We start from the raw sequence: 144,179 nt of genomic DNA on the forward strand, positions 1-144,179 counted from the left end.
TCGCTGCCGCCAATAGAAAATTTCTGGCGCTTAAATAACGTTCAGTTTGCTTTATAACGTACTTAACCCGTCATAACGTATAACGTACTTTATATAATCTGCATGGTCAATGCAGTTCATTAGAGCGTCATACGCGTGACGAATGGCTGTGCTTTTATCTATCCTTTGAATTAACGGCTGTTGGGTAGGCGGACCCATCCTATTTTTAGGATTAACACGTTTAATCAGTGTTACCCTGAGCGATAACCTCAAGGATGCGGCAATCTGTTTTACACATGCGTGTTAAGCAAGTTACGGTTTCAATTTCAGTCGCAATAAATAAAAAACGTGAAGTCAGATGTACCCCGATTTCATTGTATTCTTAAACGTAATTCGGTGGCCACAGGCAAGCCCAATTTTGCCTATTTTGGAATGAATAGCCAAGACATTTAAATTTTCAATTACTGATTTCGAAGCAATGATGACAGCTTTCGTGTTTGCTTTGGACAATATCCACTTATATGTACACACTAAAAGTTGGGAACCAAATCTGTACTTAACGCTCGTCCAAGAGCTGCATAGTTTATTGAACGACTATTTACAAAGTACACTGCACTTATATTCACAAATGTACGCTTTCAAGGCATCGATGCCTTGAAAGCGTACATTTCTGGTGTGCTTGTCTTGACTGACAGAATAATTTACACATGAAGCACTTTGCGATGCAGGGGCTTGGAAACCAGTTTTTTTTTTTTTTTTTGCTGAATACAGCGTTGTTCGTGACAGTTGCACCAACATTGCCAAGCAGTGACCCCACAATCACTATGGACAGAGTGGTGGTAGCATAGGTTCATCATCCCTTGCTCTGCACGTGAACAGAGGACAACGTTTTAGATGAGGCAAAATCATTGCTTTGTACGCACAAGTAGCACGCGCTTTATCAGTATCTAGGATAAAAAGAAGCTGCAGCTGTTTTCAAAGTGGTCCGTTCTTCCTCCATGACAATATCGTAGACTTGTCCGTAGGAAAAAAAATGCTGGCGACAACAGTGTTTGCAAAATCATTTTAGTTTGACAGCACAACCTACATAAAAATTGCGCCCACCTCCCCGCGAATAATCAGTAGGCTGCATAGCAGGTGTACCCTGAACGAGGTATCAAACAAAAATATAGAAATGGTCGATTTCTAAAAATAACTGGCAAAAATCAAACACGGCGTCAATATAAAAATGCAATGACTGCTCTCGATTGTTGTCCATAACCCACCCTACGCGGAAAAAATATATAACGGCTGTTCCAACAAGCAAGCACCCGATAAATCTGTCGCCGAAAAGTTTCCGCACCCAAATGTCCGCGCACCGGAATGTCCGCAACGAAACGTCCTGCTCCGAAATGTCCGGCACCGATCAAATCAAGCCCAACAAGCAAAACGCGATTAACTTTTCGCCGTAGAGTGACATATCTTGGTTTCCGTGCTATTCCTCGAAGCTTCTGAGACAAGCGGACTTCATGACCTGATCGTTTGGTTGGTCAGCTCAGCAAAAACAAAGCTTCAACACAGTTACGCGAATTCCGGCAGCGAAAACACGCAGCAACTCAGGCCCCGCAAAGCCGTAGAGAGGAGTGGGTGCAAGCTGCCGAACTGGCCGAACCATCGGCTAACACCGCCACCTCGCGGCGCGTTGCGGAGTTAGCCAAATTACAGGTTTTTGCTGGGGGACGCGCCGAATGGGACGGCCGGAGCAACGGCGCGCCGCCGGCAGCCGATCGCGGAGGCCGTGCCCTACGGCTTCAACTTCCGCTAGGCACGCTAGGTGGCAGCACACCGCAATGAAAGAGGCGGATTGAAGCAGACGACAAATACGAGAATCCCTAAGCCGACGTCACGGAGGCGTGCTTCGCAGCGCCGCCCGTGGTCGCGCTCCCCGCCAATACGCCTCGAGCTTCGCGATCGCTGCGCCGCCTGCCGCCGCTTCTCCGCGGCCTTGACGGGATGTGCGCTGCGTGGCTGATAGGGGCTCGTGCAGTGTTTTGGTTCTGTTTCGTTTCTTTTCGCCTTTCCGCGCCCTAAAAAAAACTTGTTATGGTGACGTCTATAAGCAAAGAGTACGTTTAGGTCACTTGAAAAGCAGCTGCGTCTTCGTAGAGCACGCGATCGCCTGCAAGAGCTACCCGGGGACGCGGTTCTGCGCGCATCGTCGCCGCTCTTCCGGGCGTCGGCGACGGTAGCAGCATATCACCCCTGTCACCTCCAAATACGTCAGGCACAAATGAATTCTACTGTGACCTCGTTTAGACCTAATACAGGCACAGTGAAAGGTTGGCTTCATTTTGGAACGTGGACAACGAATGCGGCTTCGTTTCGAATATATGTCGCAGAAAAAAATGTTTCGGGGATGTGATAAGCCAATCCCGGACAATAACTTATGCAAATTTTTTATACGAATATAAACCATGCGAAAATATGAAGAGAGCTTCGTGCTTCAGACAAGAGACTTTAACAGCAAATCTTGCAGTGAGCGCGACCACGGGCGGCGCTGCGAAGCGCGTATCCGTGACGTCAGCTTAGGGATTCTCGCATGTGTCGTCTGCTTCAGTCGGGCTAGCTATCCCTGCTTTCTTTGCACTTGGTTGACTTTTGATGCTTGTTTGCTCCACATTTTGCGTATGCGTAACTTTTTATCATAATAAAAGATCTAAAATCGCATACTTTAGGTCAAGGCGTGATTACGCCTGAATAGCATTTGTTACCGCTCCGGAAGAAACATTGCTGGCGTCGCCAAATCACTTGCGAAGCCGGTCCTGTGCGGAGCGCGAAGAGTCGGAGCTAGGCGTCAGCTTCTGTATTCGGGAATCTTCCTAACAAAGAGAACAGCCAGAGGATAATAACCTACAACAGCGAATATGCAAGACCAAAACAAATTTCAGGCCTTTAGGGCTGACGGCTTTGGCAGAAGGCATTGCGATTCCCAGTGGTCGTATGTAAGGAGATGGTAAAACAGTTTTTGCAACCTTGCCGGTCACTTGCAAGTATTATATAACATCACTTTACTTGTCATGGCTTGAAAACCTGCCGACATGCTGTATGGGGCGCTGAAAAAAAGTAGGCCGAGTTCCAAATAATATACTGCGTGTATAAGCACGCGCTGGTTTTATACCAGGCTTCTAACCTGTATGGATCGAGGCTTACTGAGTAAAACGAGTCACGTGTGCGGTAAAAATACAGTAGCACAATGTTTGTTCAGACCTGGAGGAATATTTCGGCACGTTTCCAACAGCGATATCTTCCCAATATTCAGATATGCGTTATAGTAAATTGATTGATTGTAGGGTTTAATGCGCCAACACAACGCAGGCAATGAGGCATGCCGTAGTGGAGGGCTCCGGATTAATTTTGACCACCTGGGGATCTTTAACGAGCGCCGAAATCTCGTACACACGGGCGTTTTTGCTTTTCGCCTCCATCAGAAAAGCGGCCGCCGCGGCCGGGAATCGAACCCGCGACCTCGTGCTCAGTAGCGCAACGCCTTTGCCACTGAGCCACCGCGGCGAGTTGCGTTATAGTAAAACTGCACTCAAGAGGAGGAGATGGAGGAGGAGAAGGAAGAAACTTCATTTAACAGTAAAATCGAGTTGGTTAGTGGGCGGGCTCCACAGTCCCGGACAAGAATGCATGAATAATTTTCTTCGATACGTAGAACGCCATGCCGAGTAGCCCAAGATTTGTTGTTTACGCCTGCAGGAGTTGGAAAGCAATAAAGTGCTGCTTGGACATATTCATCGGTTTCGATCGATTCTTGTTATACCGAAAACCGGCACATGCACTATTTATTGCGTCCGTTAGCGAGCATATCAAGCCTTGAACACCGTAATCATGTCATAACTGTTCTCGCTGAGATGTAGTTCGCTACGGTAACGATGGTTACGATATAGAAATTCGGCGCATGTAAGCGGCATTCGAGTACTCTGTACAACGCTGTCTGCGCCGTTTGGCGGTGGCGTAGCACAAACCTTCTCATTGCATTTGCATGTGAATAAACAACGCACGCTGCAGATATGCACCTTCTTGCACGCAACCATAATGAGAGCCAATTTGTGAAGTACTGTATGCCTCACCCTGAAGAAAATATCCACACGCACTTCGTGAGCCTCCCAAACATCCCCAAACCTCCGAATGAGGAGGTTGTGACGGTGCAGAAAAATTAATGCGTTAGCCAGAGAAAAAACCATTACACTGATACAAGTCAACAACAACAAATAAATAGAATACAGCCATTTTATTTCCTGCTGTGCGATGCGCGCGTAGGGACCCGCTGCTTGGTGCGTAGCATTAAACTGTTAAGTCTTGAAAAGAGCATCTCAAAAATACTTTAGGCAAGCCTAGGCCTTTTGATTAGTTATCGAGGAGCTCTGAGCCTTGAACTTCACAAATAAGCTAGAAAGGACGAGTTACAGGCGATCATCTGACCGATGCTCCGAAGAATGTTGGTCTCTCGCTCCTCGTGTGTTGCAAACTTGTGCGGGATACAGCTTGAAATTATTCAGAGGTGTCAGAAGCTGGCAAAATGACTGAATTACTGCAAATACGCTTTTTAATGCCCTAAAGCATCAAAGCGGGTAATTTCTAGCACAGGTACTGTTGCTCCTCACAAGCGGAGGACAGCGGCGCAAGTGTAGCAGACGACAGCGGCGCGAGTCCCTCAGCTGACGTCATAGCCAGGGGGCGCCACTCAAACATCTCACCACCAACATAGTATTTCTTTCTCTATGCCACCAATACCTCTACCCCCCCAACGGTTTCACCTCCGTTGGCAAAAACGCCAATTCAGCGTGAACCGCATGGAGCGTTTTCTACTCGCGAAAACGCGCCGCGCACGCCACAGGCGCACTGACGCTGCCGCGTAATCCCCCGCCACGACCGGCTTTATAAATAAAGCCGGTCGTGCCCCCCGCTAACCCCCGCACGCTGCGCGTGCCGCGGCCGGCGGCGGCAACATGGCGGCGGCTTCGGCAGCGAAGTGATGCCGGGAGTTCGAGCGACCGCTTCTAACCGCTCTCTAAAATGCCGCTCAAGGCACGCACGACGTTGCTTGTGCGGTAAAGGAGGTTATAATGTGGGCGAAAACTGTACTATAAAACATTATCCGCGCTGCTAGTGAAAGCGCCCATTCAATATCTGCTGGGGTGGTAAGCCTAAACATCCCCGGCGGAGCCAGCCGGCTGTCTCGAGCGCTTCGAAACCGCCGCCATGAGGCGCGCGCCTCTCCATTGGCGCAAGTCGCCAGGCTCCTCCCACTGCCGCGCGCTACGCGCGTCAAAATCTAGCCAAGGCAGATGCGGCCGCGGGCGCGGAATCGTCAACGCGGGCGTCGAAAAAACGCACGCGCAACGCCGACGCGCGCGAATCGCGTGCAGAAACGCTCCATGCGGTTCGGCCTTTATACACTGCATGCTTCGCCCCTTCCCAGGTTTCACGTTAGTGGAGATGGCCCGGGATTTTTTAGTTTAACAGGAAGTTGAACTAGCAAAGACATTTTAGTTACAAAGTTTAAGAATGTCAGAAGCACTATCAAATGCATCAGTTTCCTTGAAGGTACTTCCCTAGCAAAGAATGTTTTTCATTACTTTAGAGAAGTTGGAACTATAAATGTGAGGTTCTGAGGTGAAAAATTTCCGAAAGATTTTTTTTCCACGCAACACCATAAATAGGGAAATTGTTAGGCACTGGACAAACCATAAAAAGGACTGCATGCCTTTTTCAGGGTGTCTAGCAAATTGCCTAATTCAATTTTCCTGACTTTTCCATGTTTTCCATGACCATTTTAAACAAAATTCCCTGACCTATACAACAGGCGCCATTCTTTGGAAATGGTCCGTTAAGCATATAAAAAGTGTAGAGAAAACACATTCTATCATAGGGAATCCTATCATAAGGAGACACATTTGTTGCAAGTGCCCTATATAACACTCAAAATGCACTTTGATTAACTTCAGTTTGAGGTTTGCTTGCCTTAGTTACGGCTTCAGAGAGTTTATTTTATCTTGCGGAATAGACGCTTCAAGTTCCGCTTCAGCGAGCACCTTTCGCTTTTTTTCTCGATTGTCCTGGCTCGACATGCAACGTGAACTGCAAGGTGCGTTTTTGCACGCGATTCGGGCACGTCGGCGTTGCGCGTGCGATTTTTTCACGCCCGCGTCGACAATTCGCGCGCGCGACAGCTTCTGATTCGCTCAGAAAATGACGCGCGATGCGCACGGCAGTGGGGGGAGCCTGACGACTTGCGCCAATGGGGAGCCGCGCGCCTCATGGCGTCAGTTTCGAAGCTCTCGAGACAGCCGGCTGGCTCCGCCAGAGATGTTTAGGCTTACCACCCCGGCAGGTGCTGCATGGCGCTTTCACAAGCGGCGCGGATGATGTTTTATAGTACCGTTCTCGCCCACATTATAAGCTCCTTTGCTCACAAGCAACTTCGTGCGTGCCTTATGCGGCATTTTAGAGAGCGCTTAATAGCGGTCGCTCAAGCTACCGTAACCACTTCGCGTCGAAGCCGCCGCCGGCAGCTGCGCGCGCAGCGTGCGGGGGTCAGAGCCTTCTATGGCGGGGGTTAGCGGGGGGTTACGCGGCAGCGTCAGCGCGCCTGTGACGTGCGCGGCGCGTTTTCGCGAGCAGGAAACGCCTCATGCGGTTCACGCTAAACCATAACATGTTCCTTTTTAATTTTGTAATTCTGGCATAAAAAAGAAGTTATTTCAAGATTAGATCCCAAAAAGCGCTTCCTTTTAAAATTCCCTAAAAAAAAAAAAAAAAAAAAAACAGCGCGTTGTGCGTGCGATTTGGGCACCACCTACATATTCCCACTGCGCAAGTGCACCCAGCAACTCAAGCCAGCTGCGAGCTGCGAGAACCGCACGGCGAGTTTCTGCACGCGAATTGTGCGCGGTATTTTCACGGCCGCGTCGACGATTTCGTGCCTGCGGTGGCTCCTTTTCTGCACAAGCGGGTGCGTTTCTGCCTTATTAAATGCCTTGTTATTAAATAATGACTTGCGCTTAAATTAAATAATAAATTTGCGCTTTCAGAAAAACCCGAAAACGTTTCATGCGGTTCACGCTTTCGTCGCGCGCGAACGTGTTGCGTTCAGTAACTTCTTGCCCCCCCCCCCGTCCCAGCACTGGTTTCCCCTATTCTAACACTGTGTGGGCAGGCCCCGAAGTAATTTCCCCTGACTGGTACTACTTGATTGAAAAATTCCCTGACTTTTCCCTGTTTTTTGAAAAGAATGCCAACAAAAGTGTGATTAATTTTTTACCGGCGTATTTCGTTTGATTCGAACTTAGTTAATAGTGCAAATAAATAATGCTTGAAGGCACACACAATACATCGCTGCTGTAGTATATATGTAGCTTTCCTAGAGCACATCAATGAACTATGCAATTAAACTGCACTCACTGAATTGAAGGCACTGACTTTTTCAATTTGCCAGTGTATCTTGTGGCGACTACGCACCTCTCCCAAACTTACCTGCAGTAGTCAACGGCAGGGAGAGTGTAAAACGGGTTAAAAACAGCTTGAATTTATTTACACCCCTCTGGAGAAAAAAAAATATTTTTTCAGCAATCAAAATTTTCGGAAATTTTAACTTTGTGGGAATTGCAACTCCACAATGAAAAAAATTTGACTACAATGGTCTAGCAGTGAAAAAAATTCGGCAACACTGAATCCTTGAAGGGTTTATTGAATTTCATTGAACCAATTCAGTAAAACTTGAATTGGCAATTGGAGCGGCAGGAAACATCTGTACAGATGCAAGTCTGCCTACTTCTGCGCAAGGCAGGTTGCTTTTGGTACTGCCAATGTGCAAGTCATTCCTCCAGTCTCCTGATCAGTCAGATTTACTCGCTGTTCCTGCTGTTACACCGCTCTGAATGCACCGAAGTATTCTTTAAAGATACCAGCATTAAAACTTTGGCACTAAAAGGGGTTAATAATGTGCAAGTGACACTTCCAGAGCTGGAAGTCATTTGCAGCAGCTCTAGTAGCACAAACACTGAGCTGCGAGGCTACCTGGTGCACCCTAATTGAATTTTAAGCACCGCTCCAATAACAACGGCAATAAATATTTTGCTGCTGCAAAAAGTGGCTAGAAAGACTAGAGACTGAAAGCATACTTGTTAATCGTGACACTCAGAAAGACTGCCCTTGTCAAACTGTCAAACACTGCCCTTTAAATAGTGCTAGTACCTTATAAAGCTTTTGCATGTCTTTATCAACTTCTATTAAGTTTCAAGGCTAGCATGGCCTTCTAGAAGTCTTTTTGGACTGCCAAGCACCTGCCCACTACACAGAGACATTTTGCGTCTATTGCCCTGTAAATAGTAGCGTGAAACTGCTCAGTGCCTGTCATGCCCATTTACAATTACCCCGTAGTTTCCGCTACAGATACATACTATCAAAAATTTAAGGTGAAAGCGTGATGATGAAAATCTGGTATGCATGGCGTACCATTTAGCGAACTGCTCAAAGGATAAAAAAGGTCAGATTGCTCGAAATGACGCCATTTCACTCAGGAAGGCCACTAATAAGCAAAGTCACCAACTAAGTGGAAAAGCAACCAAGTTCAAAAGAAAATTAGATAAATTTTACACTCGGTGGGACTCGAACCAGGCCCCCAAGAATGAAAGACTGCCAGGAAGCCCCTAAATCGCCATAGCCTGATAAGTGTAGCTGACAAAGTGAGCCTGTTGTGGTTTTGGATGCAAGATTCTGCTCCTCTGTGGGGTACAAGATGGAATGGAACATCGTGGTGCCTTGGACTTGGAAAGTGTGCTAGAGACATGAACTAAGAGCATACACGTTCCCCCCCTCATGGCAGATATGTAGGGCTAACAAGGGCGATTGGCCAAGCCCCTGTCAGAGTATCTGAAAAAGAAGGAAAGCCACAAAGGGGAAGAAAAAAAAAAGGATGATGATAATAAAAGGACACTTGCGCATGATTGGACAAGTGCCACTGGCAGCACCACGTCATTGCTGCGCATAGAATGTATGCGCTACCTTCCATGCGACGATTGTTATACAAATTTCATTGGTGCAGTGTCTACGGCGATGGACTATGTCAGCAGCAGCTGTGAAACATGGCGGCGAGCACAACACCAGCATATCCATTCCACAACTCAACACAATTTTTTTTTTGTTTTTGTTTTCTGGCATTCACTACATCTGAAGAGTACCTAGATGTCGTGGAATTTTTTTTCTTGTACCAAGCTTGAGCGAGAGCTATTTCCACTTGCAGTCCCATTTTGCCCGAACAAAATAGATACCGAAACACTGGGAAACCTGCACAAGTAGTGTCAACACAGAACATGGCTTCTTGATAAACTGCACACCTCAGTGGGCCTACGGCAGCAGTATGCTTACAAGATGGTTGTAAACAAACTATCTGAAATTGGTACACGAGCGAGGTTCAAAGCGGTTGGTGCAGGCACGGTAAATTTTGCCCACCAAAGACCAGCCTTTGTAGCAGCATGTAGTAGGACATGCCTGTTAGTGCAATTTCGCAAATACGTCACAGCCATTCCACCACTGCATTCATGAAGCTTTTATAAACAAATTTATTTTTACATACACAAAAATTCGACCATACATTTCACTCTCACGACACTCATTATATTAGGGAAAAAAACAAAAAAACAATCTCAACAAAATTCATTCCTGAAGCCTTTGAAACCCTAACTGAAACTCGTCAGCAAGCAAAAGAGCATTCTTTTCAGTTCTTGTCACATGATTATAAAAAAAAACACCCACAGAAACACAAGCACACACTTTTGCCAAATACACAACCAAAACTGGGGAAGTATTTGCTACTGAAGGCTTTACGACGACGACGCTGTCTTCAGCAGAAACTGCCGGACGTCTTCCGTGTCTCTTGCGAGCCAGGCTGCATTGAGCCGGATGTTCTCCAAGGACTGCTGCACCACGCGCTCAACTCCGGGAAAGTAGTTCTGGCTGAAGAAGAGCTGCGACATGTCCCGCATGATCAGTGCTTGCACTGGATCTAACAACGTTCAGCTTTTAAACCAGCCTTGCTGGAGTGCATCAAGAGATCGAGGGACAATGGCTCTCTGGCTCAAGAGAAAAAAGCTGCCCATTTTGTGCACCCTGAATCGCACAAGAATTTAAAATTCAACTGGAAGAAAGGTGTGTCATGCTAACGAAGAATTTGGGGCCACCTTACTTGCTTCTCAAATCTGTGAAAACTATAAGCGAATGTTTTCATGTGCTCTACTGTCCCCTCCTTCAGAAGCATTTTGCGTCTGAAATATTGTGATATACTGCGTCTGAGATATTGTGAAATAATACAGTGCAAGGCACACTCATGTTCCAGTGACTAGGCTTGCACCATGAATGAAGCCTTTTCCAACCTCTCACCACTAGGGACAGCCCTTTTCACCCAGCTGGTCACTTGTGATAATAGAAGCATTTTTACCCAACGCTAGCGATGAAAAGTGCACATAAGATAATAAATTTAATGGCTGCTAGGTTGCTCAGTGTCCTGTTCACCAAGCCCACGCTCTGGCTGCAAAATTTCATGTCTGCTGAAGCGGAGTTGTCTCTGGGCCGCTGGCGGGTGGGTGAAAGGCCCGAATTATGCCAGGCGGAAACGTGTGCTGAGCTTTTAAATGACTGCTAATAGGCCGCGGCAGCTTTCTATCGTTCTGAGTGCCCTACCCTGCTCTGTGCCACACAAAAACCCAGCGAATAAACAGGCACAGGTGGCACTTAGTAGAGGAGGTAAAACGTGGCTGGTGATGAAAATCGCCAATACTGCGAGCTGTCTGTCTGAACATCAACAAAGGTTATGCCAAAGGTTATCAACAAAGAACATGCTTGGAATAAGAGTACTGTACCACTGTCAACTTCCATGCACTCAAGGGGGTACAAATTGTACCCAATGCTTTTAATTTGTGCCTAGAATCAAACCAGCACCTCGCGGCAGTGTTGAAGTGGCCTCTACAACTGCATGGGGTCACGTGACGAAAAGCGCCAAGAAGCACCTCCAAAAGAGAATTTCCTTCATTTGATGCCATTTTGTCCTGACACTGATATGTCGGTAGACATTCCCAAACAGGAATCAGAACAGTTGAGCATTATGCAAAATAAAAAGACGGTAAGAACTAGAAGGTGGCAGCAGGCAAGAAGCATGCCTGATTGTGGGAGAAGCTGCTGCAGGATAAACACAGTTGGACTCCTTCCGCTTACCTCAATTTCCAGAGCCTTCTCTTCACTAGCGAAATTCTCGGTAATGCACTGCAAGCAGGAAAGTGGTTCATGAAATTAATGATCAAAGAATACATATTAATAAATTTTTTGCTTACAAAGAACTTTCAAACTTCATAGCAACTATTACTAGTTCAACAAAACATTATGCAGTGGGCTCTCCCAATCGCGTAGCTCCCAATAAAGAAGTATCGCACATGTTGAGTCCTGCGAGCGTGATAAATAACCATAGCACACAGCAGGTGAAGCTGTGCCCTCTGGCTATTCAGCAGGTTTGCGAACTCGACATCTGCGATCCATCTTCCGCAAACAGTGAGAGAAGAGAAAGCTTGTAGAACCCATTGTAAAAAACAGTTTAAACATATTGACGAAGCAAACAGGTTAAGAACTAGTTCATAAATTCTGGGGGCAAAACATAAATTAGAATAAAACTTTTGCAACATGCTGTAGCGTTGTTCTTTTGAGCTTATTTTAGTCGTACAGTGCCCACACTGAACTAGGGGTTGATCAGTTAGTGAAAACATGGTTCCTCGCTTATAAGAGGCCTCTCATATAAGAGACAGAAACTGCTCCCCGGTACTTGATGATTGAATAATTTATTGTAGGGTTTAAGGCGCCGATGTAATGCAGGCGATAAGGCGCGCCGTAGTGGAGGGCTCCGGATTAACTTTGACCACCTGGGGATTTTAAACGTACACGGAAATCTCTTAAACACGGGCGTTTTTGCTTTTCGCCTCCATCAGAAAAGCGGCCGCCGCGGCCGGGAATCGAACCCGCGTCCTCGTGCTCAGCAGCACAATGCTTCCCGGTACGTGCCTCTCATAAAGGGGGTTCAACTGTATAGCTTGTGCTGTAACCCCATGCACACAGCTGAAGCTTTTCAATCGCTGTAATGCTTACAACTATTGTACACTGCAAGTTATTTGTTCCACATACACGTGCATGACAAGATTTTAGAATTTCCCGATTTCCAAAAACAACTTTCCCACCAAAAGCTGTGCCAATAGCGATGTACCTTAACAAGCCTTGCAATGAGGAACCCCGAGCTGTAGCGCTTCCTGATAGCATCCTTGTTGTTCTCAAAAAACCTCCACGTCAAGTCTCGGCCAATAGCTGTGATGGCGCAGTAGATGATGACGAAGACAGCATCCTGCGACTTGACTTCATCCTGGAGAGCAGAGCAAGCAGGGAGTGAATGTGCACACACTGCAAATACGCTTCCCATTTGCGACTGTTACGAACAGAAGCTTTGGTACTCACAGAAACGGCAAACTCCAAGGTGGCCTGAATGAGTTCTGGCTTGGTCACTCCTGCCAAGGCCGTTGACAGCCTGTTCTTTTCCTCTTGAAGGTCAGTATTCCTGTAAAGCTGCAATGGCCTGTGCATCACACCTATGTCTCTGGCACAGCATTAGCGGTAACGAGAATGTAGAACAGACTCGTTCAATTAAGAGCTCTAGTGCACAGAACAGCCCCTTTTACACTGCACAAACAGTTTAGCCCAAGGCGCATTTTTTGTCAAAGCCCCGATGTAGTTTTTGAACTTGTTTGCGGTCACGGGAACTTGCTTACCTTCAGAAACTCGTCGTACAATTTCCGATCTGCAACTGATGCTGCTGCCAGGTAAATCTGAAGAGAAACATTTTTCTTGTTTCATGTGCAGTGCTTTTCCGCTAGCACATATACTTTAAGCAATGATGCTGCAGAGATAATCATGCAACCCCAGAACATATGAAAAGCTAAAAAATTGCCACTTACAGCCCCTCGAATGTCAGCAGGAATAATGGCAGTACCTGCCACATGGGCATCGAACCTCTTCCTGGCTTCTGCCAGAATGGCTGGATCCTTGAAACGTGCCAAGCGATCTATCACAGTGCTCCGCAAGAGTGTAGCCAGGTGGCCTGAAAGTAGACAGTATTCACCCATGAAGTCCCATCCACTCTAGAATTTTGCGTCGCAAAATCAGTTGTCTCTTGAGCCTTAATTAAATTTGGTGTAAAACCCTACCATCTGCTTTATGACTCGTTCTCCATCTAAACAAACGAATATTTCATTCTATAATTACTTCCAGTAACAGCTCAAGACTGCTGCTGGTATGCAAGCATTACATGGGGAACATGTAAATCACCAGACTATCTATGGTACAGTAAAACTAAATTAACCTTGAAGTTGTAAGATGCGAGAAAAATGCGAGTGAAGTGGAGATTTCAGATACGCTAAATGCCCACAGTTTCAATTCACTGGCTACACATAAGGATTTAACACAATTGAATTGACGAAGCCAATAAGTAGGCCTTTTGCAATAAGCGCAATCACCAAGCTCATCATACGCAAAGGATATTACCATAAATACAGTGCAGACCATTCATAACGTAACGACTTATAGTGTGGGACCGGATATGACGCCCTTTTTTCCAAAATACCTGGAGATAGTGAGCCGCGACACTGGAGGTTTCTGCTACCTGTACATTGTGCTGATAAGCAACTGCCTTCGGCATCGTGAACGCAAGGTGGGGTGAAAAAAAAATCCCGCTTGCAATCTTATCACGTTGTCCCACGGCATCCGTTCATAGACGCTACAGAATGCAGCCGTGCTCCCTCAAAACACAAACACAAAGGAAGTTAAAGCGCAGTTTGTAAGACTGTGCAGCAGCTTCTAAGACCCTGCAGCAGTGGCTGATGTAAGAAGGAGGAGGAGGAGAAGGGGGACGGGGGGGGGGGGGGGGGGGGGGGGATAAGGACCGCACCTATTTTTAAGAGGTCTTCGTCTGAGTGATGACAACGAAGAATGATTGAAAGGTGGGTTGCGATGTGGTTGGATTTGGGCACATTTTGTTTATAGTGCAGTACCGCTCATAGTGCACATTTTCGCAGCTCCCGTGACATACGTTCTAAGCGTTCTACACTGTACTTGGTATTACAGTAGCACAGCTGCTTCAACACGTGCTTAATGCGTTTCATAACTGTACACAACAAACGAACATACATTACCAAACAAGAGGTGGTGAAGGAGCGACATGTGGGCAGATGGGGAGGAAGGTAAACTAGGAATGAGAGCAAAGAAGTAAAGTGCAGTCAAGAAGTCTTTGATAAGTATCACCAGGGGAAGCCACAATGCCTTCACATTCAAAGCATGTAAGCAGGCTTCAGTGCCCCGAAGCATTTTTGCAGCTATGCGTATCATGCATCGAGCAGCCGGTGTGCACGATGAGGCAGCACTCACTCTCCCCTGGCTTGGGGTCCCAGCCCAGCTTGGAGAAGATGCGGGCCAGCAGCCGGCGGCCGTAGACATGCAGCAGCGGCTGCAGGTCCGTGTGCGAGAGCAGCTGGTTCAGCTTGCCCAGGCACGAGTTGAGCGAGTTCCACACTGTGTAGTTGTCCTCCTCCACGTAGGCCTCCATCAGCCGCAGGATGTCGACGGTCGACTTGTGGCCACTTTGCACCTGGCACAAGAACACAGCTCACCATCAGGGTCATGGCAGGCAGGCAGGCAGAAAAGACTTTACTACATTAGGCGACAAGAATGACCTCAGTGCAGCACTGACCCATATTTTCAGAGAAAAACAGAATGCTAGGCTTTAAGAAATCTTCGATGATCTCCACAAGCACTATGATTTTGGGGTCTTTAAAGAGAAGCTGAAGCGCTTTCCAAAAAAATTGAGTTAGATTAACAGTTATATAGTTTCTTGCGCGCTGATTCCGAATATCACATTGAAATTTATCGTACATGAGTCCAAGTGGCATTTATCTTGCAAAAAGCGCGGCCCCGCTTGAAAGACGCGCGCTTTTCGTCTTTTGACGCCCCTGATTGGTTGCGCCCGTCATGACGTCAAAGGATGACACCCTTCGGCTGCGCGGGTTGTCGGAAGCATTGCGAACGATCGCACGGTTGCCTTTGCGGCAATTCAGCTTGCAGTTTAATTTTCGCACATGACTGGAAGTTTGTTTTATAATTTCCCGTGCTGTTGGTTCAATTATCTTGGAGTTTAAATTTGCTTTACACGACAGAGAACCCCAAAGCAGTGACTGTGACGTCGACTAGTGGGTTCCATCAAAATATTTTTGAATTAGGCAACCAGCATAGGGGGATTTTATACCTTATGTTAATATTAGGTACTGCCTTAACTGTTTCTTATTATACACAAAACCATTTATGCCGAAGATTAATGGCCATTTTATAAACAATCTACCAGCGAAAAGCACGTACGTGCACTGCGCGAAAAAAAGCGTTCATGCGCCGTCGTCGCCAGAAATGCACGGCTACGCGAGCTGACGCCCGAGCGACGCCGATGTCTACGCTGTAAACGTATATGCGAGACACATCTTGCCTGTACACGCATAAACCAACAAGCAGACTCTGCTTCCGCATTTCCTTTGTTCGTTGTCGCCCACCCCAGCCCCGCTACTCATCCCCGTACACAGACCCACACGCGCGCGCCATTTCGGCAGCGGCACTACGACGCCTCCGCGATTGCTAGCTGCACTTCGATGACTGGCGTCTTACTGCTTCACATGCATTTATTCTGAAAACACTGCAGCATACTAGTGCCTGCTCTTCATTATTGGCTGTAGTAGGGCTTGATTTTCGCTTGTGCTTTGCGCATTCTGCTACAATATTACGGCCACCTCGTTTTAATTAACAGACCAGTCGGACAAGGCAGTTACGTTGTAGTTGCGTTACTTTGGGTAACAATCGCCAAACGTTTGTGATAATGAATCGTTGGCCTGTTTCAGCATTTCTAGATTTAAGCATTTACCGCGCTAGTCGGACAGAGGCCGTAATTTTTCGGCCTCTTCGCTCCTAATTTTTTTAGTATCATCATTATATATATCACCGACTATCACTGGAGCACACTTGAGGTTCAGTGACAGCAAGTGCTTGCCAGGTTATAATATGCAGCCACACGGAATCTTGGGCAAAAAATTAGGCCCCCGCAGTCAACACAAATTATGGCACGGTGGTGGTTCGGAGTGGTGTTTTTTTTTTTTTTTTTTAATTCCAGACAAACATCACCTTATCGTGACATGTATACTTGCAAAATTAGTAATCTGGTTGTCTTGGTTCTTTTACTTTGTAGGAATACTGTTTAGCTCTTAGCCGGGAGAGAACTTCTATCAGGATTGGCCCCTTGTTTTAGTTTCGCCAAAAAATTGTTTTTTTTGAAAACTGTCTTGATCCCATAGGGAATGAAAACCGATGCGTTTAACGAAACAAGTATTTCCTGAACAAATGTGACTTGGTTTCTGGAATGAAACGAAACATCCCCGGCCAAAGTACAGCAGTATTCCCCATCCTTTCTAAATCTAGAATCTAGTGTGAACATTCACGTCCGTCGCATAAAAAAAAACCGCATTGGAGCGGTTTACAAAGTATTTAACGTAGTGTAGTATATTCTCTGTCATCAAGCACAGCCACCTCGGCTGTCGCTTCCGTACGTTATCAAGCATCCCGGCGTGGCATTATTCTGCTTAGGAATACGGCATGATAACGTATGCCTCGTTTGGCGTTCGTGCATACTTTTTGAACATGAAAATTGTACAAATGAGTGCTATCAACTACAACAACAACAAGTATCATTCACAAGGAAACACGGCGAAAAGAGCATGGCCGAGGCGGCCGATCCGGCCGATCCGGCCGGAAGTCCAGGTATGACGTTTTTCAGCCGATTTTCGCCCGCGCTCTTCGATCTTCCGGCATCGCGCGGCGAGATGGGGGCGGGCCATCGGGCCACTTTTGTTTGCTCATTGCGCCGCTTCTATTGCATGTATTGCGAAAATATTTCGTACACATGAACTATTCAATGTGTACTTGCTGCTAGTCAACTTTTCTTTTAATTCTAAAACCGCTTCACCTTCCCTTTAAGCTTTCTTCACCCACACTCCGGAGGTCACTCAGTTCAAATTGAACAATGGACAAGCTCGGCTGTTTGATTTGACAAACAACTAGTCCAAAAGAAATAAATTTTCCTTTGTTCTATCGGCAAACGTGCAGTACAACACACAATGTTCATAGAGGTTGCTCACCTAGCAAGTCCACCGGCTGAATGGCACTGTTACAACGAATAGTGTTGTGGTGCTGAGAATTAACAATGAGCAATATTTGGCCAGCAGCGACTTAAAGGGCTACTGAAATGCCTTTAAAATTGGGTAAAAGTCTATTTTTTTACAATTAATACATTGGTCAGTTTATGCCTGTAAACGTTTTTTCAGCATTTTTAGCTTGGGGAAAGTGGTATTTGCCGGAAGAGTGAGAAACCGAGAAGCCGCGACCGGAAGTAGCGCCGTATTCAGAAGACAGCCAAGTGATGTGTGCCACCGCTTTGCTGTTAATCTGGGCTAAGTTCCGAATCAAGCAGGCGTGTAATCTAAACTTTCTTAACCTTTATTGTCTTGAGTTGCCTTTGCGAGGATTTTTTAGCCATAATACTACTGTGTTTTTAGTGATTCCCTAAAACGACTCCAAAATACTAGAGATTTCCTACCCGAGCGCCAGTGGCTACTGCACTGCATTCACAAACAGTCCGGGCCGGCTGTGTTGTCGCGTGCTCTGTGCTTCAATAAGAAGCGACGAGCTTAAACAAGTAAAGAGGTGCCTCAAGTTCCTGATCCATTATTATAAGGGGTTCGTGGCTGCCGGACATTACCGTGGAGGAAGCTCCCCGGGCTTTGGAAGGCGTCGAAGGTAGCGCCATTTTAGGGGGTGGGCGATCTTTAGGGTCATTAAGTAAATTTAATTTTTCACCCCTAAATGGGGGTGGGGAAAGTTTCGGGGGAAGGAATTCTCCCGGAACTTTACGGTACACATGTGAGAAGGGGGATGATGGTGTGTTGAAATATTGCGTTAGGACTTGTGATTAGCGCTGGTAGTGAAACGGGCGATCCAATATCTGCATAAGTTTCCTGCATATGAGAAACTGAAGTTGGTTGCGAGTTGTTGGGGGAAAATCCCTCACTAAAGCTCGCTGTGAGCAAACTTGTTGCTTTTATGCTTCCCTCAGGATCTCCTATTCTAAGGAAAGATTGTGTCCGTCTTCCATTCCCCAGAAGACTTTCTGGGGTGCGTCTGAACGGGAACAGAATGAGCTCTTCAGGCCGAGCGGTGACCACTGCGTTGGCACTTCCGAATATGACATCTACCGCTGGCCAATTGCGATAAGCAGCCAGGGCTCTGATTGTGCCCCCACGCAGGGGTCATTTGGTTTGATCAAAAAAGGTGGTTTGGGTGTATTTACACGACATAAACTTGTTTTTCGAATTCAGCGTTAAGGAAACTATAAAGTAATGCCCCCAACAAAATTTTTTTGAAAAGCTCTTCAGCAGCCCTTTAAAAGGTCAAACTGCACTAAAAATTATTTTATTGCTCTTGTCAAAGTGCATATCTCTCCTTTGTCGATTTCTCGAAACTTGCTCAAATACATTGCGGTCAATATGAAGAAAATAGCTTAGTTTGTATTCTTATGCACCAAAGTGCAACGGACAAAAAGAAAAAGAACAGGTTTTTCCATCAAGTCTGTACGCCACTGAGTTTGGTAGTTCTACAGCTAGATGTTTCCATTTACACCAAGTATCATAATAAACAGAGCTTTTTGGGCATACAAAATAAGCTAGCCCCACAAGCTGAAAGATAGTTTCTGTAGTAGGGAGATCTGGTCAACAAGTTTCAAGCCACACATTTCAAGAGCCTGTCAAAAGCAATCAACATTTTTCATGCTACAACTCCAATGGTGCAGCAGTAACTGCACATACTTTGCTTTAGGACAGGCCACACCAAATTTTCGACAACACTGCTTTCCTTCTTTGCAGCAAACATATTCAAGGGACACTGAAAGCACATGCATCACTACACCACAACCAACTAACCACTACAGTCTTCAAGGTGCCCGATAACTAACTACGTAAACTACTACACATTGAAAAGATGTTAAGAAATGGTGCACAAAAGCATTACACCCAACTGGGTTGCATGGAGTTCAAAACAACCCTCCTTCAGAAGCAAAGCACGTCTGTACAATAGTGAAACGCTTACGAGAGCAAAGAGGTCACTCTGAAGGCCGAGCCTGTCCAGTGGGGGCAGGGTCTTGTTCTCCACAGCGGGAATCAGCTGGCACAGCATGTCGGAGCTGTACAAGGTCCGGTAGCAGCCAACAGTCCCAAAGTTGACCTGAGCACAAGGGCGAAGTATGCACATGGGCAGCACATGTGTGTTTTGGAGTCTGGCATTCGCGAATAAGCATCCCAAAGCTATCTGCTAAACATACCAGGACCCAAACTGCACCAACATAGTCTCCTCCATTTTCTGATCAAATGATGCACAATACTGACTTTTCTTTCTAACCGATTGTGTCCATGCCTTCGTGGAGCCTAGCAGTCTTAAAAGAAAACAACAAACTTGTCGTGCTTTCACAGAACGCCCATTTAAGCTTCTCCTGTGTGAAAGAACATTTGCGGCGTAAGTAGTAGTTAAAAATACAATTCATGTTTACTAGTTAGTACTGGGAAAGTGACCCATGAGCAGAGAGCCGCAAAGCGGGGATGATGCCACCACACGATGAGGGCATGCCGGCTAGGGTTTATAAATCAGGCTAATATTTCATGCCTTGCATTGCCCCAATACGCAGTTTTTTTTCCCCCTAGAACTGTCAAACTTCCATACAACTGCCATTTATGTTTAAGGGAATTGTGTTAATCATACCTTGTCAGAATATACAGTTACACCCTCAATATTGAAACAAGTGGTTGAAGCTGTGGTAAAATAATGAGCTGTAAAATTAGCTCCAAGCGATGCACCAAAAAACCGCTTCGTTTATTGCAGTCACCAGGGTCCATAGAATTGAAAATATGAAGATTACAGTTTTATGACCAACACTGCTTTGTCTATTGTTGCACCAAAAATGGCTAATTAACTCTAATTATCTCAAAAACTAATTTACCGACTAAAAAAATAGTGGCACATTTGAAATAAGTGGGGGAAAAAAGCAGCGAGACTGACAAGTTTCGCAGAGTTTACTTGAAAATTAAAAGAAGTTGTTTTAAGACCAGCGTCCCAAGTAGTTCTGGGACACAATGTCACAACCCTGCCCTACAAGTAGAATACAACTAAAGTAGTGATAAAATTAGAGCACAACTGAGACGACAGGAGAAAGACGGCGGGACAAGTGCTCACTCGCAACTGGTTTTTACTTGAAGCATTGTCTCACACACATATACCGTATTTACACGATTGTAGGTCGACCCTTTTTTTTCAAATTTGACAATCCAATGTTGGGGAATCGACTTAGAATCGAAATTGAACCATCTACCTACGCGTAGCTAACCGCTCTTTAAGATATCACTGAAGGCACAATAGAAGACGGTTGTGTAGGAAAGGAGCTTATAATGTGTTTGAAAACGACACTATAAAGCATCATTTGCGCCGCTAGGGAAAGCGCCAATCAAATATCCACCACCGTGGTGCCTAAACATCTCCGGCAGCGCCAGCCAGCTGTCCCGAGCGCTTTCAAAGTGCCGCAAGTCGTCAGGCTTCTCCCACTGCCACGCTTGTCACGCGTCATACCAAGGTAGAACCAGTAGAACTTAGAAGCAGAACCTGCCGCGTGCGCGGAATCGTCGACACGGGCGTGAAAAAATCGCCCGCGCAACGCCGACACGCACGAATCGCGTGCAAAAACGCGTAAAGAAGCGTTTTATTCGTCTCTAAAGTATTAGCGAATCCATTGATTCAATGCGCGGCGCTAACGTAGCCACAAATATAGTACATTGTTCAGTACACTTCCGAACGCGATGGTGGGAGGTTAGTCGCTCAAAAGTAAATCGCGCGCGGCCGCTTCCGTCAGCCGCCATGTTGTTTGTTTTGGTATCGCGCGGCAGTGGCCGCTGCCGGTTGCTTCGATGGTTGTCATCTCGCAGCGAATGTGTTCTTCCCGCTCAACCCACAGCGCATGGTTATTCCGGGTGCTTATACAAAAGCTTTTCTTTTTTAACTTCTACCGCGCATGCCGCGAGCGCACGGCTTCTGTGGGAGCATGAGCCGCCGTGTGGGACGGAAGAGCTCTTTGTGATACAATTTTCTAGGCGGCGTTCACATTTTTTTTTTTTTGAGGTGCAATTTTGGGGGGTCGACCTACATTCGAGTCGACTTACAATCGTGTAAATACGGTATATATGTCTCTAATCACTGGGAGCATGCGAAAAAAAAAAAAAAAAAAAAAAGGGAAACGGGGAATAGCTACAATCAAAGTGAAGCTACCAAGAAATCGAACTCACTGGCACGCAGAACCACAAATGTGTCCCTGACGCACTGGTCCCCTTTTTCCTTAATATTTTAAAAAAATTTCTTAACTATACAGTGGCCAGGAAGCTTCTAAAATCTCCCTGGCCACTGTATTATCGTTCCTGCTGAGAATTCAATCTGCTCAAAGAAAGATCTGCACTTGGTCCCCAAATGTCCGACAGGCCTGCACTGTTCACCATGTGTGGGTAAATGCGCACATATTATTGTTCAGTGACAAATTGTGCTCAGTCTCAGTCACTGCCTCAGTCACGCCCTAATTTTATCCCCATTATGCCCCAACTTGCCCAACAACGGGTTTTATTGACGAATAAGTAACATATTGGGCAAGTAGTTAGCACACAATGTCCAAACACTGCCCTATAAGTGGAAAGTGGCACACAATGTCACCCTACAAGTAGAAAGTGAGTAATGTGGTGTATTGGGAACTGTTTATCGCAGTGGGAAAAAGGCTGCCAAGAGATGTCCTGTGTACTTCGTCTGGTCTGGTCAGGTTGTGCATCTCCCTACCTTGATCCATTCAGCAGATGAAACACCCTCGAGCACCAGCACCGAAGTCTGAGACTCCAACAGGAACTGCTTTGCAGTTTTGTTGGGTGCTTTTGAAGTTGCGATGCTGATAGGAACTATCCAGAGGGAGCCATCCTCTGGAATTGCAAGTTGTTCTTTTTCTCAGTCCACAAACAGGAGCAATTCACGGCAGAGTCTCAGGGGGGCAGACACTTACTCGTGGCTTTGCCGTCTGCATTGAACTTCTCCTGGGAGAACGTCAGCACCTGATTCTCTCCGTCATCCCTGCAGGACACCTGCGAGAGGACCAACACCCTGTGGCAGTCTGACCCAACTTCGAGGGAAGTCCCTTACAGATATGACTGGGTAGCCCTTCTGTTTCACCCAGGTGTTCATGATTGCTTCGACCGGAGCCTGGCACACCTCTCCGAGGCAGTGCCACAGGTCTTCCGTGGTGGTGTTGCCATACTTGTGCTTCGTCAAGTACAGGTTCATGCCTTTCCGGAATTTCTGAAAGGAACAAAGCAATGCCAATTATTTTACCACACTACAGGTAAGCTACAACGTCCCATAAGGCAGAACTTTGTGTGCCCAAAAGGTGTCTGCGAAATCCCGTGAAGCTGAGCTCAGGTGTAGAGAAAGACCAAAATAATGCATTAAAACAAAACCAAGTACCCTTTTATTTAGGCCTACTTTTACAAAAAAAGAAAATTTGACCAAAAGTAATGAGCACTCAGCTTTTGATCATTTTGAGCATTACATTCTGTGCCCCGCCTGTATTTTGTCCGCTCCTTGTAATAGAGCTTTGAATGCAACAAACAAATTCCAGCAATGTCCTTCTTCAACCTTCACTACTTGCAAGTAAAATTGAAAAAGTTAAAAGATGCCCACCCTGAATAAGCTAAAAATTGAACCCCTAAAATTCATACTGAGGAAACAGATTGAAAAATAAAGAGACAAAAACAAACAAACTGAAAGAAAAGTTCAGGTTCTGTCTTGCATCCTGCCATTTCTCCCTGGTGGGATCAATGGGCCGATTCTTTCGAATAGGACGCAAGATGTTTTTGAAGTAACTATGACCCCAAATGAAGTTTCTGCACGATAGGAACAACCCCATGCCAACTGCAATCGAGAATGAGGGGCATGTTAAATAGACAAAGACCAGCAGTCAAACCCCAAGGATGGTACAGGACAAGTAGTTCATTTGTTTTCCAATTTATAAAACTAGAAATTCCAGATTTAAAAAAAAATATGGAAGCATACCCTTATACCAGTGGGCTCCAAACACACAATTTCCAGATTATGCACCTGATTCGCCAATGAAACACACCAGGATGGCTCAGTGGCTAGGAATTGAGTTGAAGGAGGTGGGTTTGTTTTTTTGATGGAGACTCAAAACGAAAACGCCCCTGTGCCATGATATTCAAGTTCAAGATCCCTAAATGGTTTGTAGCCCTCCACTATGGCGCACCTAATAGCCCAGGTGCTGCTTTGCTGCACGAAATCCCCAAAATCTGAAATTTATTACTGTACCAGAGAAATAATCATGCTGCTTTCAAGCTATCAAAGCCTTGCAAACTGCCTATTTCCCCTCATATCTCAAGTCTTTTAGCTGATGAAGTGACCGATATTTCTTTTCCAATGCAAATCAGTTCTCAGAGGAAGGCCATAATGACAAATACAATGCCACATGAATGTTCCCCTTGAAAGTGTGTGTAAACATTAACTAGCCGCAGCTTTCAATAAACGTCCTCCCGATTCTTTGCCTCCCAAAAGGCAATGCACGTGCGAGAAGATCTAAGGCAAGAAACTTACGTCATCGCCAATGTAGCTGTGCAGCATTCTGATGACTGATGCCCCTTTATGGTAGGAAATGTCATCAAAGATCTCGTCTATCTCACTGGGATGTCGTACAGGCACCTGCAAAGGACGTGCTTGGATAAGACATTTGACACGCAGATCAAACGCAGGAATCTAATCGAGGGCTTAGCAAGAGAGCACCCCACCTCAATGGGGTGGCTGTTCTGGAGGGCATCCAGTTCCATTGCCTGAGCATAGCTGTCAGTGGCAAACTGCGTCCAAATATGGTACTTTGGAAACAAGTGGTCCACAGAAAGAAACTCGATGAACGAGGCAAAGCCTTCGTTTAGCCACAGGTGAGTCCACCATTCCTGTGGGGAACAGCAGAAATGGAGCATGTAGAAAACGGCAGCTTCTGGGCGGCAGCAGCGGTCTGAGGACAGTCGCACGGAGCTCTAGGTTAATGAAGGTCACCCGAAATTGCCTATCATGAGATGAAGCTCCGATACTGCGGGTTTCATTTGCAGGAGACCAGTGGTAATGACAGCTAAAGAAACAATGGCTGACCCAAAGAACATTCGATTCTAAATTCAGCAGTTCACTCATGAAGCGCTCCAGTGCTATGATTTCTAGGCAAACCTGTGCTCAGCAGAAAAACTGCCCATAAAGTGGACTATCCACGATTTTCGGAGTGCAAGGTAAATCGTTGAGGCAGTGGGGTTGTACGAAGAGAATTTTGTTCTCATTCAAACAGCTTAAGTAAAAAGATCAGTGAGAACAACAATAATGATGCAATGCCACAACACACAACCCAAGCGAAAAGAAATGCCCCGTAAACTTACCATTGTAACCAAGTTGCCGAACCACTGGTGAGCAATCTCGTGTGTAACAGTCAGAGCAATGTTCTGCTTTCGTTCGGCAGATGTGTTCAGCTCGTCGACAAGAAGGGCAGACTCGCGATGGGTTATCAAGCCCCAATTTTCCATGGCCGCTGCAAAGCAACACCACTCGTAAATGAAGCTGCATATTCACCACAAAGATTTTTCATACACTACGACTACAACAGGTACAACCTTCCCTTTTGTTTTCATAATAAGGACAAAGTGCACTATACTGAAGCCCCTTTACAACAATGAATACAATGCCACCCAATGAATACAAAGTTGAACCTCGTTATAAGAGACATGGATGTAACAGACAGTTGGGTATAATATCTTTCCCATTAATTTCACCTCTTTTATAACAGACATCGGTTGTAGAAGGTAGTTGGTTATAAAGGACAAGTTATCCACCAATATTAGTCAATAATCCCGCTTGTAACAGACATTTTAACTTTAGATGCGGTGCCACCAGTCACCAACTGCCGTTGCATCCATAGTAGTAACAAAGGGGATGATATGAACAATGCCAAGAAGCCCCGGCATTAGAAATTCAATTAACAGAAGTGGTTAAAGCTTATCATCAAGCATGCAAGTGCGCCCGCACATGTGGGCTTCTGCGCGAGCCAAGAATACTGAGAGCACACGGTAGGCTCTCCCAATCGCGTAGCTTTCAATCAAGAGGCATTGCAGATAATGAGTCCTGCACGCGTGATGAATAGCAAGAGCCAACAACTGAAGCAGCTGTGCACTCTGGCTATTCCTCAGGCTTGTGAACTCGACATCTACCATTATTATTCTTTTAAAGACAGTGAAAGAAGAGAAAGCTCGAAGAAGTTGTAAAAAACTGAAAACACAGTCATAAAGCAAACAAAGATATAGAACTATTTCATAAATTCTGGGGGCAAAACATAAATTAGAGTAAGCTTTTCGCAAGATGCTATAGCGCTCTTTTATGTTACTTTTACTCTTAGGGTGCCTTCATTGAAATAGGGGTTGATCAGTAAGTGAAAACATGGTACCCTGCTTATAAGAGACCTCTCCTATAAGAGACAAAAACTGCTCCCAGGTACATGCATCTTATAAAGGGGTTCAACTGTAAGTGCAATCATAATAATTACAATACAGCACCGCATTTTTGTATACAACACGACTGCAATGTTAAAACTTTGCCGTAGAAATGCTTCCCGCTTTCCCTCTGACGCAGGCTCTCTAAAAACCTGTCCAAGAGTTTCTTCGGGTAAAGCAACAACAGTGGTGCACTGCTTTCACATTAGGCATCTTTCCTCCTAACCATCACCGAGTGAAATGACCATGTGTGCCTTAATGTGTGGGACATAAAAGTACATTCAAGCTATTGAACTAAGCAACGTGAAATTTGGACAAGTTGGTGACGCATGTTGAACTGCAGTGCGAGCAAAGAAACACAAACAAAAGCAAGGGGACAAACAAAGCACTGACTCAACAAATCAGCGTTTTGTCGGACCTCTTGCTTTTCTCTGCGTTTTTTCACTTGCACTGTGGTCTAATTTTTTGTGGTCTAACACTGTGGTCAAGCATTTCAGAAAAAGCACATGCTTTTTCTGAAATGACATGACTGAATGACTGACTCACACTGATAATTAGGAGACATTTAGTATATCATTAGTAAACATTAGTACTGTGTTCTCAGAAAACCACACAAATCATGTGCGATTGAATGCTCTGCCCTTGATTTTTGCTCCCCCTGAAATATGAGCATGGATGAAGCCTCTTCATGATGTCTTTGGAGCTGTAGTTCTTATGTTTACTTCTGAATATGATACAATATGAGTTAATAGTGGCTGCTGGATCACGCAGGGTTCGTACGGGCTTCAAAAGCCAAAATTCAAGGGTTTTCAATGACTTTCAAGGACCAGAAAACACATTTTCAAGGTCCCCATCTTATGTTTTATCTGGGATTATTTATAACTTTTTCAACACAATGCAAAATTGTGTTATTGCCCAATGCCTAAGAACATTACTGCACATTCAGGTAGGCGCTATAGGTTCATGAACGCTGTCCCAGCTTTATTTTTTATTTTATAGTTTGTATTTAGAGGTTTTTCTTTTTTCTTGGCGTTTTGCTTAGGCTGTTTGATTTCAAAACTTAGTTAATGTTGCCTGCATCTCTGTACCAGCTGAAATTAACTCGGCAAGTGTTGCTGCAAGGCAGGATGAACTATGCACACGTCCTCCATTTGCACGTAAAAGCAAATGCAGATGGAGCGTATGAGGCACAGCAAACATGCAATGAAAGGCCGTCCACAGACTAGATGGAACATGCAAGATAGAGAACAGCAGCCAGCTTTCACGGGATTGTATCGTGACATGAATTCTATTGAGGAGTGCTGCTCCCAATGTTGCCTCGTAATAATGAGAATCCACAACTCGTAATTTCACGCAATACACTGAAACTTGATTGTTACAATGTTTCTTTACATTTTTAACATGTAAAATTTACGACAAACACTTTAAATTCTTGTGGGAAAGATGGGGCCATTGGTTCTCTCCAGAAAAATCAAGGGTTTTCAAGGACCCTTTAAAAATTCCAGGACTTTCCAGGCCTTGAAATTTACACGTCTAAATTCAAGGGTTTTCAAGGTTTTCAAGGACCTGTGCGAACCCTGTGATCGCTTGTTTATTAGACTGGTAATGCAAAAAAAAAAAATGTGGCACACAGTACCAACTTACACACCATCAGTCCTTGTTGAAGCCAGCCTCTGATCACCAACTACTATAAGAGCGCAGTCCTGAACAATGTGTTTATCTCAACTCAAAGGCACAAAGAATTTCTCTAAATACTCTACTACTACTACTACAAAAATAATAAATACTAAAATTCAGCAACCCATATATTCACAGGATCCTGAACATGAACGCAGTAGTGTGCAAGTGTTCTGCAGGCAATACTATTTAACGAAAAGTGCCAGTGTCGACGGGGAGCTGAAGATGGAAACTTCCTGTAACACTTGCGTGTTACAGGAAGTGCCCAAACAAAGCTGACCAATAACAGTGATCTCTGCTTAATGGTTTATAAACTTGGTGATGATGTGAAATTGCAGCAAAAGATGGCAGGAATATGAAACAATCGCATGACAAGAATGCAACCTCAGGATTGAGCAAGCCTGTTGAGTTCAAAATGTGTCTCAGGATCCCACTCAAGTGTCGTGACAAAACTCAATCATGGGAAAACATACCACTGAGATGCGTATAGTTACCAGCCTGTTCTTTATGACCAACTACCCCAATGTCTTTCCACCCTGCACTATACAACTATATTTCCTGCTCCCACATTTTCCATCTTTGCCTCCTACTTTTCTCATCTCACCTTTACCCTTGTCCTATTCCTCGCTATCAGCTGCCACTCGTATATCCTCTGCACGGCATGTCCCGTAGGATATGTGGGGTCCTTCCCAACCCCCGTGCCTTGTTTGCACATGTGGTCGGGTCTAGCACTGTCTGTGGGGGAGGGGGGGCAGGTGCGGGCTCCATAGCAAGCTGTGTGTGGCACACCTTCTCCCGCGGTACCAGCACACTACTTTCGGACAAACGCGGCAGAGAGTGGACTCACATTACTGTTATCCTGGCACCCTCTCTTGCAGGGGAACCCCCGCTTGTCACCAAGCCCAGTGCAGATGCACAAGCCGTTTGTGCAAAGACTCTGCTTGGAAACTGTCGGTGCTGGTCACCGGGGGTACCTGTCTCCGTGGCCATGATGACAGATAATCAGAGTCTGTGTCAGTGCTTGACTTAGAGAATTAGCAGAGTGCTTCTTCCTCGTCATGAGCTGCTACAGCCATGCTCTTACTTGTGTACAACCTGTGCCTCCCGACAGTTAAGTCACTCTTTAATACTGGAGCGTTGCAGTCCGTTTACCATGCACGAGAACTCGCATGCATAGATCTTTAGACACTGCTATGTGGCTAGTATGGCTTGGTCATTCTTGTTCTAGTGTAGCTAGTTGGGGTTGCCTCCCTTAGATCCCGCAAGCTAGGCCAACAACTCTATTTCAAATAAACGGCAGTTCAGACTGAAGGGAGCTGCTTATAACGTACATAGTTACAATAACACCTGAATTACCGTTAAAACAGTTGGCAAATTCAATTAAACTGTGGAACACGCTGCAGCTCGAAGGCAGACGGAGACTACGACAGAACATGGGACAAGCACTGCTCCATCAGCACTTGTCATGTGTTCTGTAGTAGTCTTCGTCTGCCTTCGGCTTGTAATGTGTTCCACAGCTGAATACCAACTTGCCCAAATTGCCAGTGTTATTAAGTACATACACTGAGAAGTGCAGTTTCAGTGCTTCCACACTCAAAGATGAGAACATTTGGGCAAAAGTTTCTGCGCAGTAATTTCAAGCTATTCACTGCATCAATGTTGTTCATGTAAAAATTGGTGCTGCTCGACAAAATATTTACCATTTCTGTAAGCAACATCATCAACAGGCGGATATGTGCTGTGGCTTGCTTCCTTTTGTTGAAAGCCTCACTGCACAGTAAACAAAACTTAACATTTGGAGCACTGCACCTTACCATTGCCACAATATAAACTCAGCCACAGTGCCTTCTTTAAGCACGAGCAGAGCCAACGAAGCCGATATCAAAAAGCTAAATATAATAAAGCATTTGAAGAAAGTTACCAGCAGCCAGGTCAGGAACAGCTATCAAATCCATTTTTGGCAGGGGGTAGGCAACTCCAAAGTAATCCTTGTAATAGGGCAGTGCACGAGTGGCTACCTGAAATGCACAGAAACATTGCAGAATTTCACATAAATTCTTCACAAACTTACAACTACTACTTTTGCTCACAGAAAGGCAATCCTATTATTGTATAGAGTTGTTTTGGTTGCACATGCAACTCTCTTGGTTGCACATGCAACTCTCTTGGTTGCACATGCAACCAACATACACCACCTGTTACACTTTATCCCTAGCATGTAATGCAGCGAACTAAAACCAATTGAATGCCCTTTCAAACAATATCATTCCTTAAAATGTTTTTACAAACAATGCTTGCAAATAATATTGCCGCAATCAAATTATTGTTCAGACTTCAAAAAATTGACAAAAAGTACCTTGCTGTACAAAAAAAACCACTGAGAGTAAAAACAATTCAGAACATACATTTCGTGGACAAAAATTTTCAAGATAATGCCTTAGAAAAAAAAATAATTTGCATGCAACAGCTGTTCAGATACAAAGAAAATGCTAGCACTTAGGGTGTCTGTGCCGTGCAGTAAAGTGAAGTCCTGATTTCAGGTGGCACGATTTTCTATTGAAATGTGGCTGTTTTACATTACTGGAGCCAACAGATCCTCCCCATGTGATGTAAAAATGTTCCTAATGACAGAGTTTGCATTCACAACAAGCTTGAGATTCCAAGAAGCATACAAGACTAAGAAATCCACTCAGAGTTCAAAACTAAATTTAGTGCAAATGAGTGCAGGTGTTCACTGTCTGTTACAATTTAGCCATCAGAGCATCTGCTGGCGATTTATTGCTGCCTTCTAGCTCACTACTGGAGTCCTGCTTGCAGAAATGAGGTGCGATGCACTGGAATTAAAGTCAAAAGGCTAAAATGGTTCAGTGACAAAAGCCTCCTGCACTGCACTGCCACCAAATATTTTTGCAAAACAAATAAACACGGACGTTGAAACTGATGCAGATTATCTAAATGAACTACCATAAAACCCCCAGAAATACCCATGCACGGAAATGAAACTCACAAACAGCTGGTGCTCACAAACAGGTGCTAAATAAAACCCTTTCAGGGTCAACGACGTACATGTACGCCATCGCTTGTATGTTTAAAAAGCACGCCTTTTTCGATCATTTCTCTCACTTGGCATGTGCTGCCACGCTAAGGAAACGCGTGAAATTTTTTTCTTGAGCCGATGGCTTTTTTTTTTATGCTTTACTACAGGGGTGCACCGGCTATCACTTGCGGATCCAGTGACGTACAGGCGCGCAGTGGCTAGTTCTGGTTTCGTCCTTCAGGCCCTCCCCACTTCTTGCGCCCGCGAAACTGATGGCTATTTGGTTTGATATAAGGTTTCTTTAGAATTTTTCTTGTGTTATTCATTAATAAACTCAGTGTATGTAACAACACAAACAATTTTTTTTCTCACTTTAGGGTCACCCTAAAAAAAAAATACAATTTTTTCTCGAAATAGATTTGTCCGAACAATTTAAACCAAAAAAAAAAAAAAAAACTGGGCGTTTGCATTTGGAGAAAACATTTTACCCTCAAAGAGTACTTTTTTTCGGGAACAGTAGCGTGTAAGAAACGCCCTATGGTGAACTGGCCCACAGTTGGGTAGCTGTGTAGTAGAGCCAAATATGAATTTCGCAGTGTAGAAATGAAACCGAAATTGTTGTAAACAGTATGCAAATGGTCCTAATGGTATCTAAGACAGGACATTTAACACACGTAAACGATATAAAACCATTTGGAATCAAGAACTGACTTAATAATGGACACCTGTTGATATTTTTAGCGGATATGACTGATTATCAGTGGGAGCGTGAATCTGAGGATTGAAAATCGTCTCCAGATTCACCATTGGTGGGTGCCCTTGCAACAAACCAAAATCTGATGTGCTGTAATTATAAGTGGCATGCCATTTCTTTCTAAAGCAGTAGCGCACAATGGCTACGCCAAATTTTTGAACTCAGGTGATAGAAGTTTGTGCCAAAAATCACATTCTTTCAACTTTCAAAAAAAAAAAAAAGGCACACACACACACACACACATGACTCTTGCAGACTATGCTAAATGTGCAGAGTGAAAAGTGGCTACATCGTCTAAATTGAGCACAGTGCTACGATTTGTGGAAGTCGTCCCCCAAGCCTTCAAAAGCCAACAAAACAGGTATTAGCATCAGGCATTGCTTGGAATTTCAACTAAGAAATTTGACATCAGTTGGAACCACGAATGTTGGGACCACAAAGGGTTCCACACTAAAGTACAATGATACATGTTAACAAAGCAACACTACATGTCTGATTCCTATTATTTAAACTGCCAAATTACTCCCGTTTTTAAAGAAACTGTCAAAGCAGAGCATCCTGTCATTCAATTCTTTCCTGTCATTAAATTCAGATTACATGCTTTGCTGTCTTGACAGATGCAAAAGTTATGTGTTTACCGCATTTGCGTGATTCTAACTTGCCCCTAATTGTAATGCACAGGTAAGCTAACAGGTAACATAAGAAAATTCGAAAAAATAATTTGATGCCGACTCTACCACACAGATTTAAGGCATGACACCACGTACCTGGCAGAAGACATTTTATTTGACGTGTGCAACTATGGCAGCAAAAATTCCTTGTGCTTCGTAAACTTGCTCATGAACTTCTACAACTTGCTGCTAATTTATGAAATCAAACAAGTTCTCAAAAATGTCCATGCTCAGGGCTACAAAACCTTTGCACGAAAATATGGCCCTGCATTGTTTACATCAATTGCGCACTCATGTCTCCCGGGATGCCTGTCATGCTGTGGTTCTGTTCGGCAAGTAAAATTACCTTGCACTTGACAGACGCTTCCTAGTGGCACCCCTTCGGAGCCATAACGACTGAAACGAGGTGCTCACTGCAGCAGCTGGCTAAGGTACGCCCATTGAGGAATGGGTGCACCAAAATTTACTCACGTGATGTTGACAGACTGTTTCAAATTGGATCGAGTTGGAGAGTTTAGGGAGAGTTCCTGTCAATGGCAATGCTGCTCACTGCTCTGAAGCTGATTTCGGTTTTGAGCCCAATTGTAACACGGCCACAAATTTGAAGGCTACTTTTAACAATAACAAAAAAGGTGTGTGTTAGAATCTTGCAAATACGGTACACATAATAATGGGATTAAGTGGCAAGTAAGACTTTTACCCCATACTTTCCTATTAAACGAACTCCTAGACTGTTAGGAAAAAAAAAAAAAAAAAAAAAAAAAAAAAAACTAATAGAACAGTTCTCACATTCCAAGATTTCGGAAAAACCGAAGCACATGTAATGCAAATACAGTCTACACTCGTTACAGCGGATCCGGCAACAATGGACTTCCGGTTATAACAGACCATTTCTGTTGGTTTGTCTGGTCCCCGTGCATTTTAAGCGGAGTTCACTCTGCTCATAACAGATCTGGCTAGAGCGGACTATCGGCTACAACAGACTAAATTTTAGGCGAAAATTGTTTTTACTGAATGCTTATAGCAGACTTCCGCAATGCTGGCACCCGATATGCTTTTTCTTAGTTTATTTTGGCAAGGAAACTTATCTCTGACAACTTTGTCGGCAGCCAGGTCATTGCATAGCCAAGCCAGTGCCACTGGCCTTTTTTTTTTTTTTTTTTGTGAGACCAGCGGCATGAGCGGCAGGGTAGCTGATTTCACCGTCGGTTAAACAAGCATGGTTAGCGCTGTCGAACATGACGAAAAACAGGCCGTCACCGAAAAAGTACAGGCCTATCTAAGCAGATGGTCCGCTCAACCGTAAAGAACAAGGCTGCTGCAGATAAACGCGACTCTGGTGAGATTGAACACACTCGGAGTCGAGTCTCCACTCTTCACAGTTTTTTCAGGTAATAAAGAACTGAGGTTCAATGAAGCTCGGCATTTATTATTCTAGGTTCCATTTGGAGATATTTGGCGATATTAATAACATCCATTTGGAGATATTAATAAATTGATTGATTGATTGATTGATTCTTTCCCCCGCGTGAACGCTGTGCAGGGGTAATGCAGGCGCGTAGAAAGAACAAAGAGTCTGTAGCATGTATATGTAGTACTGGTCAAAGTTCGAACTTTTGCGCTCATAACCCCCCCCCCTGTTCGGATACTGCATACTTTGGATACAGCAGACGTTTTTTTCCGGATTAGGAGTGTCCGTTGTACTGGGTGTAGACTGTACCCTGGTGCAAAAAGGGCTCTCGTGGTCCAGGCTCACCTCCAGTGCATACTTCCCCTGCTCCTGCTTGCCCTTGGGTGCGTAGATCCTGACCACAACTCCGTCTTGTGAGACCCCTTCAATGTAGTCGTACTCGCCCAGCACAAAGGCAACAAGGTAAGTGGACATCTTTGGCGTCGTGGAAAAGGTGACCACACGCAGTGATGGATCTTCTGGATATTCCTCCTCACTGGCTATGTTCTAAGTGGAGCAAAGGTAAGACATCAGAAACAGAAGGCATGCACTCTACCTCAGAAACTTCGCAGTTGAAAAAACTTCTGAAGAAGAAGAAGTTTCTGAGGAAGCTGTATAGCTTTCCTTTGTAGCCGTATGGCTGTATTCAGTGGTATGTAAAAGTTTCCTTTGCAGAAATTTACTCCACCTTGGGGATTTCCCCTACATCTGGTAGACTGTGTAAATCAGTGCATTAATTAAATGCATGCCTAAAGTACTCAGTTTCACTAGGTACAGGTGCCATCAAAAGTAATTGGAACATGGTCTCGTAAATTTACAGAAATTTCTTCTTCCAGAAACTGCCTGGCTGCAGTGGTGTGCATTCAAAGGAGTTAGAAAAAGCGTCTTGCAGACCGGCAATGGCTGTCATAAAGCCAGTAAGGCAAATATTTTGTGATATTCACAAATCCTTGATTTAATTACTTTGACGGCACCTGTACAACAGACAAATTTGGGAAACCATAAAAGGTGTTCGATTTGTTTTTAACAGGAGACTATTGCACTCAGTGCCAAACACACTGAAATGCAATGGCTCCCAATTAATTCTGAACTCGAGTGAAACTGCATTTGAAAGAGGATTCAGTGACGCCATAAAATTGAGTTAGGCCCAAAAATTTTTCAAATAAATTTCATCAATTAAATGTCGAGAAAAAAAAATAACAGGGCCGCATATCTACCTACTTTGTAGCAAATGTTAATGAAAGATGATAGTCGTTTGGCACCCCTGCCAAGTAAATGCCTTCCTTCTTTTTCCTGCTCACCTCTCATGCTGTTCCTTTCCTGTCTCGCTCCTCTCACAATAAACATGGTAAAGGTTTGCTCAAGTCAATTTAAATTTACTGCGTTCCACTGCTGCGCGAAGAATGCCTCGATGCCAGCGCTGCCGTGCGGCGGAGACGAACGCGAATCGAGGCACCCTACTCCACGTGCTTTCCAAGCACCATCTAGGGGAACCTTTCGTTACTGTTGCCGTTTGATTTCTTAAAATGTCACTAGGAAAACCGCGATCTGCTTTCATATTTTCCTGGACATATTTTTCATTAAATCAAGCATCCATGTATTTTTAGTAAAGGAACGCTGTGAATATCACTTATGTATTGATTTGCGTAATATTTTGTTTTGGCTCAACCATGTTCAGAAGTATGAACACCGCCACCGGCCTTAGACTGTGGGCATACAAACCTATTGTTCAGCATCTGCCTTGACTGTGGCCGGCCGGCTGAATTGAGGGACAGACAGACAGACCAAAATTTCCACGTTCAAGTAGCCCAAGAAAGACTACTGTCCTTAAAAAAAGTCAGGTTACCTTTGACATTTATTGGAACTGTGGCTTTAAACCATGGATATTTTAAGGTCCCCTCGTGAACTGACAAAAGTGATAGGGGTCCCATGAAAAGGTTACAGGGGCCAAGGGGGGGATGCTGAGATGCATGTTACGAGGCAATTTTCTCTTGTGCCCAAATGTTGCCCATTGCACAAGCCTCTTGTGCATCTGGATTTTTTTCACAGTGTTAGAACAGTGCAAAAGAGCCAACTTTAATTTAAAGCAAGTGTTTCTAGGGGAAACCAGATGAGTGCGCATGCTGCGAGGCATAGGCAACTTTTAGCACACTCACTAGAGTGGAAGAAAAAGGAAAGGAACAGCGCATCTAAAAATGCCTCTGTGGAACCCTTACGGCCAATAGCCCTGCATTTGAAAATGGTGGTATTATAGAAACTGTAGAGGACAAAACATTTGCTTCACTGTGCTTACCTAGGTCTTTAAAAGGTCACAAGATACTGGTGGGAAAACTATACACTAAAATATTGATCTCCCTTCCGAGTAGAAGCCAAAGACATAGCCTTTACACCATGGAGCCAAACAAGACACAGAAATTTTGCCCATTTCAAGTGCACTCTAGGAAAGATCTACAGCAGGTAATTTATCAGCTGCGTTATTTTAGTAAATATGATGAAACTTTAGGTGTTTTTAACTTTCTAGTGAAATTTTTGTAAACAAAAAGAACAACTGAGGTCTGAACATGATACTCACACGAATATGCAACTCATACAGTTGAACCTCGTTATAAGAGGCACTGATGTAAGAGACAAATGGGTATGAGACACTATTCACCCACATGGTTGGCTGCCCTATCTTTCCCATTAAATCGACCTCTTTTATAACAGACATTGAATGTAGAAAATTGGTTATAAGGGACAAGTTATCCTTCAATTTTAATCAATAATCTCGCTTGTAACAGACATTTTAATTTCAGATGCAGTGCCACCAGTCACTAATTGCAGTTGCTTCCATTGTGGAAACACAGGTGGACGACAGACGCCTGCAGTCAAACTTCAGCAAACACACAGTGGTTCAGCCAGCTATGAAATGACAATGAGAAGCCCTGCCAATGGAAATGCAACTGACAGAAGTGGTTGAAGCTTACTGCCATCCATTGGATGGAGCGCGATCGCACATGCGGGCTCTCCCACTCGCGTAGCTCCCAATCAAGAAGCACTGCAGATGTTGAGTCCTACAAGCCTGAGCACACAGCGGAAGAAGCTGTGCGCTCTGGCTATTCATCAGGCTTGTGAACTCAACATCTACGATTCATCTTCCACAAACAAGGAAAGGAAAAAAAGCTTGTAGAATTGGTTGTAAAAAACAGTGTAAATACAGTCATGAAGCAAACAGTTTTATAAATTCTCTTGCCAAACATTAATTAGAATGAATCTTTTGAAACATGCTGTAGCGTTCTTTTGAGCTTATTTTAGTCATAAGGTGCCCACATTAAACTAGGGTCTGATTAGTAAGTGAAAACATGGTTCCCTGCTTATAAGAGACATCTCATATAAGAGACAAACTGCTCCCCGGTACGTGTCTCTTATAAAGGGGTTCAACAGTATTATTTAAAAAAAAAAGCAAATTTTATTTCGGGTAGCTCCGGGATAAAGACCTAACCTTTGCTTCTGCAATGAAAAAGCAAAGCCTGTGTCTTTGCATTTGTCTCTCGCTTCCACAAAGTTTGGCCTAAAGGCCCATCAAAAGCTAAAGCTGTAATGTAAAGCAAAATGTTATTGCATGCAGTGCAGCGGGCTTGCGCTTAACAGTGTGTCAAACTGTCGTAGGTTGATAGGCACAATTATGAAACACCTTCTGCTTGTGCACTTTTATTCTGAGGCTTGAAACAACCATATAAACCAGTAATGAAAATTATCTCCACTACTCTTCACCAGGCTTAACAAACCAGCCAGATGAGGTAACGTACATGTTTTTGTTCTTCATTTACAAATGGCAGCTCCCATCCCCCTTCTTCTTCCATGAAGATAAACATCTGCACTACAAGTCAAATGTGCCAACCTGTGTCTTAACGCTGGCTTTTTCGGTGACTGCTTAGCATTTTAACCACCACCCAAACAAGCTAGCCGCTAGTTCCCACATAACATGTTCCCTTCTTTACATAACATATTACAGTGACAACATGGACGATTTTGTTTAGGACAACAATGAATCTTGTACAGGCTTATTTGAGCACTGGCAATAAGCAATATAGCCTTACAGTGTTGGAAAGTGCCGTGAGATCCTTTGGAACAATGAGGGTCAGATCAAAGTGAGCCTTCAAGGCAGGTTCGTCCCAACACGGAAACGCCCGCCGTGCATCAGTGGCCTAGAAAAAGGAATGAAAGAGTGATCATGTGGGGGAGATCAAAAATAAAAATACGGCATCATATTAGACGGGCCACGCTGTTATGCTGTGCGTAACTTGAAGATTTTATAATTTATGTGTGGGTAAATATGACTGATTAACATTTCATTTTAATATTACCGTTTTAGTCTTGGAATTTATTTTTTTTTCCACATTCGTTGAACTCATATGAGCCCAGCCAAGCATACCCTCTTCAAGTATGCGTGAACTTGTCCTAAAATGATTGCTGCATTCACGTATCCAGTCTTTCACCGCAACAGGACAGATGTGAATGTACCATGGTCAGGGCATGTTATGAAAGCAAGTTTGCTGAGGTAGCAAAGGCAAAAATACACTGATATTTTCATTCATATCAGCATAAAGTTGCATACAACATCAAGAAAATTGGTAGCGCACGTTCAATAGACATGGCCCTCTCAGCTTTTGATGACATGAATAATTCATAATAGTTTGGATCTGTTGCAACAAAGTGGTGAGTACACAGCTCCCTACTTTTTTCAAAGTGCGAGTAATTAAAATGGCTGTAAGCATGCCAGTCGCTCAAACCACTAATAGATCTGTTTAGTGCAGCTAGAATATTTGCGAACTAGCACCAGAACATTGTGGAAAATGTAAGCAAGCTTTTTTGCCACTAAAGCTGGAGTAATTCTCTATGAACGTCTGAATGACTGTCACAAGGTCGACAACTTGACAGTATACGACAGGAATTGTGGCCCTGCTCTATTTTCCTAGGCAATATAAGTCTACAAAGCAATCGCTGCAAGATAAATCTGTTAGGGCCTATATGTTCTGCACGTTGCTTCAAAATGAAAGTGGATGTCCAGCAAAGCGTTTGGAAAACAATTGCACCTGCTGATGAGGGTATGCAATGATTCATCATTAGAGCAATGGTAGTGACAATGACAATCACTCTGTGGCCAAGGCCAAGTACAAACACGATTTTTACCATGTGGTTGGTTGACTTTGGTCATTGAAGCATGCGAGTCTAAAATGACCCAAGACAGAAGTAAGGAAACTGTCCCTGTCGCGTTTCACAATGCCAATGCTAAATTCGCCGACCACAACCCGTGGCAAGTCTCATTTCTATCTCAACCACGCAAAGTGCCTACGCATGAAGGTGTTGATCCCTGCTTTGCATTGTCTGGGGGTGATGACTGTGAAGATTGGCGTTTTGTCACTGGTGTTTGCCCCACAGACGTCCACAGTCAGCAGTACTGGCGTGGGGCTCACATGGGGCTCACATGGGGCTCACGTGCTATGTTGGTCACATTCAAAGAGTTTTCGGGCCCCACAAAACGGGAAATCCCGGGAATACTGTTAGCCAACACAGCACTACGTGTAAGCACTGCTCTGTGAATAATAACACTGTGAGAGTTTCAGGACTTGCACAAAATGGGGAAAGAAAAAAAAAGAGGCCCAGGGATAAGCACTGACCAATACACCTTTGCAGGGATGTGCTTTGTTGGAATTAGCCGCAGGTAATGCTATGCTCAACGACACGCCAAGCAATGTCAGACTTGTCGTGCATCAAGCTACAGGTAGCTGTGAATTTCATCAGACCTAAAGGTGTAACGCTAGGGCTGCCGTTGGGAAAACCCAAGGAAAAGCAGAATGGTTGCCCTCGCCCAGGGCAATACGTCACATGATAAAGTGAAACAGAGGGCTGACGAATCAGGATTGCTTGACGTCTCGCCTGCTTCGAGGAAGATGGAGGCGCGTAGTTTTTTTGTATGTCTGTGCAGGCACGACTGAGGGTAGAGGGTAGAAGTAAACAGCTTGGCCATTAAAAAAAAAAAAAAAACACACACACAGAACTCTTGAAATTTTATAACTCACCTCAAAATGAGTCACACCTCCAAACTTTTCTTCACCATTTTGCCCTTTGAATTTCACCCAGTAGAAGCCTCGCAACTTCCCATTCATTTCTCCTGAAAAAGCAACCTTAAGCTGCCCTGTGCCTGGGGCAAGTGCTTCATCAAATTTGATAGTGACTCGTTCTTCCTCCTTGGATGTGGCAATGCTGCTGACCTTGTGCTCTGCAATGTGCAAATAAGTCGGATGCTTAGGCTGTCAACCTTGTACAGCAAACACGGGAACGTGATTACTTGAGTACGCAAATAACATAAGGAACCTGTAAACTGTTTCCCAGGAGCTGTGTTAGGCAGGTTACTGCTCCTCCAGTTAACGGAAGGATCTTGTGTACCTTGTAATCATTGTACACAGAGAAAAAAACATCTGCTTTGTGTTTCTCAAAAAGAGCACAAAGAATGCAAAGAAAAAAATGTAGGACAACAGGAAGCGATCATGAGCACTATGTCAAGTCAACTTAAATTGTTTAAAAACAATGCAGACCTTGCCTAACTGCGCTCTATGAAAGCCTCAGCAAATGGTATACAAGCTTTGTCTTGGGTATCAAGTGCCAAACAATTTCAATATCCAGAATGAAAGTCAAACGTCACTGGAACTTGCTACACTCAGCTCGCAATCAGACATGGCTGCAACTGCAGTAGGATTCTGCAAATTCTACTGCATTTGAGATATCTAGCTGAACAGGCCTTTTTCAGCTATTAGATATTTTTGTCTACAACAGGGACCTTAACAAGGTTCATTAAATTAATGACAGTAGATTGCATTAAAGTACTGCTCTCAACAGCCTGCTTCAGAAAACTATGGCATAAACCTGATATCTAGACCTTTCTGATGCATAAAGGCATGGTATGCACACAATGCATTCTGCACTACGAGAGGACATAAAAAGAATTTTTTTAGTTGCGGCTCTCAAGGCCTATGTAAGGCCAAAGTTTCATATTTGCTTAATGGCCATGTTCGGTTGCTCAGAATATATAATGCTATGTGCAGCTCTTCAACCAAGTGAGGCCTGACAATGAAAGGCAGTGACGAAATTTAGGTTAGCTACCAAAATGAAAAGCAAAAATAAAATTTTTAAGTTTGAAACTATTTTATAAAAGCAACAGCGAAATTTTTTCAGGCATACAGCCTGTAGCATCTAGTTGCATTAAGTACAGTCAAAACTGTTCACAGACATGCGCGCTGCAGTCCCTGTGTACTGCACGATTGACTTCAACAACAGATGCTTATCAACTGCGCATGTCTATGAGCAGTCAAATCAAATGTCACTTGGCTGTCCAATCACCTGTATGCAGTGGCATTTCAGAGCTGCTTTTGGAGGGGCACTGAAGTAAACATCAAGGTGTTAAATGTGCCCTCTCACCGCCCTTATCCCAGGGAAATAATTAAAATAATTTGACATACGTCAACACACCCAACGCTTCACGTGACGTCTGATTAGTGGCTGCTCTTTGCTGGAAAAATGAGCACACTTCTGCAGTCTATAACCATATATAGTGGAAAAATGCATGCAGAGAGATTTAAGAGAGGGTTGAAGCTCCTCAGACTACTACCCAAAATGAGCCACTACTTGTGCTCATTGTCATACACTTTTTGCCTTTGCTACGGTAGGCATCACTGAAAGGGCAGTATTGCTGAAAATCCAATGTCAGCGCTTGGGAAGACAGGAGTATATAAACTCTGCTGGTTGTGCAAGATACAGAAAAATTTCTTACTGTAAGAACTATGTCACACAGACACTGATAGCAAAGCTTGGCCCCAAGCCAGTAGGTACTTATGCAAACACTGCCATTCAGGCAACTACTTGTATAATGGCCACAGTTTCACAATCTACAAGGTTCTGATGACAATAGTTGCCGATATTGCTAACACCGCCTGATACAGCCTCAAAAGAAAATCTCTGCGTAGTCACTTCGTCAGCCATGGATACTGCATGGTTGTGTGATCCTAGGTTAGCACATTCAGTCTGCAAGGACCTTCCGATCTGGCTAAAACACTCCGCCACATACTGTATAGTCTTGGACAGGAAGAAAAAAATGGCATCACAGAAAATACGGCACAGTGATTAACTCCTAGTAGGACCGGGTAGCCCGTTGAGCCGCATTAGTTTTAATATGCAAGTATTCTGTAGGCAGGAGTTTTTCCTTTTGGGGGGCTGCATCAGGCTGGGCAAACTTGGGCGGCAAATCGAACTCAAGATGTTTCACTTTTTTACACGCTGATAGTGCATTGAACTAAAAACTGCACATACCTTTTCCTTGCTCAGAAACATATTCAGCAGATTTAATGTCAAGGTCGAGTGAATTGAGGGTGATAGAGTCACTGGGCTCACAAACCTGCAACGATTTGACAGAAAAAGTAGCATCAGCACACGCCTTTGACGTTCAGGTTTCTAAGAGCTTCTGGTGAAATTTTTTCTCCAAAGAAATATTCCCGTGTTTCTAATTATGCTTATATGTTTACATATAAGGGGCACTATTGTTTTCTTTGAATTTCGCGCCAAAAAACCGGCAACTTAAAAGGAGCCACTCGTGTTGCTACTGGATCTTAAGCAGCGGTCGTCAAACATACCCATGATGCACATTTAACGCTTGTCGGTTCCTATATACAGTTTTTTTCTCTTTTTTTTTTGAGAGTAAAGCAATAAGCTGCTTCACTTTTACTGTTCGGTTGCTCGGCTACACGTGTTCGCGGCGCGCCGCTGGTTTGGAGAAACGCCTTTTCGAACGCACTCAGGCAGGTCCTCGCGCTCCGGGGAACGACTGAAATGACGTACTAAAAATAATAAAATATTTATAAAAATTTAACAAGTGTTCAAAAAAGAGGAGGCTTCAAGGTTTACGTGAACCCCACGACGATCAGCAGTGCAGTTGCGACAGCAGTAAACATCACGCAACTTCGAGCGTATAAAATGATCTGACACTTGCCTGAAGAGTCACAACGGTTCGGCCGTCGAATGCCAGCTTCTTCAGGTCCGGCTTCAACTCTATTTTGTAGTTCACAGGCCTAACATTAGTAGGTAAGCGATCTGACACGCTCTCGCCGGACATTGCGATATGTCTGGGAGTGCTGTAAGACCATGAAACAGAACACCCAACCTGTCGCAATGATCGAACTGACTTTGCACACACGTAATCACAAATGGCGAATTACCACAACGTTCTGCCGGTCCCCGGACAAGCGCGAGAATTCCAAGCACGAGCGGCAGCTGCGTGCAGTCCACAGTAACGAGACACCACGGAGCCCAGACAGCGAGACACAGGAGTGAGCATAATTTCTGACCCTCGGAAAGAATAGCAACCGATCTCTACAAAATCCTAGCCCCTGTTTGATCCAATTTTATTACAAGTGACGTTAGATTTATAACTCTGCAAAAGAAATTAAAAAGCCAAATGCTTTCCTTTTACGTGAGTGCGGCTGCATATAACAACTAGTTCAAATTTTTTGTAATAAAACGTTTTTTTTTTAAATAACAACAAAAACTGCTTGGAGTGACGCTTATTGTTCTAGACTACTTTATTTCGATCGGAAGACTTCGAACAAGAATTGACTAGTCTTTGTGCTAAATTCCCACGAATTCATGTGAGCCAATCCGCATCCATGTCAAAAATGGCCGCTCCTAATCAATCGAGCATAAGCTAGCTGTGCTAGCGCTAGCTTATTTAAGCTAGCTAGCATAGCCCGTTGTTCTTCCTAGTGCAGCCGTATTTCTTAACATGGCGTCTATAATACCGGAGATAAGGATCTATTCTCCATCTGACAAAGGTGACGATACTTCTGATTCAGATCGTAGCAGAAAGATCGGGGACGGAACTGATCGCAGGACGGCTCTGTTGTTCCGTAGCTCTTGTGAAGTGTTTGCAAACGACGATTCAAACATGGTACCGTGGCTGAATACATTCAACATGCGGCCGTATAATCTATCGTGCCTACCGTCCAGCATGTCTTATCGTCCATCGTGTCGGTCACAATCTGTGGCCATCAGCCGGGCAAAGTTGGGTTGCATTACAAGTTCCGCGAAATCGCTCGATGTGCTGCGCCAGAACCTACAGAGGAGTATCAACCGGGAAATAGACGAAATACTACAGCGGTATCTGGAGAAGTTTTTCAAGCCTGGCTTGGAGAATGTGCGCATCAACAACGGCGAGCACTCGATATCGGAGCAGCACATCCAGGCCGTGTGTCGACAGATCTTGGAGGAAGCCAAGAAGATGTACCACGGCAGTTACACTCGGGGCAACAGTCCAACCTCCGACTACAACATCGACTCGGGTCGCAACAGCCCGTCGGAGCTGAAGCTGGGCCGGTTCCTGGGCAAGCAGGCGTCGTCGGGTCGCAAGCGGCGGGAGAACTCGGACTCGGACTCCGAGGCCAGCCTGCAGCTGGTGAAGAAGAAGAAAGGCCGGCCGCCGTTGCACCACCAGGGCGGGGCGCTGTCCGGCCGCTCGACGCCGTGTAAGCTGAAGGCAGACGCCGTCAAGCGCGAGGGCCCCAAGTGGGACCCGGCGCGGCTGCAGCCCGGCACGCACTTCATCATGGGCGCCAAGGCCAACAAGGCGCTGGGCCTGGGCGCCACTCGCGGCCGCCTCTACATCAAGCACCCGGAGGTGTTCAAGTACTCCGGCGACCAGGAGGACAAGCAGTGGCTGTACGAACACAGCCAGATGCCAGCCACGGGCGGCAAGGCCTACATGCTGCTCGTCGAGGACATTCGCGAGCTGGCCGAGACGGACGAGTATCGCGGCAGCCCGGGGCTCATGCTTGACGAGATTGTGGGCTTCTGCGTGCCCGACGGCATGCTGGCCAAGATGCAGGCCGCCATGCTGGCCATGCGCACGGACCTGCCGGCCGGTGCGCGCCGTCGCGGAGGCCGACCGGGGGACCTGCGGCACGACGACGGCTCGGCGTCACCCGCCGAGGAACCCCTGGGAGCGTCGCCCTTTGGCCAGGGCTTCGAGGACGTATCGCCGGCCGCCTCGGACGTGAGCGCCACTCTGGAGCCCCCGCTCACTGCGCCCTTTGAGCTGGGCCTCAGCCCGTGAGCACTGTGCTGCAGTGCTGGAATGAGGTCCTGCTGTAATGCTCCGCATCGGATTGTGCTGGCAAGGAGTGGCTATGTGCGACCAAGCCTTAAGGTGTATTAATGTACTACAGGTGCAAAGGGCATACAGATGTGTCGCGTGTTGCTTTTCCCGGCAGGCCTTTCATGGCACTCTCCAAGTGGACGTACCTGCAGGGATAACTGAAGCCTTCATGAGTAAGCATTACATTAATAGTTTTGTGCTGTTTAATGTGTTGGACCCAAAAGTTGACGGGGTGATCAGGCAGTGACCGGTATGCGTCTGCTGTTTAGACAGACAGCTGTTATCCTTGAAAGCATGCCTGTTTACTGGGCTGGCTTGCAGGCCACACGTGCGTTATCCTCGAGACTTGTCACAGCTCCACAAAATGCAGGGTATGGATCTTAGCTAACTGGTGGGCTGATTCTAGGGGGTGACCAGTAGAAGCTTGCCTTCAAGGACAGCACCCGTGTAGACCGGCCGCTCATCTCGTAAACTTTGGCTGCGGGCAGTACGGAAACTGTTGAGGACAAACAATAGCTTGCATACGCTCACTTAATTTTTGTTGCAGCAACTGCCGTGAACTTGTTTCAAAAGTAATAGCAGTTGACAAGCTGATTACGTTTCTGTAATTATCCCCCTATACAGGAAAAGTGACCATGTGATAAAGCAATCCCTCGTGACTGTTAACTATAAGTAGTGGGCACTATACCAGCTTTTTCTGCAAACTGTAGCCTGAGAGGCCACTTTGCATGTCTAAGGCTTATAGCACTTAGGCTGTAAGGTTGATTTATAAGTATCAATGGATGCATATTGCCATTGTACACGATAAGATTGAGCTTGCTGGCTTTTGCGCAGAAAAATTTTTTTGTCCTTTACAGAAAATGTTTAGCATTTGCTTGTGTGCAGTCGCACAGTTAAGAAGGGAAGCTATACAACGTTTTGCGAGGGTTTAGCCCTTAAAGAACATGCTATAGCCCTCCCACAAAGTAATAACAGATGACATTATTCTTCAGTGGTAGTTGAACCACCTTTTCAGGATTTTAGACCCCGTCCGGGTCCTGCTGTAAATGCATTAGATTGAAAGCTGATATTTACCGTTTACCAGCATAGCGGGTCAGACTGCACAGTTTTGCTTTACTAGTTCATCCGAAGGTTTTGAAGCTTCTCATCAGCCTTATCTCCCACTTGCTTATAAGTGCCCCACACAAGTATGCTTGAACACCGTCTCTAGAAACCATGGTGAAAGTGTTAGGTAGGCTTTGGTGCCATATACAGGGTGTTACATCGATAAATGAGCATCTTTAAAAAATTTTCTTGATCACACCGCTGCTTTAACACTAACAACAACGGCACTTATCTCCATATTAAGAAAATCAACGAAACCGATTTTCACCTATGGGAAAATGGCAGACAGTATGGATGTTCATGCCCAACTTGGAACAGCAGCGCCACTTGCTGTATGCGGAACGGAATGCGCGATGGTAGTTCATGGTGGGAAGGAGCCAAATGAGGCGACAGAAAATTAAAAAACCTCTTTCATCAATAGTTTATGATGGTCACAAATAGTTCAGTGAGCGTTTATATGAATCAATAAAATATTCCCATGGTTAATTGTTACCAGTGCTGATAAACTTTTTATAGTGGAGCTGGTTAGGTCGAGCATTATCCGTCCATCGCACCAAAAAACCTTGAAGTTGAGGGAAAGTAGTGAAGAGGCAAGGAGCAGGTGTTGGGAGTGTGCGCCTAAAGAAAAAAAATGTGGTTAGGGAGATCCCGGGAATCGAACCGGGGACCTTTATGCCATGAAACCGGCAACCTAACCCCTGGGCCACCCCAAAGGCTCGAGGGACACTGGGTTAGCAGCGGCGGGGGGCAATAACATGTGCAGTGTCAGCCAATTGGAAAGAAAAAAACTCTTTCTGTGGTCGTAATCGAACCTATGTCCCTCGCACTATGAAACTGGCATCTGTCCAGTTGAGCTATCATCGCATTCCGGGCGCGTAGCAGTTCCTTTGGATTCGTAGTGTGGACGTTAGCTTTGGACTTGCCACGGGTTCTAGCGCATGCTAATGCGGTCCACTTTGGGAGAGATGTGAAAGCCTGCGGAAGAAACGATCTGGGCCTGCCAGTCATGGAGAACTTTCAGCAGCAAGTCCAGAAAAATAATGTGAGGTACAACATCCGTGTCTCTGACAAAGGGCGAGGGGCCGCTAGCTCTGCTGTTTCTCCAGCTACTAGTGCATGCACCACTAGTGCAAGCTGCGCCATTTTTTTTATATATGTTTTCAGATCGTCTGTTGTCTGGTGTGCCAGGTTACTCAGCTTTCTGAAATCAGACTGGGGACTCCTTTAATTTGTTCGTGTTGTACTTTTATTGCATACGTATGTGTCTACTTGTGACGTGCCTTTATGAGGTCGTTCACTGCAGACAGAAAGGCAGTCTGTTCGTCTGCAGTGAATGATCTCGTAACAGCATGTCGCAAGCACAGACACTCATACACAGAATACTAAAAGTAAAATGAGAACCAACATGAACGAAGAATTGTAAGCCCGATTTCGGAAAGCTGGGCTATTGTCACAGCAGACGACAGACGATCTGAAAGCAGATTTTAAAAAAATCTGTTTATTGGTGTTGGCAAAGATGAACCGTGAGAATATTTTATTATGGCTGGTATCAGCTGTTATGAAACTATTTGTGATTATCGTAAACTAGTGATGAGGAGAGGTTTTTATCTTTCACCGCATTTGGTTCCGGCATTGTGCGTTTCATTCTGCATACGGCAGGTGGTGTCGCCATTCCAAGTTGGACATGAACGTCCAAATAGGCCGCCATTTTTTCATAGGTGAAAATCGTTTTATTTTCTGAATAAGCAGGTAAGGGCCATTGCCGTCCTTGATGTTCAACAAAATAGACCGCAAAGTGCGATCTTCGTGTAAAGTTTGGGTGCAAAGAGAGCAGCGGTTTTCTCAGAAAACAATTTTATAGGTGCTCATTTATCGATGTAACACCCTGTATAACTATAGAAAGGGATGTATGACTTTCGTAAACTTCAGATTTCTTTCTTTCATTCTTTTTGTTTTCTGTTGTGGCTGGTTACTAGAAGCCGTCCATGACGAAAATGGCCCAATAATATCCCGATTAATTTAACTAAAATAAGGTTTTCATGCTGCTTTGCATATGAAGAAGAGACGAGAGTGAACAGGTGCAAACATTACACTGAAGAGTTCAGCATAAAAGGTCACTTAAATTCATTAAAGAAAAGACCTTTGGTGGTGTGACCTGAGACTGTAAGCAAAAAGAGCTTTCTCTTGTCTTAGATGCCAGGTGTTGTACGAGGTGTTGAAGTAGACCTGAGGAAATGTATACCAGTGATGCCCCATATGGTCACTGGATACGTCACAAGGTTCACATGTCTGAGTAGTGCCAATTGGTAGTGCCAAAAAATTCAACATGGTGGCAGATCACTGGGCAAGTGGGCTGTATCGTAGTGCAGGGCTACGGAATAATTTAGACTCTGGCGTGATTCATAGTGTGCTGAAATCTTCTGCACGTGCCGAGGTGTTTCGTTTTACGTCTCCGTTGGCTGCTGGAAAAACTCTTGCTGCTGAATGTGTTGGCCACTGAGGCACCACAAGTATAATAAGGCGCTACAACAGAGCTTGCATTCACTGATGTCCAGTTAGTGCCTAGGATACTGCTCAATTTTCTTTCTCTCAAAGTAACAATAAGGGGTCATGTGATGTCTCTAATTTTATCACGAAAAATCATGTGTGCCTGGCTCCAAGAAAATAATTGGCACGTAACTGTGTTTGCGTGTTCCAACACATTGTTGCCATAATCACTTTCTCCCACTAACTGGGGATAACTACTCTGTAGCGGGTAATCGTGTAGAGTGACGTTTCCACTCCCCACAGGGGGGAACGAGGAGCGGCAGTGCAATCATGTAGTCCCTTTTTCCGGTGCATGCCATCAAATTTGACTCGTTTGCATCCGCTATGAGTCACCCCCTTGAGGACAAGACTCGCCCAGTTTTTTTGCAGTGTGCAACGATTTCCTTTGTGTGTTGCTAGGAGCCTTCTGATTTAACTACTTTGAGCTAGCTGATGGCATCCTGCTAGTCTCTTGATAATCCATTGGCAAATTTCTCATCCTGTTCCAAGCTGTCCAATGTGAAATCAGGGCCTCTCCCGCAGACTTCCAACTGGTCCTGTCACGTGTCATCTGAATCCATTTATTTGCACCCAAGTTTCTTGTATCGCCGTCCTCCACCAGGTCTCTTGCCTTCTCCTATTTGCTGCTTTGTCCCTGGGTAACCACTGTGTAGTTCCTGTGGTTCACTTGTATCTGGTCCATGGCATGACGTGCCTCACCCTGATCCGTGATGTGCACTTAGTATTCCTGTGAACTGGAAAAAAATGGCAAAGTTACAGCTGCACAAAATGTGCTGGGAAATCGTGAAAGGTTTGTTGTTGGCAGTGCTTTTTGCAGCGAAACTGCATATTACTACTACCCCCCCCCCCCCCCCCCCCTTCCCCCCTCCGTTCTCATTCCGGTGAAGATTCTTTACTTGGCACCGCTCCTTCGCTCATTCTCGCCACCACCGACGCCTTTTTGGCAAGTTTTATACCCCTTGCCGCCACCGACGCTTCTTTCACAAGTTGTGCAATTGACTGGTAACGGCGCTGGCGCTGTTGTCAGCATTTGCTTTTATAAAGTCACAGCAAAAGAAGCGCAAAATCAATATTTCATATCACCTGAAGGATACCAAAAGTGTGTCTTCTTTTTTTTTTTTTTTTTTTTTTTGCTGAGTCTTGCGCTCTGCATATGTGACCAGCAGTAACATACCATTGCAACATTGGTGCGCATTCCTTTCCCCATGTTGTGACCACATATAGAGCATTGATAGTGTTGTGATTACTCTGAAGGGGAAGTGTGTGAGAGGTTACGAAGTTGCTCTTGTGTGAAAGAGAAAAGCCTCAAATGACAGCGACTGTGCATTATCATGAATGGGTGGTCGAACTGTCTCGTCGGGACCTGGTAACCGTTGTTTATTTCTTCGGTTCAGTTCTTGTTCTCTTCTGGTTTCCAGTTCTGGTTTTGTTCTGGTTCAACTCCCTGTACATATGCACATGTATATATTGCGAATCAGAAATGGGAAATGAGGGGCTCGGTGAATTAAGACAGAATAAGGGTTGGCAGTCAAGGGGAGAATGTGGTAGGTCATAGAAAAAGATGAAGAATTTTTTGAGTCAGAAAGGAAGTGGTGAAAAAATGCCCGCCGGGTGGGATCCGAACCCCCGACCTCCAGAATACCGGCCTGGTGCGATAACCACTACGCTCCCGGCGGGGCTGTTTCCCCACCACTTTCTCGGGTATTTGTGTTAAGGTATTTTTTGTTATATATATATGTATAAAAGGTCTAGGCCCACTCGTCACAAGGCCACTCGTCATAGGCCAACTCGTCACAGGTAAACTGGCCAAGAATGCCAACTTGTCATAGAGCATTTCGTTCGAGGAATTCTCGTGTTACCGGAATATTCCTCGCACGGAAAACTCGCATTACGAGCTTGTTTTGGAATGTTAAAGTGATGTTTCTGCCTTCTATGCATAGCCTTTATAAAAAAAGCGAGTGTGCACCAGTTTTTGGCGGAGGAAGTTAGGTTAATATACTGTCACACCTCCTCAATTATATGAAAATGATAATTGGATTCACATTTCTATTACAAGGCACGCAGAAAAAGTAAACAAAATGGTACAAATAACGCAGTGAATAGGAATAGTTGTGCATGAAATGAAAAATGCTGTTTATTCTACTCGCTTTGTTCTGTTGCACTATTTGTACTATTGTAATGGCGTCCCGCACTCTCCTTGTGTGCGTGTCCTCAAGGCTGAGTTCTGTCGTTCTTCCCTACATTAGTTTAGAAGCGGATGTTCTGGGCAATATTCTGAAGCGTGTTGACTGGGGCTCCGCTGTCGTGACCAGCCAGGATTCTTGCAATGCGATCTTGGTTGACATCTTGGTATTTGTGTGTGAGGCGGGGAGGTGCATGCTGTCCCACGTCTAACTGGGCCATCATAAGTTCCGGCAGCCCTCGCTCATCCTTTAGGCACTTCAAGCTGAACAACGCTTCATCTGCGTTTAGAGGGTCATCACCCTCCCCAACTACAGCTCTAACTAAAGTACCATTGCCTGTACCAGCTAAGTACCCAACCTCAACGCCCCTGTGCGATCAGCGCTTCAAAGAAATGCAGATCGTGCTGACCTCTCCCCCCCGCCCCCCTTTTCCCCCAAAGAAAAAAATAACCAGCCCTGCAGGGCGTTATACACACGTGCAGGTCATAGAGACCACTCAAGCCCCCCCTCGCTCTCCTAAACAGCCGTGACGAGTTAACCATTGTAGAAACCAGCTTCAGGCCTGCTTTCAACGCCAATTTCCGGTCAGCGCTTTGAGGCTTTTGTTCACAGGGATGCGGTGAAACGAAATCCTTGTGACAAAAAGACACCTTGCCCGAGAGTTCCTATCTTGAGATGGCATTTTACCAAAAGGCCGGTGTGACGAGTTGGCCTACGAGTTTTTTGGTGACAAATATATACATATATATATATATACATGCATATAGCGAATCAGAATAGGAAATGAGGGGCTCGTTGAAAATAAGACAGAAATAAAGTTTGGCAGTCAAGAAAACCTCGGAAAGCAAAGGGGAGGATAATGTAGGTCATAGAAACAGATAAATAATTTGGAAAGAAAGAAAGTGGAGAAAAAATGCCCCGCCAGGTGGGATCCGAACCCACGACCTCATATATGAAAGCATGCAGTGCCCCATTACGTGAAAATCTAGCGTCAGCAGATTGAGCAATGGTTTTAACCGAAAGTGCAAAGAAAGCAAGAAAAAAAATAATTAGGTCAATTTCGGTCTGAGATTCAAATTTGGAGTCCAACATGCATCCATCACATCACACCCGATCCTTGGCTTTAGCACACAAAAGGTGGGCCTAGTGAATGCATCATGGCCTTCTACTTAGAAACATGTTAGAAGCATGTACTGAGGCATACAGGAGTAATTTGAGCATGCTAATTACAAAAGCAGCAAAGCATGTTTATCGAAATAGCGTAAATGTGAGGCTTATGGGGGCAACGAAAAAGGCAGGAGTGAAGAAAGTGAGGCAAAGGGGAAAAGGATCATGGTGAGGGGCACAGTCGTACTACTGGAGGCCTACAGGACTAATTTGAGCATGTTAATTACAAAAGGAGCAGAGGGCATTAATGCTAATAGCTTGTATGTACAGGGCAAACGAGAGCAATTGGCCAAGCCAGTAGCACAGTCAGTAACACAGAGAAGAAGAAGTCTCCACTCTAGGGTCATCACATAGCTTGCAGTGCTTGGGGAAATATTTTGGATACCAATGGGTAACCAGGCAGTAGAAGCAACTTTTTGACACGTGCCTGCTTGCTGTGTAAAGACACAGACTAGCTTCAGAAACCATTCCAATTTCTTCTATTCCCTTTTGCTGTATTTCTGAGGGAGATTGTTTTGCCATGGCAGGCATTGATTTTCTCTAGCCCCATTTTCTGCTGTTCACCACATCTAGGTGTTTAGACAGGGTTCAGTGCCTGCCATCTTCTCCTGCAGCATCATTGAAAGAGATCGTTCATCTTGAGCTAATGACTAGTATGATGGCGTTTTCGCCAGCTCTTAGTTGCTTCATATCTTGCAGCAGGACCACATTTGTGATCGACTCGGGCGATATTGCTGCTGCGCTCAATCTTGTTCGTCATCATCGTCATAATCATCATCATCAGCCCATTTTATGGGCTGCAGGATGAAGGCCTCTCCCACTGTTTTCCAACTGCTCCTATCCTACGCTGTTCGTATACATTCTTCGTCACCAAATTTCCTTATCTCATCCCTACATTGAGTTACTGCTCTTCTGCTTCATCTAGTCCCATCTTTCAGTACCCAATTTATTATCCTGGTGGTTCACCGGTTGTCAGTTCTCTGCACTACATCTTTTTTTGCTATTGCGCATGGTGCAATCTTGGAATTTAGCTGCCAGCAACTAGTCTCTTGGCACAATGGTGCGACTGGTTGACTGAGTGACCGAGACGATTAAAATAACCGGTTAAGTAGTCCCTCAGTGGCAGCCCCCTGTAAACTCGGTAGATTCGGACTGTTTTTATAGAAGTTGGTGGTTATCTACAGCTTACCATGGGTGTATCTCTCTTGGGGTGTTGGTGAGCTGTTGATTGATTGTAGGGTTTAACACGCCGACGCAACGCAGGCGATGAGGCGCGCCATAGTGGAGGGCTCCGGATTCATTTTGACCACCTGGGGATCTTTAATGTGCGCCAAAATGTCGAACACACGGGCGTTTTTGCTTTTTGCCTCCATCAGAAAAGCGGTCGCCATGGCCGGGAATCGAACCCGCGTCCTCGTGCTCAGCAGCACAACGCCTTAGCCACTGAGCCATCACGGCGGGTAAGTTAGTGAGCTGTACCTGCTGACTCCTGCTCTCTTTAATCTCTGTCTCAGGAGCAATGATCCTTAAAGGGGCACTGAAGTGATGTTGGTCTTATTTGTGGCTGCATTGTACAGTTCAATTCGTATAATTTATTATTTGACTATTTAGTGGGGGTCTACAGCCTTAGTTTTTTAATAAGAGGTAATGTCCTTCGTCCCAGTTGTCCACTGTCACGGTAGAAGCTGGGATCCAGATGGCAAAAACCGGTTCCAAGTATTAAAAAATTCGTAAAAAATTAAAAAAAAATCTTAGGGCCTTCATATTTTGATATAGGATGGCTTATATTGCCCCTGGAAAAATGTCTCTGAGCATAGCATTTATGTTTAGAGGCAATACTGACTTTCAGGGTATCAGTGTAAGCTTGGTCTATGTAAGCTGGCTTTTCCACATTGCATGTTGCGCAGTGAAGCACGGCCATCTGCAGAGGGAGTATGATTACAGAAAATGGCTCTAACTCTTGTGTTATCAAAAGTATCCCGAAACAAATTATATGATAATTAGCTGCTAGGACGACTATACCTTTATGCAGAGTTTCATGTACTTGCCTTAATTAGACAGTTGACAGTGAGGTTGTGAAGGTTACAGAATTACAGTAATCTCTCGTTAACTCGAACTTGGACATCTCGAAATACAGGTTAAGTCAAAAAATTTGTTCGCCGTGCATTTATCTGCCATAGATGCCATGTATTTGCCCCCCTTTATCTTGAAAAGCTTTTGGGGGGGACCGCGGATATCTCGAATTGTTGACAGAGAGGACACGAGACAAAGTTTGCCACAGGCAGCTGAAACGGTCTCCGCTGTAACGCCTAGCTCCCACGATGCACCGAACGCAGTCATGAATGGCAAATTTGTGAATGGCAGTCATGAATGGAATGCTGTCAGCGCCTGCATTGTTGAGAGAGCTGTGGATGATGCAGCATAAGGATGAAGAGAAGCCTTGAGAAGTGCTTACAACGACAGAAGCAACAAAGATGCTGCGCCTGCTTCGCAGCAAGGTAGAATATAGCGGTGGCAACCTACGATTGATGTGATGCATGTAGCAGCTCGAAAACGCTTTTCTAGGACCGGATGCGAATGCGAAACAGGGGAGCATCATGCAGTTCTTTCTTCAGAAATAGAGTAGCCGACCGTTTTTTCGGACACCAAAAATTCAGACTTGCTGGATATTTCAAACTTTCCCGAGGAACTGCCAGATGTCCCATAGGAGTAATGACTCGCGGATTTTTTGGACTGCTCTCTTATTTGGACTATTTTTTGTTCCCCTCCAGGTCCGAAAAATCGGACGGCTTTGGTAACGAAAATTTGTTTTTCGTGCAAACTTTTTTGCCTTTATTATGAAAGCTCCCCTGTGCAGTGGAGCTTTTGTTACCAGCATTAGCTGTATTTCAGTGACCTGGCCACAAACTTTCGTTATTTCGCTTAACTCGAAACTCCACTTATCTCGAAAATTTCAGCGGATTTTACTACTTCGAGTTAACGAGCGATTACTGTACTGTCTGCTGACAATACATGGCCATCTATGGAGGGAGTATGGTTGCAGGAAACGGCTGTAACTGTTGTTTTACCGGAACTATTCAGGAAAAAAAATATATATGACAGTTAGCCACAAATGACTCTAAAATTAACGACTGTAACTATCCAGAAAAAATTATATATGACAATTAGGTGAAGGTGACTCTAACATTAAGCATAAGAAAGAAGCCAAAACTAAACGGAATCTTTGAAAAGACAACGCATAGCTCTGCTGCTTCAACAGATTTCACACTGGGTGGAACTGGGTTTACTTGGAGTGCACAATCCATAAGCACCCACTCATGCGGTTCCACGGCGCCGTCGTCCCTCGTAACCAAGTGAACAAAGGGGACACCGAAAACACAAGAGATAGAATGAGCAGGAAAGCGGAAGAGGAAAGTATGGTGACGGTGTGAGGGGGAGGGCGGTATGCTGAGGCAGTGCCAGGCGTTTTCTCCGGCGGTGACGCACTGCGAGAGAACGAAGAGGCCACCGAAAATGGAGTGAGCAAGAAAGCGGAGGGTGAAAGTATGGCAATGTCCACTGCAGTGACCCGCTACGAAACAGCGCCATTGTATACGCGCGCCTTTGTGCCTTTCGCTGATGCGGTGGTGACTTCGTGAGACGCAGCAGGTATGCGGAGCCACCCAGAAAACTGCAGTTCGCTCTGTGCACAAATTTCGCATTAGGGAGTATCGTAATCGTCACCCATTTTTTTATTTTCATCTATTTGGTGGTTAATAACGACCTTTTGTTTGTTTGCGCACAAGCTGTACAGGTTAAACATTCTGGCAGTGTGCTAAATTTAGCGCCGTAGACTTGCCAGTGTTTCGTCATAACCACTGTCAGCAAATCGGCAGGGAAGATGCTGTGAAGCACTCCTGAATGCACTTTTCGTGCTAAAAAACGCTTGTAAATGTACTGAAAAAACGAAAAACATGGCCCTCATATCCTAGACTTCAATCTCGTGAGGTAATTACAAAATGTTTGTGACTCGCTTCATTGTCCCTTCCACTGGCAAGGAACTGCGGCGCATAGCCTAAATACAGCATGAGCCTTTTTGTAATGCTTCCTGCACTGTATAGCCAGATTGCTCAAAAGGAGTGGAAGATCTGCCCTTTTTTTTTTTTTTTTTTTTGCCTCATATTGAGCAAGTAAGATGAAGTGCAAGTTTTCTACAACTTCAAGGCAGGAATTTCATAAGTATGCGCACATCCATTTCAATGGCACATTTTTCCCGCCTTGGTGGTCACTATCATACCAAGAAAAATGTGCTGCTTTTGTGTTAGTTTGCACAGGCTTGTATTCTTACTGCCTGTTTGGTAGTGGTCCCTCAAGACTTCCAAAAACTCGATCGATGCCATTCCTTCCACCTTGGTAAATTTTCTAAACAAGAATATTTCGGTGAATATACAAGGTTCATTTTGAAAACCCGGTCTTGTGATGCAGCTGGTTCCTTTTCCTTCAAGAGTTTGCTCATTTTTTGCACATTCAGGATGCATTCTATCAGCTTGCATATCTCGTCTCTTATATTGCATGCCGTGGCTTTATTATTTTTTTTTTTCGTTCCAATGACAATGCATTATGCTTTGTATTTTTGGTGTTCTTGATTTGCTGTAATGGGAATGATACAGTGGTAACAGTGCATAAGCAGTGCTGCGTCTAGCGGTGCTAAATGGTGTTGACAACAAATTTGCTGTTGTGCCTTGGCGGCTAAGCCATCAGCACCTGCACGTGAGTTTGAGTATAACGCTTGTACAATGCAGCTGCGCTTTGGTAGGATTGAAGTGAGGAGATACCAACATGCGAAAAGCTCAGTGACTAGCCGGTAATTACAACTGGTTAAACCAATCCGAAGCCCTTCACCACGCTATGCCCAGTAAATTAAATGTTACGCACTGAAATTTTAATGCCATCGTGGCTGCTGGAATTTGTGTCTGCCCTCAATGTAGGCAAATAATTGCAAGTGCACTGCCCCTAAAGTGAATGAGAAGCAGGTGATGACACGGCATTGTCCCTATTAGGGAGAAGGGTTGTGATTTCTCTCCCCAGGAGGAAAAGAGGAAGGCCATTTGTAAGGACTGGGGTGGTTTCCCACTGCCCTTTCTGATTTGGTTATTGAATTTTTGTGATCCTGTGGTGAAATGATGGTCAGCTTTGCTGTATCATCAGTAAACCCCAAATCTTGAACCTTTTGATGTTGAGAACAAACACTTAATTGCACAAGTATGTGAGCGTGAACAGAACAGCAAATGTTTCTTGGTATTCCTCTAAGAAAGGAATCATTTATTTAAAGGCAGTGAGTCCTTTTTACCAGAACTATCCAAGTCCATAAATTTGTTTCTGTTCTTGTTGTTGAATTTTAGTATTTGGTGTGTAGTTGAAAAGATGTCGTTTACATGTGATCGTTTACATGTGAGATTTTGTGCAGCACTGATGGGCTTCAGTAAGCAGGCCCATGAAGAAGGCTGGTTGGCACTACAAGGAGTCATATCGCTTGTTACATATATGTGCCCATAATATCACTCGACTGAAAATTTTATTGTCAATATAAAAAGTTGCAACTAGAAAAAGTTGATGAATTGTTTCTACTGTGTCAGATCTGTTTATCTCCTAATTTGTCTTTTTAAATAACCCACTTTAGGCCAGATCTATCAAATCCGAGGAGGATAGGAAAATAGTACCGTTTGTTGATAATTCAGAGCACAAATTTCACTATTGTAACCTCCAGTAGAAATGTTTTGCACCTCTGGTAATTTTCAATACTATGGCAAAGTAAAAAAAAAACAGTGAAGCAAAAGCATGGTGAACACAAACACAAGCTAGCCCAAAGTTCTCATCATTAGAGTGCCACACTGTTCCGACATGGGTGGTGTAGTTTTGATCTATGAGACTGTGACAAAGTGAATGTTTTCAGGTATCTGTCGCACAAAGGTTACCTTATCAAAAAGGCTTCAGTCAATCGGTTGGAGTTGTTTTCATTGGCAGTAGAGTGATGTGGCAAACAAGGGCTAAACTCGGAACATTACTTTAAGGCAGAACCATCTCAGGGTAGAATAAAGCAATGGAAAAGATTTCAGCTCTCTGGTTCAGGAGATCGCAGGGGTCCAGAAAGCAATTGTTGTCAAATATCAGAGAGCTAGGTGCAAATGGAAAAGATTTCTGCTAGATACGGTAACAAAGGAGCCCTTGCTAATAACAAGCAACCACTTGCAGAAGCAGCATGCCGAGTTGCCACATTTAAATACCCATCTTGAGACACCACTGCTGTAGTTGTAATTCCCATTTCCACTGAAGTCCAGTTTCACCAAATAGGGCTGTCCGTAGCCATTCCTGCTACAGGGATGGTGGCTTTGCTGGCTTGTGGTTATCTTCAAAGAGTTTTACATGTGTGCGATCTTTCAAAATATCCTGGTTCTGTATATGCACCATTGTTTGTATTCTTGTGAAAGAGCTTTTTTGTGTGTGTGTGTGCACTTGTTGACTCTGAGGGAAGTGTAATGGTGTATGGATATATATATTCAAGAGCTTATAAACACTGGAATGTTGAGAGATGCGCATGTAGTGTTTTGTGAGAAGTGCATTCGTTATCGGACAGTGGTAAGTACGGAATGGTCACCGCTTAATTAAAGAGGCCATGGAGACAAAACACAAGCTTGGTTCATCAAAAAGGCTGCTTTGCCCAAAAACGGTGGTACCCATTTTAGTGCTAACTTGAAACAATTAATTTAATTTAGATAAAGAAAAATGGACGAAGCAGTAGCAACTTACCCCCAACTTTCTTGCTCAGCCCTTTGACATCACAGGGAATTATTTGTGCTATTGGCAGCTGCCAACGAGAGCCACTGGACTGTGCAGCTCTATTGTGGTGCCTCTAGCTGATTGTCCTACTTGATGCTAACATGCAGTTAAAATGCTGATAACTGTTTTTAGTATTTTTTTCTATTGTGACACTGGTGATGCATAATGCAAATATTGAACATTTTTGAATATTTCTCTCATTTTGTGGTGAAAATATCCTTCGGTGTCGAAATAGAGTTGAGTGAGTTACCTTCAAATTAGACAGGCTTGTATTTCGTCTTCATGGTTCTCTCAATGCTGATGTTCTTTCTGTAGTCCTTGAAACACAGCCACATTATTGAAGGATCTCTTCTGATTTGGTCATCTGTTAAAAATGGAAGGCATGCGATGGTTTGCCGTTTGTTTACTCTTTCTTGAGCTAAGTTGAGCACTGCAAGGTGGCTTGTCTTATGAGCAATGGTACAGTTCAAGACATTTAGAGCACCGTCCTTGTTTTTTTTTCTTAAGCTTCACCATATCAACACGATGCAAGTTCACAGCACTATGCAACAAAAGCTTTCTTTTGCAAATTTTAAGTGAGCGTATGTGAAGCTTCTATGTTGCAGCGCTGGCTAACCAAACGAATCACTTTGCATGTCTGTTTGTTTTGTACTTCTATGTTTGAAAATGAACTGAATGTACTTTGCATCGAGTTTTTATCTTTGTCATTAAAAATTACGAAAAGAGGTGAAAGCTTCTTGAATTTCTTTTTTGTTTTTTATTCCATGCAAACGCAAATGGAAGAATGCATGCTTTATTTGCATGGTGTTCGAGGAAGAAACATTTTCAGCTGCTGGAAGGCATGATTCTCCGTCGTAAAATTTAGCGCAGGACATACAACACAGGAGAGAGAGATGGGTTGCACCAGTCCCGTCTGCCTCCTCTGCGCCAATTTTACTGCGAATACTATGAACCAAATGGCCCAGCCGCAAGCTTTGAGCACGATTCTTATGTGTAGGTGTCACTTGGTATTTTTCTGGATGGTCGAGCTATACAGGTTTGGTCAGGAGTAAATTCTGGCAAATTCTTTCTTGTGCTGTGCCAACAAACTTGCGCTGCTACCACTGCTGCACGAGGCCTTCTGAACTGTAAACCACCTGCAGTCGCTTACATGCTGCCTGTGGCATAGCGGAGAACTTTTTGCATTCATGCTATATTTACTTTTTACTCTGCTTGTACATGCCAGTTAACGTGTAAACTAGCAAGCATTTTGCACCTTTCTTTTTGCATGTGCCTCACTGAGAAAACACTGCACCAAGCTGTTGCAAACAAAGATTATGCTTCATGCATTCCCCGTGATGCTGACCTTACTGTTATTGTGTACGTCCTTGTGATTTTCTGCTGCAGTGAATAATGTGCCCTTTTCAGCCATGCTGCCACGAAAGTGTATTGTTGCAACTCGGAGCCAAGTGACAAAAAATGGGTTTACAGCGCGATTTAACAGGACCTATTGAGCTCGTTCATAACAAATAAAACGTGCGGCACTAAGAGATGAAGAGAAAGGCAGCCAGTTCCTCTGCACATCGTTTTGATTTGGCCTCTGCCTCCCTGTGTGCTAGGGAAGAAAAAAAAAGTATTGTCTGCATCAGTCGCGCTTTCACTGGCAGATTTCTATTTGGCAAATGAGGACAACCCTAATTCATTACAACGTAAAACTTCTCAGTGCTAAAAAAATTACATTTAAACATCTTTTATGTCACTTGGGGATACGCTTGGAGAGAAATTTTTACGAAAAAAAGAATACAGCGGTTTGCCAACCTACAAAGTGTTGCCGCATTATCTGAGCCATTCAAAGGACTTTTTTTTATTGTTTGGCCAAAATTTGGAACAGAGTCATGCACAGAGCATTCTGTTTTGCAAACATGCACGTCACTATTGTTTTAGCTAATACCACTGTTGGCAGTGAGAGCCACCACTGGAGCAACGGCACCAAGATCATTTTGATGTCACAAGTACGATGCCCAAGCCTACCCTCTCTGCAGTGCTAGCAAGTTGCACGCTATATTTGGTTGTAATCCCCCTTTATCTGCGTGTTTTTGTTTTCATTTTCGCTGTCAACACTTGACCTGCACCAGTTGAATTGCGAAACTACAACATAGCCCCCACGAAAACTGGAAAACATTACTCGCAGCATAAAACTCAAAGCAGTACTCAGCAGTGTTCTATTGAACAGTTATACTTTCGCATTCAGAACTCGTCAGGTGTGCTGAGGGTCCTACAATTTCTTATTGTTTAACAATACATAAACACCAGCTTACCATTTTTACAAGCAAGTTAAACAACCAGGCTGACATAAGTGGATGAGTGTCCACGTATGTTTCGATGAATTAAGGTTCATTAATGGTTTACGTGTTGGTTTTGGGGTACGCATTTCTTACACAATTGCAGGCAATCAGTGAAGGAGTAGTTGAATGTTCCTGAAGCCAGTTTGTGATATACTGCTGAATTTAACAATTTGGTCACTTAGATTTATACCAGGTTGTGCTACAATAAATAACCCTTTTTCAAAAATTTGTACAAATGGGTGGCTTGATGGTGCTCAAACTCAAAAAGGGAACAAATCCAATAAAAGAGCAACAATAAACACAGCTGTTAGATGAACATGCCAAAGACAGATTGTCGAAGTATTAGTGTCTCTTTTGCTCCAGACATTATAGACGCCAGAAGGTGACACGCCAGGTTCTTCTGTGCTGACACTGTGGCTGCCCAATGGTGCACTGAGGACTTCCCACATGGAGTCAGGTGGCCTGGCAGGATTCATGACTAAGTCCACAGTATTTCAGTTGCAGTAGTCAGTTGAGAAAACACAACACTTCCTCAATGTCTTGGACCCTGACTCGAACACCAGGCTGCTGGGGTGGCTCCCGGTGAATGTAAAAGGCCCCATTTTGACTTCGGTCCTTGAAAACATTTTCTTTGTGCTTTCCATTAATGACCATATTGAGGCTCTGCTAACATTCTGCCGTCGAAGGTGGTCGGGTGGGCAAACAAAGGTGACTTCAACCTCCAGCAAATGAGTCAGAGCAGCCAACACAGGCTGTTGCCTGCACATTGCGGATGCAACACGCAATCACCTTCTAGGGTCTGGCTGCCGCGACGCTGCACCCTCAAATCAATCACACGACGTCAGTGCGGCCAGCTCCAACAGTGCAACAGTGGGGTCTCAGCATGTTTGTCATTAGAATCAAAGCGCCAGCCTCCCGCTGCTGCACTGGCGAACGAAGCAACACATTCCAATGAAGGCGTCATGGACTTGGTTGCTTCCAGAGAAGTTCTCCTGGCGTTGAGCACAGGGCCTCGCGGATGCAACAAACGGTCGCCTTCTGGGGTGCAGCCGCCTCCGTCACTTGAGCTCGAAGCGCCAGCCTCCCGCCGCTGAACTAGCGAACCAAGCAGCACATACCACGAAGGCGTCGTAGACGTGGTTGCGCCCGGAGATGTCCTGGCATTGGGCACAGGGGCTCGCGGACGCAACAAGCGGTCATCTTCTGGGGTACGGCCGCCTCAGTCACTTGAGCTCGAAGTGCCAGCCTCCCGCCGCCGACCTGGTGAACCAAGCTACAAAGGCGTCGTGGACGTGGTTGCGCCCGTAGAAGCTGACCTGGCGTTGGGAACAGGACCTCGCGGATGCTAAGAGCAAGCCAGCCTCCCGCTGCTGTCATGGCGAACCACGCAGCACATCACCGACGAATTCTTCGTTAGCGTAGTAGTTGTTCGCGAAGTCGTCCTGGCGTTGGGCATCAGGAACTAGCTTCCACTACAGAAGGCGTCGTGGACGTGGTTGCGCCCGTAGAAGCTGACCTGGCGTTGGGAACAGGACCTCGCGGATGCTAAGAGCAAGCCAGCCTCCCGCTGCTGTCATGGCGAACCACGCAGCACATCACCGACGAATTCTTCGTTAGCGTAGTAGTTGTTCGCGAAGTCGTCCTGGCGTTGGGCATCAGGAACTAGCTTCCACTACAGGAGGAGGCCAGCAGGGCTGCAGTAGTGCGTCAAGCGACTGCAGAGCGCTCTCGACCATGGCACTATCACGGTGACGCATGCTTCCATTCCCATTGCAGTTCTGATGGAAGGCAGGCAGACACAGCGAACAGGTGGAGGTTACGATGGACGAACAAGGCTTAGTATGCCAGGAAGCAGGCTTGCGCGGCTGCTAGAACGTAGAATGCCTAGAACCCTAAACGCGAAAATGGCGAAAACTAGTTCAGGCCAGAGGGAACTAAAATCTTCCGGCAGGGGTTATCTCACGCTGCCTCACACGAGAGCACGCGTGAGATACTCCCGCGCTCCCACTCCCAAAAACTCATCTCTGACACGCTGTCTCGCGTGATCTGCGCTCACAGACAATCACATAAGAGCATGCTTGCTCTGTAAACGATCGATCGACTACAGCCTGTGCGTATGCGAGAGCTGCATTCACCCTGCACAAATATCCCTTTGTAGGCAAAAATATAAAGCAAAACAGCCTCACTTAGTGCGTGTTGCTAAAACAGTGCTCTATAAATCATATAATTGCCGTCAAACAGCGTTTGGGCGCAGAAACCAGCGCAAACTTCAAAACTCCACCGAGCGGCCCGTAGCGTTGCGAGGGCGTCTGCACTGAAGCAGCCAACAAAAATGGCGGCACCGCCGCCGAGTTCAAAGTCGAGCGTCGACGCGGGTGAGAGGAAAGAAAACAGAGGAGAGCAGCGAAGAAGGAGGGAGCAGTTGGCGCTAGCTTAGTAATAGCCATGAAGAGAAAATACAACTTCGTTTAATTTGAAAGAACTAGGATTCAGTATCTCACTCGGCTCCATTACAGCCACAAAAGATGTTTTTTTTTAACGAAAAAAAAAAGCAAGTATTTAAAAACTTTCAAATTTTGTGCCACAGTGACGTGTTATGAGCAAGAATGACGTCATACGGGCCAACAATAAAACATAATTTTCAGTGCGTTAACTGCACGTTAGCATTCAAGTGATGCGGTCAAATGGAACTAGAGCCCTCATTACAGACGTCCAGTCATGTGTCGTCGCGACAGGTCAGTTAGGCGGCCGCCAATCTCACAAACAAGGTTCCGTGACGTCGTAGAAAAGTTGCGGGAAATTGGCTAGGGGGTCGCGACTGCTTCACTCGTTTTCTTTAATATCTCCATTATTTGTTCGAAGATTGCGATGATATTGGTATCATTGTTATCGGGACCAAGCAGTCTTTTTAATAAACCCAACTTGTATTTTGTCTTCATGGCTCCAACTGTCTGCGCTCATTAGCGTCATGATGCGCTACTTCGCTTCGCCTCTTCTAGACGGCGCGCACCATCTGAATGAGTCATAGGGAAGGCCATAAAGCGTGTTCGTAGCATATGCTGACGTCTCGGTTCGTAGCGCAGTGGGAAGAGCGCCACGTACCTGCCGTTGCGGCCAGAGAGTCGTGGGATCGGAACCGGGCGCCGCCGCGTCAATGGCACTTTTTCTAGCGACTTCACTTTCGTGACGGATATCACGTCACCAAAATCTTTGTGTAGCCGGGCATAAAACACTTTCGAGTTAAAATACGTACAGCCTATAAAATTCACCTAAAAGTACACAGTAAAGATTTTACCGAGGATAAAACACAATAAAATTGCAATGATTCATGTAAATATACATTAAAACACGTCAAAATGCGCATCTCACTCGTGAAACGAAGCATACGCCTCTTCACTGGAGTAAAAAGGTATATATATATAAATACACATATATGCACACATATATACAAACATGTATACACACATACATACACATAACTACAGCAAATGCCGCAACTCACTCGACATACAAAAAAGCAATATTGGAGAATGACACAGGGTATAAATCTCACAGAGCTGCATTAAAACCACCAAGGCAACGACAGAAACAGGAGCAATAAATGAGCACACTGACGAGGTATACATCAGGATGCTTGCAGTACAGCATCCCGTACTGCAAGAAGGGGAGCCATCGCCCCCTGTTTCGACACCATTGGTGCATGTCCTTCAGACGCAACTGGATTGCCACTCCACGTCCAAGAATAGCGTATATTAAATATAAACGCAAAACCGAAAACATTAGTATGCTTTTCAATTAAAAAGATTTTGTACATCAACACGATAACTATAATGCAAGGTCCATTTGCATATTACTAAATCTAGGTCTTATTTTCTTACTTTTTTGAAGCAGCATTGGAACATATGCAGTGTAGGAACATATGCCTCATATGATTATAAGCCCAGACTGCTATCTGTATAGTTGTCCAGAGACTATAAAACATTTGCTTAGCGCTTGCCCAAGGTACACTAGTGAGCGAAAGAATCTCGAGGCAGCATTACTATGCTTGGATACTCGCCCTCTGTCCGAACAAAAGATTTTGGGCACGTGGGCTGACAAAAGCCTAGCCGTTAAAGCCCTGCTTATATTCCTTAGCAACTCCTCTATGTATTCTCGGCTATAGATTGCAAAAAATCCAACAGACTGCAAAATAATGTCTCACATTTTTTTATATGGACGATAATGTGCTGAAAAGTGGACTGCGGTAATCTGATTCGGCGCCCTGATGTATGCGAGACATTTATTGGTTGCATGTACATAGATCATTCGTCGATTTCACTGTCATTTCTCACACCTTTCTCTTTTTGTCCCCAGTACCCGCACACCAGTGGGAAGTAGCATGCCCAAGATCAGTTTCTCACGCCAACCTCTTCTCCTTTTCAATTTCTCTCTAATCTGTAGTATGAATGCATGTGTCACATAACGTGGTCACCCTAATGCCTTGTAAAATTGTTTGCAGTTATTTAATTAACTGAAGTAGGCATTTTAATTTGTTTTTTAGTGCACCAAGCGTGGAAAATGTTACTGAGAATCCAAAATACGTACGTCCCAATGGACATACGGAAGTGTTAAATACGAATGTCCCATGGACTTCATGGTATGTCCATTGGCTCTGAAACGGTCGTCTACTAGAGCCGTAATGGATGTACATGGGACGGCCGACGAACGTCCGGTGGTTGCGTGGGACTGCTGATGATGTGATGGTGGAGGACACAGGGCAGCACCAGCCAGGCCCTCCAGAAAGGAACGAACTACTCGCATACGGGCGCATGGCCCATGGCATGACCCTTTCACCCGCCAGCACGCACCCTACGGTGCCGGCGTTTCCTGTGGAACACCACATGCAGGTGGGTGTGGGCAGAAGCAGCTTGCATGCATCACTCACTCTCAGTACTTCCTCCCAGAGCGGATGGCCGATGCTGCAGGTCCCACATGTATTATTTATTGATTACTGCTGTTAAAGTCTTTTTATTGTTGACATTTGATGTGCTTATTCTTCCATATAGTGGAACCTCTATGATTCAAGTTTGATTTGATCAATATCCTGGATTAAAAAACCAGTTACCTTGGTTCAAATGTATTTGTGGTAATCAGGAGAGAGACACTTGATAATTGGCCAGCATATGGAGGGCGGGAGAGATGGGGATTGATTGATCAAACTTTATTATGCGAAAGAGTGAGCCCCCCCGGGGGGGACCCGTCGACGGGAACGGAGCCTCATTCCCAGGCCCCGTACCGGGCTAGCAACTCCCGCCCACGCGCCGCTAGGCTCGCGTGGACGTTTGCGGAGGGGCTGAGCCGAAGGATCTCCCATCGCTCATTAAGGGGAAGGGCAGGGTGTGTCGGGTATTGGTGCCTTTAGTGCAGTGCACTCTAGGATGACGTGTTGCAACGTTCCTTTGCTGGCAGAACTGACACAGCTCGGAGTATTAGTGCGGATACATCTTGTGCAGTAGTGTTGGGTGGGCCAGAGACCCTGCCTGTATGCCCCGTATTGTCTGGTCCCTGTGGGTGAGGGAGTGATGAGGCTCAGGTAGTGTTTGTCTAGTTTCCCTGTACATTGTAATATCTTTATACGGAGAGATAGGGAGACCCCCGGGCATAAGGCGCCCTACGGCGAGCGAGAGCGAGAGCGAGAGCGAGAGAGAGAGAGAGAGAGAGAGAGAGAGAGAGAGAGAGAGAGAGAGAGAGAGAGAGAGAGAGAGAGAGAGAGATAAATGTTTAAGGGAGCAAATGGTAGTTGGTGGCAACGTTTTTAGACCTAATCTAAAAACGTTGGCAACGTTTGGTTGGTGGGCCATCACATGGTGGTATGGGTTGGGCGAACACCAGGCTGCTGATGTAGCTCCCGGTGTATGTAAGAGGCCCCCCTTTTCACTTCGGTCCTCTAAAACATTTTCTTTGGACTCTGGAGTATGAGGCTCTCCGCCAGCGACCATTCTGAGGCTCGGCTGACGTTCTGCAGACAATGGTGACCTCAACCTCCAGCTAGTTCCCCTCAGGGACAGCAGAAGAATCAGCCCCACGCGAGAACTCAAGGTCGCCTGACGGCCCCGAGCAGAGATTCACGGCCGCTCGAGCGCACCGCGATGGTTACCACCGCGGCTGTTGTGGGACAGTCAGCGTTTTCATCCGCATTTGCTTCGTCGGCACGGAAATCCAGGGGCACTGCGTAGCCGTTTCCAATCACGCAATCGCGCACGCCGTGCGTCTTCAGCCTATCCTGGACGGGGCACTTGGCGTCGCCGTCGACCTCGTTGACTTTTGTGTGGGACGCGGCATGGAACACGGCTTCGAATAGTGTGCCCTGTTCTCAAAACTTCTTCAAGTGGAGACGCGAGCTCGCGGCTGTTGGCTGAACATTGCGGATGCAATGCAGGAGCTCCAGACCACGACCGGTCGTGCTCCAGACAGCTTACACCGCAGGAAGACACTAGTCGGGCTGCAGTAGTGCGCCTAGCGGACCGCAACGCACACTGGCCTGGGTACGTCCAACGTCCAAGGCCGGCTTTGCTGTAAAACGGCGGAAGGCTCCACGCGAAGTGTACAACACAGCCCGATAGGGCCGCAACCACGGCTGGTTTCGAAACCGCCAACATAGGCGCAACAGGCGTGCCGATCCGGCCACAGAACAGGGAGGATCCGGCGTCTCGCAGTATTTCTTTCTCTATGGTCTCGTCCCGGTCGTGGTCTTGTCTCGCCACGCTTCGGTTGCTTCGGCAGCTTCGGTTCGCCCTCTTTCCTTCATGGGTTCGCCAATGCTGCAAACAGCCATGTTGATTCGGCCGAAGACTTTTGGCGCAACTATGGTAGCCACCATAGCGCAACTGCGAAGGAATAAAACGAAGTCACGAAGTGGTTGGGCACTAGCAAGTTATTTTAATTTTAAAAATAAAATATTAAAGGGTTGTAAAAATTTTACTTTTTACTCCTAAAGAGAAAAGTTTAAGTTTTTAATCGTCAATGTTTTTGTTCTTAATCGACTCCGTTAACTCTAACAGCAATACAATCAAAATAAAATACGCGAAAAGTATATAAAAATATTTCAAAGACGAGAAGTGTGGCAAAGTTAAATAGAAGAGCTAATGTTTTTGTTTAGCCAAAGACGTACGATTGGTACGATTGTCTACGAACATTGAGCAGTCGGTCCGTGCATGGAAGCCGCCTGTGCCGCAAGCCGGGCAAACTTACGATGTCCCGATTTCTCTCTGGTTTCGTTCGGCGTCTTCAGGTTAGCCTTGTTGTTCAAGATTGTGCCATCCGAATTTTGGGCCCTCAAAAACGTTTCGGAAGATTTGTTTCAACAAAAAGAAAACGCGAGTGACACCCTGCTCGCGTATGTCGTTTCCAGGTTCTTAGATTTTTGTCAAACGAAGCGCTCGAAACAAGCGGCGAAAAAAGCTTGTCAAACATTCTGCAAAAGAAGTTTCCTGAAGCAGAAGACATCCAAGTGAAGGACATTTCGGGTAACACCTGCAGAGTGATTGTTTGTAGAACTTGCATAGTGATTGTTTCAACTTTGTCCGTGTAGGACCTTAATTTCGACTCTTTAAGGTGTATGTCCCGTTTCTCTTTCCAGGTGGCTGTGGTGCTATGTACGAAGTGTATGTCCAGTCTACCGCGTTTAAAAATCTCTCCAGGCTGCAGCAGCATCGGTTGGTCAACGAAGTAAGCGACCCCATCGGCTACTTCGCCGGCTTTTCCAGTGTGCACGTGTGTATTTGTAATGTGAATTTTTTTTCTCGTTCTGCAGGCCCTGAAAGCGGAGATACAAGACATGCATGGAATCAGAATAACTACAGCTCTTCCTGGCAAATGATAATTATATTCTGCAGTTCACTAGCTTGTACAGTTTAAAAATGGGTTTGCGATATGGTACCGAGAAATCCGTATTTATATGCATGGTGCTCGCAGCTCGAGTTGGCGCGGCTTTTCGAGTTATAAATAGCTATTAGCTGTAACGCACAAATGCCTGCCGACTGTAAAAGCCTTAGTTTGTGATGCAATAAAATCTTATGGATTTCTTGCAACGCTCGACTGAAGCTGTCATATTCCTAAACTACTAGATTTCAGGTTTACACCAAGTGAGCACACCATTCTTCACATCGTAACTCGGCAGCTCTTAGTAGCTTTTTTGAACTTAAAAAAAAAAACAAAAAATGACGGAGGAAAGGTCGCTGCGGCCGCGAAGAAAATGCGGAGAGAGAAATTACACCATCTTCCCGTGGGGAACCCTGATGAGGATGCGAAGCACCATGGGGGTTCCGTGTGGTTCCATTGTGTTGCTGTTATGTTGAGTGATCTGTTGTTTAGTAGTGCCAGAGTGAATTTCGCGTCCAGGACCACACCGGTGGCAAAGGCACGCAAGTACTGTTGTGTGACGGTGAGTAGGCGGTGGTTCTCGAGGCTCCGAAACTCGTCCATCATGTTCTTGTCGATGGTGTCGTCTCTGTGGTAAAATCAGTAGTCTCCGTCAGCGTTGGTGAGGTAAAGGTTGTTGACGTTGGTGCACCGGCTGAGAGCAACGTACACGCCCTCCTCTTCGCAGCTTTGTCTTCTCCTTCTTCTTCTTCTTCAGTGGTTCCCCTACGGGAAGATGACGGCGGTGGTTGAACGCGAAGCTATCTCGTGATGGATTCTTTGGTTGGACAATCCCTAGGGGCATCCTGCCACAATCATCAGCGGTGCCTGGACAGGCATGCCCAGTGGGGGTGCGGACGGCGGACAACAACGACAAGGGAGGAAGGGACACAGCCCCGAGCATGAGATGCTCCGCATCTAAAAACTCACCATTGTAGCCAATTAAATTTTTTGGTATATAATGCAATCTGAGCAACGCCCCGTAATGAGTACATGCTCTTGTCACAACATTGTGGAGATGACTTCTCAAATTTACAGTGAAAGCTCATTACTTCTAATTTATGGAAAATTCAAAGTATAACATTCAGTTTGGCCAGGCTCCATAGGAGCCTATACATAACCAAGCCTGTTAATTTGAGTAGTGAATACGAGTAGTGAATTTGAGTGAATACGAGTAGGCTGTGCCACAAATATTCGATCTACGCGTCGCTGTGCCGGCGGCTTGTCGCCTGACAAACTGCCAGAGAGACCTACCCACTGCCTACACGCGAGGATGCGTCGCTTCTAAATCGGAGAAAGCAGGTAGAAATTGGGTAAGGCCAATGTGAAACCCCCATGGTGTATGTTTTGAAAGACTTATTCTTGTGGACTACGTCAATGGGGACGTGAGGGCAGGGATGAGTGCATCATACCTCAGGTCACAAGTGCAGAACCTGTTGCTGCAAGTGACGACAAGGGGAGGGATGGAGCACCAGTTGGCCATTCTGCTGCGAAATCATGGCCAGGTAGAATGCCGCCACTTCAGTTTTGAAGAAGGCGAAGAGGAGGCTTTCCATGACGTACGCTTGTTAGAGCAAACAGTGGTGGCTGTCGCCTTAAAGGACAAAAAATGGACTGAATCACGGACATTTTAAAGCATCAAATTGCTGACATGCCCTACTGCTTCCAAATCACAGTGTAATGTTGGTATGATTCAAACTGAGATGGTTTCCCTTTGCGGTTCGAATTAACGAGCTTTTACTGCATATGTTTATACTGTTTTAATTCTGCGGTCATTGTCCCACCGAAAATCATCCCACCAACACAATGGTTGGTTCAAACACTGCAACATGTTTTAGAGGATGTGGTTGGTGTGCTTTTCGATGTAAAGGGACAAATAAAAGTGTGCACAATCCATATTTTGGGATGCTATATTCCAATGTGTGCCCTAATAACTTTCCCACAGAGGATGGCAAGGAGTTTTTGGGTTATACAGTTGACATGAGGCACTGTACAAGTTTTTTATAAATGCGTGTCGTGCGCAAATTCTACCCCAAGTCACTATCAGTCTATACACTGAAGTATTTAAGACGTGATACACATGTAAAAGGATAGCAATCACTAGACTTGCTTACACAAATGTGTAAAAAGATGGGTCTTGGTCGTTGTTGGCTAATGTAACTGGGATTTTTGTGAGGTGGCTTGCAAGGAGCTCTCAAAGATAACAGTGAGCAGAAAACCTTTTGGAAGTGCATTGTACTATGAAAGAAGCTGATTATGTGTTGGTGCACCATTTGCAAAATTGAGATAAGAAGCTCAACTTTCCATGTACGTTTGTTGTAGTAGGCTTGCCGGATGTCATCTTTTCACCTTTTTCCCTTTGAGGACTGGATATGTAAAAGCTACATCTTTTTGAAGTAACAAAACTGTACAATACCAAGTTGGCACTCAATTAGGCCTCTATACTTTTTTGGTGGCAAGGATTTCTTTTTATTCCGTGCATTCATAAGATACGTTTTTTGTATTAAATTTTTTTACCAAACCAAATCAAAACAATATTAGATTGCTGATAATTCAAGGTTTACTGCATATATATTAAAAACAATTCTAGGACCCTGGCCTTCTTGGTCAAGGATGAAGTTAACTTCCAGTAAACCCTTGTTACTATGAAACCACTCTATAAATTTACCACTTCACTGAGAATTGTAGCCCAAAACAAGGCACTCCTGTTTTTTGTCAGACAATTCAAAGTGCATTGCAGGGGATTCCACTTATAGTATGGATAAAGAGTGACCCAGAAAAAAATCCGCAAGCTAGTGTGGGGCCACATGAGGTTTCAATCGCTCCTGCAACAAGGGTTTGCTAACTTTCTCTTTTCTGACTCTTATTGGCATTGTCCCCACTGTGTTTGATGTTTGTGCGCATGCTGTGACGCCTAGCACAGTGTTACATGCTCACACAGTAGCACATATCCTCAAAAGGGTTCTGGACCAGTTCATGAAGAGCAATTTATGCCGAGTCTGATACACACACACTTACTGAAGATAACAAGCAAGCCAAATTTGAACCTGCTTGTAGGCCTAATGATCTAAATGAGGCTGACCTGTGCACCTAGAAAAAACTGCATCAAATTGTTCCGTATTTTTTTTTTTCATAACGCTGTCAAACTCGCTGACACCCAAAGCAGCAGCCAATACACCAGACTACTGTTAACACTACTGGTGGTTATGTATTTTTAGAGCTCACATCACCGTATCACCAGTACCGAATAACCCAGAATTCAACCAGGGCAGAAGACTCTGCTAAGTTAAACATCTTCACTCCAAATCCAACTCCCAGCCCCACACTCGCTACGTGGATGCTGCTACCGCTTATGCCAAGCCCATGCACTGGCGGTCATAAACTAGCAAGGCACACCACTTATCTCCCTCGACATGCTATTCACTTTTATTACCATAGCTGAAGAAAGTGCAATGGCCCTTGCCCCTACAACTGGCTCCAAATACTTCACCATCATTGCGGACTCTTGCCAAGCCTGCCGCAACATTCAGCACTGTGGCACCTCACTTGCAGTCTTGCAGATACGCCCATCACTCGACCGCCTCCCCAACGTCTGCACTGTGTGGACTCGAGGCCACCTGGTCGGCCCTCGAGAGGAATCGGGCAGCTCATGCAAATAAATGCCATGCCTGCGTTCCTTCACACTGCATTGCCTCCACACTGGGAATTACCTTCAGGGTGAGCAGCCAAGACGCAGTCTCTCAGACCTGCCTTTTCCACCTAACTGCCATTACATCCTCCACAGTCTCACATTCAACGGGGCACCGAATCAGATTATCACAGTCCACTTTTCAGCACATTATCATCCATATCATAAAAAAATATGAGACATTATTCCGCAGTCTGTTAAATTTTTCGCAACCTATAGCCAAAAATGCAGACAGAGAAGTTGCTAAGGAGTATAAGCAGGGCTTTAACGGCTAGGCTTTTGTCAGCCGACGTGCCCAGAATCTTTTGTTCGGACAGAGGGCAAGTATCCAGGCGTAGTAATGCTGCCTCGAGATTCTTTCGCTCACTAGTGTACCTTGGGCAAACTCTAAGCAAATATTCAGTAGTCTCTGGACAACTATAGATATCGGTCCGGGCTTATAATCAGATGAGGCATATGTTCCTACACTGCACACAGCACCAATGCTGCTTCAAAAAAGTGTGAAAATAAGACGTAGATTTAGTAATATACAGATGGAACTTACATTATAGTTAGCGTGTTGATGTACAAAATCTTTTTAATTGAAACGCATAGTAACATTTTTGGTTTTGCTTTTATATTTAATGTACACTATTCTTTGATGTTAAGTGGCAATCCAGTTACATCTGAAGGATATCCACCAATGATGTTGGAACAGGGGGGTGCGATGGCTCCCCTACTTTTACAGATGAGATAGCATGGCTACCCCACTCAAGGGGCACCTAAGACTTCTGTTGAGCACCACACGGGTCTGGGAAAATTAGGATTATTTGAAGAAGGCAAAATGCTTAATGATTAGGCGATATTCAACTGAGATCCCATTGGTGCTGGTGACTAATAAGACGACAATTTTTGCCTTCATGAATGCCCCCAATTCTGAAAAAAATTTCGACGTTACCTGTTTTCAGCAGATATATAGTTCAAAGGCCTTGGTATGGAACATTTTACTAGCTGATCTCCCGTCTCAAATATTCACTGCCTGGGGTATTTTTTTTTTTTAATTGCGACAGTATGCCCTTTGGCATAAGTTTCTATAGGTACAAGTTTGCACCCGTTTCCCGGATGAAGTCCAGAAGAGAGCGGTGGTGGGGCCCCCACAGCCATCGCTGAAGATCGGGGGGTCTTCCCGGATGCAGGCCTGTGCCGCGAAGGTGTCGGGATCTCGCTGCACTCAGTGAAGGGCACGTCCATAGCAGGTGATTGGTGTCGGCGTCTTCGGCAGGAGCCGTACAGAAGGGGCAGTTCGTGGAAAACGGGGCATCAATCAAACAATGAATGGTATCTTGGCTTTGCCCTTTGTATTCAGCTCATACAATCATGGTACTAGCCAGCTGCAGTGAGCAGTATGACCAATATCTCTTTCCACTAATCAGCTCGGGTTTCTTGGGAAACATTGGCTCCAGCTAAGCGGCTCGCAGCAATTGCATAATTGCTCGTACTCTAAAAAAGTCGTAACCAGAGATATCAGCAATGTCGACCGTTATATACATATTACAAATTATAAATGCATCTGTGTCATACCACTGCAATTTTCCTATTATAATGGCACACCAGGCAATCAGAAATGTTCAAAACAAAATTGAAACAAACGATCCATTGTGCGTACATGTCCTCTAATAATATAACATACACAGTTCATCTACAAACACATTTTAACGCATAGCATAACTTCTTTCTTCGACTGATCGATGTATTTTTTTTACTCACTTGCTTTGTCAATATTCATCGTGCAAGACTTCATTTGGTAGCATGAAAGTGCAGGTCTCGTAGTATGTTCGCAGTTAGGAGGCAATTATAGAAATGTGCTCCCATAAACCTTCTCGAATTGTCTCCGCCACACAACCCGCTTGCGGGTGAGCGGTGGGTGCATTGTATGTAGCAGCACTTGAAAGCGGATGCTGCGATGACAGGAAAAGCGGTTATTTCTTGCCAAATCATCATAAAGCCGGACATAACTTTATTCCATCCCCAGGGTACGGCGTCTTGATTTTACTAGTGTTAAAGAAATCTATGATATCTGTTTCGGCATATACTATCAGGTTTTCCAATTCGTTTCTGGAACATTTACATTCCTTTCCCCAGAATTTTCTCCTTTTGATTTCCACCAGTTCATCCACCTTCCAGCAAGCAACGTTAGTTAAAAAAAAAAAAAAAAAAAACAGCCCGTCGCTCTTGTGGGTATGTGTCCTTGATCTTGCTCCTACGTACTTTACACGGTCCCGTGCATATGCTGCCTGTCAAAAGTTTTTTTGACATATATATATATTCGGTAGAAGAAATTGTACTACGTAGGCCTGCCACCTGCCCGGTTTTTCACCGGCCCGATCGTTTTCCAACGGCGGGCCAGTTGCCGGTCCGCACTTAAAACAGGCCGTCATTGGCAGGTTTTGTTGTCCGTCATGCCGCGATTATTATTATTATTATTTTTTGCATTTAAAAGCGTCAATTCACCAACCACGACGATAAATACGTGTCGACAAGCGAGCACGCTCCCTGAGATGAAGGAGGACCAAGCGGAGGAACAGCACAATAAAATGCTGTTGCCGCGGCCAGGTGGCATAGTCTTGCGATATGAATAGCAAATACATTATGCCTTATGCATTGCACACTTTTTAACGTTTGTTTGGTGGAATATTCAGATGCAAATAAGAGGTTTTCATGGATGAAGTATGTGCGGTAAGTTTTCAGTGCAACACAATGAGCGCAATAACCAATACCTGAGTACCTTTCGGTAAAAACATTATGTTGATTTTTCTCAAGGAAAACGCCACAATAAGCTGCATTGCATATGTCATGAAAACATGGCGTCTTCCCCTCCCCCACTTGAAGGGCCGGTTTTTCTTGCGAGGAAAGGTGGTAACCCTGAATTGTAGTTGATCGTTCACAGAAATTTTGGGTTGAAAGGGACAGAAAAGACTACTTGTGATTGAGCGAAAATAGTCTCACACGCACGCTATGCGCACGCTCTTGTGATTGTCTGCGAGCGCAGAAACGTCACGAATACGACGCGCGGGGCCAATCACGCGAGACAGCGTGTGAGAGATGAGTTTTTTGGGAGCAGGAGTATCTTATGCGTGCTCTCGCTTGATTGGCCGCGGGCGCAGAAACGTCACGAATAACGACGCGCGGAGCCAATCATGTGAGACAGCGTGAGGTAACGCCTGCAGGAAGATTTTAGTGCCCTCTGGCTTCATGTTCTCGCCATTTTCGCGTTTAGGGTTCTAGGCATTCTACGTTCTACCAGCCGCGCTAGCCAGTCCTCGCAACCTTCGTCTGTTCGCTGTGTCTGCCTACCTTCCATCAGAACTGCAATGGAAATGGAAGCATGCGTCGCCGTGATGGTGCCATAGTCGAGAGCTGTCTGGATCTAGTGGCTGATGCCTGATGCCCAACGCCAGGACGACTTCGCGAGCCACTACCACGCGAACGTAGCCTTCGTCGGTATGTGCTGCGTGGTTCGCCAGGACAGCAGCGGGAGTCTTGCTTGCTCGTTGCATCCGCGAGGTACCCTGTGCCCAACGCCAGGACATCATCTCCGGGAGCAACCACGTCCACGACGCCTTTGTCGGCATGGGCTTGGTTTCTCAAGACACCGGCGGAGGCTGGCGCTTCGAGCTCGTGACGGAGACGGCCGCATTCCAGAAGCGACCGCTTGTTGCATCCGCGAGGTCCTGTGCCCAACGCCAGGACAACATCTCCGGGCGAAACCACGTCCAAAACGCCTTTGTTGGCATGGGCTTGGTTTGGCACGACACCGGCGGAGGCTGGCGCTTCGAGCTCGTGTGACACGGCCGCAAGAAGCGACCGCTCGTTGCATCCGCGAGGTACCCTGCGCCCAACGCCAGGACAACATCTCCGGGCGCAACCACGACCACGACGCCTTTGTCGGTATGTGCTTGGTTTGTCAAGACACCGGCGGAGGCTGGCGCTTCGAGCTCGTGTGAGACGGCCGCAAGAAGCGACCGCTTGTTGTATCTGCGAGGTCCTGCGCCCAACGCCAGGACAACATCTCCGGGCACAACCACGTCCACGACACCTTCGTCGGCATGGGCTTGGTTTGTCAAGACAGCGGCGGAGGCTGGCGCTTCGAGCTGTAGTGACGGACGCAGCTGCACCCCAGAAGGCGACGTTGCATCTGCGAGGCCCTGTGCCTAACGCCAGGACAAAACTCCGGGAGCAACCACGTTTACTATGCCTTCGTCTGGATGTCATGCTTGTTTCGCCAGGGCTGCAGCGGGAGGCTGGCAGTTCGAGCTGTAGTGACAGAGGCGGCTGCTCCCTAGAAGACGACCGCTTGTTGCATCCGGCAGCGGGAGGCTGGCGCTTCGAGCTCAAGTGACGGACGTGATCAGAGACTCCACTGACACAGTAGAGCCTGAAATACTGCACGTTAATGGTGGCCGCACTGAAGTCGTGCCATTGAGTCGAGTGGACATCTTAGCGGCGGCCTGACCCCAGAAGCTGATTGCGTGTTGCATTTGCAATGTGCACCTGCAGTGTGCAGCCAACATGGAGTAGCCCATGTTGGCTGCTCCATGACATCAGGCAACGTTGAGTTCTCACGTGGAGATGATTCGTCTGCTCTGGCTGAAGAGAATTTACTGGAGGTTGAAGTCACCTTTGTTTGCCCACCTGATCACCTTTGTCGACTGAACGTCAGCTGAGCCTCTCAGTATGGCTTCTGCCAGAAAACTGCATATTGCCGATCACAAAGAAAATGCTTTCAGGAACCGAAATCAAAGGGGTGGCTACTTACTCACCAGGAGCCACCTCAGCAGCCTGGTGTTCAAGTCCGAGTTCAAGCCATCCATGGAGTGCCGGGTCGTCCTAACTGACTAGGAATAAGACATATAGGTATAATATAGGTATAAAACATATAGATTATATATAGGTATAAGCAGCTCTTTTATTGCACTTGTTGTGGTCTTTTCGCTTTTTCTGCACACACGCTTGTGCAGTTATATCAACTTAATACTTTGCTTGTAGGGGCTTCCCAGAGAAATGTGGCGTCACTACGAGCATTCGTTAACACCAGTTTTTACCCTTCAATCCGTTGGCTGTTTTGTGGCTCACCTGGCCAGGGCCCTGGATTTTTGATCTACCAAGTTTAGTGATGCTTCGGCATTAAAAATAGAGGAGCCGTTCTGTCTGTGAATCTGTGGCTAGCGATGCTGTGAGCAGCTATGCACAGAACCAACATGTGTATTCATCCCTTTTGAAATTTGGGTGATATATCTTTGCCGTCACTGCAGCATGCACTGAGTGGTTCAGTTACAACTTCAAAGAGATGTTTGTCGCAAGTTAGGTGCGAGTTAGTTAGTATTATCGTTCGTTGATGCTAATTATTATATTCCAAGCAATTAACGAGCATGGTTTTTGTCGCTTTTGGCCACCCCAAGCTGTTCCCAGTTCATGTTGGGTGAGTTTGGACTAGAGAAGGACAGAATATCTGTCATGGTGCGTGAAAGCTCCATTATTTCTTGTGCCCATTCCTGCTCACAAGAGTAGGCATACCTGTAAAAACAGGACACCGATTTTTTGGTGGTGTTCTGGAATTTCCCACTATTCCTATGGATCGAACAAACCATGCCTCTTGAGGCTTTTTTAACTGTTTAGTAAGTCTCGTTTAGACTACAGTAGTGTGGGTACAGCTCGGCATTTGAAAGATTCAGCGTTTTATAGGGCCTGCCAGCAAATGATGCTTTATTCAACGAGAAATAAATATTTTAAGTCAAAATTACAATTCTCCCGCTAAATCGTGTTTTCGTGATGTCGACAATGTCTTTTTCATTTCATTTCATTTTATTACCTTAAATGTCCCGGAGGGACATTACATAAGGGGTGGGGTTACAAAAAAACGTACAAATAAGCCATGAATGAGTTTGAAAAATGGCTTGTGACGCTATGCATAAATGTTGGACAGGTGATTGCTGCAATATGGTGGGGGAGGTCATTCCAGTCTTTTGCTGCACGAAGAAAAAATGAGGCAGCGAAAGTAACGGTGCGGGAACGTTGACGGGTAACTTGAAAGATATGGCCAATGCGATGTGATCTGCGAAATGGGGGGGCGATGTAAGGTTCGATTGCAAATGGACTGTGAAAAAGTTTATGAAACAAGCAAAGGGTAGCAATATGGCGGCGAGAAGACAGAGGGGACAGGCCAATTTCTACTTTTAAAGATGGCACGCTAATGTGATAGGCATACGAGGAATGAATGAATCTAGTAGCCCGGTTTTGAAGTGATTCGAGTGCAGTAATTAGATGGGCGTGGTGTGGGTTCCAAATTGACGACGGATATTCGAGCTTGCTTCTTACGACGGTTTGATAAGCTAGTAATTTTACATGGCGAGGTGCGTTGCGCAGACGACGTTTTAGGAAGCCGAGAGTACGATTAGCAGCTGTGATGATAGTCCGGATATGCTCAGTCCAAGTTAGGTCACTGCACAAAGTTAGGCCAAGGTATTTGTATGATTGCACAAGTTGAACATTAGTGTTAGAAATTATGTAGGAAGTGGTCAGCGGGTTATGTCTTATTAAAAGCAGGGCCTTAAAATGAAATATAGCCTGCTGACCAGGAGTGCTACCATCTCACAGGTGCCCGTTTGACTATCTTATTGCCATTTTCATAGATGGTGCTGCAATACTGCTGAAGTGCCAGTGTTTGGTTATTTTGTTTATCACCCACTTTCATAGATGGCGCTGCAAAACTTCTAAAGTGCCAGTGTTCTCAATTTGCTTCTGGACGGACTTCTACACCTGCCATATTTTACCAATATAATACTAATGAGGCAATGTTTTGAATAAACCAAACTTGTGTTTTGTCTGCATGGCCCCTTTGAAGGGGCCATAAAGGCAAAATTCAAGTTTGGTTCATTCAAAAGATTGCCTCATTAGAATCATGCTGACACTACTTTTAACGTAAACTTCACTCAAATAAGCTGTAGAATTAGGAAAAAAGGGAATGGCGATGCGACCCACTAGCTAATTTCTCGCAACAGAACCTATGATGTCATACCAGCCAGCTCTGTGATTGGCGGAGGCCAGAAAAATCAAACACAAATTAGGCAGAATTCATAAGCTTACCGAATGAGCTATTTGAAATTTAGGGCACATTCTTTTTATATCAGTAAAAATGGGGGGATAAACAGTGGAAGTTATGAAAGCATATGTAAACATAGAAGTACCAATGCGTACTACTGTTGGTACTGCATGCGCTATGCTTCGTTTAGATGCACATCACTGCGGGGCTTTGGGCTTGTCTCAGACGACACTGGCCTATTGACGCAAGCGATGGTGTCTTACGTGACCATATTTGGGGAGCGAGCACCATGTTTCACGAAACAATTATTTTCTCCATGAACAAAAACAAGCCAGGTTTAAATACGGTCACAAACTAACCATATGCAGAAAACAGCTTGCCGCGGTGTGGTGGTGCCATATAGGTTGACTAACGGTAAGCAAGCCTCCGCTCCACACCAAGTTTAGCTGAAAGACCTGTTCTAATGATGTCATTGCAAACATCCTTCAAACGCACGTTTTTTTAACGAGAATCAAAATTTTAGCTTAAATTGATTAATTTCGCAGTGAATAAAGCATCGTTTGCTTCCGGACAAGAGCTAAAGGCAATATAGAACACGAAATCTTTCGAATAAAACAAACGTAATTTGTCTCCATGGCCCCTTTATTGCTTCGACTTGCATCTGGTGTTTTATGCACAAGCCTTGCACAAAGCTTATACTTGGAGTGTGATGAGTGGAGCCTGGAACAACAGTGTACATACACTGGTCTAATCTATTCATTAAAAGTCAGCTCAATTCAAAATAACTCATGTGGAAATATTTTAAATGACGTTTGCTAAAAACTTGTTTTCGAACCATCCGTACACTCCTAGGCCATCCCATTTCAAGTCAGCTTGCACGCTGAAGAACTTGGGATCTCGTTGCAAGAAACCTACAAAACCCGTTGCCTCCTGGCGATCTCGTTGCCCCTGGGACCTGCGTGCGATTCTTGGCATAGGTGGAGAGAAAGAATAAACTTTATTAAAGACAATAGTCTTTCTTGGGCTACTTAAACCCAGAAATTTTGGTCTGTCTGTCTGTCTGTGACTCTATTCAGCCACCAGGCCAAAGTGAAACGAAGTCTGCGCAATAGTCTGGTATACTTGGAGCAAAATCTAAATGTGTAAGTCCGGTTTATATGTTCATACTTGTCAACATTGTTGAGCAAGGACAAGACAGTACACAAATTTAAGACAGAAAATAATACAAAAGAGATATTTACAGTGTTGCTTTATAAAAAAAATTTATAGATGCTTGATTTTTGCGAAATGAAAGACTACATCTACTGCAGAAAAAAATTCACACTGTCGCCCGCGTCACTACAGCTTCTGGAGGAGTTTTTAGAATTCAAGCGGCAACAGTTACGAAAGGCTCCACTGGATAGGTTCCATGTTCTGCTTGGAACGCTCATGGACTAGGGCAACACAGTTCTATAAACATTAAAGTAGGGCGCTGCGATTCCCGCGCGTCTCCGCTGTACGGCAGCGCTGGCATCGAGGCACCTGGCCTGGAGCAGTGGAACGCGGTAAATTTAAATTAACTTGAGCAAACCTTTGGCGTCTTTCAGGCGCGTAGCCAGGATGTTTCTTCGGGGGGGGGGGGGGGCTAAGGTTATTCTCCCCCCCCTAAGCGCAGTAGTTTGCAAGCGCCGTTAAAGGCCATGAAGATAAAATACATGTTTGGTTCATTAAAATGACTGCCTTGTCGCGATAACAATGATATCAGTTTTACAGCAAACTTCAAAGGAATTATCGATATATTAAGAGAGAGAGAATAACTTTAATGAAAACCAGCGATGTTAGCCGAGCCGTCGGGCTGGCTTGCTACGCTAGATGAGAGAAGAAAAACAAAACGAAAAAAAAAAAAGAGAGAAAAAAATGTGAAAACGAAATGATGTCATTTGATGCGGCCAAAATTTTCAATCGCAAAACTCTGTCCAGTTCTGTGCTCCGAAGAAACTCCAAAAAGAGCTTTGATTGCTCGCGCAGCCTGACAGGGACCCGACCATGGACCCAAAACAGCCCTCAGCTCAAGTCCTGCACCAAGCTGCCTGCACAAAGATAATATGAGTTTCTGTCTGTGCACGGTGTACTTTGGACACACGCATATAACATAATGGATGTCTTCTCGTGAGTCACATTTGAAGCAAAGAGGTGAAGATGCCTGCTGGATTTTGTACAGGTAATGTCCCGTGTAGGCCACATTCAAGCGCAGCCTATGCAGAATGGCTTCCTCGTGCTTGCTAAGTCCAGGTGGCATTCTAAAGGTGCACTTGGGATCAATCTCATGAAGAGGTGCGTATTGCTGCCTTGCATCAGCCCAGATAGACATCTGCGCAGTCCATGCGGTTGATGAGGCGAGTATTGCCGCATCCTTTCTCGTGAATGGGATCGGCACAGCTTCAGTGCAGAGACTGTGGGCAGATGAGGCGGCTTTGTCAGCTGCGTCGTTGCCGGCAACTCCGCAGTGGGCAGGAAGCCACTGCAGATCTACGCTGTGTCCCCTTTGTATGGCTTGTAAGTGCAAGAGATTTATTTCCCAAGCCAGCTGTTCTTTTGGAAGTGACTTCAAGCTTTCGAGTGCTGACCTGGAGTCTGTAAATGCTTTCGAGTGCTGACCTGGAGTCTGTAAATACAGCCCATTGATTGGCCGGCTGCTTTAGAATATACTGAAAAGCAGCGCGCAGCCCAGCCAGCTCAGTAGCTGTCGTCGATTACTTGTGGCTCAGTAGGGCGCAGATGGTAGTGAGTGACGAAGAAATCGAGATCCCTATCGCCGACGAAATTAAACATTTGAAGCAATGGCGAATCCCCGCCCACTTTCCCGCGACGATTTCACTATGATAGCACAGGATTTTGTTGTACGATTGGTGCCCAACGACCTAAGTCACCGCCAAGGAACATGTTTGCGCGATTGTAGAGGGGCCTCCATGATCTTATCATTTGAATTCCAACGTGCAGTTAACACACTCACAACTACGTTTTAGTGCTAGCCTATATATATATATATATATACCACTCTGCCGATGTTACTTCACTGCAGCGCTAAATTTGAAAATTTATGATATTTGTTGCATTGCTTCGGTTGAAAAAACGTCTGTCATTGGAATGGAGCTGTGCGAGTTACCAACGGCTAGTGCTATTAAACTGAACAAGGTTGTGTTTTGTCTTCAAATAGGCCCTTTAAGGTTCTTTCATGATATTGGTGTTGATTATGATTGTATTTGTGCCAGGTTAAGTTGCAAACTGGGCGAAAATCCGCAGACCGCGTGGTACAAATCTATGCCCGTGACACAGGAAGTACATTGCACGCACGGGAACCTTGTGCAGGCATTGCAATTAACGGCCATAGTTTCATGCAATTACTCGCTTTATTTCAACGTGTGGAGTATGATGAGTGTGACATCCGCAATAAAATGACGTAGGCCATAAGAATTAGATTTTTTTATTTACCCAGATAACGTAAAACGTCCTGAGGACGTCCTCAAATGGTCCAAACGTCCTGGATCCTATACTGCGCGTTCACGGGACATCCACAGGATTAGATATTATAAATGATCCCTCAATGGTCCATCCTAGAGCTTATTTTGGATCACAATAAATTGCGAATGATCCCTTAAAGGGGTCCTGAAATACCTTCCGCCGATGCATGGATGTACATCTACCCAAATAAAGCAATGTATTTGCAATCTCCTCCCGCAAGAATTTTGTTAAAACGATGAGTATTAGCTGAGAAATCGTAAATCAAAAACCGCGCATTATCGTCGCTTCGCGTTTCCTCCTCCTTTCGACTTACTCTCCGCTGTTGACGGCGCGCAAGCCTTGCCTCCCATGATGCTGCGCTCCGCAGCGGTGACGTACTCGTCTGCTACGGGAATCCTCCCTGTTCTGTGCTACGGGCAAGCTTTGTTGACACCATGAATCCCGCACTCCGCCGCTCAAGGCTGGAAAAGCGAACGAAAAATCTGGCCGCATGTATGCGGCGGCCTCGCCTTGCCCTTTCGCGGTGTACGTTGCTGGCGGCACATGACTTTTTATCGGCGGCGAACTCGCAGCTGCACGGGGAGGGTCGTGCGCTCTAAAGTCCCTCGATCGGCGTTTATCGAGGGACTTTAGTGCGCTCGTTCCCTTGATGCACCGCGCACTGTTTATCCAAAAAGCGCCGTATCAGATGTGGCCCCGCTGGTGCCGGGTAATTATTTTGCCGCGGTGGTAATTCCTGCCGGCGGCATGTGAAAAAGTCGTATTAAACCGATACCACAGAACAACAGAACCCGTGCACAAAACGCTTCAATCATGTGACCAGTTCAGCTTGGGGCGACGCGTGGTGGAGAGCGGCAACGTTGGCAAAACATTCTACGCCGCGGCTCTGAGCTTTCTAGCGCTGGAGCGAGCGCCATTTCTTTGACAATCTCAAACATCGGTTGCCTTGGCAACAAGGCACAAACCGCTTAGAAGTCAGTTACGGTTCCGTGATCCCGGTTCACCTCGCGAGATGTGGGCACTGCAGGCGTATAGTTCAATTCCATTGGGAAGTGCGAGATGCGTTTGGCATTACAGGAGGCGATGATGGTGTGTGTGTGTTGTGGACGCCTTTGTTTCGCGATGAAATGCGCCGCTGTGCTTCTGCGGGTGGATAGTGCTTCCCATGGTCTGGATTATCTTTCTCGAGCGACGTAAGACTCAACCTCGCATGGGGTATGTGCACAGAACAGGGAGGATTTTGTATGTGCAGTGTGCGTGGCTAAAAGCCATCGGCTTGTGCGCCAGATTCAAGTGACTTGCTGTTCGTCCCCGCAAAGCGCGCGCGAGGTCGAGTACCGAATTTACGACGGGCAGGAGGCAACCCATCCTCTGTCAATCGTGGTTCAGACTTGCAACGCATGTTGTGACGTTGTGTTCGTTAGAAACACATCTCTGGATTGTTTTGAAGTTGAACAAAATGTATGCGTCAAACCCGGGCATTCGGCTCAGGGCGTTAGGCTTCAACGCTTTCTTTATGGAACGTACTCAGGTAACAGATTATCAATGTCGTGTTATGGCCGTGTTGCATTCAATACAAACGGTTAAGCGTTTGTTTTACACTTGTTTCGTTTGTCGTAAAATGCCCATGTACTCCGGCACTCCGCTGGCAGATAAGCCGGTGAGCCGACGCTGAGCAGACGACTCATCTCTTTGCCGGAAGTGCGTGAAAAAGCCGCCCAATAGCAGGGTGTCTAGCTCATGACGAACATCTGGGAATCGATGATGTAGACATGTGAAGATGGCGGCGTCCAAAAACACGAAGGAAAGGGTGAGAAAAAAACGACAAACTTTGCAACGAAAGTGTGAGCTTTCCGCTGCGCGTAAAAGAGTAATACTTGGCACAGAGGACCTTGACGACCCAATCTAACGGTTGCGCTGGTTCATTTAGTGTGCTCAAAATGCCTTTCAGGGCCCCTTTAATGATCCGTTGTGTTGTATTACTTCTTTTGGATCACAATCCACATGGACGTCTGACGCTGCTGTTACCCAGAGTTACTGGATATATTGAGTAACTCTGGCTGTTACCGTGAAGGAAAAGCTATTACACTCGTATCCCTGATGGGAGCTAAGAGCGCTAAAAGTGCTGCGCCTGCGAGGTCGCAAGAAGCAGAGCGCAAGACGAGCAAGAAATCTAAGCCGGAAAGACTGCAACGAAGTCAAGCCAAGTCATGCCATGGTCTTCGTTGGGTTACAGTGGCTAGAATAGGAAAGTGTGATGACCGGGCCCTCTCCCGCGTGACGCTGTAGGAGGAAAATCCAGGTGGCGCTGTCGCACGATTACACGTTCGCTGCGACGGCGGCGGAATATGGAGTACGAATATATTTTCTTTCATAGCTATTCTACGTGGTCGCGCAAACCGAGATGCAATGAATGTCGTATTTTAAAGTACTACAATCTAAGTTTGCAACCGACTGGACGCACTTTGACAGCCGATTATAGCCGGCTGGCTCGGACACTTATGAAGCGAATCAGAGAATTGTGGACTGGTAACTGGTAAACACGCATTTTATTTTCGACGTGCTCGTTACAAACAGACAAAAAACTACTCACTTTTGGTGAATTTCTCATGATTCGTTCATAATTGCAAAGGCTCGAAGCCATCAACTTTCTTTGCTCAATGGGCCTTGCCTTTTGCTGCTATTTCTTTGTGTGTATGTGTGTGTGAAGGAGTTCAAGCATTTTTTCTCGAATTGTCTTCGGAAAAGCAATTTCGACGATCGATTCTACTGTAACGTGAGGCAATTGAGCTTTAAATGCTTTTTCCTTTCACGAAAAGGCATGCCTTCTCCTTTTTCAATGCCTTCGTGTAAAGCAGCTATAGAGGACCAAAACGAATTTGATAGTCATGGACGGGGAGAGTGGCAGGCTTCTACAGTATGTCAGATGTTTCGTAAATGCTTCCAATGTCTGCAAGGGTACGTCTACGGGCTTTGGCTTTATCCTGCGCAGTGCGACACGCGCTGTAAACCATTGTGAAGGGCGAAACACTCATGCGTGTTGTTTCCCCCATGTTGCCGAAGGTAGGGTCAAGTTCTTGACAGAAAAGAAGCATGGGGTTCTTCAAACTCTGCACGCACAGGGGAGTCACCATCCTTAGCTTTTTTTATTGCTGGGTTGGGCCGCGGGTGCACTTCTCGCTTGACACTTCCTGCTCGGGGAAGTTGTTTCGGCTGGTACTTCGGATGACTTGGAAATTGCGGGGGCAGATTTTGCGGGGGCAATTCCGAGGCCTGCCCCTGTAGATTGAGACAACTTTTCCGTTCACGGTATGTTCAATGTGCCGGGAGATGTATCTTACGTCGAAGTGTAGCTCGCACATAGCGGTGTTTTCCTTGAGCCGCTTCTCAGTACGTGGTATTTCTCGTCGCCACTGCGCCAATACAGACGCACGTCCTTCGGAACGCCAAACAACGACAGTTTCTTTTTGCAGGACCTGTACACCGTAGAGCGTCCCGGCACAAACTGTGGATCTACTTTTGCGACACTAATGCACCCTTAAACTTGCTACGGTACACGAAACAAGCGCTGCTTCTCTCTGGGCAAAGCAGCAATCGCATTGCAGACGATCCGCGCGCGCCTCAGCAGGCGACGTGTAAACGATCGCGCGCGCCCCCTCGCGGATCCCTATCGGCGGCTTCAAAGCGCCTCATAGGCGCTGCATGCCGCTAATCACACTTTCCTATTCTAGCCACTGTAGTTGGGTAGCCAACATGGCGACAAACATCAAAGTGCGGTTGGCGTGTGTGTATGTTTGGGAAGAAGACGGCTAGAAACAAGCGGTTTGTAGCGTTATTTCACATCAGACGCGTGTGCATCGCGTCATCGAGAAGTGTTGGAGATGTGTCTAACGCCTGCATAACTTTGGCACGTATGAACCAGGCCGCCGCGCGACCCATCTTGAACCCGTAACCTCGCCGCTTCGGACATCTTTGCTCCTTCTGCTATGCTGTGTAACGAACGCCTGGCATCGAAGAAAGCGTGCGCATCACGTCTTCAAGAAGTGTTGGCGATGTGTCTAGCGTCCGCCCAACATTTACAAATATGATCCGGGACGCCGCCCGACCCATTTTTGACCCATCACCTAGCCGCTTCGGACTCCTTTGTTCATCCTCAAGGGAATGCCTCACGACGAAGAGAGTACATTCTAATCGCGTGTTGCGGAAGGGTGAATGCCGTTTTGAAGTTGCATCACAATGGAAATGGTGTTCAATCGGCCATTAATTAATTAATTAATTTATTATATCCTCAGGGCCAAATGACATCACAGAGGGGAGTGGTTTACATCGGAAGACATGGTACATGGTGAAACAGAAGGAAACAAAATACAATGTTTGCATGATTACAATCAAAATGTCAGCGTGCTAAGATCAAAATACATGGATTGATGGTAGGGTTTAACGCGCCGACGCAATGCAGGCGATGAGGCGCGCCGTAGTGGAGGGCTCCGGATTAATTTTGACCACCTGGGGATCTTTAACGTGCGCCGAAATCTCGTACACACGGGCGTTCTTGCTTTTCGACTCCACCAGAAAAGCGGCCGCCGCGGCCGGGAATCGAACCCGCGACCTCGTGCTTAACAGCGCAACGCTGCTGTGGATAACTCAGTCATGTCGCGTGGAGCTTGCTCACATGTACACGCTTTCAAAGTGCTTACTTGAATGATTTCAAGTTAATTTACAGCCTTGAGCACTAATGCTACTGTACCAACGCGAGAGACGGGAGGGCAGCGGCGCAGAAAACCGTTAACAGTTCTTGCAATCACCGTACGATAGTCGCGGCCGCTTCCACGTTCACCTCCACTGCGCTTGTTTATTGTCCTTGAACTACCTCAGACCAATGCGCTCAAAACGGGACATTATTTATGACCCCCTCATTTAAAGGGAGCGAACCACACCGTGGCGGGAGCCCTGTCAAAATAAAGAAGTCTAGTCAGGCAATTTGTGTCCATGAAAGCGGAACCAATATGCACGAGGACCTGATCAAAATTTTGAAATGAGATCTTCCTACCTAAATAGTGACGATGCTCCAACTTTCAAGCCGACGACTAAGGCTTCAGTAATCAGGTATGTTTGTACCCAGGCGTAAAGGGCACGTGCACGGAAGGACAACAACGAAACCATGAATAAGTTTGGCACGACTGGAGGAGAGGGCCGCACATTGCTTTTGAAGAAAACCACGGTGTCGCACTGCTCAGAGCTGGCAAAGCACTCGCAAATAGGGGCGCTATTGGAGCCGCAACTATTGCAAACAAACGCCTTTCGGCAGCTGTGTTATGCATTGCCTTATAGCACGAGGATGCGGGTTCGATTCCTGGCCGCGGTGGCCGCTTTTCCGGTGCAGGCGAACACTCGTAACAAAAAAGCTCGTAAAAGGGTAGTAACGGCTGTATAGACTAACTCCTTACGGAGTTTACTACCCCCCAGAACGGTAGGTAGGTCCTACCACTAAGTATGGAACCGTTACTAGTCTAGACCGTGCACTTAGTAACTGCTGCTGGTCTGATACTAACATTCACTGGAGTAACAAATTCTATGAATTATTGAACATAATAATTACAGCTCTTTTTCCACACCAAATCGCTATTAAAACGTTTTTGCTAATCCACTGCTGTCTTGTACATGCTCACATTAAAATGCATAATTCTAAAATTATCGCTACAATATTCCATTTTTACGACAAGCCCACCGACTCTCAGGGGACTTTCCGCTGCTAGCTATATAAAAGCAGGAAGAGCAAATGCATTTCTAAGGTGACTAAGTAATACTCGCTCTCCTCGCGCATCCCGTTGGTTTTCTTGCTCGATTAAGTTGTTGATAGTCCACGTGTGATATGTGCGTGATGAATGTGTCCATGTCGCGCTGCGCACTCAGCAGATCCACATTGTTACGCGTAGCTTTTTGCTAGGTCATGCATGACCAGTTAGTAAAAGCGGAACCAGTTAGTAAAAGCAACTAAGGACCTAGTCAATACTGGGACAAGTAACTGTTTAGTGTTCTGTTAGTAAGTCCGCCGACCTTTTTTTTTTTAAGAGTGAAAAGCAAAAACGCACGCGTGTGTACGAGATTTCGGAACACGTTGAAGATCACCAGGTGGTCAAAATTAATCCGGAGCCCTCCGCTACGGCGCGCCTCATCGCCCGCGTTGCGTCAGCGCGTTAAACCCGACAATCAATCAATCAATCAATCAATCAATCAATCAATCAATCAATGCATTGTCTAAAAATATGTAGTGTAATGGTATATCCCAGCTGCCCACTACCAGAGCTTGGAGGTAGAAAGCTGAGTAACATATCCGAAGCCCGCTTCTGGCGCTCACATTGGCTGGTGCCGGGCACGGAAATTCATCACCCACAATTTTTTTTCTGCCTTTATTTTGATTTGCTGGAGCCCCGGTGCCCCATTGCAACACACGGACAGACGGTCGACAATTTGGCCCGTATTCCCGCGACATGCCTACCAGGTCGGCTTGCAAGCTGCAATGCTACTCACTGCGCGCTGGGCACTGAGGGTGGAAGGAGAACGCCAAGCAGACTCGCTGTTTCATGTTTAATACGCGAACGCTTTGTATTGTTAGCTCCAGGATTTCGCAGCATCAGCTTGCGGTGAGAAACACCGCGGCTTCTGGATGCTGTTCCCCGCCTACTGGCCTGGCCACAGTGCGCCTGCCATTGAGACGCCGGTCTGCCATTGGCGCCACAGAGTGTTTTAAACAGAAAGCTATGCCTCAAAAAGCCATCTGAAGCACGAAGAGCCGACCTAGTGGAGCCACCGGCCATGCGCGCTTGCGCTATAGTGCCTAAAATATACTTCTAGGCACTATACTGCGCGACTCGAAGTTCATTTTCAAACGCGCTGATGCAGGCTGCGCGGAATCAGTTTCTTTAGATGCCGGGTATGCGTTCTCGTTTTCGTCGCCGCTGCTCCCTTTGAGATAGACTAACGCAGTCGTCCCCACAGACTACTTAAGTAGCCAGAAGGCTGCAGCGATGGTAACGCCGTCGTCTGAAAATCACCATTCCATTCCCATTACATTCCGGGCAAAAGGAGCCTAATTCCATTCCCGTTCCATTCCTCGAAGCGTTGTCCTCATTCCATTCCCATTCCATTCTGGCATCTGGAAAAGGTGGAATGAATCCGAAGTCATTCCAATTCCGTAATGGTAACTCCGCAACACTGTATCGGTGTAGCACATGAGTGGACACTTTTTTTGCAAAATGAAGGAAACTCAAACCCGGTGTTATACGATCTCACTTCTCTGCTTCTGTCGCTTCCGACAGAGGCGACGGGATCGGCGGCAGAGTCGAAAGAGAAGTGCGATGCCATGCGTTGTTGTGAGCCTCCTTTATATTTATATAACCGCATCCTAGCGCATGCAAAAGGCGCGCACGCGGCCGCCACACGTGCCGTGAGCGGAACGCACAGTGGCGCGAAAGGTAGCGTGACGCTATCACATGGCATTCAGCGAAAACGCAGGGGGTAAACCCGCAGATGTGCCCGGTGAGTGTACCGTCTGTCTCCCGCGTCTCCGCGTGGGCTCTCTCCGCGTGATACCTAGCCCTTCGGTGAGCAACATTAGGTTGGGTTTTGTTACCGACGTCTGCATCATGACTTCAGATAACAAAAGTTCCGCTCTTAGATGTACTACTTATATCTAGCAAAGTCAAAAATCCTCGACTACCAAGCAAATTGCGTTAGTGCTCACATGAAGTGAGGACTCTTTGTTCTCAAATAATACTGCTGCTCTCTGGCGACATCGAACTTAACCCTGGCCCATCAAAAAACAGTGAAATAGTCGCGGTGCTAGATTCTATTCAACGTGTCGAAGAATACCTGGTAACCATCCGATCAGAGATAGACGACCTTAAAACTGTTCAAACTGCCCAAGAAAAACAAATTTCTGCAATAAGCAACCGACTCGATAACCTGGAATCACCAAGGCCCCAAACCAGCAACCCTAGCGATAATAATTCATCCCAGATAAGTCGTGAAATTTCCGTACTAAAAGCCGCCACTACCGACGCCAGTAACCGTCTACGCCGAAATAATCTCTTCCTTGGCATAAAAGACAACGCAAAAGAAACATGGGAAGAGTCAGAACAAAGGATACTCGCATCTTGTGCCGACAAACTAAAACTTCCATTGTACCCGAGTCCAGTGAAACGTGCGCACCGAATCGGAACTTTTACCGAAAACAAAAATAGACCTATCATTGTTAAACTCGCCCACTTTAAAACTAAAGAACGAATCCTGGCCTGCGGACGTATGCTTAAGGACACTGACTATGCTATAAGAGAGGACTTCGCAGCTGCTAGCCGCCTTGCACGGTCAAAGCTGTTGCAGTTCATCCGCCCTCAAAAATGCGCATTTAAACTCAGCCTCGACAAACTTTACGTCAATAAAAGGTGCTACATCTACGATCACAGCTGCGACAAAATTGTAGAAACTAACAAAAGATCAACTTTATCCACAATAGTTAGTGAATCATGTGTGACCCCCCAAACAACCAAATGATGCTCCTCTAGACATTGTATCCCCTATCAAACACCTAACCGTCCATCAACGCTAGATATAAATGTTGCTTTCACCAGCATACGAAACATGCTGCCTAAACGTGACGAACTACATAGTTTTATTGAAGATACAGAAGCAGACATCGCTGTACTAACAGAAACCTGGTTACATGGAGGCATACTCGACAACGAAATCTTCCCGTCTAACATGAACTTCACTTTATATCGCCATGATTGCACGTGTCGTCGAAGTGGAGGCGTTCTCATTGCTATCAAAAGCACTATCATCTTCACTTATCATTCATGACGACATATTAGAATTAACATGGGTACGAATCTCAAACATTGCCCGAAAAGCGATCTTTGGTATCTGTTACCGGTCACCAGACTGCGAACCTTCCTTTTGCAACCTCCTCTCACATTCACTCACCCATATTAAAGAGAAATTCTCGGAAGCACCTATATTTCTTTTCGGAGATTTTAACTTTCCTCAAATAAACTGGCCTTTACTTTCAGTCGCCAGTACCTCCCCGTCCAACGAATCCAAGCAATTCCTTGAACTGACCCTAGATTTTAACCTACACCAAGCTATAACGTACCCCACGAGAGGCGATAACACTCTAGATCTTCTAACATCAAGCCCAGACGACATTAAGCGCGTATCAGTTCTCCCTGGCCTCAGCGACCAAACCTGCTCCACATTTGCTTATCGCTGCCCTTGATAAAAAGGTCACCAATAGAAAAATTCATTACTGACTACAAATGAGCAAATTTTGACGCTATTAACAGCAAACTGGGTTATTTCCGCGACAGCTTTCGCGAATCCTACCAAACCCGCACAGTAAATGCCAACTGGCACATATTAAAAAACACAACACTGAACTTTGAGGAACAGTACATCCCAATAATCCGCGTAAAATCAGATTCACACAATCATTGGTTCAACAAACAATTGCAAAGTCTTCTAAATCGAAAAAACCCCTTTATCGGAAGGCAAATCAAAGCAATAACACAGTGGCGTGGCGAAAGTATCACCTGTGCGCAAAGAAATACATCGAGGAACTAGAAAATGCTAAAGATAAATATTTTTCGTGCGACCTGCTATCAATACTTCGCTCAAACCCGACTACATTTTGGCGCATGCTCTCTAGCAAAAGTCAAAGTAACAACATAGAACTTACAGACCGAAATGAGGAACCAATAGCCACAAAGGACGTTGCAACCACCTTAAACGACTACTTTTCTTCTGTGTTCTCCACCTCTAACTCCACCCAGTCAACGCTACTGCCTACTCATTCCCCCTCCGCTGTATCCTCCGAAATAGCAATTCACCCTGATGGAATCGCTAAACTAATCAAAGCTCTTAAAATATCTTCAGCGCCAAGACGTGACCGAATAACCCCCAAATTTTTAGTAAACACCATCACAGTGGCGAGTCAGATACTTTGCCTCATCTTCACCCAATCTATTGAAACGGGTGAAGTCCCAGACGACTGGAGGGTAGCCCAGATAGTTGCAATATTCAAAACAGGAAAACGCGACAAACCAGCAACCTACCGTCCAATTGCACAGACTAGTATCCCTTCTAAACTACTGGAACACATTATATCTTTATATTGCGTCTCACCTAGAATCAATTATTTTCTTTTATTCCCACGAGCACGGCTTTCGAAAGCACGTCTCATGTGAGACCCAACTAGCCAAATTCACCCACGACCTCTTACAACACATGGATGCTAACCTTCAGGTAGATGCTATATTTTTGGACTTTTCGAAAGCTTTTGATCGCGTACCGCATAACCTGTTGCTTTGGAAACTTCCTTCACTGGGTATTGCACCGAATATTGTTTCCTGGATACAACACTTCTTCACTAACCGCAAGCAGTACACGTCTGCAAATTATTATGACTCCTCCAAAACTAACGTCTCATCAGGCGTGCCTCAGGGCGCAGGCCTATCACCTCTTATATTTTTAATATTGATAAACGATCTTCCAACTAACGCACAAACAAACCTTCGCTTATTTGCAGGCGATTGTGTCGTATACTCCGCCATTCAAAACACCGAAAACAAAACTAAACTACAGCAAGACCTCGACACAATTGCACTATGGTGCCAAGAATCTTTGATGCCTTTAATTCTTACTAAATGTAAATCAATGTCATTTTCCCGTAAACGCTCCAGTGTTCATCACACCTACTTCATTAATTCGCTTACTCTCGACACGGCCAGGTCATACAAGTGTCTCGGAGTGCACATGTACCTGTCTTTGTCATTCGCGCCGCACGTGCAGTCCATCTGCTCAGACGCTCTGCGCACACTTGGATTCCTTCGTCGTAATCTAAAATCTGCATCTCCCGACATAAAAAACTAGCATACTTAACATACGCGCGCCCAAAACTCGAATATGCATCGTGCATTTGGAATCCTTCCCAGGAATATCTCATAAACGAACTAGAATCACTACAGAACCGTGCAGCTCGCTTTATAACCTCACAGTTTTCTAGAGAAACCAGCGTAACCGCCTTAAAACAGTCACTCAACCTGCCATCTCTCGCCTCACGTCGCATCATCTCACGTTTATGCCTCCTGCACAGTTTCTTTTTCCGCCCACAGTCAAGGCACGAACTTTTAAAGCCGCCGAACAGAACTTCTTCCCGCACTAATAATTCAAACCCCATTGCACGAATTAACGGCCGTACATCGGCGATGAACGACTCCTTTTTCCCCCATGCAATTAAACTGTGGAATCACCTCCCCAAGAACATTGCGGTTACACCTGACCGGACATCATTCCGGCAAAAGCTGGAAACCCACTTGATTACAGTCAATAACCTAACACTATAGCGATAGTGCATCAGCGCACAGTATAATTATTCCTACCAAATAGTTCCTGTTTTTGAATCTAACCCCCAGTGAAAGTGTTCGTTTATTGTTTTGTTGTTCGTTATTATTACGCGCGTTTACTATTGTATAATGTGTATTGTTTGTCTCCATCAAATTATACACAGTCACTGAGTATTTGTTGCCCCCCCCCCCTTATGTAATGCCCTCGGGCCTTTAAGGATGCAATAAATGAAATGAAATGAAATGAAGCCGTGCTCTCACCAAATCCGACACCAAGACCAACGCCGACGTATACGCTCCCTTCCGTCGCCACCGCTGCCACCAGCTGCCTGGACGACCGCCGGCTTGCTCAGGAAGAGAGACGACGCACGTAGTTCCAGCAACACAATGCCGCTGATTCCTTCAGCGACGCTTATTTTGTGGGCTACCTAGCCAATCAGAGGGTGGCAAAATAAAAAAAAAAAAAAACGAACGAAGCGATTAAAACAACCCGAAGACGGGACACGAGAAAGGAGGAGACAATCATTTACGCTGATTAGCAACCACATCTTTTTTATTGCATTAGGGCACAACCTTTCTACTAAAGAGTGAAATTTACGCTACAATAAAGAAAAAGTAGAAGAAGGCGACGGGGCTGTAACAACGAATTCATAAAGCACACAAGGATGGTAGGAAACCCGTATCAATTCGAAAGATATGCGATCCCTTTTCCGTTCACGTGAGACTCCGTTCACGCAATACACTCGTCGCAGCATTGTGCGATACAAAAACCTCGTGGGTGACGCGTGCCCTTTCTTCTTTTTTTTTTTTTTTTCAATGCACAGCAAGCTGACTGCCAGCATGACCCTTTGAGAAAGTTCTCGTAGTCACGCAGGCGATCGTCAATGCAACGTCCTGACAAGACAGCGGGATTTTGTAAACAATTCTGTTGTATTCGTTCGTTTTGTACCGGCCAGCAAAACCAGCTGCGCGCGCACCTTTTCTTTTTGGCCCTGTGCGCCTTGATTCTCCCTCTCTCCCCCCTCCCTTTACCCCCTCTTATTGGCAACGTATATAATCACCCTTCTGGCAATAAACGCCGTTGTTGACTGCCCGACCATCGTCCATGCTGCTGCGCTGCGCGCGCCTGTGTTACTACAGTGGCGACGAGCCCGGAAACCGCCCATGCTGCCCTGAAAGTTGAAGCCCACGGCCTGCCGCAACAAGTACCGACGACCATGACCAGCCTCCAGCTCCCGGTCTTCGACGACACAAGAGATAAGTGGAAAGCGTACCTTATTCGGGCTGAAGCGTATTTTGAAGCAAATGCTATTACTGACTCCAAAAGGCAGAGAGCACTTCTAGTGGCAGCACTCAGCACGCAGACTGTGCAAGTGCTAGCGGGGCTAATTGCACCTCGGATGCCGAATTCCCTTACTTACGCCGAAGCGGTCGCAGCCTTAAATGACTACTAAGATCCCAAGCGTCACGAGATAGCAGAAAGCTACAAGTTTTTCACCCGGTGCCAACAAGGAGAGTCGGTGCACGCATTACTAGTCGAAATTGGAAGTGCGCTAGACCGGATGTTGAGGGACCCGATTGTTTGCGGCGTACGCTCAACTAACTTACGCAAGCAGTTACTGGCAAAGAAAGATTTAACCCTCGAGGAGGCTGAAACAATGGCCATTGCAGCCGAGGTAACCGACAGCGATGCGAAAGATATGAGTGCAGAACCGCCGACTGTGCTAAAAATGCAAGCCCATCATCGCTCACCCTCTCGAGGTAACCGTACACGAGGCGCGTCGCATGGCTGCGACCGATGTGGAAGCACTAAGCACGACAACTCCTGCCGCTGGGATAACGCACGCTGCTATCGCTGTGGGCGACGCGGTCATTTGGCAAAGAAATGCTGCAGTGCTTCAACTGATGCAAGGGTTGAAAGGCGGGCAGCGAGTGTAAAGGCACTGACAGTTGAAAGCGCGTCTATCAACGACGACATGGATAGCGCACACGTGTGGACGTTGATTTCGGGAAGAAAAAAACGGGTTGGAACCACCCATACGGCGGCGCACGTTTCGATGGGGCGACGTAGAACTGGCCATGGAAGTGGATACTGGTTCCCCGGTGTGCGTCATATCGCGCCAAGTGTACGATCGACACCACGCACAGTGGCCGCGCTTACAACCATCACGAATCAAGCTCTCGTGTTACGCGGGACAGCTTCCGGTGTTGGGTAAACTCGAACTTCCAGTGAAGTATAAAAATGTATCTGTGCCTTGTCCGCTGATCGTGATTGACTGTCCAGGACCCAGCCTATGTGGCCGCGATCTCATCGCTTCGCTTGACAAGACGGGCGTTCAGATTGGAGACCTGACTGCGCCGGACCTTACAACAAGTGCCGAGCCAAGCGACAATATGCTGAACCGACTGCTCGGCGAGTTCGGATGTTTTCTCAACAGACCTTGGACTTATCAAAGGTCCACCAGCCAGCCTGAAGCTCAAGGCGACGGCGGCACCAAAATTCTGTAAGCCCAGATCTCTTCCTTACGCCCTCCGCGATAAGGTCTCTCGTGAAATTGATCGGCTCTGTACAACATGCAGAATGGGCTACGCCTATCGTGGTCGTTTTGAAAAAGGACGGAACCGCGAGGATGTGCGGTGATTTTAAGGTCACCCTCAACCCGGCATGTGAGGTGGAGCATTACCCTCTTCCGGTGATAGAGGACATATTCTCGAGCTTAAACGGAGGCGAATATTTCAGCATCTTGGATTTAAAATATGCATACACTGTAAAAAATTTTTGCTCGAAAAAACAGAAATTTTCTGGCAGCTGTCCTGCCAGAAATTTTCTGTAAAGTTATGTTTTCTGTTTTTCATGTTTCTGTTATTTTACAACCATTTTCTGTTTCTCACTACAGAGAATTTATGTCAATTCCCTGTTTTCGGTTTCTCCTGGTTCTGTTATTTTACAAGCATTTTCTGTTTTTCACTACAGAAAATTTATGTCAATTCCCTGTTTTCAGTTTTTAGTTTTCTGCTTTTTTATAAAAATTTTCTGTTTTTTAAGGTTGTGTTTTCCTCCAGAAAATCTGTGAACCTTCTGTTTTTCACTGGCAGCTTATAGACTACTTGTGTTGTGCAACATCGTTTTTTTACCAAAATTATAATAATGTACTGTTTCACATTTCTGGTTAAATTGTTTTGCTCACTTAACAAGTAAGGTTAAATTGGTTTGCTCTGACTTATTTTGACATCAATCTCTGCTAAGTATTCAGCGCCGTGACACAATTTCGGTTATGGTGCTTCATAATTAAAATACATGTCCTGTTACTTTTTCACATCTTGAAAGTACTGCAGTTGAATTCGCGGCTTTATGCTTCATGGGTGGCAATAATCATGCCTTGGAAGTATCATATTGTTTGAAACTGCCCACACAGTTACTGGTGTGCAGTACATAGCATAAAGTGACCACTCAGGCACACAAGAAAGCAGGGTAAAAGTATCATTAACATGATTTATTTTTCTGCCAAACTTAAGGCTGTTGTTACCAAGAATTAACTTAGTTACGAACAACGTATCAACAATCTCAAATATGAGGATCTGAGTATGAAAACAAAATCACAATTCATGATATTGTGGCACAGTGAACAAAAGGAGACTTTCAGTGACAGAGGTTTTGTTAGACTAGGAAGATCACCTTTTTTTCAACTTTCAGAAATTCCCACAAACACGCCACTGAGGCAAAACAAACTATTTACAGAACGTAATCAGTGACGTTAAAGGAGCCATGAAGAGAAAATACAACTTCGTTTAATTTGAAAGAACTAGGATTCAGTATCTCACTCAGCTCCATTAGAGCCCCAAAAGATGTTTTTTAACGAAAAAAAAGCAAAAAGTATTTAAAAACTTTCAAATTTTGCGCCACAGTGACGTGTTATGAGCAAGAATGACGTCATACGGGCCAACAATAAAACATAATTTTCAGTGCGTTAACTGCACGTTAGCATTCAAGTGATGCGGTCAAATGGAACTAGAGGCCCCATTACAGATGTCCAGTCATGTGTCGTCGCGACAGGTCAGTTAGGTGGCTGCGAATCGCACAAACAAGGTTCCGTGACGTCATAGAAAAGTTGCGAGAAATTGGCTAAGGGGTCGCGACTGCCTCAAACGTTTTCTTTAATATCTCCGTTATTTTTTCGATGATTGCGATGATATTGGTATCATTGTTATCGGGACTAAGCAGTCTTTCTAATAAACCCAACTTGTATTTTGTCTTCATGGCTCCTTTAAACTAAGAACACTTTTTCTACAGTGACATTAAGCTACAAAATGTTCACATCTCATATTACTACAGTACAATAATACTACGGTAGGACCGATAGGACTAGGAACACATTTTTTTCTACTTCCAAAAAAAAAAAGACCATCAATAAAATCACATCCTACATTTTTCCTGCTTTCTGGAAGCAGAAAGATGCAACATAACGCAAATACCACGGTAATGAAAAATGAGGGAGGAAGTGTTGTGAGGCTAGGAACATAACATCTTTTCCACATTAATGAAATCACAAAAAAGCAGAGAACAATATACAATAGCAAAGTAATCAAGAATGCGGCACATTTGGTGCAAGGCGCTTCCATCACAGACATTTTCATTGCTGCTCAGGGAAATTGGAGTGGGGGGCCCAGTAGATTTCATGGTCTTCCACCACAGTGACCAGGGATGCGACATTTGGAAACAGGAAATGCTGCTTTTGCTTTGACTTCTCCACCTTTGCTCCATGTCAGGGTTGATGGCTGCAATAACCCTGCAACAACAATAGCATACGTTCCGCATATAAAATACATGTGCACCAACAAAACAACATCGTTTGCGGGTTTTTATGTATGATATCATGCTGTAATAATAGCTGCCAGTTGTTTGAAATCAAGTGTTAAGCTAGCCTCAGGTGTTTGATAACTACATTCCGTTTTCTCGTGCTACTGAGGCGATCCAGACGTACCACCTGAGCAAAGGCAAGAAATATATATAGCAGACTACCAACATTGCAAGGGGGTGAATAAATACAGTTCACTGCATTTCTTCACTACCCGCTTCACAGTACACAGCGGGAGCAGTCAACCTCAATTTTTTCCCAAACGGCCAAACTCCTCCCGCTCACTGAGTAGCCAGTCAGTGTTAATTATTAATCACTATTAATATTTGCATATTATCCTACGTAGCTCTATCAATGGCTCCATCAGCCTTGGCTTCAGCCTAAGCGGCAGCGGTTTGGCCGGTTGAATAAAAATTTAGACCGACCTTCCTCGCGGAGTGATCTTTGGAATGAATGGATCTTTGTCCAGTACCGGCCCTCCAGGCGGCCGCCACGGCGAATCAAACTGGCTGTAAAGCACGTCCCCAAAAATGTTTGGCTTTCGGGGAACCCGTGCGCGAAATATCCTGGTCCTGCACTCCCTCCCGCACCCAGCTGTCACCCGTGCCTCTGGTAGCAGGCGCACGCTGGCATGACTAACCTGCAGTGGCCGAATCACCCCCTTTTCTTTACTTTTTTTTCATTTTCCTTGCTCCCTCACAGGTAGACAAGTGCTCACAGCGCGCAGCGTCAAACATTTTTGGCCCTTTCTTTGAAAGCCTTTTTTGTGTGCATGTACGAACTCACTGCGAACTTCCCCGAAAGAGAAAATAAAAACGTGCAGCCCTAAGATGCATAGCCGCTCCCCAAGCAGGAAGCTGAGGGGGCGCGCTTTTGTTTATTTCACCCGAGGCAACTGCCAATTATTGTGGACCGGCAGCCCAACGTTTACAGATACTTCGGCAGCCCGCGCATGTGCAGGTCGCCACTGGAAAAAGGCCCAATGGAACTTTTTGTAGTAGCGGTCTGTTCATACGGGGTGTGAAGTATAGCTACAGCTGTTACAAAAGGCAAGCCACGGCTACAAAAAGAAAAAAAAAGAAAGAGGAAAGCTTGGGGAGACTCGAACCCGTAATTACAGCATCCGTAAGCAATGACGTAACCTTTACACTAAACTCCACGACGGTAAACGGCATCTGAAAAGGAGAGCACGGCGGCTGCGTCGTGCGTATAACATTCATCAAAAGAAAACAAAAAAAAACTCATATTAAGGCGAGCGTCACTACATAGGCACGGCACAACGCTCTTGTCCCACGAGGCGACATATCGTTACGCTACGCGGCGAGCACTTCATAACAATCTATTTCCATCCAACAAGCCAACAAACAACAGTGCAGGCACGAAAAAGAGAGGCATAAACAGGAACTAGGCACAGCCTCCACACGACATAGTTCAAATTTAGTACTCACCCTGGGAAGATGAAAAATTGAAGAAACAAGCCCGCCAATGTATCGTTGTGCTGGTACCTACAGGACGGCCATTTGCAAAGGGCCGCATTTCAGAATTGCAGGAGCGCAACAAAATGACGTCGGCCGGGCGCTGTTCGACGGTTAAGTAAATTCTTGTTAAACATTTAAAAAATTATTCATATTTTATTCTATTTTATGCAAATTAATAGTACAATATTTTCACGATTTTACGCCTGTTATTGGTCAAGACGAGGAAATAACAGAAAATGTGTGTTTTTTCTATTAACAGGTTTCTGTTTACTAACCATCACAGAAAAATTCTGTATAGCAACAGACATTGTATGTAAAAACTCTGTAAATTTACAGAAATTTTTTACAGTGTACAATCAAGTGCCCCTTGACGAAACGTCCAGTGGGCTGTGTGTCATTAACACACACCGCGGGCATTTCCTGTTTCACAGCCTTCCGTTTGGAATAGCTCCCGCACCGGCTATTTTTCAAAGATTGATGCAGTACTCGGCGGGCTGCCGGGTGTCCAAGCCTACCTTGACGACGTGCTAGTGTCAGAAGGCAAGAGTGATAACGGAGAGCAGCTCACGAGTGTTGGAGCGGTTCCAAGAGCACGGCGTTAAACTTAGGATTGACAAATGCAAGTTGCGGCAGCCTTCCGTCACTTACCTTGGCCATCGTATAGATCGGCAAGGCCTCCACCCCATTGAAAAGAACGTAGACGCCGTCATGCAAGCCCCGCGCCCACGTAACGTTAGCGAATTGCGCTCGTTCCTTGGCATGCTCACGTTCTACGCCCGTTTCCTGCCCAATATGTCTACTGTGCTCAGCCCCTTGTATCAGCTCATGGAAAAACGAGCCCGTTGGGAATGGCGGGAACCGCAGCAGACAGCGTGCGAAAAAGCGACAGAAATTTTGAAGAATGTGCAACTTGTTCATTTTGATCCCAACAAGGAACTGAAGCTAGAATGTGACGTTTCCCCGTACGGCGTGGGTGCTGTTCTGTTTCACTCGGAGGGAAATGCGCACAGACAAACTGGGTTTCGTTCCAGAACGTTACCAAAAGCGGAGCGAAACTACTCTCAGCTGGAGCGAGAAGCATTGGCACTGATTTTTGGCGTTTCTCGTTTCCGTGACTACCTCCTAGGTCGGCAATTCACCCTGGTAACCGACCATCAGCCACTGCTGGGACTGCTCAAGCCTGACCGCCCAACGCCGCCGATGGCCGCCGTGCGCATTCAACGATGGGCACTGTTCCTGGGAGGCTACCAGTACAAGCTACAGTACGTTCCGGGGAAACTACTGACAGCAGATGCCCTCAGCCGACTACCAGCCCCGACGGCAGCGGAACCGGTAGCTGAGGGGGACCCTCCCGAGTACGTACTGTCGTTCGAAGCCCTTGACGAAGGTATAGTGACGACGCACGAGTTGCAGGAGCTCACTGCCAGGGACACGTTGTTAGCCCGTGTCGCGTAATACATCTTGCATGGCTGGCCTCGAACCACAAGTGGAATGGCACCCGACTTGTTGCCGGTTTTTGATCGCAAAATGGAGCTGTAGATGGCTCACCGGCTAATCTATTGGGGCAACAGAGTCGTCATACCACGGAAGGCGCAAGAAAGGATGTTGCAGCTTCTAAATGAAACACACCAGGGCTCCTCGTCAATGAAAGCGGTGGCGCGGTCACTGTTCTGGTGGCCGGGCATGGACAAGGAGATTGAGGAATTGTCGGCGCAGTGTGTAAGCTGTGTAGAAAACCTTCCCATGCCTGCGGCAGCACCACCGGTAAGTTGGCCGAAAACTGCCGAGAGGTGGTCCCGGATCCACATCGATTTTGCGGGTCCGTTAGCCGGCAAGATGATACTTGTGGTGGTAGATGCTCACACGAAGCAGTACCTATGAGGCATGCGACCACAGCGGGTACCATTCGCTGCTCAAGAAGTATGTTTTGTCGGTTCGGTGTGCCACGCACAATCGTGTCCGATAATGGCACGGAATTCACGAGTCAGGAGTTCGCCACGTTTGTAGCAAGAAACAATATTGTGCACCTGCGTACAGCGCCTTTCCATCCTCAGTCAAACGGAGCAGCGGAAAGAGCAGTGCGAACCATTAAAGACTGCTTGCTGAAAATCAAGATGGCCCACTGGAAGATAACCTCATGCGCCTGTTATTCCATTACAGGAGGACCCCGCAAAAGGAAGGAAAGTCGCCCTCGGAAATGCTTCTCGACTACCAGCTCCGTTCCCGTCTCGACACATGCCTGCCGCCCAGGGATGAGAACTTGTCGCCGGGCGCTGACGACTGGACCATCTCACCAGGCAGCAGCGTCTACGTGCGGAACAACGGCGTCGGCAAAAGATGGACGCCTGGACGTGTAAAATCTGCTTCGGGGGCGAGAATGATAGCAGTGGATACGCCAACAGGGGTAGTGCAGCGTCATATCGACCAAGTCCGCCGCCGTTGCGAACCGACGCCGGAGTCTACAACTACGGGGGCGACTGAAGGCGCGGAGGCGGAAGGTGAACCTAGCAGCGTGACTACTCCTGTCCCGTCTCCTGCGTTGCAACGCACGCCCAGGCGGAAGGAGCAAGAGCGAAGCCCAGAGCTACCGGCACCGGATGGTCGGAGTGGGTTTCCCACACCAGCTGATACGGAACCTCCAGTCGTCACGGCCGAACACCCTCCTGAGGCCGTCCCACATCAGGCCACTCTGAGGCGATCGACAAGAGTTAAGAAACCGGTACAACAGTTCCACTTTTAAGAGGAAAGAAATGTTGTATTCGTTCGTTTTGTACCGACCAGCAAAACCAGCTGCGCGCGCACCTTTTTTTTTTTTTGGCCCTGTGCGCCTTGATTCTCCCTCTCTCCCCCCTCCCTTTACCCCCTCTTATTGGCAACGTATATAATCACCCTTCTGGCAATAAACGCCGTTGTTGCCTGCCCGACCATCGTCCCTGCTGCTGCGCTGCGCGCGCCTGTGTTACTACAAATTCTGTGCCTGCATTCCACAACCGAGCATATTTCATTTCGCAAGACTTTTCCGCGTTATGCACTGCGTTACAAAAAAAGTGCGGGCCAATCCACCATGTGGAGGGGTTTCGAAAGCGAAGTTTTATACCACCTACCATGGGTGCCTACGGCCCGGTTGCGTTATTCACACGTTACACTGTACCTGTAACACGTTATTATTTCACTTCAGCACAATGTTCAGAATGGACTAATGACCGGTGTGATACGCACTCACACTTCGCGTTTTCAGCGCAGTTCTATTCCTCGTGAAAGTTAACTCAAAGCACATTCCACGGATGGTAGTCGGTTGTTTGTTATCGGTATTGCTCACGAGTCCAAACTTTTCGAGGTCGACCTGGACAAACCACTGGTGCACACGGCCGCCACACGTGCCATGGACGGAGCGCACAGAGGCGCGAGAGGTCGCGTGACGCTATCACGTGGCATTCAGCGAGAACGCAGGGGGTAAACCCACCGGTTCTTGTGGTTAACACCACAACCAAGTGAGAAGAAAGGGGTTGGTTCTGGTGTCAACCACAAGAACCGATATGTCGCATGCGCAACGGGAGTTGTGTACAGAATTCCTTTGCCCTGTGGCCAAACTTATGTGGGACAAACTGGCTGCTGTATCAACGTGCGTTTGAGAACATGGTCATTGAAAGGCCCTGTATCATCCCATCTTTCGCATTGTGCGAAGTGCAGCCAATGCAAACCTAATTTTCCTGCCACTAACATTTTATTTAGGCACCGTAATAAACAACCCGCGAAATCATGGAGGCATTCCACATAGCAGAACGAGGTGATAAGTGTGTAATCCAAACAAGCGTGTGTCTCCATCCTAAAGAGATTGCATATCTGCGTGTGCCTTGACTGTAACGTGCGTATCTACTTGTGGTATCACCGCGACCTTTCCAAACTTGTTTCGACCATGCGCACTGTCCTTTTATTACTTTATTGTTTGTGTTCAGTATTTATGTTCACCCTTTCTGATATTAAAATTTAGTTGTTAGACCAGCGGCTGTCCTTGTGTTGCACTTCCTCCGTCTTCGTTTGAGTTCGCGCTGGTTTTATCCAAGATTGCCTGTGTACCCTGTTAATAAAATGTGTTGCCATGTTTCATTGCTTTGTTCAAACTTGCCACTGGTTCTGATAGAACTAGTACACACTGGCAGACCTATCAGAATACAATCTGATAGACCTACCAGACTAATACACACTGATAGACCTAATAGACTAATGCAGACTGATAGGTCTATTAGTGGCCATAACATATACGTGTATTAGAATTTGCATCAGAATTTCGGCAATAAAAGAAAAACAGTGAAGAATTTTTTTTTTTTGCAAAATTAGCCAAGTCCACTTTGGGTGGAATCGAGAAAAAAGTCTTTTTTTGCCACCAAAATAACGGTGGCAAGTGCTGAAATAATTTTTTGCCATGGTGCAGAAGGGAGGAAAGAATCTTATTTGAGCACTGAAATAGAAATGTGGCTGCATTACTTCCCTCAATGGTAAGTACTTGTAAAGTCCGGATCTGGCACACATTGATGTGAGACGCAGAATTTGACCCATTTTGGATAAAAAGTTGTTTATTGCACAGGTCTTTGCTAGTGAAAAACGGCTGTAAAAGTATCACTTAAGGATTTTTTAAAATAACCTGCATAAAAGTAGTCATATGACTGTCATTTTTCAGCTGCAATCCCTTGCTGCACTGGAACAGAGGTCACTGGGTGCTGAGAGCACGACTAGATGCGGACAGAAGTGTCTTCTTCGCAACATCCGTACTCTTCCTGTTCGACAGCTACCATTTCTATATCTTGGAGTCTACTCAAACAGTCAGAAAAGCACTTCAACTCTTCATGCAGCTGCCATAATTCTCCAAAGCTTTTAGAGAGAAGTCCCGTGACGCCTTTCACCTTCAGGAGGTTTAGGTTGTGCTCGTACAAGCCACGCCTCTCTGGGGCACCTGAAAGATTGCGTGAAACAAACAAAATTTGACACCGAGAACTGGTAATGTGGTTCTGCTCGAACTTCCAGGCTTCGTCTGTTGGGGTTCAGCTAGCATATATACTCCGCTTTAGTTTTCTTGGGTTACCCGTGCCGTCTTCTCAGATGCAGTGTTTTTGCCTCCCTTCCTAGCACGGCTTCCCCAGGTTCTACTGTAATCATTTAGGACGTGCCTGATTTCTGTAGTGAGGCCTGTTGCATTAACTTGTAGGTAACTTCAGCCTTAGAAAAACGAACATTAGATTTTGTCCTGTAAGTGTGCGAAAATTGTCCAGCGGCATCATTTTGACGACGTTCTGAGGATGTACACTGGACGGACAAGTGGACCCTGATTGGACTGGCTGAGGATAAGATCTGGACAACCTGAGGATGCTGAAATGTCCAGAGCCGGACATCCTGAGGATTTACCCAGGTTTGTTTTGCGTTAACTGGGTAGTTGTTCTTGCCCAAAATGCAAAGTAAAATGTTTTTGCATTCAACGTCCGTACATTTGTGCAGTATACATCGAATCTTTCCACTTGTGTTATGTGTAGCGCAGGTCTTATCTCCAAAAAACGTGAGGCTATGAATTATGCATGCAAGAAGCGTTATATCACTAGCAATAATTTTAACAAATATCAACCCTAAACAGACAGACATCACGCGCAAGAACAGCGCCGTTAAGGGCGAAAATTACACGAACCTGGCAGTAGTAGTAGTCCACACACAAAGTGAAATAATTCAGCCATCGGCATTTGTTAAGTCATACTAGTTTAAATTTGCGCGTCTGTTTTGAGTCTCAATGCAGTCAATTTCGTATACTATTCTATCAGGACTCGGGGCGGACATGAGAAGCTTGTGCTTTGTAACATAATGAATCTGGTTGACATTTCCACACAGCCTAAATGTAGAGTCTGCTGTAATGAGCTTGGTGTTCTCAAATAGTTGCATTACTACCGGTCAAGTTTTCAATGTTTCGTGCATAAATGCTTGAAGGCGTGTACTATCAAGTAATACCTTTCCTGGAGCAGCCACCCCCTTTAGCTACCCCTCCCATATGAGGTAGAGCAAGTCACTGCAAAGTTCGCCATGCAATGTGTGGGGACCAGGGTTCTTACGGCGGCCTAGCTCGATTCTTGAGATCCGGCCGCAAGGCTAACTCCGCTGAACATCGCCACGGATCGCCAACTTGGCGTAGCGGCAGCGAACAGCAAGGAACACAGGACACAGAATTCGCCCACTCCGACGTTTATTGCACTGCAATAAAGGGGACGTCGGGCGCGTCGCTCTACACCGCCAAGACCACCTTAGCCAGGACGGGGGAGACAGGCGCGAGGGCGGACAAAGGAAGGCCAAAAAGGAGCGAGTCGTACTTATCGCTACCGACAATGGTTCGTATCTAAAAGAAAAAACTCCCACCTCCCCTCGCGGGGACCCATGCGATGAATGGTTGGATGGCATGACAATAAATGAGGAAGGGGGCCACAGTCTGGGCAGTGACCACAAACGCATAAACCTGGGTTTTGGGAAACTGGGGGGCAACAAAACGGGTCGACCGGGCCAGAGCACAAAGTTAAACAGCAAACAAATTGCGGTTATAGCCAAAACATAGAGGCTGACATAGAAAGAAATCCTGGAGAAGAGTGGGAATATGACAGGCTCATCAAAACTATGCAGGAAAATATAGTCAAGGCAGAGTGGGCCAATCGATGGAAAGGAAAGAAAACACCCAAAAGCTGGTGGAACAAAGAAATCACGGAGGCTATAGAGAGGCGTAAACAGGCGTCTAGAGATCACAGACAGGCCAAGAGGGCAGGGAGACAGCAGGAAGAGGTGGACCTAAAATGGGAGCAATATAAGCAAATGAAACAGGAAGTGCAGCAATTAGTGCAGGCGAAAATAAAGGGGGACAGCGAGCGATGGGTAGCGCAAATACGAGGAAGGGGTAGAAACGCGCCGAAAAGGTTTTGGAATCGTGCAGGCATTAGAGAAACGCACGAGTCCCACAGAAGGCGGTACTATAGAAAACGAGTAGGGACAGATGCTCAAGGGAGAGGAAGCATTGTCATACCTACACAAAATCATCACGGAGAAGTTCGGTAAGATGGATGAAGAGGCCCCGCAGCGACACAGAGATGTCGCGACGGGTAGGCCGGAATGTCTGGAGATAGAGGGAGACAAGCTGCAATGGAAAAGAGCAGAGGAAAAGGTCCCCAAAAATACCGCAGTAGGCACAGATGGGATACCGATGGAGTTGATTAACCAATTAGGACCAAAGAGCAAGGGAAAGCTACTACAAGCCATCAGAACAAGGATAGAAGAAAAGGCAATACCGGCCGCGTGGCAAATGAGCAGGATGAACTTGGTGTACAAGGGCAAAGGAGTCAAGATAAGCCCGAGTTCGTATAGGCCAGTAACCGTCACGTCAGTGCTGTACAGGTTAGCAATGCAGGCAGTGAAGTTCGAACTAGAGCAGTGGGTGGAAGAAAATAGGATATTAGGAGAACTTCAAAATGGGTTTCGAAAGGACAGAAGACTCGACGACAACTTATTTGTGGTGAGCCAATGCATAGAGGTGGCGAAGATGCAAAACCGACCTTTCTGGACATTAAAGCGGCGTATGATAATGTAGACAGGGAGAGGCTATGGAGTATCCTGGAGAACGAGGGAATTGGGGCAGAATTCATTAGCTTACTCAGGGAGCTATACCGGGAGAACCAAGTTCAAATAGTGTGGGAGGGGATAACATACAATAGGCCGGTATACACCTACAAGGGTTTGAAACAAGGATGTCCTCTCTCTCCGCTGCTGTTCATGATCTACATGGCGGGGTTAGAAAGGAAACTAGAAGTCAGTAAGCTGGGGTTCGACTTATCATATATGAAAAACAAGCAGGTGGTGGAACAAAGGGTTCCGGGACTAATGTATGCAGACGACATATTATTGATGGCAGATAACCGGATAGGTATGCAGGGCTTAATGGATATATGCGGTGAAGAAGCGACGCACCTAGGGCTATCCTTTAGCAGAGAAAAATCGGGGATCATGGTCTTTAACGACGGCGCGGAGCACAAAACAGTATCAGTGCAGCAAGTAGAAATACCATTGGTGAAAGAGCTGTATGGCTGAACGACAGCGAAGATTACACGCAGGTGCATGAGGCGCACCTTAAGACGAAAGGAAGACGGAACGCGGCCATAATGAAGCATAGAGCCCTCTGGGGACACAGCAAATACGAGGTGGTAAGGGGAGTCTGGAAAGGGGTCATGGTACCAGGATTAACTTTCGCAAATTCGGTTCTGTGCATGAAGCCAGAGACCCAAGCCGGCCTGGAGGTAAATCAGAGGGCGGTAGGCAGATTGGCCCTAGGGGCCCACAGCAAAACTACAAATGAAGCGGTACAAGGGGATATGGGCTGGTCGTCTTTCGAGGCGAGGGAGGCGCAGAGCAAGATAAAGTTTGAGGAGCGGCTTCGTGACATGGAGGACGATAAATGGGCCGCGAGGGTGTTTAAGTACCTGTATATGAGGAGCGTGGACACGCGGTGGAGACGGAGGACCAGACAGCTGACCAAGCGGTACGGAAATTCGGTAGGGGAAAGTGGTGTGTACACAACAGTTAAAAAGCAGGTAAAGGCAGCAGAGACGACGAAGTGGGCACAGAACATGGAAGCGAAAAAAAACCCCGGAGACTTATAGGGCAGAGAAACGGGAAATTAAGAAGGAGGGATTCTATGACAACACGAGAGGCAGTACTTTGCTCTTCGAGGCACGGGCAGGGTGCCTGAGAACCCGGGCATACACGGGTAGTTACAGGCAGCAGGATGAAACATGTGCCTGCTGCGGCAGTGATTGGGAAACTATAGACCAATATTGTCAGGAACTGCACAGAGATACGACTACCGCGGGGTGAGGGGGAAACGACGCTGGTGGAGGCTTAGGGATTTGGGGCGAGGGTGAACCTCAACCTCAAGGCCATAGAGGTGACGAAGAGGCGACTGGAGTGGTGGTGGAGGAAAAGTAGAGAAGGGATGAGTACGCAGGTGGAGTAATCACACGGATGAGAATTTAGAACGAGGGGAGAAAAAAACGGGGGTGGGGGCGATGAGTTTTTAAACAGGGAAGAGAGGGAGATGGGAGGGAGGATGCAAATCTATTAGGTTAGCTGGGGGTAGGGCGAGTAGGCGTAATAATACTGACAAGTCGGTTGCTGACGCCCCGATTCAAAGGGAAGGCCACTAATCATCATCATCATAATCACCGTAAACATGGCGGATTCTTTGCAGTGGGCGTTCGAACGCCTTTTAAATATGGCGAAACCCACAGTGTACGCCGGGCCACGACCGGCTGTTCGCTTTACAAAGCACTGGATGGTGTGCTACTTGCAGCTAATCGCGTTCTAAGCGTGCAGTACCAGGAGACGGGGACGCCTCAACTGGCACGAAGCAAAAAGAGCAAAGTGAGCTTGGACTGTTTATTGCATGAATAAAAAGAAAACACTTATGCGAATACATAGGATGTGATAAAGAAAGACATGCAGCTAACAAATATGTAGCTTTTAACATGTGATACTGTACAGTGGGGTCCACTGTTAAAGGGAAACGGCGAGCGCGTGGCCACTGCGCTCCGCGAAGCGCCGGCGCCGAGAAGTGGCGAGAATCGGAGACAGCCGGCACATGCGCACTGACCGCACGAGGCGGGAGAAGCGCTCTGTCGTCTGCTACGGTGCTCCGCTGCGCCGCTCAGCTTGCAACAGCTGAGGGATTCCGCACTCGGAAGGATGTGAGCGGCCCGGCGAAGCACCGTAGCAGACGACAGAACGCTTCTCCCGCCTCGTGCGGTCAATGCGCATGTGCACGGCCGGGCTGGAGGAGCGGCGGGCGCGTGCGCGTTCGCCGCTCCTCCAGTCCGGCCGTGGCATGTGCCGGCTGTCTCCGAATCTCGCCACTTCTCGGCGCCGGCGCTGCGCGGCGCGCAGCGGCCACGCGCTCGCCGTTTCCCTTTAACAGTGGACCCCACTGTACAGTGCGCGTCAGGCTTGTCTAGGGCAAGCGAGCACGCAGCTTGGGAGCGTGCGGGCGACATCTGCTGATAGCCGCTGGGTTAGAGATAGCTTGCCATAGCGCGTGCGCCGATCTCGGACATGGTCAGGCCGGTCTTCATTTCGCATGTGCCGCTCGAATTGGCAGACGCCACCACCCTCGAGGGGCGATTGTCTTTCACAGTGGCAGTCGGGAGCGTTGACAGGCCAGATAGACGCGTCGTTCGACGCGGTGCGATAACCCATCAGGCAGTTACGCAATGCTAGAAAACGACCTCCGCTAATCTTCTGAATCTCAAGTTTAGCAAACGAAAAGCACGCAACAAGAACGCACTGCAGCGCTTTCCGTCAAAACTTTTGTGCGATTAAGTAACGGCTGCACTGATAATGCATGGCGTCAAATTACGCGCTTACCCCGTGTCACCGCCTACGATTGGCACTTCAGAATAAAAGCACCCCTTGTGGGGCGTGGCGTCTCTAAGTTTGAGAGGCCCATGCTATAAGACGGCCGACCCGAGCCTGTCAGAGATCCACGCACGCGCAATGGCAAGCTATCTCCAACCCAGCCACTATCAGCAGATGTCGCCGGCATGCTCGGAAATCGCGCGCTAGCTTGCCCTAGACAAGCCTGACGCGCACTGTACATATGAAACAAACAAGTAGGCAGTTTTAGCGCATCGTTACCGTGTTCACGTTACTGTTTACTGTGTTTGCGGGAGTAGACTGCGCAGCGCGAGAGTTAAAGTGCGTTCACACTTGCGACGAAAACGAGCGAAAGCGACAGAAATTACGTCGCTTTGTTGCGCGACGACCGTTTTTGGCGAATGGTCAGGACCAATTTTTGTCGACGCGCGACAAAGCGACAGAATTCTGGTCGCTTTCGTCGCAGTGTGAACGGGCCTTACCGCGAACGATAACTTACCGGCACAGGCTTCACCGTCGTCAGCTCTTCCGGTAACACGGTAAACGGTAACGCAAACACGGTAACGATATCTGCCTAGTGAACAGAAAGTAGAGCTCGCGGTAACGTCAATATGCAAGATTATTGCATTGTAAGCCATTCAATGCTCACTCCATATAGAAAAAAGTGTCATATGCAATACGCCCTTAGCACTGGTATGTCAGCAGTACAGTAGCGATGAAGAATGCATTTGTTAATGTTCCACTATATTCTTTTTACTACTATTTCCACTACAGGGAGGGCGGACAAAACGGGTGATACACAACAGTGCATAATACAACAGTGCATAAAGTTTCTTCACAAGCAACAAAGGCCTTACAATAACAGAGGTCATTAGAAGGTAGCAAGATGACAACTCGATCGCGCCAGGGTATTGAGGTAATGACTGCAAATTAATTTTCCCCGAGTTTCCTAACTATTCACAAATATGTTGGGTACCTCAAACCCGACATGAAAAACCTGCCCGGCACCGACTTTGATGTGTTCTCTTCACGGTTACCTAAGAAGCAATTGCACATCAAGATGCAACAAAAAGCAGTAAATAGAATGCTTGTTTGTTATTCTTGCCATTCACAGCTTATCAGAAACTTGTAAAGCAAAATGAAGGATATTGTGTATTTCAGTCGCAGTAATGTCGATTATATATGATGAGATAATTGTATTTGAGAACCGCAATAAAAGATCAATGCAAGTGGTACAATGTCATGGCATGTCGAACACTGGTTCCTGCTATATCAAACACTGATTCACACACATTCTACCTCCCACATTGCAAAAAATGGCACACTGTTTACAGCAAAACAGTACACCAACACAAACACACCACAGGAAAACTGCTACCAGGGACCGGGGTCCCTGGAACACGTGGAAATTACCATATGCTCATGACAGTACAGAAATTGGTGGCTCTCATCCTCCACGAGCTCTTTGCGAGACTCATATGCCTTCATTAAAGTGTGTACCATGTACACTGCCGAAGTGCAAAAAATGCGATTCAAGACCACTGGGGCATGTTCTACCTCGACATAGGGGGAATTCGAAAGTCACCTGCAGGATCAAAGCACTGCTGTGACAGTAACCTCGTGAAGCCCGTACAGCTTAAGCAGGGTATGGTTGAGGTTGAACAGAACAGAAATAAAAAATACCGTCAGTCACCCCCCCCCCCCCCAAAGAAGCATGGTGCAGATTGTCACCCTGCAACCGTTAAGTACACACTCCTGCCGAGCACTTTCGTGTTGCCCAAACGCACTTGCATAGATGCATCTGCTGGCCAGTTTTGGCATATACTTACCTCGTTTTGGAAACAGACGTTTCCAAAACATTCCATTCCTGGTACATTTCGAAAAGTGCAGTTGATCAAAAATGAAATACTGCAATTCATGTAATTGACTACTCAATTGGAAATCTGCACCACTGCAAAAAGCCTGCACTTCAGCTCTCTGATGAACTAAGCAACTGAATGTGAATGATCAAAAGCTCCTGGCTGGAACAATTCTATTGTGCCTCGTATCAGCATGGTCAGTCATATTGAGCCATTTCATTTTAAACGTGCAAGAGAAAATGAAGAAACATGGTCAGTCATATTGAGCCATTTCTATTTTAAAGGTGCAAGAGAAAATGAAGAAACTATCAGCCAGAGATAGATATTAATAAAGCAGTTCTCACAAGCTGCCTATAAGGCCCCAATGTTTCGTTTAGAGCTTTTTCAGCTTCCTCTTTGCCGATGACTTGGACTTTTTGACCTTGCTGAGGTCTCTGTTTCTCATCCTCAGGTACCAAAGTGGGCGAATTGAGGAACGCCTTGAGGAACGCCTCACCGAAGTCCTGGCTGCAAAATGGTCCTTCACTGGCCTCTCTCATGATGCTCACTAGCTCCTACGATACCCATTCTTTGTGTGCAACGTCATTTATTGCAACAGAAAACAGCTGCTCCAACCTGGCCACATGGTGAAAGGCCATCTCAGTTGGCACAGCTAGGTTACCTAGTGTCCTGCCTTCTATCTCTACTGCCTTGAACATCATAAATACTTGATTTGACGAGGCGAGGTCTTGGCTCGGGGACTTTAGAAGTTGTCTACACGAGTCACAAGCCTTACTCTTTAGGAACGTGTGTACCAGATACCCTGACACGTAACAAACTATGTTTGCTTCAAGAACATCAAGTGAAGGCAGGTCAGTTTCGGAGAGATGTTCCGGAACATCTAGACTCGTACTGGCTGTGCTCTGGCTCTGGCCCTGGCCTGCGACATCTGACAGTAGCCTTTTCAGCTCTGTTAACAGAACAGATTTGTCTTGCTCACAGTTGCTGTTGTCGGATAGTTTGAAGAGCTTGCCGACTACAATATGTTTGAGCCCAGCAGCAAATTGGTATGCATTTGGCGTTTCATTGCAGCCGTGCTGCTGCCTGACAATTCCAAACAAATTTTCAAGCAGGTCCTGGTTGAGGTTACGTGTCAGGAGAAACTCAAACCCAAAGGAAGCTTGGAGCTCTGCCCAAAGCAAAACAATGGCCCTGACTGTCACCTGCCAACCACGTATGGTTCTAGGCTGAGAACCGGACTCGAACTTCCACGACTGAAACCAGGAAAAGCATGAATTCAAGAACTGAACATGCGCAGTGGATGGAGACATAGCATGTCTCATTTTTCTCTCTCGGATTCGAACACAGGAGCTGTTTACGGTGTCGAACAAATCATCCATCCGCTCTACAAACTCTGCTGCATCCACAGCCGTGGGGAGCAACTCATTAAAGGCGATGAATGCCTGCATTGCTAAGTACACACTCCTGCTGAACACCTGTGCTGCATACTTCACCTTCATGTTGCCAAAAGGAGTCTCATAGATATGCCTATTGGTCAATTTTGGCACGTACTTCAACTTCAAGTGGTGCGTGGACACATAGAGCTGCTTAATGTGTTCCCAACTGACTACTTTTGTTCCAATCTTCAGGTTATGCTTCCGCAGGTTATTCCTTGTGCATTTCAAAAGGTGAGGGGGATCAAAATTGAAATATACTTTCGTGCCATCTATTGTAAAGAATGGTCTTTCTGGGCTTATTCCTAGCGTTTTTGCCATAACACCATTGCTGCTTCCCTGATCACAAATCAGTGCCTTAACAAAAAGTCCCTGATCAATCTTTTAAGGGGGCTCACTGGTCTTAAACCAAAAAAGTTTATTTTTGCAGTTATGATGATGAAAATGGGGGGGCACATGTAGTTTTTCATTCTTATTGTAGATATAAAATTTGTTTTTGAGTAAAATGATTATATTCAAATTTATGTGGATTTTTATATTCAATTTTTTGACAGCCTTTGTAAAAAAACTGCTGGAAGGATGCAGCTAAACAGGGAACCAGTGAACTGTGCACAAATCAAAGAGTGCAATAAGACTAACATTATCGTTCTATCTGGTCTGTAGCAGAAGTTACGACCATTTGAAGTTTGGGCTTGAAAAGTGGCAACTAGAAAAACCGGTTTTGCCTTCCAGGCCCAAACTTCAAATGGTCGTAACTTCTGCTACAGACCAGATAGAACAATAATGTTAGTCTTATTGCAGTCTTTGATTTGTGCACAGTTCACTGGTTCCCTGTTTAGCTGCATCCTTCCAGCAGTTTTTTTACAAAGGCTGTCAAAAAATTGAATATAAAAATCCACATAAATTTGAATATAATCATTTTACTCAAAAACAAATTTTATATCTACAATAAGAATGAAAAACTACATGTGCCCCCCAATTTTCATCATCATAACTGCAAAAATAAACTTTTTTGGTTTAAGACCAGTGAGCCCCCTTAAGAAGGATCAAAAGTGGCCCAGAGCGAACAGCTGCCTCCCCAGTCATGAAAGCAACCGGATGAATCCATTTCTTTGCAATGCCCAACACTAGGACCAATAGTGCAGTGTTCACCACATTCTTCCTCCTTTCGTACCCGGTGTCAGCATAACCATGGACAATATCTTGCTTGGAATCATACTGCAAATTTCGTTTCAGTGACATTTCGTCAAAGATCAATGTGCAGGCTCTGTTGATCATTTCCCAATTCTTTGTTTTTTCTTTTAACAATTCAAGAACTTGTGGAAACACACCAGGTTTAATGGTGATGCTCGACAGCCAGGTTCGCAGGGATGTGACTGTTGGAAGGCTTAGGACCTTAGCCAGATATCTATATGCCTTTGGGCTGTTGAAGTACAGGTTGAGGGCAAACTGCCGAAACTCAAAAGACCAGCGCCTTCCGTACTTGTTTAAGGGCTGGAGGTACATCTGTACATGCAGAATGTCCAAGAAGTCTTTGTTGAGATACCTGGCTGACTCTGAAATGATCTGTGCTCGTGACAGTACTGGTCTTGCAGGCTTCATTCGTGACAGGGTCCGACGGAGCCGAGCGTTCTCGATCCGGTAGTGGTGAAGCTGTCTTTTGGTTCGTGGTGTCGTCTGTTTTTTTGGCCTGCCTTTTCTCTTCTTGACTGGTGTATCTAAAAAAATAAATAAGTGGGTTTGTGAGAACCGTTATACAATATTCAGTTGTATTACTACGACCGAAAATTTCGGTGCATTGATCAAGCATAAATGGTTACGTACCCTGCCTGGATGCCAGTGTAGCTGCCGGTGCAGGCACATGGCTGCTTTCAAAGTGGTGGGAAGGGAATGGAGAAGCTCTGGTGGTTGACGTGGACGGCACAGCCAGGTACTCGAATGGGTCACTGCTGGCTAAAAATGCAGAGAACATCGATATATCCGACCATTAAACAAAGCTGCAAGCTTACCAGTGCACTCAAATACACACTGTTGCAAGCATCGTAATGCTTGTGTTATATCCATCATGCTCAAAGCCAATTTAATGAAACGTGCACTTACAATGCAATTTCGTTGCTAAAGGTGCCCCAGATTCAATGTCGACTGGTCTTCCCAACACTTGGGAGTTGACCGCCAAGAAGCTAGATGGGCTGCTATCAACTGGAAGAATGGAAAGAAAAGGTGTGGTCAAATATTTGTGTGCCGTTTAGAAGTAACGAGGGAGGGTGTATGACACATGCTATTAAAACTTGATCCTAAAAAATCCACTGGGCCCGACGGTACACTTAATGCCTTTTTAACAGCAAAGTTCTGGTTTCTAACCTCTTTTTAATTTTTTTTTACTAGCTACGGGGGAATTATATCGGCTTGCTGTTTGAGAATTATCGTCCTATTGTTGAGGTTCTGTTTCTAGATCGTCGTATGTGAAAGCCTTTGATACAATGCCACAGGTAGTTTTGGACTTATCTTTGGAGAGGTAGTTTCGGACTTATCTTTGGAATAGACCCCATGTGGTAATTAATAATTCCTCATCAAAGTGTTTCGTCTGAGATCCCACAGGAAAGTGCTGCGACCACTTGTTTGTAATTGATGTTAAAGGGGCCATGAAGACAAAATAAAAGTTTGAAAGAACTAGCCCTTGGTAACTCACTCAGCTCCATTCCAGCCACGAAAGATATTGAACCGAAAAAACACAAGACATAATGCAAAACGTTCAAATTTCACGCTAGAGTGACGTGTGACAGGGAACAGTGATGGCATATGCGCCAGCACTAAAAGCGCAGTTATCAGTGTGTTAACTGCACGTTAGCACGTGATACAATCAAACGGAACGAGGTCCACTATGATTGTCTTTGGCAGTAGTTTTCGTGGGAAAGATTCGCAGAAAGATTCTGCAACATCAGAGAAATCACTGGAAAGTGGCTGGGAGGTGCCACTGCTTTATCTGTTTTCCCTCAGTATCTCCACCATTGAGGTTTGCGATAAAATTGGTATCATGGTTATTGGGACAAAGCAGTCATCGTAATCAAACTTGTGAAGCCCGCAGAGAATTCTGTCCCCTTTCATTTCTTTGCAGTTGTACGTCTGGTTATATAAAAATAGATGGCCCTCACACTGCAAAACTCTCTATCGATATGACGTTCACATAGTGGTCATGAATTTTCACTAACCCCAATCTTTGTGCGATCAAACCATTTCAAATCCAGCTTTTTTCCCAAATTTGAATTCACTGGCCTCCAATATATTTGGTCCGAATAATTTCTTCCTACCCATTCCTGCTTGGGCCTGTGCATTTACGTGCAGTATTCTGAAATAATAATTTGCCCTTTTATGCTCGTACTGAGAGAGATCTGGCAAGTATGAGGCATGCTCCTATAGCCTTTTCACCGACCTCGGCGGGACGAGTTCACCGCGAAACGCTAACGCTAGCGAGCCGCTCTTCAATTATTGTCGTTAGCGAGCATGTTGAGTTAGGAAGCCCCCAATCTTGCCTTCAAACGCTCGTTTGCGCTCGTTTCCGCCGACGCGAGCACGGCCGGCGCGAGGAGCCGTTCGATGCGGGCCGGCCACCGACCGACCCCGCTGAGCGGTAGTAGGCGGAGCTTGGCCGTCGTCTGCGTGACGTACCGCCGAGCGGAGCCAATGGCTGCGCGCTTCTCGACGCAACCCTGTTTCTCTAGGTGTCACCGATCAGGTCTTGCGCCCGGTCGGTCTGGTCGGTGGCGTCTCCGCTTCCACAGTGCTTTGGAGGAGCGGTTAAAGAGGGAATGCGCCAGGCCTTGTTGCGGGCCAGGATGTTCTTTGGATAGTACTCCAATGATTGCGCACGTAAAATCTCAACCTTTGGAACCCTGTTTAGGGCCCCTTTACCGTGGGCCGAAATCTCGACACGCGGGCGTTTGTCTTTTGTCTCCGTCAGAAAAAACGCCGCCGCAGCCGGGATCACATGTGTTTTATCAACTTTATCAATTTAAGTTTTATTAACCATAAATAAAAGGGCACAGTGATTTTCCGAATTCAAATTGTACCATGAACATATATATGTTACAGTTACCCAGGTATTCGGAGCGCGAAAGCATACGAGCGCAAGGAGTTCATGAGTAGGGAACAAAGGTCGAACAGTCAATTGTTCACTGGAGTCGTGAATTTCTTTCGCAACGGAAAAATTAACCGCTCTCAGGTGGTCACCACAATATATAGCCGTTAATGCAGATTGTTTTAGATGACCCTATGGAAAAAAAAAAAAAGAACACAGGCGCTCGCGGGCAGACACCCATGCACACACACCAGACGATATCATCTTGGATCATGAAGTGCAGCAAATGTAGCACCATGGCATGCAAGCAAAATACCAAGCTGAGTACCCCGAGCTACCCGAGCTTTCAGGTGGAGCACATCACGCAGCCTCAAGGCGCATGCAATTACAGGCCCCCAAACTGTTCATTTCGTTTTTAATTGCGTGGACAAGTTTTGGCAGTAAATTCAGGAGAGATATCTGCTTCCCACGAGTCGTGCACACTTTACACACTCTCTAGCGGTGCACGGTCTCACACGGGAATGCGAGCAGTTCCTCTCTTAGGTGGAAAAAAAAAAATGTGACAGCTATAATGCGTTGCATGCATATATCGCCGAGATAAAAGAAATCTGACCAGTGGACCACACGAACAGCACGCGGGTACCCGGACCAAGAAGATAAACGTTCGCACTTTTCACGGTCGGAACGCGTTGCTGCAATGCATGCTCATGCATTTTTTTTCGCAAACAAAAACGAGCCCTGAGCAGCATGTCTCCGTCCGTGTACTGCGTTTACATGTTCATTTTGATCTCTTTATATGCATAGAACTGTCAGTAATTGAAACTCCTGACAAAAATTAGTCTTACGGAAAAAGAAATTCAATTCTTTTTTTTTTTTTTTTCAAACTGCTGAAAGCAAAAACGCGATTACGAAGAACGTCGCGTTCAAGCAGCTTCCAAAAAGAAGCAACTGAACAAATTGCGTCGTACTAGGTTCTAGAGATGTTACCCATTTCATTTGAGCGTATTTTCAAATAAGGAGAGAATGGTACAGTGCTTACACGAGTTCCGAAAGCGTCGAATCCCGTTTGAACAGCCGTTACGCATCCACTCCATGCGCTAAAATTAAAAGCTTTAGAAGCTAGCGAAAATGAATACAGCTTACACAGAAGTGGTACATATAACACTGCCACTAAAGTACCACGGAAAATCATTATTACCGTTAACTCATTTGAAGTGGGCGGTTACCGGTCACTGGCTTCGTGGTATGAAATTCAGATGCGATGTGCACCAGTCCATAGAGTTTCTTACAATATTTGTATGAAACTCTATGCACCAGTCGTCTGTAAAAAGTTGTGTACATTTTTTCTAAACAAATTGTTGATGCGAAACTTGTTTATAATATTTTTAAACAACACATCGTAACTGAACTTTATTGGCTTTTTGAGTCACGGAATGAATGTTCCGTGTTCTTTACCAAAAGTAACTTTTTGGTTGCGCCGTCTGGTGGATTTGATGGTCGAAAACTGCGCTGTAGGTTGGTCACGTGGGGCGTCGATTTTTACGCCGCCTATAGGGAAGACAGGGAACGTCCAAGCTTGAGAGGCCTGACCTACTAGTGCACAATTCTAGTACACTGTACCTGACGGCACACCGGTTATATGCGCAGCGCGCCCGAAGGAGAGGAAACCGCGGAGAGAGTACTGCACATGCGCCGGCCCCAGCGCGTCTGCCGCGGCTGACGCAACACAATCCACTTTAATCCAATCCAATGCCCCTCGCGAGAGAGTGTTCGCTATTGGAGAGGAAAGGGGGCGAGCGGCGGAGAGCGCAGCTGGCGCGGCGAGGAGAATGGGGGAGGGGCGGACAACGCCGACGACGACGAGGCCGGAGGGGAACTTCCGGGCAAACCTGTCACGTGAGGGGTTCGGCCGCGCCCCCCGCTCTCAGGCATCCTCACGGAGGGGTGTTGGGGGGAAGCGCGCGACCGCGAAGAGAGTGGTACCACCCCTCTCGCCCCCGAGGCGGGAAAGATGGCGGAGCTCCGCAATCCGCCTCTTTCACAACCCCACTGCGCATGCGCAATCCCCTAGCGGCCAAGTCCCTAACTCTATGGGGGCAGCAGACGACATTCCCCACAGCTCCCGCACAAGCGGGAAGGGGTCGTGGTTGTATTTACATCGTTTGATTTTTTGTGTGTGCTCGTTGTGCGCGGAACAATGCCCACAACTTGTGCTGTGTTCCGCTGTAACTTGGAGTGCCGAAAAGGGAACGGTGTCGGCTTCTATCGCTTCCCGTCGGCCGCACGCGATCGGCTACGGCGACTTGCGTCGCTCGCGTCGGCTCGGGTGATGGGAACTTTAGGCGTAGCATCCTGGCGGATATTTGATCGCCGCTATCTGTGCAGCTGCGAATGACAATCCGCAACACAACTTTTCACTACACTATCATCCCCTTTCTCGCATGTGGAACTCTATTTAAGCTATAACTGCCGTTTGAGCGATCGGTGACCAAGACATCTGCGTAGCCTGTTTCGATGCTTCCGCGCAGGTATCGCCATCTCTCGGCCGCTCGGCGCACCGCGCGCCGCGGCGACCGGTCAGCGTAGGCTTGCATCGCGGCAGATATCTGATCGCCGCTTTTAAAATAAGCCCTGACAACAATCCCTAGCACAATTTTTCACCACACTAACACCTCTTTCTCGCATGTGGAACTTCTTTTTAGCGATCAGATTGATTCAGAAGAGCAGCGACAAGCGCGGTTGCTACCGTGGTCTGCGCCGGTTCGAGCCGCTGAGTGTGCCGAGCTGGCAGGCGCGGCCGGCGTGTGCGCGGACTGTTTCCGAAGGCAGAAAACACTTCACAATTGCTTGCTTTATCCATTTCTTGCGAACAAACGCGCAGAATCTACAAATTCAGCTCAGCGATCATCGTAGTTGACCACGGAGCAAAAACAGTGGGCGAAGCGACGCCGACGACGCATCTCATGCGCGCATCGGGCCGTCTCAAATTCACGCGTACGACTAGTCGTGGCGACAGTCGTAACGATCAGTCGCATGCGAATCGCGTGTACCAATCGTACATGTGTCCAGCGCTTAAAGGCATTTTGCGAACTGCCGGCCTTTGTTGAGTTGGCGATCGCACTTCATGCCAGACGACTCCAAGTACTGCTCGCTCTGCTACTCGGACGGCACACGGATCTGTCCGAGATTTCTCTGCCAGCCCTCATTCAGTGATAAGAAGCCGCCTGGTATTATGTGATGACCAGGGGCTGTCATCTTAAGGCGTTATAACACCAACACAGAAGAAAAACTTCGGCTGCTCCTCGCCGTAATGTGGGATTGCCGTGCATACAACGAGAACGCAGCCGGAGGAAACGCCGGCAAACCCTACCGCCTCAACTTCCGCTAGGCACGCTAGGTGGCAGCACACCGCAATGAATATAGGCTAGATGGCGCACGCCGTCACCCCGATTCAAAGGGGAGGCCTTGAATCATCATCATCATCATCAGAGGCGGATTCCCACATCCCTTCCCCCTTTGACCAAAGCCGCTCGACCTCGAGGGCTCCGGCGAACGATGACCTCACCGTTCAGCGCCTGGAAAATTCGTCCAGCAGCTTCAGCAGGTCCCGGGTCGGCCCCTGGTCCTCCATGCTCTGCTCCATGGGGGTCGCTGCCGCCGGATCCGCCGGCCGCGGTTCGAGAACGGAGGCAAGGCCTCCCTCCGAAGGCCCGAGGAACGCAGCCGCCTCGGCTGCAGGAGCTGCGTGGGCAGGGCTGTCGGCCCCCGGAAGCGCCTCCGCCCGCAGTGCCGACCCGTCGGAGAAGCCGCTCCCTCCCGGGCCCCGGAGCTCGACCGAGGGTGCCGCCGATGCGACGTTGACGGGCTGGCTGACCTCCGCCGCCGCCGAAGCCAAAATGGCGGCCGCGAAGGCCGGATCGGCCCGCATTTGGGCCTGGACGGCCGCGAGGTCGACGCGGGCCGCCGCCTTGGAGCGCGACGATGCCGGCCCCTTGGCTTTTGTGGCGGCACGGTGCCGCGCAGACGCCTCGCGGTGGTCCTTGGCCACGACACGCAGCCCGCAGGCCCCGCAGTAGTCGGCGCCGGGATCCCCGGCCGCGACACCGTCCGGGAACCGGGCGTGCTGCTCGCTCATCGTGCGGCCGCGGAAAATCCAGGGCACCCGCTCGGGCGCCAGGTCCCGTTCGATCACCAGCTGGTGGCCCCACGCCGCCGCGGAGAAATAGCAGCGCGGCGGCGCGTGCCCCTCCTGGGACGTCCAAGTGGCCACGCTTCGTCCCTCCTTCGGACGGGACGGTGTCTCCGCCCGGGTGGCCGCCCGGGCTGCCGGTCGCCACGAACGGTGCCGCCGCTCCTTGCGGCGTCTGCTTGGCCCCTGCTCGCCTGGCGATGTGGACGGAGTCGCCGGCCGTGGGGTGAGGTGCGAGCCGTCCGCAGGATGGTGCGGACGCGGCCGGCGGTGCTGGAGCTGGCCCTGCTTGCAGGAGGGGGGGGGCATTTCTCGATCGTCACTCGTCGGCGCGGGGCTGCGGAGTGACCGGATCGGGAGAGTCATGCCCGGTCGCGAAACCGGTTGGCTTGCCCGGGAAGCCGTCACCCCTGCCGGGACCACGGGAACATTCTCCTGCCGGCTGGCGCCCTCTGGAGTCACCCCGCGCAACCCATTGCTGGAGTCAGTAGTATTAACTCTATGTCGCGGCGTAGGCTGCGCGTTCCGTTGGCGCGCCTCGAGGAGCTTCCTCTGGCAACCCCTCCTGTGCGCAACTTTGCGCGCTGGAGGGCGGTGACCCGGTCAGCGATCTCGCCGGTTGCGGGTGTTGTAGCGGTGCGTCGGGAACCTTCCTTCCGTACCTCCCTCGAGCTCGCGACCTCGCGAGTCCGAAGTGGGAGCGTCGGCAGTTTCTCTTGGAAAGTACTGCTTCAGCTCGCCCACGCGAATGGGGCCGCTGATTCGACCAGACCTCGGGTCTTTCAACTTGTGCCGCGAGATCTTCTCGGCGACTACGAACGGTCCTACCCACTTGGGTGCGAGACCGGCCGCGAACCCCGCGCTGGCATCGCTCAGCGCGTGGTTACGTTTCAAGACAGTGTCGCCCACTTGGTACGGCACGTCTCCATGAGCTCGGTCGTAGGCCGCCTTTTGGTCGACCCTGGCCTTACCGCGGCTGCGGTTCGCCTCCTTGATGGCTTCTGCCAAACGCTCGCGCAGGCGCCGCGCGTAAGCCGCAACTGCTGCTTTCGCGGGGACTGCGGTCGACCTCCTGGCCAGAACCGTGTCCGTGCCAGAACCGTGTCCTCCCTGCCGAACATCGGGAATGCAGGCGTGAAGCCCGTGCACCGATTCACGCTTGTGCGCAGAGCGAAGGATCGAGATCGAGCTCAAGTGCTCATCCCAGTCTTGTTGCCGCCGGGCATATGCCCCAAGCAGTGGCTTTACGTCTCGATTTCGGCGCTCCGTAACGTTAGACTGGGGGTGATAGCACGATGTTGTTTGCTGCCTGACACCCATGGCCGCGCACGCTTCCCGAAACAACCTTGATGTGAAATACGTGGCGTTGCCGGTAATCAGCCGCTCCGGAAACCCGTAGCGACAGAACACTTCGGACAGCTTTTGCAGGACCTCCTGTGCTGTCGCTTTGCGTAGCGGATAAAGTTCAGCGATCCCACTGAAGTGGCATGTCACCACGAGTACAAAATTGTACCCCTTTTGCTACGTGGCAGCGGGCCCATCAGATCGCATGCCAGGACCTCCCATGGCTTTGTGCTCACGATAGGCTGAAGCAAGCCCGGCGCCTTACCGCCTCGCGGTTTGCGCTGTTGGCAGACGTGGCATGTGCGCACGTACCTACATACGTGTGCCTTCATTCCGGGCCAGGTAGCGTACCTACAAAGCTTCCGCCATGTCTTTGGCGCGCTACCGTGGCCGTCTGCGTCGTGGTGGTGCTGCAATGCAGCACACCTGAGCTTGCTCGGAATAACGGCTTTAAAACACTCACTTGAGTCATTTTTGCCTGGCACGTATTTCAGCAGAGCTCAGTCGGTGTCAAGCAGGTAACTTTCCAGCTCACTCACAGCAATACCAGCTGCATTAGAGCCCGCGCCAGCCGCAATACCAGCAGCTTCCCGGCGCCCGTAATTATCCGGTGTTCGATTTGCCTGAGGGTCCGTCTCTTCATTAAGACTGGCGATCACCTCCCGACAAAACAAGTCCTCCTGCTGAGCCTACCTCTTCCCGACTGAATGCAACCTCGAGCGGAAGTCCTCCCCCGACGAAATGCACGTGCGTTGAGCTTTCGAAACTTGCGTCCTCCCGCGTTCCGCGCCCTTCCCGAGCCGAGAAGGGTCGCTGACCTTCAGCGTCCTCCTCGGCCTCTCCGGCCGGTTGGGTGTCGTCCACCGTGACAGCGCGTCCGCAACCACATTCGTGGCGCCTTTGCGGTAGCGAACTTCGAATTCGAAGCGTTGCAATGTCAGGGCCCACCGCGCGAGCCTCCCGCTGGGCTCACGGAGACGGGAAAGCCATGTGAGGGCCATGTGATCCGTCTCGATCGTGAATTTGACCCCCTCTACGTACATCTCGAACTTTCAAAGTGCGTAGATTATGGCCAGACACTCCTTCTCGGTGACCGAGTAGTTTCGCTGTGCCGGTGTCAGCGCACGGCTCGCAAAAGCCACGGGTCGCAGTTGTTCTCCATCCACCTGGAGGAGCACTGTATACGCCGAGGTCACTCGCGTCCGTTTGGATCACGAATGGCCTGTTCAGATCCGGCAGTTTCAGCGATGCAGTGTCTGCAACAGCTTTCGCCAGTTGGCGTAGGCTGCTCTCCTGCTCCTCTCCCCACTCCCAAGGGGCGGATTTCCTCAACAACTTTGTCAAGGGTGCTTGCAGGCGCACGCAAGCGGGGATAAACTGGCGGTAGTAGCCGATCATCCCTAGGAAGCGCCGAACTCCGGCGACATCCTTCGGCGTGGGAAACTCCAAGATCGCCCGGAGTTTCTCGGGATCGGGGGACACCTGTCCGCGTTCGATCCGATAGCCGAGCAGGCTCACTTGAGCGCTGCATATTTGCGCCTTGGCAGGATTGATGGTTATGCCAGCCGCCCTGAGCCTTCCCAGGACGTCTCTCAGGTGGCAGAGGTGCTCCTCGAAGGTGCGGGAGTAGACGACAATGTCGTCCAAATAGGCGAGGGCATGCTGCCACTTTGCCTCACCGAGCACCCGGTCGATCAAGCGTTGGTATGTGCTCGGACTTCCGCACAAACCGAAGGGCATACGTACGAACTCGTACAGCCCCCGATGGCAAGTGAACGCTGTCTTGCATTCACAGCCGGGACGCAGCTCGACCTGAAGGTACCCCTTGCTGGCATCCAAAATGGAGAAATATTTTGCGCCACCGAGATTCGCGACGATTTCGTCAACGCTTGGGAAGGGGTACGCATCCTTTTTCGTGACCGTATTCAGCCGCCGATAGTCGACGCATAAACGCCAGCTACCGTCCTTCTTTCGAACGAGCACCACTGGGAATCCCCAAGGGCTCGTCGAGCGGCGGATAATGCCCTGCTAGGAGCGCGCCTAACTCCTCGCTCTGATTTCGGGCTGGAGGGCTGGCGGCGCAGGAGAAATCAACCGCGCCGGGAGCAGCAACACCCGGGCTCGGACTCAGCTTCCTGCGGGAGCTATATAGAGGAACTCTACTCGGAGGTAGGATGCCTCGATGCGCGCCCGCTCCGCGGGCGAGCATCGATGCACCCTACTCGGAGGTAGAGGAACTCTACTCGGAGGGTGCTGCGCGCGCCGGCTATCGGCTGCGCCTGAAGCTTTTGCTTCCCTCGGCGCGCGGGACGTTTCGGCGGCGGCCTCACACAGCGACCTCGCTGCAGGCGGCGGCTCGGCGAACGGCTTTAGCGGCGTAAACGGGCCCTCCCGATAGCCTCCGTTGCCGATGTCCACGACCAGTCCAACCTTGGACATAAAATTCCCCGCATTTCCCCGAGGGGAAGAATGTGAAAGTGCGAATGCACGAGTTGAATTTGCGCGGTTCGGTAATGTTCGCGAAAGAGAGATCACACACACACACACAACTACAAAGAAAGAAAGATGCATTTATTCACAGACACATATTTGTGTTGTCGTTGTACTTGATTGCTAGAGCGGATCTCAGCTTTGAAATTTCGTGTAAGTACTCCTTTAAGCAGGTGCATTAGCCCTTCTCACGCCCGATTCTTGGCCAATCCCCCACGTGGGTATGTGCCATGTCAGCGGCCAGGCAGGGCGCGCCCATCTCCCCCCGTTGCCAAGGAAGACGAGGAGATTCCTGGCCAATCCCCCACGTGGGTATGTGCCATGTCAGCGGCCAGGCTGCGCGCGCCCATCTCCACGTGCGCGGACATCGCCGGTGGACGCAGGTTCAGGGTCGCTTAAGAAGTGCATTGCACTTAAAAGTCTCTCACCAGAATGACTGGGACCGTCAGTCCGGGCAAGTGGACGAAACGCATTCGCCGTACACGCTGACTCCAACGCACGACGAGGCGTACGTCACCGCCTGACGTAACATCACCACACGCAAGCTGGAGCGGCAACTTCCGCGCGCGCAGCCGAACAGCTGTGCGCTCGAGATGGGAAACGACCTCGTCCCCTACAAGTGAAGTGCTTGCCCCGGTGTCCAGCAGTGCCTTAAAACTCCGCCTCGCAATTGCGAGGTCGAGAAAGGGCGCAGGCGCGCTGGTCGGAACTCCGACTCTGAATGCGGCGGGCGCGGTGATGTTTTCCTCTCAGACGCGTTGGTCAGCCGCCGGCGACTTCACCGGCGGCCCGCTGCGTTTCCCTGCCCATCTGGGCAGATTCGCATCATGTGACCAACTTGGCCACACTTGAACCAGCGAACAGAATTCCGTGCTGCTTGGTGCGCCGTTCGAGGCTGCTCGTACGCTCCACGGCCAGCTGGCCGCATCCGGTTCTCCCGGGACGAGTTGTGAGCGGGTGCAGGCAGCTGCGACAGCGCCGATCCCGTGTAGGGAAAACCTTATCTAGTGACTCTAGGGAAGCCCACTTGGGCGTGCGTTCGCCGGCCGGTCACCTGACCGGTTTGTTGTGTGCACTGCGCGCGGGGCTGGCAGGACCTCCGGCCGTATCGCCTCCGCGTTGCGCAACCCATACGAGTAGGGGTCCAGCGCTCGGTCCCCGAGACCGAGCGTTTCTCGCTGGCTCGACTCGTCCGCTGCCCGTAACCGCGCCAAGCACAGCTTGCTTCCAGTGTTTCCACCGAAGGCGGCGGTGGCCGATACGCGCGTGCAGCCGCAATTGCTGCTTGCACACGGCGAGCTTCGGCCGCCAGCTCGTTGAGATCCCTGCACCTGCAGTTCCTCAAGTACAAGGCAAAGGTGGGGTGGCATTGCCTGACGACCCGATCGCCCCGCTCCGAGTTCGGGGCATGTGGGTCGGCGTACTCGTAAAGCTCCTGCATATCGCACGGACATACTCGATCATCGATTCGTCCGGAGCTTGGGTGCGCATTTCCAACTCTCTACGCATCCGCGGGAGGTAGTCGACGGGCAGGAATTCTTCCCTGAACACCGTTCGGAAGTCGTCCATCGTGCGCGCCGTATGGCCTATCACTCGATACCACCGGGCGGCATGGTCGACTAGGGCTTCGGGCAGAACTTTTTTTTTTTTTTTTCCCGATTCGATGGTGGTTTATTTAACACAAAGGAACAACATACAATGAGTATATACAGGAGGAGGTCCCGAAGTCAATGACTGCAGGGGACCTCCTGCACTCTGTGCAGGAGGTCCCCCTGTGCTGAACTCTGTGCAGCACCTCGCTCTCGCTGATGCCGGTCGCCTGCTCGTAACGGCTCAGAGCCAGCAGGAAAGCGTTCGCGCTCACTTGATCGCTATTGGCGGTGAGATCTTTGAGTGGCGCCCCCTGGCTGTGACGTCGGCTTAGGGATTCGCGCCGCTGTCGTCTGCTACACTCCGCTTGTGAGGGGCAACAGTGCCTGGGCTAGAAATCGCCCGCTTCGTTGCTGTAGTGCGTTAAAAAGCGTATTTCTAGCGACTCAGTTATTTTGCCAGCTTCTGACGCATCTGAATAATTTCAAGCTGTATCCCACACAGTTTGCAACACACGAAAAGATAGAGAACAACTTTCTTCAGAGTATCGGTCAGAAGATCGTGTGTAACTCGTCCATTCTTGCTTATTCGCGAGGATCAGCGATCAGAGCTTCTCGATAAGTATTCAAAATGCGTAGGCATCCCTGCAGTATTTTTGAGATGCTCTTATGAAGACTCAACAGTCTAATACTACGTACCAAGCAGTGGCCTCTACACGCTCATCGCACAGCAGGAAATAAAGCGGCTTTCTTCTGTTTCTTTCGTTGTTGTCTTGTATCGGATTAATGTTTCTTGCTTTTTTTTCCTGCCCAACGCATTAATTTTTCTGCGCCGTCACCAACTTCTTATTAGGAGGTTTCGGGATGTTTGGGAGCCTCACAAAGGTCGTGTGGATATTTCCTTCATTTTGTATGGCATACATTCCCTTCTTCACAAATTGGCTTTCATTACGGCTGCGTGCAAGAAGGTGCATATCCGCAGCGTGCTTTCTTTATTCACATGCAAATACAATGAGAAGGTTTGTGCTACGCCACCGCGATCGCGCCCTAAACAACGTGGTCCCCAGTACTCGAAGGCGGCTTTTGTGCTCAGAATTTCTATCGTAATTATATCGTTATCATAACGAACTGACTCTCAACTCGAACAATGATGACATGATTACGGTGTTGAAGGCATGATATACTCGCGAACTAACGTAATAAATAGTATACCTGCATATATTACAAGACTCGAAATGAAGAAGAATTCAAGTAGCTCTTTATTGCTTTTCAACCCTTCCGGGCGCGAAGAACAAATCCTATTCTACTCGGGATGGCGTTCTATGATTTGAAGAAAATTACTTTTACTCTCTTGTCCTGGACTGAGGACTAGGCCCACTAACCAGATGTATTTAATTGGTAAACAAAGTTTTCCCCTCCTCCCCTTACTCCTCCTCCTCTTCTTGAGTGCAGTTTTCCTATAACGCATATCCGAATATCGGGAAGATATGGCTGTCAAAAATGTTCCGAAATATCCCTCCAGGTCTTAACAAACATATATGTGTTACTATAAATCTAACGAAGACGTGACTCGTTTTGCTCAATAAACCTCCATACTGCTCAGATGCCTGGTATAGAATCAGCACGCGCGTATATACACATTGGGTTATTTGGAACTCAACCTACAGTTTTTGCAGTCTATAGTGCATGTCGGCAAACTTTCATGCCTTGACAACGTAAAGTGATGTGACAAAACGCGTTCGAGCGTTCGGCAAGGTTGCAAAAACTGCTTTACCTTACATATGATTACCGGGAATCGTGATGCCTTCTGCCAAAGCCGACAGCCCTGAAGGCCTAGAATTTGTTTTGGTCTTCCATTTTCGCTGTTGTCGGTTATTAGCAGCTGACTGTTCCTTTTGTTCGAATGCTTACATGAGAAGCTGACGCCTAGCTCCGGCTCTTCGCGCTCCGCACAGGACCGGCTTCGCAAGGAATGGGGTGGTGCCGGCAATGTTTCTCCCGTAGCGGTATCCAAAACTATACTTTAATTGACATTATGAGCTAGTGTATGCAATTTTAAGCCTATTATCATGATAAAAAGTTACCCGCACGCTAACTCCGGTGCGGACAAGCATCAGACGTTGACCGAGCGCAAAGAAACAGCAGGGAGAGCGATCCTGAGTGAAGCAGACGACATATGCGAGAATCCCTAAGCTGACGTCACGGAGGCGCGCTTCGCAGCGCCGCCTGTGTTCGCGCTCACCGCCAATAACCGCTATACGTCGGCATCGGTAGCTGCACCCTGGGAGCGGGTGAGCGCGCCGCCTGCATCACTTACTGCATGGCGCTTGCGAGAGCGTTCGCGATGGAAGCTGCATCCACACATTCCTTCGCTTGCGGGCGCCTGCGTGCTCACTTGCACGAGAGGCGCGCCGCATGGGGCTTCAGTAGAGAGTTTTAGCAGTCCGTTCGTTACGTTCGTTACGTTGCTACCGGGTTTACCGGGACCCGACTGCGCATTCGCGCGTACGTACCGGGTTCTTTCCGTAGAGTGAGACGGAAAACGTGTTTTAGCACTCCGTAGCGTCGTACCGTTCGTTCCGTGTGACGGCTGATTAGCCGAGTAGTTGCAAAAATCCACACGCTAAAAATACGTAAATAAAGAACGCAGTTTCCCCTAAAGCATTGCAAATCTAAAATAAATCGCGCTCGGCCGGACGCATTGTGAGGCAGGGGCTGCGGCGGCGGCGGCGGCGACGGCACCAGAGCGAGCGCAGGTGACGACATGGTCGCGCGCCGTTCACGTGGAGGAATGGCCTTGGCCTTGCCCGATTGAAGCGCTAGACACATGCACGATTGGTACACGCGATTCGTATGCGACTGATCGTTACGACTGTCACCACGGCTAGTCGTACGCGTGAATTTGAGACACATGGCCCGATGCGGGTGTGCGATGCGTCGTCGGCGCCGCTCCGCCCACTGTTTTTGCTCCATGGTCAACTACGATGATCGCTGAGTTGAATTTGTAGATTCTGCGCGTTTGTTCGCAAGAAATGGATAAAGCAAGCAATCGTGAAGCGTTTTCTGCCTTCGGAAACAGTCCGCGCACACGCCGGTCGCGCCTGCCAGCTCGGCACACTCAGCGGCTCGAACCGGCGCAGACCACGGTAGCAACCGCGCTTGTCGCTGCTCTTCTGAATCAATCTGATTGCTAAAAAGAAGTTCCACATGCGAGAAAGTAGGTGTTAGTGCGGTGAAAAATTGCGCTAAGGATTGTTGTCATGGCTTATTTTAAAAGCGGCGATCAGACATCTGCCGCGATGCAAGCCTACGCTGACCGGTCGCCGCGGCGCGCGGTGCGCCGAGCGGCCCAGAGATGGCGATACCTGCGCGGAAGCATGGAAACAGGCTACGCAGATGTCTCGGTCACCGATCGCTCAAACGGCAGTTATAGCTTAAATAGAGTTCCTCATGCGAGAAAGGGGATGATAGTGTAGTGAAAAGTTGTGTTGCGGATTGTCATTCGCAGTTGCACAGATAGCGGCGATCAAATATCCGCCAGGATGCTAAGCCCAAAGTTCCCATCACCCGAGCCGACGCGAGCGACGCAAGCCGCCGTAGCCGATCGCGTGCGGCCGACGGGAAGCGATAGAAGCTGACACCGTTCCCTTTTCGGCACTCCGAGTTACAGCGGAACGCAGCACAAGTTGTGGGCATTGTTCCGCGCACAACGAGCGCACACGAAAAATCAAACGATGTAAATACAACCACGACCCCTTCCCGCTTGTGCGGGAGCTGTGGGGAATGTCGTCTGCTGCCCCTACCGGACTGCTTAGGGACTTGGCCGCTAGGGGATTGCGCATGCGCAGTGGGGTTGTGAAAGAGGCGGATTCTCGTTGCCGCGCGAGCCGCAGCATCCACGTAAGCCCATTGGCGGATCCAGAGGGGGGGTCCGGATGTCCTGACCCCTCCCTTAATTTTTGAATTTAAACCTCCAAGAAGATGACCACTCAGGTCGCAGAAAAAGGTGAATTGATGACTTGTTGTATTCCTTGTGTTTTTGCTTCCCCGAAATTTCAGTGAATCAATAAGGCTCCTCCCCCTCCTCCTCCAGCTCATAATCATCATCATCATCATCATCACTGACAGGAGCTGACCCCCCTCTCAGAAAAAGCCTGGATCCGCCCCTGCGTAGGCCCGGAGCATGGGGGTTGAACGCGCGGCGTCACCTGACGTAGAGCGCAGGGCCGTAGCCAGAGGGGGGGTTTGGGGGTTTGAACCCCTCCCAAGATCTTTTCCAGGCAGCACATAAGCAATACTTACTGTTGCTTTCGGCAAAAGTACCCCCTTCCCAAAACCAATAACCCCCTCCGAAAAAAAATTCTGGCTACGGCCCTGGTAGAGCGCTCGCGGAATTCGGAACTTCCCAAAATTCTCGTCGGTGCGCAAGCCGCAATCGCGGTTGCGTAGGGGCCGTGGAGAAGGGGGACCCGAGCCGCTCCTGCGGATGCGGTGGGCGCTGTTGATGCAGAGCATCACGGGACCTCCCGGGCATGATCACAAAGGTCGGCCAACAGCATCAAATCCACCAACTCGTAATCATGTGTCATATTCCTCGGAGCTAGCGAACCTCGAATTCACTTGAAGACAAGTCCCACGTTCGGGCGCCAAAAATGTGGGGACCAGGGTTCTTACGGCGGCCTAGCTCGATTCTCGAAATTCGGCCGCAAGGCTAACTCCGCTGAACAACTTTACAATTATCACTGGCAGGGGGGAACTTTACCTGAGCAGTGGCGACACTCGGACATAGTACTGATCCCAAAACCCAACAAGCCACTGACGCCGACTACTCTTCGACCAATTTCCTTGACCTCATGCATCAGTAAACTCTTCGAACACCTAGTACATCAGCGCCTCACCGCATACCTGGAAGACCACAACCTCTACCCTTTCACAATGTTTGGTTTTCGGCAACACCTATCCACTCAAGACGTCCTCCTGCAGCTCAAGAAACAGGTGGTGGACCACCTGAGCCGCACCTCTCCCAAAACAATCTTAACGCTCGACGTCAAGGGTGCATTTGACAACGTCACCCACGAAGCCATACTGGAAAACCTAAGTACCACGAACTGCGGCGTAAATACCTTTCGCTTTGTAAAAGCCTTCCTTGAGAAAAGAACAGCTACACTCCGACTCGGCCCTCTACTCTTGCCTACTTTCCACACCCCGGCAAAGGGCACACCACAAGGATCGGTTATTTCGCCTCTTCTCTTTAATATAGCTCTGCTTAACCTCCCTGACGATCTGCTAGCCATTCCCGGCCTACGCCACGCATTCTACGCTGATGATCTGACTCTCTGGACCACCCAAGGCTCTAGCGGTGAACAACAGGACATCCTTCAGCAAGCAGTCGACACCACTACTGCTTACCTTCAGCCCAGGGGATTCACCTGCGAGCCATCTAAGTCCGCCCTACTGGTCCTCCGCGCCCGCACAAGAGGCCGCCCGGCTGCGCCCACCCCTGACCCACAGGTCACCATAAGTGGCTCTTTTATCCCCCAAGTTACCACGCTCAGGATATTAGGCGTTCCCTTCCACTGGGATGGTTCAGGCTCTGCCCTACTCCCCCAACTGCACCGAACAGTCTCCCAGCTCATCCACCTTATACGCCGAATCCGGGGATCGGCATACGGTCTAAAAGAGCCAGACGCTTGCCGTCTTGTCCAAGCCCTCATGGTCAGCCGTCTCACCTACGGAACCCTGTTTGTGAATCTCAGACCACAAGAAACCACCAAGCTGGACGCCCTAATCCGCAAAACTTACAAAGCTGCCTTGGGCCTCCCTACATTTACCTCTACTGACCGTCTACTCCAACTTGGGCTGCATAATACCCTCAGCGAAATTCTGGAAGCCCAACGAACCTCACAGCTACAACGGTTGGCCCTTACTCCCACTGGCAGGAACGTGCTTCGCACCATTGGCCGGTCCACCCCGTCTGCAACTCACGAACTTCAACGCATCCCTCTTCACATTCGCCAGCGGCTTAGGGTCGCCCCAAACCCGAAACATATGCATCCGACGTTCAATAGGGGAAGGCGAGAAGCTCGTGTCAGAACGCTCACAAGGCGATATGAAACCGACGCCCGAACGCGCTACACGGATATCGCCCATACTCCCAACGGTTCACACACCACTTTCGTCACCCTGGACTCTACCGGCCATCTCGCCACTGCAGCCACCTACAAGCAGCTGCCAGTTCCCACAGCAGAGGCACTCGCCGTCGATCATGCGACCACCACCCACCAAAAACATCCATACCTAACCATCATCACCGATTCTCAGCAAGCATGCCAGTGGTATCAAGCTGGCCTGGCACCCCCTCAAGCTCTTCCCATCTTTCACTGTCTCCCCGAAGAAATAGAGATAACAATAGTTTGGACCCCTGGCCACTCTGGTCTTGCTGGGAATGAAGCGGCCCATGCCGCAGCCCGCGCTCTCCACAACCGGGCACTCCCCTCTGCAAGGCTAGATACCACAGGACGTCCAGATTCCGCAAGCACCACCTTAACACCGCTGGACTCTACATATAGCTCCATCCTTTCCCACTACACAAACAACAGGAGAAGGTACCCTCCTCCCCACCCATCCCTTACCCCGCATGGCTTCATGTTTATCGCCGCCTTCAGACAGAAACTTTCTATAATCCCACGATTCTCACAGGTCTCCCCATCCCTCTTCCGCCATAACTGCCAAGCGTGTGACCTTCCTCTTACCACCTTCCACCTAGTCTTCTCCTGCCCGCCGCACCAAACCCCCATTCACTCCCCCACCCTTGAGCAGTGGGAGTCCGCTCTGACCAGCTCGGCACCGGAGCAGCAACTCGCCCTGGTGAAACGAGCTCTGGAATCGGCGCAGGCTCGCGGCCTCCTGGACATGGGAGGCTGACCACTTCCCCTTCCCTCTCCCCTAAAGCTCAAATAAATGTTTTTACCACCACCGCCACGGATCGCCAACTTGGCGTAGCGGCAGCGAACAGCAAGGAACACAGGACACACAATTCGCCCACTCCGAACGTTTATTGCACTGCAATAAACGTCGGGCGCGTCGCTCTACACCGCCAAGACCACCTTAGCCAGGACGGGGGAGACAGGCGCGAGGGCGGACAAAGGAAGGCCAAAAAAAACTCCCACCTACCCTCGCGGGAGCCCGTGTGTAGATGCGACGCATAGGCGGAGCGGCGAAGGGACCGCGTTTTATAGCGCGTATAACGTTGAGGGGACTGCGTAAGCCGGTCCCAGTCGATGACGACGTTGGCGTACTTGTAAAGCGGCGTGGACTCTAGGTGTTTGAGCCAAGCGTGGATGTTGCTTCGCCGGAGACCAACGTTTTCAGATTAAAAACGTTGCCGGAGACTGCGCAGCGCGCCCGAAGGAGAGGAAACCGCGGAAGAGAGAGTACTGCACATGCGCCGGCCCCATCCAACACCACCCCCACCGCGTCTGCCGCGGCTATGACACAACACAATCCAACACAATCCACTTTAATCCAATCCAAATCCAATCTAATCCAAGCCAAGCCAATCCAATCCGAGTCAATCCAATGCCCCTCGCGAGAGAGTGTTGGCTATCGGAGAGGAGAGGGGTGAGCGGCGGAGAGCGCAGCTGGCGCGGCGAGGAGAATGGGGGAGGGGCGGACAACGACGACGACGACGACGCCGGAGGGACAAGGCGAGTGAATCAGATGCTCTGCATCTAAAAGGAGCGAGTCGTACTTACGGCCGCTCCCGACGATGGTTCGTATCCAAAAGAGAGCCTCCCTCCGTCGGCCGCCCCGGACCAGGTCGCGGGAACTTCCGGGCAAACCTGTCACGTGAGGGGTTCGGCCGCGCCCCCCGCTCTCACGGGCATCCTCCCGGAGGAGGAAGCGCGCGACCGCGCACAGAGAGGTACCACACATCTGGCCCCCGCGGCGGGCCGAGGGATAGGAAAGATGGCGGCCACTTTCACAACCCCACTGCGCATGCGCAATCCCCTAGCGGCCAAGTCCCTAAGCAGTCCAGTAGGGGCAGCAGACGACATTCCCCACAGCTCCCGCACAAGCAGGAAGGGGTCGTGGTTGTATTTACATCATTTGATGTTTTGTGTGTGCTCGTTGTGCGCGGAACAATGCCCACAACTTGTGCTGCGTTCTGCTGTAACTCGGAGTGCCGAAAAGGGAACGGTGTCGGCTTCTCTCGCTTCCCGTCGGCCGCACGCGATCGGCTACGGCGGTTTGCGTCGCTCGCGTCGGCTCGGGTAATGGGAACTTTAGGCTTAGCATCCTGGCGGATATTTGATCGCTGCTATCTGTGCAACTGCGAATGACAATCCGCAACACAACTTTTCACTACACTATCATCCCCTTTCTCGCATGTGGAACTCTATTTAAGTTATAACTGCCATTTGAGCGATCGGCGACCAAGACATCTGCGTAGCCTGTTTCGATGCTTCCGCTACTTCCGCGCAGGTATCGCCATCTCTCGGCCGCTCGGCGTACCGCGCGCCGCGGCGACCGGTCAACGTAGGCTTGCATCGCGGCAGACATATCTGATCGCCGCTTTTAAAATAAGCCCTGATAACAATCCCTAGCACAATTTTTCACCACACTAACACCTACTTTCTCACATGTGGAACTTTTTAGCGATCAGATTGATTCAGAAGAGCAGCGACAAGCGCGGTTGCTACCGTGGTCTGCGCCGGTTCGAGCCGCTGAGTGTGCCGAGCTGGCAGGCGCGGCCGGCGTGTGCGCGGACTGTTTCCGAAGGCAGAAAATGCTTCACGATTGCTTGCTTTATCCATTTCTTGCGAACAAACGCGCAGAATCCACAAGTTAAGCTCAGCGATCATCGTAGTTGACCATGGAGCAAAAACAGTGGGCGGAGCGACGCCGACGACGCATCTCATGGGCGCATCGGGCCGTCTCAAATTCACGCGTACGACTAGTCGTGGCGACAGTCGTAACGACCAGTCGCATGCGAATCGCGTGTACCAATCGTACATGCGTCCAGCGCTTAAAGGCATTTTACGAACTGCCGGCCTTTGTTGAGCTGGCGATCGCACTTCATGCCAGACGACTCCAAGTACTGCTCGCTCTGCTACTCGGACGGCACACGGATCTGTCCGAGATTTCTCTGCCAGCCCTCATTCAGGGATAAGAAGCCGCCTGGTATTATGTGATGACCAGGGGTTGTCATCTTAAGGCGTTATAACACCAACACAAGAAAAACTTCGGCTGCTCCTCGCCGTAATGTGGATTGCCGTGCATACAACGAGAACGCAGCCGGAGGAAACGCCGGCAAACCCTACAGCTTCAACTTCCGCTAGGCACGCTAGGTGGCAGCACACCTCAATGAAAGAGGCGGATTCCCACAAATGCTGTATCGAACTTTATATTTAGCAAGACAAAATAATAACGCAAATACGGCCGATGTCTGACCATCCTCTTGCGGTTAGGCATGTTCTGTGCAAGCTGAGGAAAATATTGCTGTGTTTTGAATTTTGTCGTGAGATCTGAGGAAAGAGTTATAATGCGGTCCTACCATTTTGGTTTCAAACTTTAATGAAAGGACATACTTTTTTAGCTGACGCGTGCGCTGTCATTTTTCAGCCGAGTACACACTGCCGATTTTAAAGATAAACGATAAAAAAGTATTTGCAGTTCATGAGCATGGGTGGCTCTGGAATGTATAGGGCGCACAGAAGTTTTGTAGTTTTCGTTGCAGGCGCGGGAAATGGAAATTATGTTTGAAATCTCCTTGTTCCACCAGAAAACGGAGGATTGGGCAGCTGTGCAGAGCTAGCATGACCTTCGGGCATGGTGCGATGCCCGAAACAAGTGAGCATTTTGTTTCCCGGAGTGCACCAAGAAAACATGCGTAGTGGCATGGCCCCGCATAAGAAAGACCAAAGACTACCATGCTTTAGCATGAAGCGGACAGTAATGACACAGTTAAACTATTTCCTTGGCTCACAGCGACCGTGATGTTGAAACTGAAGCATGGTTTCAGGCTACGACAGGATAGATTGGCTAAAAATTGCAAAGTTGTTTACCGTGATAATTCCTCGGTTATTTCGGTTATTAAGAAATGCTGACGATTGCTCAAAATGTCCTTCATGCAACATTTTAGAATGTATACGTAGCAGTTGTGGATCCAGGAAGAATCACATCAGCGCGCACCCGTATGTTTGTGTGTGTGTGTGGGGGGGGGGGGAGGGGGCGTAGAGGGGAGGAGGCGGGAAGAGGTGTGCTGGTGCTCATGAGAGGGCCTGTTGTATGTGGCCCGCTTATTTAATTAGGAAATTCCGTTGTCATGCACGACCGATTGAGCCTTGAAAGAACGATACTCCTGCGCCGACAGAACTTGAAAGAAGGCCAGGAAGAGTTAAAGGAAAATTTTACCAGAAAGGCACGTTCGTTTCTTCGCCACCAGTACGAAGGTACTGGTGGCACTGCGCACGCTGCTATGGCTTTAAAATTGGGTGTGGCAGTGGATGCAAACTGTACCGCAAACACAAACTGTACCGCTTGGTGCAGTTGCACTTCGCAACATTGACCCCCCGGCCTACACCCACACTGGATTACAGGAGCGCGTTACCGCCCCCGGCCAAAGAGAATCATAGTTGATCCACAGAAATTTGCGACCGCAAATTTTGATCGAATTACCATTCCAAGCACCAACCTCGCCACCCAGGCTGTCCGGGCCTGCGTCCGCCTCACGCATCGGTGTTCTTGGAAGGCACTTGCCCTCAGAGTGCCTGGGAGTTGCTCAAGCTCCCATGGGCGTTGAATACCCAATACAGTGGGCCTGGCACACCACTGACTCCTGCCATTGCGACGGACCAAAGCAGGACAGCCGAAACCGACCGACACAGCCCAGTCCGCCGGCAGGGGGGGGGGGGGGGGGGGGGCACGTGCAGGCCGGCAGTAAGATTTCCCCCCCAGGCAGACGGACAGACAGACATACAGACAGACCAAAATTTCTGGGTTTAAGTAGCCCAAGAAAGACTATCGTCTTTAAAAGTTACCCTCTTCGCCATTCATTTTATGCCTTGGAACTCGTGAGCCCTTGCGTCACTCGATCAGTCATGACCTGAAGAAGAACCGTCCGCACTTATAACACAACTAAATCTACGTTGGTTGAAGTTCATGTGCAGGGTGCTCCAGCTATCTCGAAATAAGCTTACAAAGAAAAGAAAAACGGAATGCTCTAGACGAATGAAACCAATTAGTTGTCCTTCAGCAGACGTCTTGACAAAACGACAAGCAGGCAGTATCGGGGACCATGATTTCGAGCCGGGAGGAAGGAGGAAGAAATAGCCAGCCCCCGCCCCCTTCCCCCCGAAATAAAATCCTGGCTAAGCCCCACTGATAAAGGACAACCCTGCGCCACACGCAGCCCGACAACAGCTAGTAAACAAGCATGCTGTACTATTCTAGTACACTAAATTGGTAGTATTAACTCTGTGCAAGTATGCGCTTCAAACTAAAGTGAAAATAAGACCCCACCAGCAGGAATAAAATGTGTAAATCCAATTGCCTGTTTTTTTTTTTTTTTTTTAATCGTTGGTCGTGTGAGTCACTGTCGACGGAGGCGAGTTCATATGTTCCTTTCATTTCACTCCTGAGATCGCCGCAGGCACAGAATTTTATTTGCGGTCTCTCTCAGAACCATTGTTAGCTGCAGCTAGCAATGGTTCAACAAGTGCAGCTCCCTTTGATTAGGCTTCAGGAAGCCTAATCAAAGGGAGCTGCACTTATTCGAAATCAAATTTAATTTCGGATAACAACGCAGGTTTCATGTTGTAACGAGGAGAAAAATGGGCGCGGAGGGATGGCTCGAGCTGTCATGGCCGAATTGTAAATAGATTACATCTCCATAAAATAGATCGCCTCACTGGACGGTCCGCGGGCAGTCCGAGGACTGCGTTCGGATCGGAAGTCCCATAGGAATACATGGGAAAATCGAGCGCCGTATCGCGTCCCGGGCAGCCGGACGATCCGGGACTGATAATCGAGGAATACTGCTCGCAAACACTTTGGTAAGCGTAAGCTTGCTCTCTGAGCTTTGGTTGCTTGGGTTGATCGGGTTGGCCTCCGCGGCGGACGAGAGCAGTAGGAAGGCGTCATGTAGGAAAGGGAGGGGCCCTCCGCGACTCGCAGACAGCGCTGCACAACTACTTTTCTCAGTGCAGGGAAAAAACGGGAGTGGTGCACGCGCACGTGAACGGCGCGAAATTTGAGCGCCCCTCGCAGTTGAGTTGTATTCGGTCCTACTTTTCACACTGGTTGTACCAACTGGAGAGACAATGACTATCTATTTAAAAATTTTGCATGACAAGTGAGGGAAATAGCGATACAGAAATCGGAAGCGTTTTTGGCACTTGTCATACAATGCTTTCACTCGGTCGTTCCGTAGTTTCACTGTAATTCTTGCACATCAGTCAAAATAAAATCGTCGCTGAAAACATTCAAGCTATGAAAACAATATTGGCTAAACAAAATTTCACCCGCATTGAAGAGGTCAAGCTCTCGGGTTACCGGTCCCACGCTAGCCCGCCAAGCCTCCGGGCGGTGGCTGGCAGTAGTGGCAGGGGAGTTTGCACCTTGGTGAGGAAAAACCTCACGTACGTCGAGCACGAGTTGTTGGGCAAGAGCACAAATGAGCACACCATGGTAGAAGTGCTTACGGGGAAAAAGAAGAAGGAAAGCACTTTTCTGGTAAACTTGTACAGTAGCCCGTCACACGTAAAACAGAAATTCAAAGCACTGTTACACAAGGCGTGCAACATCGCGGGGCCCGACAGCAGGCTAGTAATCTGCGGGGACTTTAACGCGCCCAATCAAGCCTGGGGTTACCACAAAACATTGGCAAAGGGCAGGGACTTAATGCAAGATGCTACTGACTTGGGTCTAAATCTAATAACCGACCCAGCATACCCTACCAGAATCGGCAACTCGATCCCCCGAGACACAACGCCCGATCTCACTTTCGTCAGGGGTAACGGCGGCGGTACGGGGGACTTTGAATGGCGAAACACGGGGCACGAGTTGGGCAGTGACCACTACATTGTGGAGGTCACTGTCCCGCTCGGTGGTGACGAAGAAGTCGGCAGAAGCTTTCGGAAACATCGACTCACGGATTGGGAAGCCTTTCGGAGGTTGTTACCCGAGGAGAAGACAGAAATTACAGACATTGAGGAGTGGTCGACCGAGATTGTAAAGAAGGCAGAAGAGGCCACCAAGGAAGTCGAGACGGACGAGCGTATCTAAAGGGTCGACAGCCGCCTGGCTCACCTCATCGCGGCCAAGCAGTCCATCCTGGCTAGATGGAAGACGCAGCGGATAAACAGAAAGCTACGCAAGAAGGCCGCCGAACTCAACGGCGAGATCGAGTCCCACGGCAGAGTGCTTTGCACTCAGCAGTGGAATGAGGCTTGTAACGCGGCGGACGGCCGGATGCACTGCGGCAAGACGTGGAGTATGCTGAGACATCTTTTGGATGAGACCACCACCAAGACGCACCAGCACAACAACGTGGCCAAGATCGTCCACAGGGCGCTGACCGAGCACGGGGAAGATGGGATGAAGAAACGCCTTGACGATAAGTACCTGCCGATCACTCCCACAGAGACGCACGAGTGGCTAGATCGAGACATTGTAGTATGGGAAGTGAGGGTTGCTCTGCACGATCTCAACAGCAAATCCGCCGCTGGTCCCGACCGGGTTACGAATGGAGCGCTGAAAAATCTTAACGAAGCGGTCATCGAGAACCTCACGGCATACTTAAACAAATGCTGGCGAGCCGGGTCACTGCCCCTGCAATGGAAAGCTGCCAAGACCATCTTGATTCCCAAACCGGGCAAGCCACCCAACATTGAGAACCTCCGGCCGATGTCGCTTACATCCTGTGTGGGCAAAGCGTTGGAGCATGTTCTCATGAACAGGTGGCAGAGGTACCTGGAAGATTCGGGGCTTTACCCAAACACCATCATCGGGTTCCGAAACAAGCTCGGAACTCAGGACGCCATGATACAACTAAAAAATGAAATCCTCGATGACACTACCAACACGCAAGACAACCGAGCCATCTTGGGTTTAGACCTGCAGAGTGCTTTCGACAAAGTGAGGCACTCTGCAATCCTGGCCCAGGTGTCGCGGCTAAACATGGGCAACAGAACCTATGCGTACATTAAGGATTTCTTGGCGGGGCGGACCACCGAGATCAACGCCGGGGACCTGCGGCTCAAAGAGAAGAAGCTCGGCAGTGTCCGGACTCCCCAGGGCTCGGTCATCTCGCCATTACTTTTCAACCTTGTAATGATTGGGGTGGCCGAGCGGCTCTCGCGAGTCGCGGGGGTCCGACACACCATCTATGCTGATGACATAACGCTATGGGTCCCAGGTGGAAGCGACGGACACATCGAGGGTGCATTGCAAGAGGCGGTTGATGCTATCGAGGAGCAGCTGGGCGGGTCCGGGCTCGTCTGCTCTCCAAGCAAGTCCGAGCTGTTGGTGATTCCACCGAAAGGGGCAGCTAAGAAGGCGAAAGGCAACGATCCTGCGAGAGAGCAAGAGAAAATCAAGATCAGAACGAGCGGCGGTCACACGATCCCGGAGGTAGAGAAGATCCGAGTGCTGGGTATGCTGATTGAGCGCAAACGAGTGAACGGTGAGACGGTGAACCGTCTCGCGGCCAAAGTCAGCACGGCGATTCGCCTCATAAAGAGGGTGTCAAACAGAAAAGCAGGCATGAAGGAAGAAAGCCTCACCCGGCAAGTGCAATCCTTCGCTATAAGCCACATTACGTACGTTGCTGCTTTCCACAATGCGAGCGTACTAAGATCAACGCTCTCATACGCAAAGTGTACAAGGCAGCACTCGGACTTCTCGACTGCACAAGCACCGAAAAGTTCCTGGCCCTGGGAGTGCATAACACCTTGGAAGAAATCGCCGAGGCGCAGAGGACCGCCCAGCTCGTGCGGCTATCGGAAACAAGAACGGGCAGACAAGTGCTGCGTGACCTAGGCCTGGAGCCAAAGGAAGGGGGACCCGAGAATACAGGCGTGCATGTACCAGAAGCAATTAGCAGACGGTTGCGGGTACGTCCTGTGCCAATTATGAACCCCGAGTTCAACAAGGAGCGGCGGGCGGCGAGGGCCAAGGCGCTCATCGATCTCCATGCCAAAGACAGGAGTGCTGTGTTTGTGGATGCGACAGAGTATCCAGATGGCAGAAGAGCTTTCGCCGCAGCAGTTGTAGGGGCAGCGACCGGTGCAGCACGGACTGCGGCGAGTGTGCGGACTCGAGCGGCGCATCGAGCAGAGGAAGTGGCCATTGCCCTAGCCATCGCCGACCCCGAGTGCACGACTGTGCTCTGTGATTCTAGGACGGCAGTGAAAAACTACGCCAGAGGAAGAGTGTGTGGTGAAGCCGCACGTGTGTTCCGTGCGGTCGATCTCGCGAGTGAAAGTAGGTGTGTTGTGATTAAGTGGTTTCCGGCGCACATGGGTAGTGATGTCTCGGATCGCGGCAACGCAAACCACAACGAGACGGCGAACGCGGCGGCGCGAGGACAAACCAACCGTGCCGCTACTACTGCGGTCGACCCGACGTGGTGGTGGGAAACCAAGGACAGGATGACCTCTTACAATGAAATCGTGAAGTGGTACAGACTAGATAGAAGGACTATGCCACCACCTCATCCGGGCTTGACCCGTGAGGAAGCAGTAATATATCGACAACTACAGACAGGGTCGTTACTTACCCCGGTGCTGATGAAGCACATATGTCCGAGTGTGTATGTAAGTGACCTTTGTTGTGTGTGCGGAAAGGAGAGAGCCACTGCGGCTCACATCCTTTGGGATTGTGCCAAGAACCCGCACCAAGCTACAACGATGACAACGATCCCGCCGCGGCTCGAGGCCGCAATGCGTTGCTACGATCAAGAAGTCCAAGCCCAGGCCGTCCAGCAGATCTCGGCGGCCCTCGAAAGGCAACGACCGAGCGAAACCGGAGGGAGGCTGCCACCCAAAACAGGGGCATGCGCAATCGACCAAAGGGAGTAGTGAGGCCGCGGCCGGAGTAGAGCCGCCAACAGCCGGGAAGACGTCATGGCGTCATGGCCGCGTCACGGTGACGCCTTCCT

At 47.5% G+C, this 144,179-nt stretch overlaps 3 protein-coding genes, 1 long non-coding RNA gene and 1 pseudogene across 7 annotated transcripts; 3 read left to right on the forward strand and 2 right to left on the reverse strand.

The window, feature by feature from the left end:
* Window positions 1-9,569: 9,569 nt before the first annotated feature.
* Psa (puromycin-sensitive aminopeptidase) lies at window positions 9,570-42,898 on the reverse strand. Of its 3 annotated transcripts, XM_077687517.1 has the most exons (21): window positions 42,634-42,898; window positions 42,408-42,549; window positions 41,732-41,816; window positions 39,448-39,647; window positions 37,465-37,572; window positions 33,692-33,892; window positions 29,395-29,491; window positions 24,693-24,841; window positions 24,057-24,221; window positions 23,866-23,970; window positions 22,405-22,560; window positions 22,268-22,346; window positions 22,051-22,187; window positions 19,279-19,413; window positions 14,476-14,695; window positions 13,011-13,153; window positions 12,825-12,881; window positions 12,514-12,621; window positions 12,269-12,421; window positions 11,236-11,283; window positions 9,570-9,992 (listed from the first exon to the last, which is right to left on the reverse strand). In XM_077687517.1, exons 1-21 carry the CDS (start codon window positions 42,750-42,752, stop codon window positions 9,849-9,851), a joined length of 2,751 nt encoding a protein of 916 aa, XP_077543643.1. In that variant the 5' UTR covers window positions 42,753-42,898; the 3' UTR covers window positions 9,570-9,848. The 3 variants fall into 3 exon arrangements, 2 of the variants coding, with proteins under 2 accessions (XP_077543643.1, XP_077543644.1); XM_077687518.1 differs by having other exon boundaries at window positions 42,408-42,808; XR_013319651.1 differs by lacking the exons at window positions 9,570-9,992; window positions 11,236-11,283 and having other exon boundaries at window positions 12,282-12,421; window positions 13,046-13,153.
* A 289-nt stretch (window positions 42,899-43,187) lies between these two features.
* On the forward strand, window positions 43,188-59,113 carry LOC144155839 (deoxynucleotidyltransferase terminal-interacting protein 1). The gene has a single exon (XM_077687519.1). The coding sequence runs from the start codon at window positions 43,197-43,199 to the stop codon at window positions 44,520-44,522; it is 1,326 nt and encodes a 441-aa protein (XP_077543645.1). The 5' UTR covers window positions 43,188-43,196; the 3' UTR covers window positions 44,523-59,113.
* Window positions 59,114-67,832: 8,719 nt separating this feature from the next.
* LOC144155840 (bolA-like protein 3) lies at window positions 67,833-70,549 on the forward strand. 2 transcript variants are annotated; one of them, XM_077687520.1, is made up of 4 exons: window positions 67,833-67,975; window positions 68,096-68,210; window positions 68,324-68,457; window positions 69,323-70,549. In XM_077687520.1, the coding sequence occupies exons 1-4, from the start codon at window positions 67,937-67,939 to the stop codon at window positions 69,374-69,376; spliced, it is 342 nt and encodes a 113-aa protein (XP_077543646.1). In that variant the 5' UTR covers window positions 67,833-67,936; the 3' UTR covers window positions 69,377-70,549. The 2 variants fall into 2 exon arrangements, with proteins under 2 accessions (XP_077543646.1, XP_077543647.1); XM_077687521.1 differs by lacking the exon at window positions 69,323-70,549 and adding an exon at window positions 68,498-68,774 and having other exon boundaries at window positions 67,834-67,975; window positions 68,324-68,412.
* Window positions 70,550-95,487: 24,938 nt separating this feature from the next.
* Window positions 95,488-97,030, forward strand: LOC144155841 (uncharacterized; annotated as a pseudogene).
* Window positions 97,031-115,347: 18,317 nt separating this feature from the next.
* Window positions 115,348-116,533, reverse strand: LOC144173107 (uncharacterized). The gene is made up of 3 exons (XR_013323157.1): window positions 116,431-116,533; window positions 116,155-116,283; window positions 115,348-116,048 (listed from the first exon to the last, which is right to left on the reverse strand). It is a non-coding gene; the product is annotated as an uncharacterized LOC144173107 (long non-coding RNA).
* Window positions 116,534-144,179: the final 27,646 nt, after the last annotated feature.

The sequence above is a fragment of the Haemaphysalis longicornis genome, unplaced genomic scaffold (genome assembly GCF_048455015.1).
Source record: "Haemaphysalis longicornis isolate Haplotype H1 unplaced genomic scaffold, Haemaphysalis longicornis Haplotype H1 scaffold_1, whole genome shotgun sequence".
NCBI classification, from domain to species: domain Eukaryota; kingdom Metazoa; phylum Arthropoda; class Arachnida; order Ixodida; family Ixodidae; genus Haemaphysalis; species Haemaphysalis longicornis.

Bases quoted from the DNA above. Each gene is read 5' to 3' on its own strand.
- Psa (XM_077687517.1), bottom strand. From the start codon at position 42,752: ATGCTCACTCCTGTGTCTCGCTGTCTGGGCTCCGTGGTGTCTCGTTAC. The intron at 23,971-24,056 runs GTGGGGTGCTCT...CGTCCTTTGCAG, and splicing joins AGAACAGCCACCCCATTGAG to GTGCCTGTACGACATCCCAG. The intron at 12,622-12,824 runs GTAAGCAAGTTC...AGGCCATTGCAG, and splicing joins TGTACGACGAGTTTCTGAAG to CTTTACAGGAATACTGACCT.
- LOC144155839 (XM_077687519.1), top strand. From the start codon at position 43,197: ATGGCGTCTATAATACCGGAGATAAGGATCTATTCTCCATCTGACAAA.
- LOC144155840 (XM_077687520.1), top strand. From the start codon at position 67,937: ATGTCCCGATTTCTCTCTGGTTTCGTTCGGCGTCTTCAG. The intron at 67,976-68,095 runs GTTAGCCTTGTT...TGTCGTTTCCAG, and splicing joins GTTTCGTTCGGCGTCTTCAG to GTTCTTAGATTTTTGTCAAA. The intron at 68,211-68,323 runs GTAACACCTGCA...TTCTCTTTCCAG, and splicing joins CCAAGTGAAGGACATTTCGG to GTGGCTGTGGTGCTATGTAC.